This window comes from Chenopodium album, chromosome 27 (genome assembly GCF_948465745.1).
Source record: "Chenopodium album chromosome 27, dcCheAlbu1.1, whole genome shotgun sequence".
Lineage (NCBI taxonomy): Eukaryota > Viridiplantae > Streptophyta > Magnoliopsida > Caryophyllales > Amaranthaceae > Chenopodium > Chenopodium album.
Window position 1 is genome coordinate 34,406,324 of NC_137860.1, and position 124,677 is coordinate 34,531,000.

The 124,677-nt window shown below is 34.5% G+C and overlaps 17 protein-coding genes and 1 pseudogene across 22 annotated transcripts; 7 read left to right on the top strand and 11 right to left on the bottom strand.

Moving 5' to 3' along the window:
* Positions 1-1,605: 1,605 nt before the first annotated feature.
* LOC145619243 (uncharacterized) lies at positions 1,606-9,237 on the top strand. The gene is made up of 14 exons (XM_081673896.1): positions 1,606-1,893; positions 2,326-2,463; positions 2,679-2,760; positions 3,482-3,558; positions 3,936-4,036; positions 5,253-5,382; positions 5,798-5,914; positions 6,020-6,105; positions 6,824-6,890; positions 7,476-7,554; positions 7,817-7,908; positions 8,038-8,181; positions 8,288-8,360; positions 8,625-9,237. Exons 1-13 carry the CDS (start codon positions 1,747-1,749, stop codon positions 8,321-8,323), a joined length of 1,296 nt encoding a protein of 431 aa, XP_081530022.1. The 5' UTR covers positions 1,606-1,746; the 3' UTR covers positions 8,324-8,360; positions 8,625-9,237.
* An 8,163-nt stretch (positions 9,238-17,400) lies between these two features.
* LOC145619245 (aquaporin PIP-type-like) lies at positions 17,401-19,301 on the top strand. Its single transcript, XM_081673897.1, has 3 exons — positions 17,401-17,767; positions 18,329-18,765; positions 18,976-19,301. The coding sequence occupies exons 1-3, from the start codon at positions 17,479-17,481 to the stop codon at positions 19,093-19,095; spliced, it is 846 nt and encodes a 281-aa protein (XP_081530023.1). The 5' UTR covers positions 17,401-17,478; the 3' UTR covers positions 19,096-19,301.
* Positions 19,302-23,155: 3,854 nt separating this feature from the next.
* On the bottom strand, positions 23,156-28,330 carry LOC145620200 (uncharacterized). Of its 2 annotated transcripts, none has more exons than XM_081674831.1 (7): positions 28,160-28,330; positions 27,870-28,013; positions 25,888-26,087; positions 25,502-25,742; positions 24,738-24,874; positions 24,412-24,640; positions 23,156-23,344 (listed from the first exon to the last, which is right to left on the bottom strand). In XM_081674831.1, the coding sequence occupies exons 2-6, from the start codon at positions 27,991-27,993 to the stop codon at positions 24,413-24,415; spliced, it is 930 nt and encodes a 309-aa protein (XP_081530957.1). In that variant the 5' UTR covers positions 27,994-28,013; positions 28,160-28,330; the 3' UTR covers positions 23,156-23,344; position 24,412. The 2 variants fall into 2 exon arrangements, with proteins under 2 accessions (XP_081530957.1, XP_081530958.1); XM_081674832.1 differs by having other exon boundaries at positions 23,156-23,347.
* Positions 28,331-29,629: 1,299 nt separating this feature from the next.
* On the top strand, positions 29,630-33,003 carry LOC145621578 (transcription factor ABORTED MICROSPORES-like). The gene is made up of 10 exons (XM_081676301.1): positions 29,630-29,765; positions 30,249-30,351; positions 30,447-30,617; positions 30,711-30,789; positions 30,981-31,049; positions 31,172-31,804; positions 31,941-32,188; positions 32,249-32,270; positions 32,348-32,524; positions 32,782-33,003. Exons 1-10 carry the CDS (start codon positions 29,630-29,632, stop codon positions 33,001-33,003), a joined length of 1,860 nt encoding a protein of 619 aa, XP_081532427.1.
* A 725-nt stretch (positions 33,004-33,728) lies between these two features.
* Positions 33,729-34,513, bottom strand: LOC145620134 (basic blue protein pseudogene; annotated as a pseudogene).
* A 1,828-nt stretch (positions 34,514-36,341) lies between these two features.
* Positions 36,342-37,063, top strand: LOC145621386 (uncharacterized). The gene has a single exon (XM_081676126.1). The coding sequence runs from the start codon at positions 36,478-36,480 to the stop codon at positions 36,895-36,897; it is 420 nt and encodes a 139-aa protein (XP_081532252.1). The 5' UTR covers positions 36,342-36,477; the 3' UTR covers positions 36,898-37,063.
* Positions 37,064-47,035: 9,972 nt separating this feature from the next.
* On the bottom strand, positions 47,036-53,197 carry LOC145620524 (putative ubiquitin-conjugating enzyme E2 23). Its single transcript, XM_081675211.1, has 8 exons — positions 51,534-53,197; positions 51,266-51,403; positions 49,681-50,163; positions 49,181-49,250; positions 48,948-49,087; positions 48,518-48,829; positions 47,384-47,682; positions 47,036-47,267 (listed from the first exon to the last, which is right to left on the bottom strand). The coding sequence occupies exons 1-7, from the start codon at positions 53,052-53,054 to the stop codon at positions 47,431-47,433; spliced, it is 2,916 nt and encodes a 971-aa protein (XP_081531337.1). The 5' UTR covers positions 53,055-53,197; the 3' UTR covers positions 47,036-47,267; positions 47,384-47,430.
* Positions 53,198-56,348: 3,151 nt separating this feature from the next.
* On the bottom strand, positions 56,349-63,833 carry LOC145619143 (splicing factor U2af large subunit A-like). Of its 5 annotated transcripts, none has more exons than XM_081673754.1 (14): positions 63,694-63,833; positions 63,205-63,320; positions 62,602-62,930; positions 61,585-61,692; positions 59,735-59,796; positions 58,945-59,015; positions 58,797-58,844; positions 58,644-58,703; positions 58,150-58,210; positions 57,955-58,067; positions 57,309-57,755; positions 57,063-57,198; positions 56,746-56,813; positions 56,349-56,661 (listed from the first exon to the last, which is right to left on the bottom strand). In XM_081673754.1, exons 2-14 carry the CDS (start codon positions 63,304-63,306, stop codon positions 56,524-56,526), a joined length of 1,743 nt encoding a protein of 580 aa, XP_081529880.1. In that variant the 5' UTR covers positions 63,307-63,320; positions 63,694-63,833; the 3' UTR covers positions 56,349-56,523. The 5 variants fall into 5 exon arrangements, with proteins under 5 accessions (XP_081529880.1, XP_081529876.1, XP_081529879.1 ...); XM_081673750.1 differs by having other exon boundaries at positions 58,945-59,024; XM_081673753.1 differs by having other exon boundaries at positions 58,945-59,024; positions 63,806-63,824.
* Positions 63,834-65,154: 1,321 nt separating this feature from the next.
* On the top strand, positions 65,155-68,143 carry LOC145621122 (uncharacterized). Its single transcript, XM_081675853.1, has 5 exons — positions 65,155-65,280; positions 65,410-65,506; positions 66,755-66,833; positions 66,953-67,034; positions 67,732-68,143. The coding sequence occupies exons 1-5, from the start codon at positions 65,248-65,250 to the stop codon at positions 67,870-67,872; spliced, it is 432 nt and encodes a 143-aa protein (XP_081531979.1). The 5' UTR covers positions 65,155-65,247; the 3' UTR covers positions 67,873-68,143.
* A 426-nt stretch (positions 68,144-68,569) lies between these two features.
* Positions 68,570-71,093, bottom strand: LOC145620872 (monooxygenase 2-like). Its single transcript, XM_081675595.1, has 6 exons — positions 70,964-71,093; positions 70,642-70,788; positions 70,247-70,315; positions 70,008-70,173; positions 69,454-69,682; positions 68,570-69,167 (listed from the first exon to the last, which is right to left on the bottom strand). The coding sequence occupies exons 1-6, from the start codon at positions 71,035-71,037 to the stop codon at positions 68,605-68,607; spliced, it is 1,248 nt and encodes a 415-aa protein (XP_081531721.1). The 5' UTR covers positions 71,038-71,093; the 3' UTR covers positions 68,570-68,604.
* Positions 71,094-72,290: 1,197 nt separating this feature from the next.
* LOC145621157 (monooxygenase 3-like) lies at positions 72,291-74,936 on the bottom strand. Its single transcript, XM_081675888.1, has 6 exons — positions 74,614-74,936; positions 74,213-74,359; positions 74,048-74,116; positions 73,774-73,939; positions 73,065-73,293; positions 72,291-72,958 (listed from the first exon to the last, which is right to left on the bottom strand). Exons 1-6 carry the CDS (start codon positions 74,685-74,687, stop codon positions 72,396-72,398), a joined length of 1,248 nt encoding a protein of 415 aa, XP_081532014.1. The 5' UTR covers positions 74,688-74,936; the 3' UTR covers positions 72,291-72,395.
* A 1,433-nt stretch (positions 74,937-76,369) lies between these two features.
* LOC145620864 (uncharacterized) lies at positions 76,370-79,332 on the bottom strand. Its single transcript, XM_081675585.1, has 4 exons — positions 79,029-79,332; positions 77,570-78,482; positions 77,437-77,483; positions 76,370-77,283 (listed from the first exon to the last, which is right to left on the bottom strand). Exons 2-4 carry the CDS (start codon positions 77,993-77,995, stop codon positions 77,208-77,210), a joined length of 549 nt encoding a protein of 182 aa, XP_081531711.1. The 5' UTR covers positions 77,996-78,482; positions 79,029-79,332; the 3' UTR covers positions 76,370-77,207.
* A 616-nt stretch (positions 79,333-79,948) lies between these two features.
* On the bottom strand, positions 79,949-82,389 carry LOC145620532 (monooxygenase 2-like). The gene is made up of 6 exons (XM_081675220.1): positions 82,255-82,389; positions 81,918-82,064; positions 81,766-81,834; positions 81,507-81,672; positions 80,713-80,941; positions 79,949-80,616 (listed from the first exon to the last, which is right to left on the bottom strand). The coding sequence occupies exons 1-6, from the start codon at positions 82,326-82,328 to the stop codon at positions 80,081-80,083; spliced, it is 1,221 nt and encodes a 406-aa protein (XP_081531346.1). The 5' UTR covers positions 82,329-82,389; the 3' UTR covers positions 79,949-80,080.
* Positions 82,390-83,015: 626 nt separating this feature from the next.
* LOC145620315 (monooxygenase 2-like) lies at positions 83,016-85,115 on the bottom strand. The gene is made up of 6 exons (XM_081674959.1): positions 84,998-85,115; positions 84,750-84,896; positions 84,410-84,460; positions 84,136-84,301; positions 83,810-84,038; positions 83,016-83,712 (listed from the first exon to the last, which is right to left on the bottom strand). The coding sequence occupies exons 1-6, from the start codon at positions 85,069-85,071 to the stop codon at positions 83,174-83,176; spliced, it is 1,206 nt and encodes a 401-aa protein (XP_081531085.1). The 5' UTR covers positions 85,072-85,115; the 3' UTR covers positions 83,016-83,173.
* Positions 85,116-85,618: 503 nt separating this feature from the next.
* LOC145621416 (uncharacterized) lies at positions 85,619-94,694 on the bottom strand. The gene is made up of 14 exons (XM_081676149.1): positions 94,537-94,694; positions 93,254-93,929; positions 91,266-91,347; positions 91,108-91,164; positions 90,928-90,983; positions 90,076-90,295; positions 89,133-89,216; positions 88,676-88,750; positions 87,637-87,720; positions 87,255-87,319; positions 86,819-87,041; positions 86,657-86,745; positions 86,087-86,201; positions 85,619-85,998 (listed from the first exon to the last, which is right to left on the bottom strand). The coding sequence occupies exons 2-14, from the start codon at positions 93,907-93,909 to the stop codon at positions 85,957-85,959; spliced, it is 1,848 nt and encodes a 615-aa protein (XP_081532275.1). The 5' UTR covers positions 93,910-93,929; positions 94,537-94,694; the 3' UTR covers positions 85,619-85,956.
* Positions 94,695-95,557: 863 nt separating this feature from the next.
* LOC145620471 (uncharacterized) lies at positions 95,558-103,047 on the bottom strand. Its single transcript, XM_081675153.1, has 8 exons — positions 102,608-103,047; positions 102,403-102,493; positions 101,753-101,820; positions 98,529-98,627; positions 98,269-98,325; positions 97,876-97,944; positions 97,220-97,282; positions 95,558-97,122 (listed from the first exon to the last, which is right to left on the bottom strand). The coding sequence occupies exons 1-8, from the start codon at positions 102,836-102,838 to the stop codon at positions 95,938-95,940; spliced, it is 1,863 nt and encodes a 620-aa protein (XP_081531279.1). The 5' UTR covers positions 102,839-103,047; the 3' UTR covers positions 95,558-95,937.
* A 1,464-nt stretch (positions 103,048-104,511) lies between these two features.
* LOC145619434 (annexin D5-like) lies at positions 104,512-107,772 on the top strand. Its single transcript, XM_081674119.1, has 6 exons — positions 104,512-104,666; positions 105,587-105,732; positions 106,027-106,239; positions 106,335-106,550; positions 106,628-106,717; positions 107,457-107,772. Exons 1-6 carry the CDS (start codon positions 104,591-104,593, stop codon positions 107,652-107,654), a joined length of 939 nt encoding a protein of 312 aa, XP_081530245.1. The 5' UTR covers positions 104,512-104,590; the 3' UTR covers positions 107,655-107,772.
* A 202-nt stretch (positions 107,773-107,974) lies between these two features.
* Positions 107,975-110,487, top strand: LOC145619433 (annexin D5-like). Its single transcript, XM_081674118.1, has 6 exons — positions 107,975-108,278; positions 108,522-108,667; positions 108,950-109,162; positions 109,273-109,488; positions 109,733-109,822; positions 110,055-110,487. The coding sequence occupies exons 1-6, from the start codon at positions 108,203-108,205 to the stop codon at positions 110,256-110,258; spliced, it is 945 nt and encodes a 314-aa protein (XP_081530244.1). The 5' UTR covers positions 107,975-108,202; the 3' UTR covers positions 110,259-110,487.
* Positions 110,488-124,677: the final 14,190 nt, after the last annotated feature.

Below are 124,677 nucleotides of genomic sequence, written 5' to 3' on the forward strand. Positions count from 1 at the left end.
GTGGTCGGGTGGGAGCCATTGTCGAAGGAGATGAGGAGTTGTAAGCCATGGGACTAGGGGAGAAGGGAGGAGAGAGAAAATTGGAAGGGGGGTTAAGGTTAGGGAAGAGGGGGAGAGAGAGGAAGCCATGAAAATATAGATAAAGATCAAAAAAATTTCAATCAAAAGAACAAAAGATTTTTAATTGGTTTTAATATTGAAGAACATTGTTTTTAATTTAATTACTTTAGTTTTCTAATTAATGATTTAGTTTTGGTTATACTGATTCAATGTGGCTAATTTCAGTCCTAAACTTTTTTTCATCATCACATTAGCCACCTCACATATAAAGATTCTTATTAAATAAATAAATCTGACCAAAAAAAAAAAAATAAAAAAAAAAATATTGCTGACTCAAGGTCCCTAAACTTTCGCTGACTAGGCAAAGTCCCTCAACTTTTATGTCAGAAACACCAAATATGGTGGTTGAGGGACCAAAAATGCACAATTGAAAGTTGAGGGACTAAAAGTGCACAAATACGAAAGTTTAGGGACCGTATTTGTGCTTTACTCCTCCAGTCACACTACATGTTCTGCTATTATAAGAAAATAAAAAATATATGTAGACAACCACCTTGCAAAGAAGACTGAATCAACTCATCACTATTAGATACACTTGTACGTATTTTCTTTAAGATCAAATGTTTGAATCATATTCATTATTGTACATAACCAATAACTTTTTATATATGTGCCATCGCTAATTAAGATATCTAACCAAAAAAGCAAATACCATTTATAATCACAAAAAATAAAATCTTTTTTAAACACCTTGAAAGATGATTGAATCTCCACATTGTAAAAATTGGTTATGTGCGATAATACGTGTATACACTCCATCTTACCTTTTCTTTGATTCTTAAACATATTGGCATATTCCATGGAAAATCACTTAATTTATTTTTTCTTTAAAAATAAAAAGAAAAAATGAAAAAAAATTCCCACCTTTACATCTTCATCTTCTTAAAGGATAATGGAAAATAAAAGTTCAACATGGACTCCACCACCACTATTTTTTTTTTTTTAAAAAAAAATTCACAAAACTCACAAAAAAAATAACTTATCAACTTCCTCCACGAAATATTTCCAAAAATAACATAGACAACATATTATCCATAATAATTCAATTTTAGTAAAACACTTCCTTATCCATTTCAATAACAATATCTTAATCATCCTAACACAAACTTTTATATGTGGGCCATGTGGCTAGCCACATTTATGTGTAACTATTTTTGAGTTACTTCGTCAGTATAAGAACAACTCCAATGGTAAGCTAATTGTCAAATTAGCTTGTTATGCCACATAAGCTTCTAAGCTAATTATCATATTAGAGCAACTCCAATGGTTGTAGCTAGGAACTTGCTTGCAATATTAGAGTTCCTCGGTTAATTTTATAGAGTTCCTCGGTTACTATTTAAGGGTCACTAATCCATTTTATTTTCAGAAAAAATTACAATTTGCGCGATATTTTCTCTTTACAAAATAGTTAATTAAAACTGGATCAAGAAATAATATAAATACTCCCATTGTAGCATCCCGTAAATATTCCAATCGCCAGTTACACGCATCTGGCGTTCTTTTTATATTAAGAAAAAAAAATCTCCTCCTATTTTCTCTCTCTTCACTCTACTCTTCTCCTACTTTCTCTCTCTTCCCCTGGTTTTTCCCCTCACTTTCTCTCTCCTCCTTCAACCTTCGATTTTAATGGCGGAGTATACGCCTCTTCACAACGACATCGAACAACCTCCGTCGTTAACTCCGCCGCCTGCTCCTCCTCCGATGAACATTGCCGTCAAACCCAAAACCGCGCGCGTCGCTTCTCTCGACGTTTTCCGTGGTCTTTGCGTCTTCGTATGTTTCTTCATTCATTCGACATTGTTCAGGATTTTGTGATTTTTTTTGTTTTTCTTTCTTGATTTATAATTCTTTTGTTTTGTTTCTGTAATTTTGTCGATTTTAGATGATTTTTTGTTTTGGAACAATGAGTGTTGGTTTTGTTTGTTTTAGATTTGAATATTGTCGAATTAATCGGAAAAATAGAAGAAATTTTGCATGTTAATTTCTGGATTTGGTGTTTTTTGTTGTTATTTCTGGAATTATGTAGTTTAGAAAGAAAACAAAATTTGTCGATTTGTTACTTTCTTCTGTACAATTTGACGATCTTTTTTTGTTATTTCTGATTCAATGATTACTGTTTTTTGATTTATTTTGGATGCAAATATTCATATTAATATCGAAAAACACTTACCATTTTAATTTTTTTTTTTCTAAAAAATTTTCCAGTTGATGATGGTGGTTGATTATGGTGGATCAATATTTCCTGCAATAGCGCATGCGCCATGGCATGGATTGCATTTAGCTGATTTCGTTATGCCTTTCTTTCTCTTCATCGCTGGACTTTCACTTGCTATTGCTTACAAGGTAAATAAAGTGTTCATTTGATTTATAATGATATATTTAGCCTTATATTGGTATTTAGTTAGAAATCAATGTCAAAATCACGAGTCGATCGATTGATGTAATTAATGTTTGATTTAAAGTAATAGTGATTTGTATATCTTTTTCCTATTATTCAATTTAAGAATTAGAACAATTAGGTTTTGACGTACTGTAATTTATCTTGGGGTGAATCTCAGAAAGTCGGGGACCGGATGGACGCGACAAAGAAGGCAATAATGAGGGCAGTGAAACTATTTATTTTAGGCGTTTTTCTGCAAGGTAAATTTGAACATACAATAATATTGCAGTTGGATTACCATGTTTGATTCATTGAATTGCCCATTAAATATTTGGAATTAGTTAAAAACGAACTCAAATCTAAAGAACAATTTCAAAAAGAAGAAGACAAGTTTGTTGTTGTTTCTACATATTTAGGATTTATAACTTTTGGATTTATGTTTTTGTATCTTTGTAAAAGTGACTTCATTCCTCAAGATTATGACTTTTATTATTTATAGCGTTTGAGGTCAAAAGATAGTCTTTCATGCTTCTCCGTTTTAAGTAGTTGACTTGTTTTCTTGCTTCAATCTTTGTTAAACTGTCCTTTGCTTGACTTGTATCTATAGAATTGTATTAACGTCGTAACCTCTATCTTGTACCTGAGTACATATTGATGATAAAAAAAAATTGACAAAGATATCCGTATGGAAGAAGTTAGATGTACCTGGATACAGTATGGAATTTATGTATATTGTAGTACTGATGAAGCATTATGGGTCTGGATCAACTGTATTTTTTGTCTCTTTAAGCTATACTATTATAACCTGTATTGGTTACGCAATTATAATTTTGAAATATTTTATTGACCATCATGCTGTACTTCTCTTTTGTTCAATGTTTCTATGAAACTTCAAGTTACTATACTCATTAATCGAGACCCATGTTACAACAAACAAGAAAGACGTACTGAACATATATTTATTGTTGTATCCATCTTCAGGTGGTTATCTACATGGAGCCAAGTCATTAACATATGGTGTTGATATTATGAGGATACGCTCAATGGGCATCCTGCAGGTTTGTTGAATTGAATTTACGAGGAAAAACCATGTCTAGTTATGTGGCTTATACCATATTAGGCCTGCTAAGTGCTAAAAGGTTGAAATTAAAAAAAGGTAATGAGCATAAGAGGCAACCACAGCCAACTATGGGCTCTTATGAATGAAAGGGGCCCGTAAATAATAAGGCATTTATTTTGCTCTACTGCTATCTATGACTAGACTTCTACAGTAGTAAATGCCTATTATAACATTTAAATATGAGGACTAGAAATTTTAGTATCTATGTTATTTACTCATCTTGTAGCTGTTGTTTAGTCTGTTGAAAAATTAAATTTATTATCTTAGCTTGACAAATAAATATAGTATTGATTGTGTTTTTTTACATTTGTTCAGAGGATATCAATTGCGTATTTAGTTGCTGCTTTATGTGAGATTTGGCTTCCGTGTCAAAAGTGGAGAAAGTTTGGTATTGTAAAAAGCTACTTCTGGCAGTGGTAAGATTGACTATGTATCTTTGATTCATATATGTTGACCAGGATGAACACTGATATATGCAAGTATTTGGGTATTGGAAACCACACATCTACACCACATTGTTGTCAATTTTCTGATTCTTGAGATGTATAGGCAGTTTTTCAAAATTGCTGTCCTTGATCAAGTAACTTAACCAGCAACTGAATCTAAGTGATTGTTCATGTGATCCTATAACGTAAATGCAATTGCCTCAATTAGTAATATACATAGATAGCGCTGATGAACCTAGGACTAATTCTTCAACTTGAGTGTGGAGCGAAGTCTAAACTGAAACTAGAGAAGTTCGCATTGTAATGGAGAACTTGTGATGATATATCTTACAGTTTCATTCACAATAAGATATGCCTTCTCTGGTGTTTTGCCTTTGTGTGATGGACCTCAATAATGAAAACTGTATAGTATGTGTACGCATGATTACCTAATAAACGGAGTATACTTATGACAGACGCAATTCATTCCTCATGGGTAATACTTTAATTTCTTAGCATAGATATTATGTAGCAATCTGTTTTCTTAGGCATATGAATAAGTACTGTTGATCTCTAAAACAGATGTTTTGTCGGAGAGAATACTAGTCTGTGTCACTTAAGTCTTTTGGGACTTCTGGAGAGTTGTGAGTTAGTATGGAGAACCAAATACCGGATTAGTTTGGGTCCAGTAGATATAGTTAGCTGTTCTTGAGTACAAAACTATACATGGACATCATCCTAATATAGTTATATTATGGATTGGCCTAGCTGATTGTCAGCTGTAAGTGTTCTCTAATGTGCAGAATTCAGGGCTATGTTTTGTGAATTATTTTTTTTAGGATATGCATGAATGCAACCAGTGTAGCAAAGAAAAACTCTGGAGTGGTATGACTGGTTAGTTTATAATTATCTGATGGTATTATTTAGATAAAAAAAAATAAAAAAAAAATTAAATAAATAAAAAAAAAAAAACATTATATTAAAGTAAATTTCAGTCTAAGTCAACATGATGATCATGCCTCTAAGCATGCCATGTTTGTGTTTTTATTTAGGTTAAATCCTAAAGACTCAAGTGTTATGGTACTGTGTGGATATTTTATTGAGATTATGCTTGGCAGTTAGAAGACTGACCATATATAAATACTGTTTAGTTAAATATATATTCATTACACTTTACTGCGTATGCTGATGCAATTTTGTTTTACAGGTGTGTGGCCTTGCTTTTGTCCTCTGTGTATATTGGACTTATGTATGGCTTATATGTTCCCGATTGGGAAATAAATCCGTCAAACTCGGGTTTAGCTTTGCCTGCTGCAAATGGTACTCATGTTTACAAGGTGAGTACTGGTGACATAAATTTTTTTTCTTCTTATTCTTGGTGCAAAAATGAAGGAATTAATGAATCATTTACTATGTAATTGCAAGTTAAAAAGCTCTCAAATGGCACTTAAAGTATCATAGGAGATTTTGATATCAGAATGGTGAGTGACTTGAGTGTTTATAACTTCATTGATGTAATGTGAAAATTGTCAGTGCCAACTACAATTTGGACTGATAAAACTACCCCGACTGTGATAATACTTTAATTTATTTTTTTAAAAAAGTCATAGTGATATTTCATCCTTGATGACTCTTATGGTATGCAATTCAATGATATCATGCCCTCAAAGTCTCAAACTATGGAAGGTGGAACCTGTTATGTATGTGACCAGTACCATTGGCCTCACATTTCTTTCATTTTAATTCTGGCAGGTGAATTGTGGACTGAGAGGTAACCTTAGCCCTGCATGCAATTCAGCTGGAATGATTGATCGCTATATTCTTGGAATTAATCATCTTTATGCGAAGCCTGCATACCAAAACTTGAAGGTACCTTACTAAGCTATCGTACCTTACTGACACTTGTTATGAAACTTATGGAAGCAATTCCACAATTTGTCCTTATTTTATTAACACTGTTGGTTTTCATTGCAGGTGTGTAATAAATCCGTTGATGGCTTAGTACCTGAAGATTCACCTTCATGGTGCCATGCTCCGTTTGATCCAGAAGGAATTTTGGGGTAAATACAAATATTGCCTCCAGACCTTCCTTTTTTACAATAGTACTCCATTTCATTATAGAAGAATGACCTTGGTAACCACTGACCTTTTTTTTCCTTCACCCCTGTGGAGAGTGTTTCTGGTTTACTTCTGATTTTTAAATATTAAATTTCCATCTGGAGGAGCAATTAAGCAAATTCCCAACCTGCATAAAATTATTAGGAAATATGACACATTATTTTAAAGGAGCGGTACATTTCTTCTCTTTTTGAAAATAACTGACTGATTCTGGGTTATTTTATCTTCCATCATTTCCAAGTTTCTTGATGTAGTTTGTGTAAAGAAGAGCTGTTGATTTCTATAGTATTTTCAAGTAGGATCTAGAGATATTGTAGCTCTATTTATAAAACTATCATCGTACTGATTTCTATAGAGTTGCTATGCAAGTACTACGTATGTAACTCTGGCCAGTCAAGTTTCTAATATAATCGACCAGAAAGAAAGGCCTTTCATTCTAATGGTCTTCTGATAAGAAATGTATATCGAGAAGAACCAATATTGTATTAATATCCAATGCATATCTACGGCTTTTGGCTTATTAAAGAAAACTTGAACCAGATAATGTTGTTGATATATCGTTGACTGGTTGATATTTTTTTAACATGATAAATACTGTAAGTGCTGTCTAGTGCTTGATCTTTTGAGTACATGTCTGACATTATCACATTGTTATCACAGATCTCTTACTGCTGCTTTGACCTGCATTATTGGACTTCAGTTTGGTCACATTCTTGTACAAACACAGGTCAGTAGGCTACTGTCTGGAATGACAATTATTATATTAAATCAGCAGAATAAACATATTATATTAGGAAATGATTAACATTTGTAATCTAATGGTCGTGTTACTATCTAACCTCTGATAATCACATTATACGTTTAAACCGTTTGTAGACTCAAAAAATACGCTACATCACTAAAATTAGAACCATAACTAGAAAGAGGAATAGCCTAGTAACCCATAAGCCAATCCCCCTAAAATTTAGGACCACTAGTACACTTATTTGAGTATTTCATTTCAAAACTCTATAAGGTCTTGGTCGAGGGAGTAGGGCTGTAGCCTGTACGGGTTATATGATGAGTTGGGATGATAGGAGTGAAGGTGGACAGCTGATTTCATAAATAGACAAATTAATTTTTCCAGTCTCTCTCTCTCTCATTTTTTGTTTGCTTGAGCGTGGATATTGAGTTATTGGGGGTGGGGGTAACATACTATGTTTGATTGTAGACTGTTAAATAAAGTATATTTTGAGTTGTCCAGTTTGTAAATATTGGATTTGAAAATTATAAATCACATAAACTATGTGGAACTAACACTGATGTTTTTCAGGATCACAAAGAGCGGCTGCACAGATGGTCCATACTTTCAATGTCCATTTTTGTCCTTGGGCTATACCTTTCTTTTATGGGTACGCTTGAATTGCCAATGGCCTTTATATTTGTTAGCTACATGGCAACCAAAATTTATTGAAGGGTTAAATGATCTGACCTCAATAGATAGCCTAATTCTGATTACTGGACTGTATAATTTCTGTGCCTTTACATGTTATTAAGTCATGTAGACTACACATATTCTGGATCAATATATTAGGATTCTTGAAGGAATAAATTACAAGTATATGCTTTAGACTAACTGATCTTCTTCTAACATTACATCTGTTTAACTTTCAGGTATTCCCGTGAATAAATCGCTGTTTACAGTCAGTTATGTTCTTGTTACGTCAGCTTGTGCAGGATTCATATTCTGTGCGTTTTATTTATTGGTAGGTTGCACAATTGTGAGAATTTTTACCCGTTTATAGCCTAGTGTTGAGAACCCTTTGAGATTCTGAATTGAATTAGCTATATAAAATGCTGACAAGCACGTTAAATCATTGATTGATTCTCTGCAGGTTGATGTTTGGAGATACAGGTGGATGACAATTGCATTGGAGTGGATGGGAGTTCATGCCTTGAGCATTTTTGTCCTATTGACTTCAAATATAGCGATTGTTGTGTTACAAGGTTTTTACTGGAGAACACCTGAAAATAATCTTGTAAGTTACAACGTCAAGTTAACTTTTTTGGAATCATGATAAACAGAAATTTGCTTTTCAATAATATACAATATGTTGTCTTACTTTGTACTTTTATATTCAACAGATTCATTGGGTGATAAGCTGCTTCATCTCGCAATGACATTATTTATTAACTATACTTCCTCATATTCTTTATGGTAAGCCCTGATCCAAAATTTTCCTCTGCACATAAAGTTTGATTCAAAGTGAATTCCACTTGTCTAAAGTAGCCATTTACATTTGATTTCTCTGTATAATCATGACTTGAATGTATACACGTATACGAAATTTTGTTTGAAGTTTTGTTTCTTTATCTTTCATTTTTTTCATGTTTATTGGTATTCTTTCAGTGCTTTACTTGTTTGTCTTCACCTCCATGCAAACTTCAGCATTATAAGCTTATTATCTTTAATTTTATGCAGTGCGACTACATTTCCTCCGCAGAGACTGGGGAAGCTTGGTGTTACAAACCATTGATTTATTCAACTGCTCAATAAGTCAATAGAGGTTCCACGTTAATATTCGGAAGCATCTATTGCTGTTTTTACTTGTGAGACACTTTGCCACAGTAGAAACACAAAATGCATGCCAATCACAGGCTTACAGCCCTATTGATCCAAATCGTTGCTTATTTTTATAAGGGCATTTGCATCTAAGCCGGAAGAATCCCCCAGATGGTTTTGATTTTCAGGGAAGGAATGATTGAGATGGTTTATTACAAGCAGGCAGGCAGAGGTTTATGGTCACAGTTTCCGACTCACCATTGACTGAGCAAGTGAGCAGAGTTGAGATGTGGGGGGTACGCACAGAAAGAAGAATGAGGTCTAAAGTCTAATATCTAAGAGCTGCTACTTAGGATGAAGAACACTTATATTTTAACGCTAGTGACGATGGATGTATATAATTATTATTAAAACCATTGATTAAACCACAGCATACACCATTCTACCCAGGTCATTGCCGAGGTTTTTGTAGATTTATTGCCCTTTAAACTTTCCTCCAGCTACGTAATCCAGTATTTGATGTATTTGGATACTACGATGATTATGTGAGGAAATTTTGAGTTTATATAATGTGCAGTTTATTTTCGTACTCGTATATAAGAGAACAATACGGATAAGAGTTTGGGATTAACATTATAGTATATTCACTACTGACTACAATATTTATTTTATATGCTAAGAAATTACGTAATTTGACATTGTTTATGGGTCTCAGTCTTTGTAATCCTTGTATAAAAATTAATAAGAAATATTGGATTTTAAATTTATGAAAAATCACTACTTGTATTTTCTAATTTTTAAGTTTGTATGTATTAAAAACATTAATACTTAAGAAAAACTAATGACAATCACCCAAGCTTAAAAACTAGTTTCATGTCAAATTCCATCAGAACATCCCCAATGTTCTCCCTAACAGTTTTCATAAAAAACAGTTCCCCCTAACAATGATTCTCCTTTTTTTCCTTTGCTCGATTAGGCCCAATTTTTGGGGCTGAAATCACTTTTGAACTTTTGGGCCGTGTTGAAGATGTTTAAGCCTAATAAGGCTGGACTTTAATTTCAATCTGTTAATCAAAAAGTGGGTTGATGGGCTTATGTAGTAGTAGGGTTTTCACTCCAGTGAAGAAAACTGTTCTTGATCATATGTTTCAAAGACAAACTAATTTTGTTCCTAGATGTCTAAAATGTCGGTAATTAGATATTTGTTTTTCTTAATAACAAAATATATTTTATTCTCAAAAAAAAAAAAAAAAAAAAAAAAATAAAAAAACAGAATATACTTATGACAAAGTTTAGTAGAGGGGTTGAAATTGAATGAATTAAAAGGAGACATGTTATTAGGTACTTAGTAGAATGTTGCCAAACTATTGCTAAATTGTCTATGTCAAGTATTATTGTTACAATGACTAGTTAACTTCTACCATTGTTATATTGGTAATTTTCTATTTACAACCTGTTGTACCATGAATTATTAGCTTTAAATCTTCTTGTTCTTGTTTTGTTCAGTAATAGACTTGATAGTTGGAATATTATTATTGTTATTGCCCTCTTAGTTTCTATTATCTTATTTGTGTATCGGGTGAATAATATTAAGTAATTAGTTTTGCATTTTCTTGTTTTTTGTACGTTCTTTGATAACAAGTGTATGTGATTTGTATATTATTACCTTATGTTTTTAACCTTTTAGCTAATGTGATTACGTTTTAAGTGTCTCTCATTTAAAATTGTAGGACCGAGAGATTTCATTTTGATAGAGATGAATAGAATACAATTTTCAATTGTTTTATCATGATACTAGCATATGTTACTTCTATCAATCGTTATACCGATTTTAATACACATATCTTTCAATTGGATAATTTGCACCAAAAGTATTAGTAGCTCTAAGCCTCTACACCTAGTCATATGACTACATAAGTCCAATAATGTCCAACAGGATTGTGATCCCAATATCATAGTTGTAAATAGAGAAATAGCAAAAAAAAAAAAAAAAAAAAGAAAAAAAGACACGTACGAAAATATGTTGTCGACTTCTTTATATATAAAAAAAATAAATAAATAAATAAAAAAAAATGTTGTCGACTTCACCTTCACCTTCACCTTCATTATAAAGAAAAATATTGTGTCTTTTACTCATTTGTCAACATTGTCATGTAATTGTATTTGATGCATACTGTAGTATCTATTAAAAAAAGACAATTGTTGTTCTTAAAAAAAGACAATAGTACAGCCGCAATGCTCTGGAAATCCTCATAAAAATCATACTCTTTAACTTTATTACTGCCTTTCCTTCCAACCATGTCGGTTTTCACTAGTCAATTTATAACTCAATTATACAAGTACAGTACTATACTATAGCAGGCTTATGTTAGATTCGTATTATTTTAGATTGAAAATGTTTCTACATGTTTACTGTTTTACTATAACCCTCTAATTTACCAATTACCAAATGAATTTCTTGGGTACCTTTAATATTCATGATTTCATTGTATTGTCTTGGACCGAATTATGATGATGATGATGATTGTTGATACATATTTTTATGTGGGCCAAGTGTGGGGTGATTTTCATAATTAAGCTGTGTAAATGCAAAGAGTAGGATCTTTCTAGGCCAGGCATGCAAAGCAAAACTTGTAATTTTAGTCAATACGCATCATCATTCATGAATTATATCTCCCTCTATTTCGTTAAGAATACGCATTGTTAAGCAACCTTAGAAAGAGAATAATGTATACCTATCAACTAATTATTCATGAACCGGACTTGTCAGACCTTAATATAAGTTTATTAAAGCTAACGGGGTAGTTAAACATGCAGTACATCTAACATTAGGTAACCTTATTTTCTCTTGATTGAAGTTCGCGTTTATTTTTTCCAAAATAGTACTCCCTCCGTTTCATAATGATGTTCCTATTTCGCAAATCGATGCAAAATTTTACCCATCTTTGACCGCAAATATCTTTAATCTCACACAAGCAAAAATTATAAAAGTTAGATATTAATAATCTACTCACTAAAACGAATCAAAATAAATCCCACGTGACTATATTTGCTCTTATGGATTAAGAGAAATTTACAAGATTCCCTCTTTCTTAAAAAATTCAAAGATTCCGAACAGGAACATCATTGTGGAACGAATGGAGTAGGCTAGTAGGATTAATACAAGTAGAACATATGCTCATATAATGATCTTTTATTTGCTCGACTTTGTACTAAAAAAGGTAAGAATTTGTATTTAATAAAGCTGACATTATAATGTTTCTTTAATGATGAACATGTACAAATGTACAATCAAAATACAAGTTTGGTAATAAATGTCTTGTATGGTTGTATTATTGTGAGATATTTCGTTGTTGAAGGAATCCTCATCTTCAACTTGGCATTTTTTATAGTGAACAAAACAAACATTCTTAAACACATTTTCATTAAAGTCTCAAAGGTTGGTAAAATTTCTTTTATTCTCTTTTTTTAGTTAGTTCCTCTTTCTCAAATATAGAAACCAAGAATCAAACACAAGTTGAATAGCAATCGCATTTGAATCCTCACCAAATGCCAAAATAATATTCCCAAATGTGATGAAATTATTTTAATGCATGAATACATAATGAGCAAATCTAATCACATGCAAATATATTACAAGATAAAATTAATCAAAACAAAATTCATACTATCCTAGTTGTAGAAATAAATCATATCATATGAAAAAAAATATCGAAAGATTTGGCGGCATACTCAAACAAATTAATTCTTAGCCCAAGGCCTAAAAGTGAAGGAACCCTTTTTGGATGAAAAAAATGGTGGGCCAAAATATGGGTAAGGTAGGGCAAATTAGCCCTACCATGTAGCCATTAAAAATTTGAACTTTGATAGTTTAAAGGTCACTTTTCTTCCTTCACATTTTTTTTGACCGTTACAAGAGACCAAATGGTGTTGGATCTACATGACTACAATGGCTTGAAAAGAAGTGTCGTAAAAAGTCTAGCTAGCCGTTTATGGTTTACACAATGGAAATAAAAGTTTTGCTATTTTTGGTTTAAAATGAATAGTTGTTTTTAGAAAGTTTTTGCCATTAAGGGAAAAAAAGGTTGTAGATGGATCATTTAGATTGTAATAAAACTTAATTTCTTCTTAAAAAGAAAGATTCATACGAAGAAGATAGAGATAAAAATGACATGTAGCAAACTGTATATATGTATTAATGTATATCCTCTGTATTGAAAACAATTGCTTATTTTATTTTCTTCCTTTCGCTTAAGATAGATACCAGATATAACGTTAAACTCAAGCCATAATAAGTAATATATATAATAAGTGACTATGCAGCTATTAGTTTTGTTTGGACAAAAAAAAATCTTTTGAGTATAGCTTGCGATCACAATTATAGTGATGTATATGAGATACAATACCATATTTAATTTTAAGAACCAATCAAAAAATTTTATTACCTAATACGTAATATTCCGTGGTGTATAGAGTTCACATCCTCACATAGTCACATCCATACATTATGTATAATGTATGTTACTTGCATTGTCCTATTACTCTCATTAGTTTTATGATCAAGAAGATATTCACAGATAGATTAAAGATACGTGCTACAAGTATAATAAAATTGATGATAGTAAGAGTATTAGTTTGGTTAGTGAAGCTGCACATGGATGCCAACCGCATGCTAACTGAAAATGATAGATCAGATGCTTCAACTTTAATAACGTAAGCAAATTAAAGCATGATGAACAAGGAGTATTTATTATTGATAATGCTACGTTTTTATACTAACACCAAGATACGTGTAATACGTAGTGTAGTACTATAAAGATAGGATCAAATTATTTATATCTTGTCCTACAGAAGATCGATATGCCTGATTGAATTACGAGTTGTATCGCCAGATGACATTGAATGGTATGATTTGTATTTCGTATCTTTTTTTTTTTAAAAAAAAACTTCAACACTATGTAAATAATAATTGCTGATTTTCCTATAAATGTTCGCTAAGCTAAGTGCCGGTTCTCTTCAGTTTAATTTCAGTACAGTTCAGTTCAGTTCAGTTCAGTTTAGTTCAATTCAATTCCTAATTTTCCTTCTCTCCTAAACAATTCATTTCAGCTCTATTCAGTTCAATTCAGTTCAGTTCAGTTCAGCTCTAATCAGTTCAATAAATCAGAATAGACCTTAAGAGTATAATTAGATAAAGTTCATATGAATATTCACTATTTAAACTTCTATATAATACGAGTATGTTGTATGTACATAATAATTTACTAATTGTACGTGTTATTTTATTATTCTGATCAACATCTTAGGGTTTTTTTTTTTTTTTTAATTTTTTTTTTTTTTTTTTTTTTATTTAGGAAATCAAGATCTTATGCTTATTCATCTTAAAATCATAAAAATGCGTATAACCATTGCATCATCAGAAGTTACTATTATTGTCCTAATCACCTATTAAACTAGATTTTTTTTACATAGAGTACAGTATAAACTTAACAACATGGATTATTTATTAATTATGCTTTTGAGGACTGCAATTCCATATAGAATGTCGTGAATCTCCTTTGGCACGACCATGGTCAATTAGGACAATTACAGATTAATTACCTAATTAGTGACTAATTTTATTATTTTAACGTTCTCTTTTGTCAATAACTTGACAGTTTAGCCAGTTTCTTGCTGGTGCATGCCCATAATTTGTCGTTTATAACAATTTGTGAGTTGTTTTTGAGCCACTTTACCTTGGGAAGAGATTCTTCGTTTCCTCCATATTTTTTCTTCCCTTTAAAATAAATAAATAAATATATAAAATTATTTTTATTTTTTTGTACGTTGCATAAAATAATTTGACATGCGACAAAGTTACAAAAGCCAAATAAAAGGTAGCCTAAAAGAAGAAAATTATGAAATGACAAAAAGTGTTACTTATGAATATTAAAATGTAATTAAGAAAAGAAAAGAAACCACTAGACACTAGTCAGTCACACTATGCATTAATTTGAAGACTTTAAGCTGTGATTATTATTCCCTGAGCAAAAAATTCAACATAAAATAAAGTTTCGAGATTCTTTCTTAAGTCTTAATTTGTCTTCTCTTATTTGGTTTAACTAAACACATCTCCTTAATTCTTCGAAGCTTAAATTCTCTGCAATATTCTACTTTAATTTGATCGTACTTTTTTTTTTTTTTTTTTTTTTCTCGAAAACAAGCAACTAATTTCAATTAACATTGCTAAGTTTGTCTACCGGCGGTTGTAACTAATTAAAACAAGGTACAAGAAAATCTAGGCTTCCTTATCATAGATTGGCAATGTTAAACAGTTTGACCAAATATAACATTCGAGGGAAAAAAAAAAGGTTGACTAACTTTAATTTCTAAAATTTAAAGTAATTTTACCAAGTGAGTTAAGCGTTACATAATTTATTTATAAGCTCTAATAAAGAGTATGAAACTTTATACTTTATGATGAATAAATCATACATATCAAGTCGTATACGGTTTAGCTATAAAGTTGATTATAAATGAATTTATAATGGCATGTGCCTAATTTGTACTTTAAATACAATTAGTGATGAAGCCACGTCAACTTTTGCAAAAATAATCTATCAAGAAATTGAACATGCATGCATGGACGGTGGGAGCAAACGTAGCAACTGTTGAAGGCTTTTTGGGTAAGTACGTACATCGAAATACTGTGAATCAATTAATTTGTTGTCCTGTGACTTGATCGTGTCGACAACCTCCATCCTCTCATTTCTATCCACTTTACGTACAACCAGTATATGTAGTTATGAACTTCGTACTTGTTATTGCACCTGAAAGCAATTTACCCTTAGAAGAAAAAAAGTAGCAAGATACATATACGGTTAACTACAAGTATCATGATAATACGGAGTATAAAAAATGTTCATTTAAATAATTTGAATACAAAGTAGTAGTTAGTACTCGTAATTGAAATCACCACTACATTAAAATTTGATTCTTATTAGTTAGTGATTGTTCATATCAATTCCATTTGATCAAATTACCGTAACAGTTTGTTGTGCCTTTAAAATAGGACGGACAAGGGACTTCCTTTTTTATTATTTGTCAATGAACTTGGTACTTCGGAGTATTAGGAAATTGATTTTGGCACACCCTTAAGGCCTTAATTGATTTAGGCACACCCCAGTGTGAGAAGAACATCGAAAACTGTGCTCTCACATAGGGGTGTGCCAAAATCAATTTAGGGTGTGCTAAAATCATTTCCCGGAGTATTACAAAAAAAATGGCATGTCAAAACATACATGAAGTAGTAAACTGTGACACAGATCGTTTGTTCCAAACTCGAGCAAAAGCGGAAGAAAATAGATAGAGCAAGAAACAATAAAAATGCGAAGATAAAGATAGAATTGAAGATAGTATGAAAAACAAAGAAAGTGACAAGATAGAGGGACATAGCGAATAGCCGTTGAAGGGTGGTATTGGCTGTATGACAGGCTAATATTTGATCCCCACCAACTCCAATCCAACCCGCCCTTAAAACCGACCCACGATGATTAGTCATCACATGGCCTAGTTGTCTTTTGGTCCCACCTTTTTTTTCTTTCTTTTTTTTTTTTTTTTGAAGGAAGAACCGGCCAATTGTTCTCTTACGTGTATACATACTGTTGTAGACTTTGTATTAATCTTAATATGTTTGTTAATCGTATTTGTTAACTCCATAGTAAGTGTATTATTGATTAAGAGTAGCTGTTTAGAGGTAGGTGTCTCGATAATTTCTCAAAATAGTATTGTTAGAGATATCATTAATAATCATTATTATTATTGTTATTAAATTGATCATGTTTGTTAAATTTATCTGGTTTGAGTTGATCAACCATTTGGACAGTACAAGAAGACTTTTAGGTCCATTACTCTATTTTGAATTTGTTTCAAATGCTTCAACTTGGGTCTTGAGTCTTGATTATGAATATTTATGTTTTAATGCTTGATATTGTTACAATGAGTTGATAAATTAAATACAGCTTTAGACTAGCATTTTAGATAAAAGTTGTTAATCCTTTGAAAGATATCTAACATCTTAAAGAATTTTATGATGCTCAGATTGTGGTTTAAACCAACTCATATAACTCTTAAAGTCTTAATTACCACTGTAATATAGTTTTGAAAAAGCTTCATAATTAAACCAAAACCATCATCAAAACTTAATACGAAGTTGGCTATATTACTATAGACATAGTGATAGACCCGTCATGGTTATTCAAAGAGCCTCAAAAAAGACTTTGGGCATGTTCTCACTGACTGAACTCGGCTGAGCTGAACTGAACTTATTAGAGGTGAACTAAATTGAATTGAAATGAATATTTTATAAGAGAAGAAAATTAGGAGCTAAACAGAACTGAACTGAACTTATTAGAGCTAAATTGAACTGAACTGAACTGAAAATAATCGTATATACTCGTATTGTTATTACACCGTTTATCATTTTTATACAACATAGAAAAGTCATAGTAATAATTAAGTCTCTTAATCTTAATCATTCTATAGTACCCCACATACCTTAATACAAATATTAAATTCCCTTAATAAAAATAAAAATACCCTAACAACTTATCCAAATACCACAACACACCCTCCCCCATCCCACACATTCTAGTAACATCTTCTCTTGTATCCCCATCCCTCTTTATAAACCCTCCCCACCACTCACTTCCTCCACTACTTCAACTTCCACCATCTCAAACCCTAGAGAGAGAAAATCCCATAAAAAAAACAGAGTATTTAACCCAAAAAAAAAATGTCAAAGGAAGTAAGTGAAGAAGGACAAGGTCATCAACATGGAAAAGACTACGTTGATCCACCACCAGCTCCATTCTTTGACATGGGTGAGCTCAAATTGTGGTCTTTCTGGAGAGCTGCAATTGCTGAGTTTATTGCAACGCTTTTGTTTCTTTACATAACTGTTGCAACTGTTATTGGTTACAAGAAGGAAACTGACCCTTGTGCTTCTGTTGGCCTTCTTGGTATTGCTTGGTCTTTTGGTGGCATGATCTTTATCCTTGTTTACTGCACTGCCGGTATCTCTGGTCAGTTTTCTAAACTTTTCCCCTGTTTTTCCTTTTTTCATGATTTCATTTGTGTTTATGTTAGATTTAGCCTAGCTAGAGGTGTTCGACACGGGTATGTGTTCAAGTGTTCGACAATTAATTGTTTGCATATATTCCTTGATAAGTAGTTTGAAAATTAAGAATATAAGTTTATACATACTCATGTTTGAATGTCGAGAAGTTTGACTGTGGTTTTAGTTGAAAATGAAGTATTAAAGTATACACTGCTCTTTTAAGTGTTATAAATCTAACACGGAGGATACATAGTTATACAACTATGTTATGAAATATTTTCATGATTTAAGTTTGAAAATGAAGCATATAAGTATATACCTACGTTAGTATCAATAGTATGTTTGAGTCATTGAGTATCAAGAATCTAACACGGATAAGTAGTTATACACCACCGACCGACGTGATGAAAGTTATTCATGATTTTACTTTGAAAATTTAGCATATAAGTATGTGTACCCAAGTAATTATACTGGTCAAGAGTCTAACACGGGTACTTACGTTACGTGTTTGATTTGAACAAAACAGGAGGACACATCAACCCAGCAGTGACCTTTGGACTATTCCTAGCCAGGAAGGTGTCTCTACTAAGGGCACTAGTCTACATGATAGCCCAATGTGCAGGAGCCATCTGTGGAGTAGGGTTAGTGAAGGCATTCATGAAAGGTCCATACGACCAATTTGGTGGTGGGGCCAACTCTGTTGCTCTTGGCTACAACAAGGGCACTGCTTTTGGTGCTGAACTTATTGGCACCTTTGTTCTTGTTTACACTGTTTTCTCTGCTACTGACCCTAAGAGAAGTGCTCGTGACTCTCACGTGCCTATCCTTGCTCCTCTTCCTATTGGTTTTGCTGTGTTTATGGTTCATTTGGCTACTATCCCAATCACTGGTACCGGTATTAACCCTGCTAGGAGTTTTGGTGCTGCTGTTATCTACAACAACAAGAAAGTCTGGGATGACCATGTAAGTAGTAAGGGTATTTTAGTCATTTCACGTTACATTCTTGCTCGTGTTTAATTTAATTGGTATGAAGTAATGGCCTAATGGGTCATTTTAGGTGTTAGGGTATAATTTAATTTATAGGGACGGAGTGACGGAGAGAGTACGTACATTTACTAAATCGGGATTTATTTAATTAAATGCTAATATGATGATATGTTAATGTATGTGCAGTGGATATTCTGGGTCGGACCATTTGTGGGAGCATTGGCAGCAGCAGCATACCACCAATATGTGTTGAGGGCAGCAGCAATCAAGGCATTGGGATCATTCAGAAGCAACCCTACAAACTAAGGATTAAGGAAACAATCAGAAATTAATGGTTAAAAAAGAAAAAAAGCAAGGGAAAAAATTGATTTGTTTTTTGTGTGCAGTATTATTAAGTATGAAGAGATTATTTAGTCTTTCTTTCTCCCCTCGTTTTTCTTTTTTACTTTTTTTCCTCTTGTAATGTGAAGTAAATTAATGAGTTAGCATCAATGGTGTATCATTGCTCTCCATCTCTAAGTATTCTTAGTAGTGCCTTTTCTGTCTCGTGCTTGATTTTAATATCATATAATCAAACTACCTTTGAAATGACAAAAACACCCTTACTTAAAAGGTCATGCGGTAACAATAATACATTCATTCGTTGAGGAATTATTGTAAAAAAGATGACAATATTTCAGGATACTTCAAATCTAATACACGATTAGACTTTTCCATTTTGGCAAATTGTACACCAATAATACAATGGTACGGTTGATATTAGTGACTCGAATATTATTTCAATTCGGGTTACAATCAGATCATTGTGACATCGATAGCAAATGGGATTTTAGGTAGGAATTGGATCTTGTAATGGGATTTTAGGTAAGTGTACTTGTAAGAAGTAACATGGCATCAATGGAGAGTATGGAGTACTAGTATTACTAGACTACTTGTACAATTTTTTTCTAGCGAAGAAAGAAGATAACACTAGATGCAACAAAAAGTACCAAAATAGAGATAATTCCAAAATGGGGTGTGTTGTCAAATCACATGGAAAAACACACCCCATTAATTTAACCCATTACCTGTTGTAGAATTTACTCATAGAGATAGGTATCCACGCAAATTCTGGACACCTGTCAGATAATTATTGGGTACGCCAGAATTTACCCGTTATAAAGTATGGACACGTGTCGGTATTGCATAGGGGTAATACACAACTGTTTAAACCAAACAGTCAGTGGTGGTTTGAAGGCAGAAAAAAAAGTACTCATGATGAAATTTGGTCACTTTTTGACTAAAATCCAAACAAAAAACATTGTTTAGAAAAAAGTGGGATAAGCCAAAAAGATGAAAAAAGGATGCATAAATGTTAGCCCAAAGTTTTTATATGAAAGTGTTATGAAATTATGGGCTTTGCTTTGGTGTATGATTTTACAGGTGAGAGAGAATGAGAGATCACATGGGGTGGGGGTGTTGGGGCCAAATTCAATGATTCATTTTTGGAGGAGAGAGAAAATGAAAAATGAAAAATGGAAGGAAATTGTTCATGTAAATATGAGAGTGAGGTAGGGATTTTACAAGTACACAAATTTCTGATATTTTTCTGTCACAAGAAGAAATTTTAGTACAAAATTTGTATGTTTAACTAATAACAATCCGACAAAATTTGATTTTTTTGCTCTGGAATCATCTACAATATGATATAATTACTTATTTACTTAATTATTAATGATAATATATACTTCCTCCGTTTTCTTTCACTTGCAACACACCTTTTAGGCACGCAGTTTTAGGAGATGATTAGTGAGTGTAAACGAGCGATTTTATCAATATAATTTTTACACTAATATTAGAATAGGGGTAAGTATCATTTGTAAAAATTATAATGAATAATTTATCCGTTTACATTACATAAACCCGACCTCAAAACACGTGCCACAAGACTGTGTTGCAAGTAAAAAGAAACGGAGGAAGTATAATGTAGTATGATCTAATGTTAAAATTTGAACCACAATCATTAAGCTTAGAATTGACCTATACAGTTGGAGTGTGCACAGTATTCTCTAATTAGTATGTATACTGGACAAGGTATATTTTTAACAAATTTTCATATATCATTCATCGTACGTAGATTGTAGACGATTGAAAGAGAATATACTCTAAAGGTAAGATGAAAACATCAAAGTAGCTAAAATTAGAAAATCTGAAACCTACTAGACTTGTACCCTTGTATAGTAAATTCCGAGTCAATTACTTTTCAAGTGGAATTCATTCTTGTTACTCCAATCAATATCAACAATACTAGGTAAATTTACCAACACTCATACTAAGGTTCATATCAAGATAACCAACCCTAAAAGCAAACCAAAGAAAAAATGTTACCATCAACCCTAAAAGCATATGTTAGATAAGGATCAATCTAGTGAGTTCCCCTTATTAATCCATGTCATCAATTTCATAACTTCATAAGATACCATATCAATGTATCATGCTTTAAGAATAAATAAAAGTAGGAAAACTGCAAATTCCAACTTGCAAAACACCAACTTTTGTTCTTAACAAGAAAAGAAAGGACCAATGTCAAGATTGAAACTTGAAAGAAGTAGGGACAATCTATCTTATGGACCACAAAATATAAACTTGGGCCTTCTTTTCATGCTCTATTTCTTTCTTTCTTATATTTTTCCTTTTATTTTTTTTTTTTTTTTTTAATAAAAATCAAAAAATAGGTTGAGTGGTTCAAAATCAGTTAGGTCTTATCTCTAGAGAGTTCTGACAATTTTAACAGAGCTAGAGTGTCCTTTACCTTACCCTCCCTTTTTTAATTTTTATATACACCTTTTTAATTTTTTTTACCTTATTGCAGAAATTTACAGTTAGAGAATGACGTAGATCACGTGCAAAGCATGAGTCATATAGGTGTGACCCATATACATAGGGTGCTGTTTATAATTTTTACCCCATTCTCCTGTAATTTTTACAGCTGGTGCAGTGGTCAGCAGCACAAAGAGCAAGATCAACTGGTCAATAGTGAATAGCATAGCCCAATTGTGAAATTTTCATAAGGCATATAATAAGGCCTTGAGAAGAACCAAATTGTGTAGAGACTAGAGAGTGACTCAAGAAAGTTATATAGTTGTGACTTTTCTAGAGCTTTTCAACGGGCAAATTTTTTGGACAAAATAGATTATGGTAAAAACTAAAAAGTGATTAAATGACATAAAAATTAATTATGTGTTGGATTATCCCTATGTTTTTGTAATTGAAGTTTTAACACAATAGATTGAATATTTAAGATTACGGTGGCCGGTGAGATGATGATGTCTTTGTAAATGTATAATTGACTACATTTTTACTTTAAATATTTATCTACATTTTTGTTTAATTTAAAACGCCTGAAATTTAGATGTCATTTTCTTTATTTATTAGTAGGTGTAAATTTTGAGTTTTCATTATTTTCATGAATTAAGAATTTTAAACAGAATTTACATTGAAAAGGTGGAGATAAACATAGTGTACAAAAAAACATAGTGTACAAAGAATTCTTTAAGGTATAATTTCTTAAAAAATAAATAAATAAATAACGTATTATCAAAGAAAAAAAAATGGAATAATCTTCACAAGGGCACGTGATCAATGAAGACACAAATTGTCCCAACAAAGGCTATAGACCTAGAGTTAAGACTGCTAGCTAAATCATGATAGGATTTTTTAAGGAAATTTCATAGGGTAGCCTTATCCTTCAAGCATCACCACAACTCATCCATCACCTCAAAATTTAAGACCTAATAATAATGCAACACCACTTTAATAATTACCAAGTTCCAAGCATGGGCCAAGTGTGATACTAGTATCAGTAGTATGAACAAGTGAACAACCCCTCGAATAAACTTTAACAAGGCCTATGAAAAGTGCAGCAAAATACAGGGATACAGATGTCATTACACGATACTCGGATACCCTAGAACCTCAACCCCTAAGATTAGTATCAATGGCCAATAGGAGTTAGGACATCTAATGGTCACTCAAATCATCCAAGAACAAAAATAATAGTCTACAACAAACATCGTAAGCCATATTCATAATCTAATCTACAAGGAGGTGAGATTTATGAGAAGGATCTTAATGAAACACGCGATGGTAAATGTATTATAACCAGCTAATTAAAATTTGCAGGGCTCATTTCTTGTGTATAGTAGAATACCCTTGCAATTGTTATGGAAGGCACAAGACATAGCCCAATTGGCAGTCTTAGCCAACTCAAGTTAATACATTAGATCATTGTGTATTGAGGTTCCTGTTAAAAGTTAATTATGTACCTCAGAATAGTAGTGATGACAACCTTGAGGGTGCATGTAGCTGGGAAAATGGGGCACTCGAATCGGATATAACAGAATTGAAATAATACTTAGATAGGCATTCCAATTCTTGCATACAAACACTATTTGTACAACAAAAAATCCAAAATTACAGAACGAGCTGGTCCATCATGAAGATTCTTCTTGATGAGGCTCTTCCACACGAGAAGGCCATCACCTTGTCCAATATACCGGCTACTGGAAATAAAAACCTGCTTACAAGCCATAGAATGTCACCAAAAGCATCAGACAAAAGAGCTATATTTTTCCATGGCCACAAGTTTTTGAATAATTGACAACTATAAGCTAAAATGTCTAATAGATGAGAAGTATTGGAAATTTGGGTCTATTCAACCTTCATACAACAATCAAGAAAGTATATCATACAATAACACCACAAAATTCATTCACAATAATTTAAATTTGCAATGCCTAAATAATTCAAGTCAAATTTGCAATTTTGTTCCCAAATTCAAAGGCCGTTCAATAATTTAAATGAACCACAAGCTATTTGCATGACTGCATGGCATTAGGGGAAAAAAAAAATCTGGTTTTCCAACTGATGTCCATTGGACAAGTTTTTCGTAGAGAATGCTAGTCTTAGATCATACAATATGCATATGCTCTTATTTACTAAGGTCTCTAAGAGCTAGAAAGATTATTTGCAATTACTGTCCTTCCAAAACAATGTCATGTTTGTACTTCAGTTCAGAGCAAAAAGGCAGAAAGTTATTCACATCACATCGCAGCAGATAACATAGAGAATAGCTGCACAACATTACTACTCTATAACCTTAATCCTTACTGCACAACCAATCTCAATTCCCCAACCTCATCCTCTATTCTCCCCAGCCATATGTTTGCAATACTTTTGAAGATCAAAACCGTTAAATAAAATTTGTACTCCAAGAGAACGCTATTTCTTTGGACAAAATCTGTGTCATGATAATTCAGCTATAACAGTGCACAGTATCAACAGTTGATCCCAGATAATAATTATGATGTTAGAGATGTGTGAGCCTATGGAATGTGGGCTCATGGATAATCTTGCATTCCTCTGGACGATTCTCAGGGGAAGGCAGGTAATTTAACATTCACATGATGAAAAGTACAATAAAAGAAAGGATGATAGTTCAAAAATGCACAGAACGAAACTTATACAGAGATATCACACAACCAATTTCTGAAAGAGCAAAACATCCACAAGCAGATCAAACATAAAGTTGGGATGAATATACAGCAGAAAAAAAGATTGTTCAATCAATAATTGGTACTTAACCTCAGTCGGGCAATGCAGTTCCCCTTTCCAGATTGTTCTTGATCTCCAGCGTATATTTTCCAAATGCCCGTTCGATTTTCTTGTTGAAATGCTCATTACGGTCATTAATAGAGTCAATATCCTTCTCTTCACGGAACTTCCTCCTCCTGCTAAATGCTTGACGCTTCTCATCTCTATCCTTAAGCTCCTTGACCATTCTATCTATCTTAGCTTCAGACGTCTTTGGATCCTGTATAACCAATATGAGAAGAAAATATTATAATAAAGAACCAAAAACTTTCTTTAATCATTGATGAACACCATAATTGTAACACTGCTACAAATACCTTGCCATATTGGAGGCTGGATGCCTCTCGATAAAACTCAGGGTCCTGTTCTTTCAACTTGTTGTATTCTTCAAGGTCAACTGCTATATTTTTGGTGCGCTTCTTGTATGCATTGTACAATGACTTTTGATTAAAAACTGCATCAGTAAGTCATGTGTAAGAACACTTAGATGTAAATGTCAAGTAGGTTCCTATCACCAACATTTCATTATCCAAACACTCTATCAAGGAGTCAGTGCATCTGGACTATCCTCAACATCTAAAGTTAAAACATAAAATTTACAATAATATATTAATAAAGCAAACTTTGATGGTCTTCACTTATATTTGAACAAGTAAACTAATAAATTTGAATGGAGCAAGTTATGGTCTAAATGTAAACAGAACTTCACTCTTTCAAGGAATATCAACCCTCAATTGCACAAGTTGACATAAGCAACTTGCACAAGAAGCATCCCACACTGAAAAGTATGATCAAGTATCAACTTTGTAAAAAAAAAAAAAAAATCCATGAAGGCAGTTATTACGAAGTACAGTATCTATTACTAGATGATGAAATTTCTCCTTAAATCTCTAGGAAAAGTACTTCAGCTAACTAATTGAGATTAAACAGGAAATGTACAACAGCCGTAGAGATGAGAAACAACATGGTGAAACATACAAAGATCACACAATAAACACTCTTCCTTTATAGAATAGTAAAATGCTTCAAAAGCCATCACATTTTAAGGAGTTTAATACTCCGTGATTGGTACAGGACTTACCATCCCAACCAGTTGGAGCTGGATCTTTCTCCCATTTCTTATATTTTAACTCTGCTGCATCCTGCGTATCCAACATGTATGCCTTTGTCATGTCCAAACCATTAGCTTCCAGAAGTCTGCCAACTTTTTTCTTCCTTTCTTCAAGCCATTTCTCTTTGGACACTCCCCTAGACTCAGTAGGAGCTTCCATTCTTTTCTTCTCTGCCACCATAGCTGTTTGATTGGCTTTTCTGGCTTCATTCTGCAAGAAAAAATAAAGTTGCAGGAAATGAAAAGTGCAACAGGCCACATAAAATGCAGTGCTTATGAATTCGATAATCATATACACATGATCAGCATATGAAGAGACTACAAATTTCAGGCTTTCAAGGTTCCAAAATACTCACCATCTTAAGCCTTAATTCAAATAACTTCCTCTGTCTCCCTGTAAGCTTAGACAAGTCAACTTCTTCCATAGTAGCTTCTTCAGGATTGCCATCAGCATTATCAGCATCTTTATGTGTTTCTACTTCATTGTATGATAATTCAATTTCATCAGGAGCAGCTGCATCAAGCTTGGCTTGGCTCCCACTAGCTCCTGTAGCCTCTAAAAACACACAGTGGCACACAGCCAGAAACATCAGCTATTGTCACAGTTCACAAAATGACAAGATGCAACCACCACCCACTTTCTTTAAAAAGGGTTGATTGCCACAATAATTATGATTCCCAAAGTACCTATAACTAATACTATGATTGCCACAAGATATAGACTATACAGGGAGGTAATTAATTTAGGGTGCAAGCTGTGCAACATAAAAAAGGCGCATGAATAATATTAAAAGCAATATAATTATGTCAGTAGTCAGCACATGAAAAATTACCCAGTAAGTTTAGATATAAAAAGAAACCAATTCAAAAGTTGTTTACCTTTGATTGAGGATACAAATATTTCCAATACTTTTAGCCATTATATCTAAATTTCAGGCAACATATTAATATGATTGAACATAGGGCTTAAACTGGCACCTCTGTGGTTGATCACTAGCAGCTAGTAACATATTGGCTCACAAAATGACGCAATTGATAAAATTACTGGATAGCCATTGCCCTTAACTGTTATTTGCAGTTATCTTTATAAGTAGTTCCAAGTGTTTGGACTTCTTGTAAAATTTCCTGCAAATTTATCTGATAATTAACCAAGAAGAGCTCTAGGGAATGCTACGGTTTCAATGCTTTAGCGGTATGCCCATTTAAGTACTTTTAGAGAGCTTTAGGTTGTGGGATTTGCACCCTTGATATGTCTGCATGGGTAGACCAGAACAGAAATCTTCCAAGCTTCCGCCTGCTTATGCATAAATCAAGAGCAGCAGAGAAGGCAGCACACTAAAGCAGCTTCCTACTCCAGTTTATATTTACTTTCTATATGTTTCTTACCCTAAAGGCCTAAACCCTCTAAGGGTGTGTTTGGATTGAAGGAAATGGAGAAAAAGGAAGGGAAGGAAAATGGAGAGATGAGGTATCTTTCATTTGAATAACAAATGAGGAAGGAATGGAATTAGAGGGGAGAGAAATGGAGGAATTAAATTGTAGGAAATTGATCCCTCCAACAATGGAGAGATTTGGAAGGAAAGCTCACCATTCTTCCCTCCCCTCCTCTTCTCCTCCCTCCCCTTCTTTTCCTTCCCCTTTCTTTATCCAAACATACTATAAATGAGGATCCCCCGATTCTAAGGCTTAGCAATTCAGCTAATGTTCGTTTCCAAGAGTAATTCAATGTGCTTTCCACAAGATAGTAGCTTTACTTTCAACTTAAAAGAATGATCTCTCAATTGTTCCTATCCTCCTCTATATCAAAGTAAAAATCACAATAGTTGAATGTAAAATTAAGATATCTCACAATAGAAAGTAAACATTTTCTCAAGGCATTTCATCCCCACACACAACTTTGTCAAATTTCTTCAATTGTTCACCCTGGTAATTTTTTCAAAGGTGTAATATTTACAAGATAAAAGCTTTAATTAAGTTAACAAAACCAAGATTCTTCAAGTAATCCAACGCTTGTTTGGTTCGGTAACTTATAGTTAAATGCAATGCGAAGTCACGAATCACATCCGTCTAATTTCAGACAACATAAATGCTCTCATAAGTTCAAGGTGATGCATCACCATAAGCAGCTATGTTCACTCCACTCTCCACCTTGGTACGATAACAAAGCAACATAATATATGATGATTTTATTAACAATTTGGCAATAAATCCCTATCAATTTGGCAATAAGATGCTTCTATTATCATTCCACTAATTCATCATAACTCAATAAGTAATGACCTAGAACATAAATAAGATGAAAAATACAAATTCATAAGCAAGTAAAAGAAAACAATACCTTTGTTGGTTTCGGCAAGACGAGCTTTGGATTCGGCAATAATCTTGAAGCAATACTCAACGCATTCATGGTAAGGGTTTGACGCATTTCTGCAATCTGGATGAACACCTCTTTCCCGATCCATTATTTTTTATTATTTGCAACCTAAAATGCAAAAAACCCAAATAATTTTAGGGTTTATCCACTTGAATAGCAGTAGTAAGCAACCAAATTCAATAATTGATCACAGGAAAATAAAATTGAAGTGAGAATTTACAAATTAATAGGACAAAGGGAATAACGAATTTTACCAGATTTATAATTGAATTGCAGAAGAGCTAAGTTTTTCGTGATCAGAAAAACAAGAGAATCAAAAGAACCCTAATTAATCGTTCTGGAAATTGGAGCTGAGCAAACAGAGAAAAAGGGGGAAAAAACGAGCCCTAGAATTTTGATTACTGCAGAGTCGCGGCTGAATGGTGGCTAACGGAAGCGTGGTAGAGTTTATTCTATAACCGGTCCCGTTTGATGTCGGGTTGTGTCTTGTTAGACTCGTGTTTGTGTTAGACAAAGAGATTATTAATGCTCCAGTTTGAACCAATACTAATCTTAGACAAATTCTATCTTAGGGTAAGTCTAGAATTATGAAACACGAGGTTCTTTGATGTGTGTAAAGCCGACTCACTATCACAAAATAATTTAATTGCTTGAGAATGTTGCACATCCAAACTCAACTAGCCTTTTAGATCGCAGGTGATTGCGACCATAGACCTATCTCCTAGACAATTCATTGGAACACAACCATCTTTAAATGGTTATTGACCTTATTGTATATGTTTATTGAAATTTACAGCATACATCGTGTGCATATATAAATATAGAAAACAAGTACAGATAAACAAGATTGATAAGATTTATTTTCTTTTACTTTTTAAAAATTGTACTCCTTTTGTTTTATAATGCTGTTACAATCCGAGAAGAGACTATGTTAGCATATAAAGGCATGTCATATTTACAACTTAGTGTACGTAGATGATCAAATGTACTACTACATGTTTCATTAACTTAATCAATCATGGATATAGCCACTTAGGTCCTTAAGCACCCCTTAATCACCACCTAGTATAATCATGTATGACACGACATACTAACTTTTGCTTTAGAATGGTCACTTAATTTGGTCAACATAACTTAATGTGAAACTATCTCGAAAATGTATTTAAATTCAAAAGGAATATAACAAGAAGCCTTTTATATGCATCTCTCTATGCTTCATTTGATGCAAGTAGTTGAGTTATTTTGGAAAAAAAAATTAACAAAAAATGAATGATAAACTTAGGTAGTTACGCCATCTTAGCTCATGCAAATTGTACTCCCATCATTACAGCATTATTTATAAATCCTTCTTTAAATTATTATTAAATCACAAATAATAAAATTTCATCCCAATTTATTTACAACAAATTTAAGTCCTACAATTCCCTTCAACCTCTTTTCAACTTATAAATATATGTTGCTTTCTAGTTTCACGCCTGTACTACACTTCACCTACCAAGTTAACAGAAACAACCTTCATTGCTAATCCCTACCTATATATATACTCTCTTGTAATTAAAATGATGAAATTTCTTCATTTCTTATGTTATCTTTCCATCATATAATTAATTTCCTAGAGATGGATGATGCTGGATGATCTGAGGTGAGATTACTCGTCTACTCGAGTTGTATGTCGAAAACTCTTACAAAAATTGTTATCACCTCAAGAGTAGTAAGCTTATTGCATGGATTTTTGCTTCCATATAATTTGCTTTCTACTTTGTTCTTGGTTTGCTCTGCTTCTATATTTCATACTTTGTTTTGTCGTCGAAGAACATAGTTATCTAAGGAACAAAAGAGGGAAATACTCTTTTTTGCCAGGTATATTGTTGAAACTATTCTCTCTAAATTTTTTCCTTACAAATTTGCATCGTTGTCATTTGTGATGTAAAAGGCATGACACACCATTATAAGGTGATCTAGCTAGTTATATTATGAAGTCATCATGCTAAGCATATTATGACATAAACATATTATGCAGGACCCAATTAAGCAATCAAAAGATCCTTAATTACTTGGATTAATTGTACTAGGAATTTCAATGTAATTAAGTTAGCTACTAATCTGAAGTCTAAGAGCATTGTTACATACATTGTGTTACAGGTCAAAAAATTGTGTACAAAACCTTAAAATTTCAGGCAGTTTCTGATTAATTTATCGGCTTAAGTCAAATTTCGTGTCTGTAGTAACAGTATATATGCATTTCTCTATTTTTATGCAGATTATAATTCATTAACAGCTAATATAACTCATTGCAAAGTTGTAAGTGTTTTGAAAGCTAATAATCTGTTTAATATGATGAAGAGAAAATGAGCATTGTGTCAAGCCCTATGGATAGTTTGAGGCAACTGGTGAACTCGAAGACTTGGGACTATTGTGTACTCTGGAAATTAAGTGAAGATCAAAGGTACTTATTTATTTTTTCGAAAATATAATTCAATACTTTCTTGTATATGGTTGTTACAACTTTGATCAATGTATCTTATCTTATATTTTTTTCAGGTTCCTAGAGTTTATGGACTGCTGTTGTGCTGGAAGTGAGGGCAGCATGGAAAATGGCAATACCGTTGGTGAAGAGCTTCTGTTTCCTTGCAGAGACATGACATTTCAGCACCCTAGAACAAGGAGTTGCGAATTACTTGCTCAATTGCCCTCTTCTCATCCCTTGGACGGGTACTACCTCTTTCGCTTTCATTCCTCTTTACGCTGTCCTTCAAATGCAAACTATTTTTGTGTGTTTATCTAATAACTTGACTTTTAATGCAGGATTAATATGGAGATCCTTATATCAAACCAACCAAAATGGCTAAACTTCTCAAATGTCTCTGATATAAACGTAAATGAAGTAAGTCATGCTTTATTTTGTTATACATCCACTAATATGAGCCTTATCTTAGGCACAAATTCTTTTATGCACCTGGGAATACTAAGAACGGCACCACAATCTGGTGCCCCCTTCCACATGCCTAAACATGCATCGATGCAGAAGCGCCACCAAGACTAAAATTGTACTGTGTTTTTTTTGATTTAAAACAGGTATCGATTGGTACAAAACTTCTAATCCCAATTCCTGGTGGACTGGCTGAACTATTTGCTGCTAAACAAGTACTAGTTACTAAGTATCCCCTTCTTTATTACTTCATCAAACAATATAATTATGTTATCTATTTCATTTTTAGCATTTAGTATAAGGTCTCTAAATAAATCAATGTGTATTGTTTTTGAAGATCAATGAAGATCAGAATGTCATAGACTATGTAATGACTCAATGCACCACCTTGATGGACCAAGCAGCAATAAGCAGTTCAAGCAATGCGGGTCCCAGCTTCACTATGAACATCAACATGATCAACGAGCTCCAATCGAATCCAACATTATCTGATCAAAACAATGCTATGAGCATGAACAATGAAACTCAGTCATCAATGAATTTCTTGCAACAATTTAACTATGTTTCTGAGACTAACAAGATGTCTAGGAATGATTTTCTCGACGAAGCAAATGACTCATTTCAAGCTGAGAATCATCACCAATTAAACTCCTTCAAGTCCTTGTCAGAGAATGGGTTTGAGGATCTAATGAACAATGCTAACAGTATGCATAATATGCATGTTTTGGACCATTCAGCAAATGATCATCAGCATGTAGATGAGAAGGGAACTCTACCTAAGCATGAGATGGGCCGTGCTGACTCTGTCTCGGATAGTGATCCACTTGATGACGATGATGATCCAAAGTATCATCGACGAAAGCTCACAAAAGGCCCTCAATCTAAGAACCTCATGGCTGAGAGGAAGCGAAGGAAGAAGCTTAATGAGAGGCTTTATCATCTTCGCTCTCTAGTCCCTAATATTTCCAAGGTAAAACTCTGCTATGTTTTGATCAATTACTATGCTTACATATAGTATAATGTTGGAGATATTATTTGGAGAGGAATGTGGTTAGGGAATGATCTGTTTTCTAGTCCTTATAACTTGATCCTTGTAAAACTTTTAGTTGGATAGAGCTTCGATACTTGGGGATGCAATAAAGTATGTACAAGAGCTACAGAAGGAAGAAAAAGACCTTCAAAACGAGCTTGCGAGGAATTCAGATGATGAAGATCACAACAACAATGACATGAATATTGATCATGCACAACATCATCATCACCAACTTCATCAAATGAACTACTCAACAGAAGTTCAAAATGCACAAGGGCCAAGGTTCGGACCAGATTTTGATCACGAAAAGCCTAGAAACGGGTTTCACATGGGAGGAGCATCTGAAAGCCTCAACAGAAGCCATGAGTTTGAAAGTGCTAGTGACAAAGCACAACAAATGGAGGTAGTCATTACACAAAATTGTCGCGTTAATTTCTTGGAATGCATAGACTTTGAGTCTAAATTTTTTGAATATTGCAGGTGCAAGTGGAAGTTGCACAGCTAGAGGGGAATGATTTCTTTGTGAAGGTTTTTGGGGAGCAAAAGAGAGGTGGTTTTGTGAGACTAATGGAGGCTTTACTTTGTCTTGGGTTGGAGATAATCAATGTGAATATGACCAGTTGCATCAGTCTTGTCTCTTATGTTTTCATTGTTAAGGTAATTACATCTTTGCATTTGTGCTATTCATACATATTTTTCTTTTAAAAACTCAGCTAATTGTCTAACAGTTAGGCAACTAATAGGGGGCGAAATGTTGATAGTGACTTTATTTGACTAAGTCTATCTATATTTTCCTCATTAAGGGTATAAAAGACATTATGTCCCTAGTCAAATTGCATAACTAGTCAGGCACATAATTTAAGTATCTAATGACCTTTTTTGTCCCTGCATATATTTTGGCAAATTCATGATAGAAGAGGGACAGTGAAAGTGTACAAGCAGAGTACCTGAGGGATTCGTTGCTGGAGGCAACGCGTAACCAAGCAGGATTTTGGTCTGAGATGGCAAAGGCATCATCAGAGAATGGAAGTGGCATCGATCATCGACATCAGAATCAGATTTATGGCCTGCAGCACCACATTCATAACCACCATATAGGACCTTTCCACAACCACTTTCACCACCTCAGTAACTAAGATACAAGAGGTGCCTTTTCAGAGGCAAAATTAATAAAGCTTAAGCAGCTTAATATTCTCTTTTTTCCTTCTTTTTTATGTAATACTCCAAATATGAAGTCCTCCTCATTGTAGAGTCTCTGCTGTTTTTTAGTTAGTGAATAAAGATGTAAAACAACATCTAGCTTAACATTATCAGCACTTGCCCTGCTTTTATTTGTTGATTCCCTTTGTTATTTGGTGTAATCAGGAAGTTTACATAAGCTATGATGTACCTTTTTTTCAACGTTTTTTGTAGCAAAGTCGACTAGGGGATGATTATATGACACCAGAATGGCTGAAAATAGCTTCATACATCAAAAGGCTTAAAGTTAAACCCCGTCATATAAAAATTCCTGCTACTGTCATAACAAGTAGTTGAAGACATATTCTGATCAGATTAAGATGTTATACCATCATATTTAATTTAACTAAGTCAAAACAAACAGAAGACTAAGTCATTGGGAGTAACTTTCAGGGTCAAATAGCAGCTGAATAAAGTAAATCAAGTTGAAAGAACAATTCAGCATTAGCCAAAAAGAAAAAAGAAAAAAAACTAAGTCAATCTCTTAAATTTTTAAGCAAAAAGTCAAACATCATTACAAGATTTTCTTCAAGAAAAAACCCACCAAATTTAATCTACACGTTGTTGTTCTTCACCCTTTTTCTAGTACAAAAAAAATCATACAAATTAAATAAAAAATTTATCATACAATGAAGACTAACATGGACAAAATTCCAATAGCAAGAAGGTAAAACCCTGCATTTATGTGATTCCTAGATGAAGAGTCCCCTGTTTGGTTAACAAAAGTTGTGACAGGTGCTGATACATTTATCCCAAATCTCATCCCAAGTCGACAATGCGAGTCTACCGTGCATATAAACCAATACGACTTGGCCTCATTGAGCTCGACATGATCATCACCGGTCTCATATCTAGCATTCACTCCACTGCTATTATCGCAGGTTTGAAATGATGCCTTCGTTACATCTAGTACATTATGTGATCCCCTTGTGTAACTAAACACTGCACAGGTTCACAACACAACCAAACTAATTATATTCCCGAAGTCTGGAATCATATACAGAGTACATGACTACTATTTTTGGATGTCCGAAAATAAGAATTCAGCAAAGCAAGAGAACCATCTTTAGTGGTTGACTTTGTTTGCTTATGGATGAATTTGATTAGCAAAAGCAAGATTCATTAGATAAGATTACATGGTATTTGAATAACTAGTGATGAACATGATAGAATTATTAAAAAAAAAAAAAAAACAGGAATTTAAATCATACCAAGAACATCACCAACAGTGAAATTGCGACTTTTTGCCCATGAGACATAGTTAAAGCTATCAGTCCAACGGTTCTCATCACCTACTTTGATAACTTCAGATTTGGAAATAGTGAAGAACATACAAGAAATGAATAATAGGAATTTCATGAGATTTAAAAAGTAGTTGAAAGATTTGGGTATTTTAGTTATGCCCATATCTTGTTTTATTTGGGTTTATATTGATCGATCAGATGCTTTAAATGGAGAATAATGAATGGGTAGTTGGAAGGAAAAATATGATTTCTATAATATCATATGGCATGACATTTAACAGTCTCTTTGATAGTTTGTTTAATTTGTTATTTTTTATGACAAATTGTTTAATTTGTTGTAAAAAGTAATGATGTAAGCATTAACTCTATATTTTTTTAGTACATGATATTCCGTACATGAAATTTGTTATACGTAGTACTAGACTACTAGTAATTGCTTTTATTTATCCATTTATATTTTTTTGTTACAGCCTATCAAACCAGCAAGATCATTGCTCATTGAAAATTTTCCCCAACAATTCTCTCAGTCACAACCCTTGAAAGTTAGAAATTTGAATAATCTATTAACCTATACCAAAAGCAAACCTAAAATGACACTTGTCATTATCTTGTGAAAAATTTTCCCACTTTTTTTGACTTTTTTTTTTATTTTTTTTTAAAGCAAAATCTTTAAGTGTAACATCTGTTATATACCCAAAAGAAATATTTCTAATATTTATTATATACTTTATATTGTGTAATATTATTGTAAAAAATATTTAGCAATTGTGCATTACACGGGATTTGAACCTAGTTGAATTCTTAAAAGAATATAAGTTGATTGCTCGAAGATTATTAGTTATGTCACACTGCAAGTTTTTTTCTCCAATAAACTCTTACAGTGTGTTTGGATAACAATAGAGGAAGGAAAAGAAGGGGAGGGAGGAGAAGAGGAGGGGAGGGAAAGGGAGGGGAGAGAAGAATGGTGAGTTTTTCTTCCAAATCTCTCCATCATTGGAGGGATCATTTTCCTACAATTTTATCCCTTCATTTCTCTCCCCTCCAATTCCTTTACTTCCTCATTTGTTATCCAAATGAAAGATATCACATCTCTCCATTTCCCTCCCCTTCTTTTCCTTCCATTTCCTTCTATCCAAACACACCGTTAGTATTGAAGATAATTTATTAAAAACAACAATGATAATGCCTCAAACGTATTGATCTGAGTAGACTTGCTCAAACATGCATGTACGGATGTACAAAAAAAAAAAAAAAAAATATGTAATTAAATAAGGAAGGGGTCCGGGGGGAATTAGTCATTCTAAACAAGATGAAGGGAAAAGTTCTTATAGAAGTAGTTGGACAATAAACTTAAATTGAAGATTAGCAACCATAGATTCCACATGAGAAGGGATCATCAATGTCATTTTGCATCATTATTAACCCTAGTTCATGTTGTATTGGCTGTTAGGTAAAGGTGGTATTGGTAGGTGTTATCAAGAGATATTTAGACAATTTTTTTCTAATTCAAATATATATTTTTTTTAGGGGAATTCAAACACAAGTATATACTTCGTATGTAATTATGGAGAAAAATACAAAAAAAGGATCTTGTTAACGAACGCCTCTGAGCGTTTGATAACTAATTAATATATTGCCTGAAATAATATAAAATTTGAAATGCATGTCAAAATCATGCGTTAGTCGGTATAATTAATTTATATTTTGCTATAATATTTTCACCTTTTAAGGCATGTTCTCTTCAACTTAATTTCAGTTCATTTCAGCTCTAATCAGTCCAGTTCAGTTTCTAATTTCCTTATCTCATAAATAATTCATTTCATTTCAGTTCAGTTCAACTTCAATCAGTTTAATTCAGTAAATCATAATAAGCTCTTAATTCTCTAATCTAACGCCACAGACACTTCTTAGCTTTTGCCTTGTTACTCGTAGAGTCATAGACCTCATAGTACACCAAAATGTCCAAATCCTTCTAGAGACACATGCCCGAATTCCCCTTTCTCAACCACCTTCCTTTTCAGTCAATCTTGCGCAACAAATCACCGTAGAATCTTCTTCAACTCTTCCCCCAAATCAAAAACCCTAGAAAAACCCTTCCCATTCTCTCTCCTCCTTCAAGCTTCAACAATGGCGTCCACTGGTAGATTCCGCCAAATCCTGAAGAAATACGGCAAAGTCGGCTTAGGAGTCCACTTCTCCATCTCAGCTGCCTCCATTTCCGGCCTCTACGTCGCCATCAAAAACAACGTTGACGTCGAAGCTCTCCTCCATAAGGTCGGAATGGGCGGCGTCAACACCACCGAACAACCTCAAATCCCAGAAAACGACCCCGAATTGATCGCCGACATTCCCTCTGCATCGCCGTCTCCTCCGCCGGAGAAGACGAGGAATCGTACGGCTGAGCTCGCGGCGTCTAGTGGCGGCGCTTTTGCTCTTGCTCTGCTCTGTAACAAAGCTTTGTTTCCAATTAGGGTTCCGATTACAATTGCTCTTACTCCTCCTATTGCTAGGTTTTTGGCTCGTCGGAATCTTATTAGAAGTGTATGATCTTATATCTCGTACTATTTTTCTTACGTTTTTTTGCTAATTACACAGATTTTAGTTTTTGGGAGGAATTTGATCATAATCTCTTCTTTTGATTTTGGATTGCTGTGGATTGCGGTTAGTTATCTGTTACTTCTGCTACATGCCCTCCAAGTTAATTTGATCAATAAAAAAAATGAATTTTTTTTGTTCATTGCTTCAACCTTAGTGAAGTATGTCTATTGATTTGTGCATTGATGATTTATATTGTGGAACATGGAATTGTCATTATTTTTATATACAGTATATTGTATAGTTGTAGATATTAATCGTGATCAAATCAAGGGTTTAGTTGGATTGGAAATAGTATTGTTTTGGAGGCAAGGTTGCGTACAATTGATCTCCGTCATTACAATTAGGGTGGGAGGCATTGGAACAATGTTGATGTTTATTTACTGTGGAACATGAATCCGGGGCATTGATTTTATGGTGAAGAAGATCCTTGAGAAGTTGATTGTAGTTGAACTATATCGCGTGTTGGGGGCAGGGGATCTAGAAAAACAGTCTAAGTATAGTATTACTATTGGTTTTTGGAACATGAAATTTTATCTATTGTATGTATGGTAGTAGATGGTCGTTGTTATCAAGGATTTGTTTGGATTGGAATGGAATTAGTCCTGTTGTGGAGGTAAGGTCACATATATTTGATCTCCCTTATTACGGATACTCGGATAGGGTGGGAGGCACCAGGGAAATATTGATGAAGAAGATCTTTGTGGAAAATTCGATTGTAGTTGAATTATATTGGTATGTTGGGGGAGTGGATGTAGAAAATAGTTTCTTTTTCTAGAGTTTCTTTATGCTTCATATATGACATTAGTATTGTGATTCAACTTTGATTTTTGGTCTTGTTGTAGACTATTGGGAAGGGCAAGTGCTCAAAAAATTGGCTAAATGGGAGGAAGGGGAGTCATTTATTCCTGGGCTATGACTGCTATATTTGTTCTTTTAGTGTACCTCGGTGGAGTAGAACATCGGTTTTGGAGAAAATAGTACATAGTGTTGAATGTGTGACTGATCTTTTCAGAATGACTTGGTACTTTGGTCTAATAAACCCTGCTTCAAAAGGGCAGATGACACTCATCTAAGTCATTCTCGATTGATCTTTGCAATTGTGTCTGAGATCATTTCGTGAATGGTGCTTTTCTAATTATCCTAAGATTGTTTTTTTCCTGCCTTTTGATTTATTTGGTTTTGGTGGATCACTGACTACCACGAATGGCTGATGACATACAAAGCATAGATATGTGGTCTTTACAGCTTAAATTATTGCCATATCGTGTTGCTTTCGAATTTAGCCTAAGACTGTTTTCATTGATACTGCATGTAATAAGGGCTCTGATATCTTTCTGTGTAAATTTTTTGGTCCAACAGAGTTCATTCCACTGTTGAAACCTTCTTTGTAAGCCATTTTGATGATGAGGAAATAGGCATACCAGAATACTACTTAATTGGTGTACTGGTGAATAGTCGGTGTGCCTTGATGGATCCATTTAACTTAGTTATACCTTTAACTTCTGGTATGCACGCACCACTAGATGCTTCATGTTAATTCACAGTGATGCTGGGTTCATTGAAGTTACTGCCTTCCGATGTGAATTGTGTGATCTTTCTCTACAGCAAGACTTCTCCTTGACATTTAAGGGGACCTAAACTCAGGGAAATGATTTTGGCACACCTCTTTGTGAGAACTAAGAGCACAATTTTCTTGTTCTTCACACATAGGGGTGTGCCAAAATCAATTTCCCTAAACTCATGACTGATGCTACTTATCATTATCTTAGGGTGGCCCTGTTAGTGATCATACCAGAGTAATGCAGTGAACTAGTTGATACCAAATGGCTGTAGCAAATTTAGCATTAGGGGTATCTAGGTAATTTATTTATTTTCTTCTAAAAACCCACTTTTAAAGTAGACTTATTTTACCCGTAAATAAAAAGTAGACTTAGGGCCTGTTCTGATTGACCGAGCCGAGCCGAGGAAATTAAGAACCGAACTGAAAATAATCTAAAGAGAACAAACCTTTATTTTAACCATTTAAGATGAGTTAATCCGCCTTAAATTATGACAGTTTTAATAATTTATACTACCTTCGTTCCATAATAATTTGCATTGATATTACGGAGCATCTCCCAAGTCCTAATAAAAAATTAATATTCTCACATGAGCCTTGAGAAAAGAAAATCAATTGTTTCAATTTCTCTTATTTCATACTTTTGATTAGAGCTGTCAAAAACTGATCCGACCCGAGAACTCGACCTGAACCGGCAATGATCTGAACCCAACCTGTACCCGGACAATGGGGTGAAACTAGTGACCTGTAACCCGACCTGATGTTAATCAACAACTGATTTGATAAAATACCTTTTGATCTGAACCCGAACCTGCCCGACCTAAGAGTAACCGTCAACCGATTTAATCCGACCCAACAACAATCTGAACCCGAACTAGTTACTGACTTAATAAGAACCTGTACCCGAGTCATGGAAGGTTTAATAAAATTTATATGTCATTTGTTCAACTTACATACTGGTACAAATCTGTAAACCCGCAATTCGATTCAGCTTGTATACCTTTTGTTCTCTACTACTCATATATAGGTTTAACAAAATCTTGAAAATGCGTATCAAATTATGGAATGCGTAATTATATAGGTTCAACTTGAGCACATCAATATCTATTAGAATTGAACTTGAACCAAAACCCAACTCAGCACTAACTCGAACCCGAATGTACCATCTACTAACCCATTCAAACCTTACTCACACACAACCCGAACCTGAAATTGAATTCGATCTGAATTTGGATCGAATTAAACCCGAGGACCCGACCTTAACCGACAATGATCTGAACCCACCCTGTACTCGAACAATAGGGTGGATTATAGCCTTCAATTTTGCCACTTTAAGCTACTGGGCCCAAAAACCTAAAAAGTTCCTTAAAAGCGTGGATTATAGCCTTCAAATTTGTAATTTTTTTACCTTTTTTCGCCCGAAATTAAAAATTGTCGGGTTGTTTACCATGGTCCCTAATACCCTCCAGAACTCCAATTAAGTCGATGGCACCATGCAATATGCCCTTAAACGGTCATTTTACCCGTTCGTAACTTGCATCGATTTTATAAACTCAAGCCTACCACGGACGTTTATGACAACATATATTGATCATATATTGTTTCTAACGGCATTATATGACCCCGAGATGTATCTCTTACGATCTCAAGGCCTTTCGCCACCAGGCCCATAAAGCTCAAACTTCCCCCAAAAAACGTGGATTATAGCCTCCAATTTTGTGATTTTTTTGACCTTTTTTCGCCCGAAAATAAAAATTGCCGAGATGTTTACCATGGTCCCTAATATCCTCCGCGCCAAATTGGGTCGGTGGAACCGTCCAATATGCCCTTAAATGGCCATTTTACCCGTTCACAATTTGCTGCGATCTCGTAAACTCAAGCCTACCACATATGTTTATGACAACATATACAGATCATATATGGTTTCAAACAGCAATATATGACCCCAAGATGCACTAGTAGAAAATAGTAAATGGGAAGCCCCACATGGCAAGCGGTTTTAGAATTCCGCTTGCCAAATTGGAAATGGCAAGCGGTTTGGGGTGAACCGCTTGCCAAATTGTAAATGGCAAGCGGTTTTGGGTGAACCGCTTGCCAAATTGTAAATGGCAAGCGGTTTGAACCGTGAACCGCTTGCCATTTGTTAAAAAACCCTAAGAACTTTGAACCCCATCTCTCTCCTCTTCACGCGGCGCCTCACCCTCTCTCTCCTCTCTCTCCTTTCCTCTCATTTTCACGCTCTCTCTCCTCTCTTTCCCCTCATTCCTTCTCTCTCCTCTCATTTTCACGCTCTCTCTCCTCTCTCTAGCTCCCCTCCATCACGCCTCACTTCTCTCTCTCTCTCTCTCCCCCTCGATCTCCTTCTCTTTCTTCTCTCATCTCTTTTCTCACCCTCCCTTCTCTTTCTAAACTCATCAAAGTCATCAATGGTGGCGTTTTTGAAGGTAATTTTGCTGGGTTTTTTATATGAATGTTTTTTCCTCTTTAATTCAATCTCCATTTTTTCCTCTGTTTTTTTTTTCTGGGGTTGTTTTGGGATTTTTGATATGAATGTGGGTTTTTTGGATTTTATTTATTCACTTTTTATCCCCAAATTAATCGACTTTCATGGTCTTTCCTTTCTCACGCCTCACCACAACAACGACGAGCGACGAACACCGAGCAACGAGAATGAAGAAGGCGTTAGGGTTCATGTCGGTGCTTCTCAGGTCAGATCTCGCTTTAATTTCCGGTATTTCGTTGAACATTTAGCTAATTTTCGAGTTAATTTAAGATCTGAAATTATTTTCCAGTATTTCGAGCTAATTTTCCGATATTTCGTTGTTTTAATTTAAGATATGAAATCAAGTTGATTATTGTTGTTTATTTTTCCAATTTATTGTTTATTTTTGAGCTAATTTATTGTTTATTTTTTCAATTTATTGTTTTAATTTTCCAGTATCGTTGTTTCAATTTATTTATTTATTTATTCCTAAAGTTTGTGCTTTAATTTTTGGCAGATGAGGTGAATCGGGATAGGGTGGTGGTGATACGGGTTAAGGTGGTTGGTGGCGGCTGGTGGTGCTGGTGCTCGTGGCGAGTGGTGGTGCTGGTGCTCGTGCTCGTGGTGGAACAATAGCTTATTTAATTACTTGTATTAATTTTTTTTGATGTAAATGTAATAATACAACAATTAATTAATGAAAATATCAATTCTTTTACATATGTTTTGATTGTGTATCAATTTAAGTGAAAAAAAGCAAAAAAAAAAATTTTTTTTTTAATTTTTATTTTTTATGGCCCTAATGGGCAGCGGTTTGGTGCCAAAACCGCTGCCCTTTCTCTTCAAATGGCAAGCGGTTCTGAACCGCTTGCCATTTAAAAGCCCAAATGGCAAGCCCCCTAAGAGCATGCGGTTCAAAACCGCTTGCCATTAGGGGGTTTGAACCGCTTGCCATTTAGTATTTTCTACTAGTGATGTATCCCTTAGGGTCTCAAAATTTTTCGACGCCGGACCCTAAAACCTCAAAATTTTCTAAAAAAGCGTGGATTATAGTCTTCAATTTTGTAATTTTTTGAACTTTTATTCGCCCGGAAATAAAAATTGCCGAGATGTTTACCATGGTCCCTAATACCCTCCGAGAGTCCAATTAGGTCGGTGGAACAATCCAATATGCCCTTAAACGATCATTTTACCCGTTCACAACTTGTAGTTATTTCGTAAACTCAAGCCTACCACGTACAAAAATGACAACATATAATGATCATATATGGTTTCTAACAGTAATATATGACCCTGAGATATATCCCTTAGGATCTCAACACTTTTCTCTATCGGGCCCCAAAACCTCAAAATTTCCTCAAAAAGCGTGGATTATAGCCTTGAATTTAGTAATTTTTTGACATTTTTTTGCCCGGAAATAAAAATTGCCGAGATGTTTACCATGGTCCCTAATATCCTCTGCGAGTCAAATTAGGTCGGTGGAACCATCCAATATGCCCTTAAACGGTCATTTTACCCGTTCACAACTTGTAGTGATTTTTTTAACTCAAGCCTATCATGTACAAAAATGACAACATATAACGATCATATATGGTTTCAAACAGCATTATATGACCCCGAGATATATATCCCCTAGCGTCTCAACACTTTTCGTCATCGGGCCCCAAAACCTCAAAAATTCCTCAAAAAACATCGATTAGAGTTTTTAATTTTGTAATTTTTTGACCTTTTTTCGCTCGAAAATAATAATTGCCGAGATGTTTACCATGGTCCCTAAAATCACCCGCGAGTCAAAATGGGTCGGTGGAACCGTCCAATATACCCTTAAATGGTCATTTTACCCGTTCACAATTTGCTGCGATTTCGTAAACTTAAGCCTACCAATATGTTTATGACAACATACAGATCATATATGGTTTCAAATAGAAATATATGACCCCGAGATATATCCCCAAGGGTCTCAAAATTTTTCGCCACTGGGCCCAAAAACCTCAAAATTTCTTCAAAAAGCGTGGATTTTAGCCTTCAATTTTATAATTTTTTTAACTTTTATTCACCCGGAAATAAAAATTTTCGAAATGTTTATCATGATCCCTAATACCCTTCAGTTCTCCAATTGGGTCGATGGAACCATCCTATATGCCCTTAAACGTTCATTTTACCCGTTCACAACTTGTAGTAAATTCGTAAACTCAAGCCTACCACGTACAAAAATGACAACATATAATGATCATATATGGTTTCTAACAGCAATATATGACCCCGAGATATATCCCTTAGGATCTCAACACTTTTCTCTATCGGGCCCCAAAACCTCAAAATTTCCTCAAAAAACGTGGATTATAACCTTCAATTTAGTAATTTTATGACATTTTATGGCCCGGAAATAAAAATAGCCGAGATGTTTACCATGGTCCCTAATATTCTCTGCGAGTCAAATTGGGTCGGTGGAACCGTCCAATATGCCCTTAAACGGTCATTTTACCCGTTCACAACTTGTAGTGATTTTTTAAACTCAAGCCTACCACGTACAAAAATGACAACATATAATGATCATATATGGTTTCAAACAGCAATATATAACCCCGAGATATATCCCCTAGCGTCTCAACACTTTTCGTCATCAGGTTCCAAAACCTCAAAAATTCCTTAAAACACGTGGATTAGAGTTTTTAATTTTGTAATTTTTTGACCTTTTTTCGCCCGGAAATAAAAATTGACGAGATGTTTACCATGGTCCCTTAAGTCCTCCGCGAGTCAAATTGGGTCGGTGGAACCGTCCAATATGCCCTTAAATGGTCATTACCTGTTCACAATTTGCAGTGATTTCGTAAACTCAAGCCTACCACCTATGTTTATGAAAACATATACTGATCATAAGTGGTTTCAAACAACAATATATGACCACGAGATATATTACCTAGGGTCTCAAAACTTTTCGCCACCAGGCCCAAAACCTAAAAATTTCCTCAAAAGGCGTGGATTTATAGCCTTCAATTTTGTAAATTTTTTAACTTTTATTCGCCCGAAAATAAAATTGCCAAGGTATTTACCATGGTCCCTAATATCCTCCGGAAGTCCAATTGGGTCGGTGGAACCATCCACTATTCTCTTAAACGGTCATTTTACCCGTTCACAACTTGTAGTGATTTCGTAAACTCAAGCCCACCACGTACAAAAATGATAACATACAATGATCATTTATGGTTTCAAATAGCAATATATGACCCCGAGATATAACTCCTAGGATCTCAACTCTCTATCGGGCCCCAAAAGCTCAAAATTTCCTCAAAAAACGTGGATTATAGCCTTCAATTTTGAAATTTTTTGACATTTTTTGGCCCAAAAATAAAAATTGATGAGATGTTTACCATGGTCTCTAGTATCCTCCGCGAGTCAAATTGGGTCGGTGAAACCGTCCAATATGCCCTTAAACGGTCACTTTACCTATTCAAAATTTGCAGTATTTTCGTAAACTCAAGCCTATCACGTACGTTTATGACAATATGTACTGATCATATATGGTTTCAAAGAGCAATATATGACCCCGAGATATATCCCCTAGGGTGTCAAAACTTTTAGCCACCGGCCCCAAAACCTCAAAATTTCCTCAAAAAGCGTAGATTATAGCCTTCAATTTTGTAATTTTTTTAATTTTTATTTGTCCGGAAATAATAATTGCCGAGATGTTCACCATGGTCCCTAATACCATGCGGGGGTCCAATTGAATCGATGGAACAATCTAATATGCCCTTAAACGGTCATTATACCCGTTCACAATTTGTAGTTATTTCGTAAACTCAAGCCTACCACGTACAAAAATGACAACATATAATGATCATATATGGTTTTAAACGGCATTATATGACACCGAGATATATCCTATAGGGTCTCAACACTTTTCACCACCGGGCCCCGAAACCTCAAAATTTCCTCAAAATGCGTGGATTATGGCCTTCAATTTTGTAATTTTTTAACCTTTTTTCGCTCGGAAATAAAAATTGTCAACATGTTTACCCTGGTCCCTTATACTCTTCGGGAGTCCAATTGGGTCGGTGGAACCATCCAATATGTCCTGAAACGGTCATTTTACCCGTTCGCAAGCAACTTGCACCGATTTCGTAAACTCAAGCCTACCACGGACGTGTATAACAACATTAATCATTATATATGGTTTCAAACGACATTATATGACCCCGTGATGTATCCCTTAGGGTCTCAAGGCTTTTCGCCACCGGGCCCTAAAACCTCAAAATTTCCTAAAAAAGCGTGGATTATAGCCTTTAATTTTGTAATTTTTTGAACTTTTATTAGCCCGGAAATAAAAATTGCCGAGATGCTTACCATGGTCCCTAATACCCTTCGGAAGTCCAATTGGGTCGGTGGAACCATCCAATATGCCCTTAAACGATCATTTTACCCTTTCACAACTTGTAATGATTTCGTAAACTCGTGTTTACCACGTACAAAAATGACAACATATAATAATCATATATGGTTTCAAACGGCATTATATTAACCCGAGATATATCCCCTAGGGTCTCAACACTTTTTACCACTGGGTTTGAAACCTCATAATTTCCTCAAAAAATGTGGATTATTAGAGCTGTAAAAAACTGATTCAACCCTAAAACTTGAACTTAACTGAAAATGATCTGAACCCAACCTATACTTGAACAATGCGGTGAAACTAGTGACTTGTAACCCGACCTGAACCTGACCTGATCTTAACTGAAAACGGATTCGATCCAATACTTTATGACCTGAACCTAAACCTGCACCAGTCCTGATAGTAACCGTCAACCGATTTAATCCTACCCGAAAACAATCTGAACCTGAACTAGTACCCGACCCAATTAAAACATTAACCCGAGTGATGGAAGGTTTAATAAAATTTTATACACCTTTTATTCAACTTATATACTAGTATAATTCTGTAAACCCTCAATCCGATTTAATAAAATCTTTTGTTCAGCTTATATACCTTTTGTTCTCTATTACTCGTATATAGCCAATATAGGTTTAATTAAAACTTGATGATGTTTGATCAAATTATGAAAGGCGTAATTGTATATTTCAACTTGGCCACATCGATATTTATTAGAATTGAACTTGAACCAAAATTCGACTCAACACTAACCCGAACCCGAATGTACCATCTTGTTAACTCATCCAAACCCGACTCAACACAGCCCGAACCTGAAATTGAACCCGATTTGATTTTAACTCGAATTGAACCCAACCTATATCCGAAAAGGTAAACGACACGTTATAACTTGAACTGAAATTGACCCGACCTGAACCTGATGATCTGAAGCTAGATTGACCCGACATAACCTGATCCTGATTTAACCCGAAACCTAATTTGACCCAACCCAAACCCGACTTGAATACTCGAATTGACAGCTCTACTTTTGATTGACAAGTATTTGGCTTCTCGCTCACTTTTCAAGCAAAAATAGTTCGATTATCTTCCTTGGTTTCTTCCTAGCACCAGTGCCTCGTAAATTAGCAATCAGCACATAACTTTTTTTTTTTTTTTTTTTTTTTTTGAGGAACTTGATGGCATTTAATTTGGGATTGAGGCAATTATAGACTAGCAATTGCAAATTTGGTTGTATACTATTAATAAGTTAAATCTGTTTCAAAAATCGTCCTACAAATTGGAACTTGGAAGTAAAAAGAACTAACACAAGGCATAAATTTAAAGTACTACTTGTAGTTTATTTCTTCAATAATGATAAAATGAGCTGACATTACAATTCTGAGAATAATAAATCTGTAAATGAACCCGCATAAAATCTGAACGGGTAGACCTTCTTTTTTAATGTATTTTTTTTGGCTTTCTTGCCATCTTGTCACTATTTTTTGGTCCACCTGAATATCAACACCAGTAAACCATCAACACAGAAAGGACACTTCTTTGGTAAACTGCTTACCCAAGTTCATGAATGTAAAAAATGGTATGATACCCCTTCTCCCCTCCAAAAAAAAAAAAAAAAAAAAAAAAAAAAAAAAAAAAAAAAAATCGAAGAAAGAAAAGGGGTTTAAAATGCTTTCTCCATTCAATGAGAAGTGTTAGGCATTTCTGAATTCTAACCAAAGAGCAAAGAGACTACTTATCTCCTTGTCTCTGCAATACAAAAGAATCAAGGAATGTCATTAAGCAAAAGTTAGCCAGAGCCTTGAAAGTTCGATCCTGCACATTTTGGTGAGTTAGCAGTGACTATCGCTTGACTCACACAAGTAGACCCATAGAATTGCTCCCAAAAACTCGAGCTGATACCCAAAAGAAGCAGCATTAAGATAATTTCTTTAGAATAGTTTCAAATAGTGCAACACCTCAAGCAGCACCACTGCAACAATGCTATCTTTGGAGAAAAGGACTTTCTAACCTGTTAGCAGGATTGAACAATTGACAGTATAGACTTTGCAAATGCAACTAAGACTGAAGCAGGTTTTCAAACTCGTGACAATCAGCTCCTATGTTGTTAAAAGTTGAGATAAGCTTGGGAACAATCTTAGCCAGCATCAGCTTGAAGCCAGCGGATGTGGCATTAGCTTCACTTTTTTCCGTCAACGTAGCATCCTTCGCTAGAGAACCGATCAAGTAACCTTTCATGTATGCATCACAGGCTTTCAAGATATAGTACCCACGCTGCCCAAAATGTTCTTTCACAAGATCTTCAAAATCCTAGATATATAAAAGAAGATAAACAGTAAACATTAGTTAAGCCAAATAGCAAGCATTGTTCCCTAAATTAAAAAATAAATAAATAAATAAATTAAAATAAAACAAACAGCAAAGGACTACAGCACACACTTATTAGTTCAGATGAAAGCTTAACGTTACACTTAGTTGATATAGCTTGGAGTTGGGCACCAATGCTATCTTTGGAAAAAAGGACCCTAACCTATTAGTAGAGTCATTGACAACAAACTCTGCAAATGTTATTTTTGAGCTTCAGTTTCGACATTCCTCGTAATTTTAATCTAGGTTTTCATCATTCTATAAAATTCTTGCTGAAAAGCACAACTTAAAATACAAAATAACCAATTTCTAAAGGTCTCTGTTTTCTTCTTTTTATCACTTCTGCATATAACTTACACAGATTACTTCATAGATTGAGAAATAGAGACATATTCACACACAAATTACTTCATAGATAGAGAAATAGAGACATATTACACACACACACACACAAATCAAAGGAGCCAAACTGATTTTTACTAGAAGCTAAACTTAAATAGCTAAAGCTAATTTTTTTAACGAATATTAATTTATAAGTTGAAGTGAAAACGGCTTCATTCCTAATTCAGAATATACCTCAAGGCTCACATCTATATCTGTAAAAGCAAGATGTTAACCACTAAAGATGAAGCAAAAATATATTACCAGCAAAAATGCTTGACCCTCCTGAATATCTAAGTATTAAAAATGGTGATTGATAGCAGACGTTAAATTCTACTCCGTATAAGGTACATTATTGTCTTGCAATTAAGCAAAAATAAAGGTGGTATTAAGTTACCTTTGGAGGCTTCCGTATAAGATACATTATTGTCTTGCAATTAAGCAAAAAGGTATTTTCATTGTAGGACAATGAGTTTTTCTCCCCTTCAGCTGTCCCAACTTGCTTATCGTATCCAGCTTCATTAAAATATGGCTTCGAGTTCAAAACTAATCCTTGAAGTGAAACCAAAACTTGAAGAATGCTTGAGGATTGGGGATCCCAGACTTCGTTTCCTCTTCCTGTCCAGGTGTTCAGCAGACTAAGGCATACCTTGCCTTCTTCGTATAGATTGGGGTTTAAGCGCCAGCCACCTGAGTGATAATGAGCTGACTGCAAAAAAAAAAGTTTATTTTTTACACCAGAGCATTGGCATTCCCCACTACAGTAAGAAAGCAACTTGAAAGTTCCATGAGTTTTTAAATGTGCCATAGAAATGCAATATACCCACCGGTGGAACATCAGGATACTCTGGAGGAAGGTGAAAATCAAAGAAGAAGAGACCATCTTGATAGGGTGTTCCATAAGCCCCCACAATTACTGCTCTCAGTAGATCCATTCGATCCTCGTATACTCGTACATAAATACCCTCTACAAAGGGAAACAAGGTAAGCCATTGATAATAGATCAGTTAATGCATATAACTGAGAGAGCTTATTGATGGTAGATGTGCAGACCAAATACCTGGAAGGTTGTTCTGAAGAATGTTCCAATCTCGCTGCACCATCTTGAGCCACTTTCTTCCGCTGTTGCCCTGCAATCGCAGTCAATGAAGATACTTTAGTTGCAAAATGATGTAATATAACATAATAATTTATTTTTTAATAAATGTGAGGAAGGTATATATGCCATAAATAATCTATAAAGATAACAATAATAAATGCCAGAAATATGACAAACTGAATGGTTTAAATAATTTTTAGCAAAACTTAATCATTTCAATTACTTTTTATCCCTTCCCTAGCGAGCCAACCCCTCCCTTTCCTTTCCCCTCTCACCCCAGGGCATCATAAAATGAGAAATTACTTCTTTAAAACCTAACACAATATTATATCCACACCAGACAAGTTCTTCAGGAGCTGAAAGTAAATCTGTAAGATTATTGAACTCTAATATATACTTCGGCACTTCATATGAGTTTCACAAGATCATATCTTTATAGGAGAAGTGAAGCATAAGTTTACCTGTATATTGGAACCAAGGAAAAAATGATCCAATGGATCTTTGGCAGTATCAAAGCGCTTAAAGCTGCAGCCATTGCCATCAGTACATAGGACAGCATATGGTTCATTGGGCGTCAGATTTCCCAAGGATTCATCCATATCTGTTAATTTTGCAGACTCAACTTCAGCAGATTCATCAACTTTGTTCGAGCTAGTTTGCCCACTACCACCGTCAATAACACGAGGATCTTGAGTGCTAGACATGTTGCTAGATGCTCTTTCACCAGATATACATATTTTTTCCTCTGGTTGAACGCTGGTTTCCACAGAATCGTCTGGGCCAGATGAATCCCCATCGCTGCGCCCTCTAGAGAATATACCAGATGCAAATCTGGTAACATATTCAATAGCTGCACGAGGAAAGGTCAATGGTCCATTGCCTGAACTTTGCTCAGCAACTACAATGTCATGTCCTGCATCAGGATTGCCATCTGATGTTGGTTCCTGAAACAACATATGCTGACATTAAATAGCTAGATTACCTAAGCAACAAAATTTGCAAACCACTACATCGACTATCTTCAATTGAGAACAACTGAAGTGATATGGCACAAAACCAACATAGGATACAGCCAATTCACAGAAGATAACAAATCAAGAACGAGCTAACTATTTCATAGAACATATACTTCTCCGTTCCCCTAATATTGCAGCAATTGCCATTAGGAAGTTTAACATGATTTAAGCAAAACACCCATTGTAAGTTGTAACAATTGCATTTCCATGTTCTCTCCAACACCAAATTTAGGTGAGGATAGGTTGGGAAATTCAATTACAATGACAACAAATATTCGTAGAAAAGCTGACAACTTATCCAAACATTCCCAAGTAGTATACACAACTGTCATTTTCCACTGGAGGGGTATGCAACTGTACAAGTACTCTAATCCAATTAATATTCATGTGACATTTAGCTATGTGCAGAGTCCTTTAATTATCTCCCTTCAGATTTCCTTTCTAAAAGAAAAGTGTAAAGTACATTTCCCCACTAACCTAACTTGTCTCTTGTCTACTCTCCTACTCATCTCTTCCCCTCCCCACTTTCCATCTCCATCTTGCACTCCTAATCTTTTGGCACATGTAGTAACAGTTCTTTTTACTTCATATCTTTCCAAAAATCAGGAAAACTGCAGTACCACCCATATACCCGATGGAGCAACCATAGATAGAGCAGTGGAATAGATATGGAAATGGAAAAAAAAAAAAAAAAAAAAGCCCAAAATACAGACCATGTAAGTCAAATACTCACATTTGCTTATTTCAGTATACTTATAATATCATAGGACTATTAACTTACATAATGACATGCTGTTATATATTTTTTTCCCCTTACTATACATTAAATAATTGCTATCCTAAATTGTAATGCAAGAAATTCATACGGTGATCTTGCATCATAATATGCATCTTGAATCTACCAGTAACCCATTCATTAATTCAGTATCATTCTCCCACATAAAATAAGAAACACAGGGAATTAATCAAATACACACAATTATCACATAGGGTATGACCTAAACATTGCAATTGAAAAGGAAAGTAAAACCTTTTCTAAATTATCAAGTGCATCCTTTTCATCATCCTCAACTGTTTCCCAGCTAGCAGCATCATCACTAATCTCACTCCCGGCACCAATAGATTCATCATCATCTCGCCCAACAACATACACTGCTTGAGGGCCAACCTGAAACCAAGCTAAAAGAAAATATCAATCAAGGATCGGGGAAGCAATTCGATAGAATATTTGCACATAAATTAACTTTCTAACATTAAAAATAAACATATGATCAGTGTTCAGTGTGGTGGTAAAGTACCGTAGAAATCATTCCATCAGCCCATGTTACTTCAATATCACCATTTTTTAGGCCAGTAATATTCCCAACCCATGCTAGATTTGAGAGTTCATTACAAGCTGCCTCATCAGATGCATCCCCTTCTTTAGCTTTAGCAAGTGTAGCAGACTCTCTAGGGTCAGGACATTCCGCCTCCCTTGCCATGAAAGCTGGGGACAAGCGAACAACTACATCCCCATAGCAATAATCATAATCAGGATGGCCTTCGAGTTCATATACACTGACAACTTCCTCATTTTCAAATTCGCGGGGTTCTTCTGGTCGAGTAACCTGTTTTAACCATTTCACACAAGCTGTCTTCTCCTTAGCATCAACACTTTTGACAACCCCCACGCGCCTTATTTCAGAGGTCTCTTCACCATCATCAGCAGCTTTCTCCACTACATATTGTTCAGCAATAAAATCGTGATCACCTGGGCTTTCAATTGGAATCAACAATGTGGAGTCTAATCCCCGCTGTACAGTTCCATCTTGCCACGCAACATCTACTCCTGTCTTAGTATTAACAATCAAAAGAGCTCTTTCATAAGTCTCTTCCTTTTTCCGTACCTTCTTATCCCTCTTAACCACAACTTTACGAAGTTTCTTTCGATGAATTTGCCAACTTTCATGAGCCGCGTCCTTAGAACTTGATTTTGGAGACAAGTTGTTTTGAGTATTCTCATCAATACTCTCTGATGTGCCTGCCTCATCATGATCCATCAACTCAACATGAACATTCAAATCCTCTGGTATGACTTCATCTGCATCAGACTCTGGATGACCAGATTCAGATTCATGAAGTCGCAACTTAGACAAATCTTTATCCAAAGGAATAGAGGAAGAAGATGCAAGGGCTGGAAGAAAACACCAGTCACCCAGCTGCCAATTAGCATGAGTAAAACAAGATAACACTTTTAGGTTTTTAGGATTCTGCTCTTCTGCTGGAGAGGTGGAAGAATCAGGACCATAGCCAGCTGAAGCTATCCAATGAACATATACCGATCCAACTGTGACCTTAATGACAGTACCCTCAAGCCGGTTAGCTCTCCATGAACCGGATAACCATCGAGCATTCTTGAAAACCGAGGAGGAGCTTGCCCTAACACGCTGACCAGGATGATATGGACAGTGCCCATCCTCAAGCAAGTTCTTTGCAATTGGTCTTAGCCGCAGAGGCTCAGCCCCCGTGACTTTACAAATAGAACCATCATTAAATAAAACAGTCACGTTATCAAGAACATCATCAACTCTACCCAGCCATGGACCAGAAACTACATAGTCACTCACAACAATATCCCTCACACGCATCAAATCTCTGGAAGATACATCATTGAAAACAGTTCCATCATGGGATAATAAATCAACAGTTATATTTACATCCACCACAAGGCCTACTTGCCCAGTGGGGTCCAAGGCAGAGGCTACATAATCACCATGTAAGAAACCCCTGTCTACAACTGTCAATTCATTTCGATGATTTGTGTTCTCTGAGTCATCCATCCACAACACACGGACCTGGTCTCCAGTAAGTTGCTCTCTTTTATGATGGCCAGAACTTCTGTTATCTTCGCTGCTCTCATTACTATCCCCATCATCTCCATCATTCTCAACATTATCCTCCTCCTTTACCTCCCCGCATACCCCATCCCTTTCCTCCTCCTTCACCTCCCCGCGTACCCCATCCCTTTCCTCCTCCTTCACCTCCCCGCGTACCCCATCCCCTTCCTCCTCATCTTCCTCTTCTCCCTGATTATCTTCATCTGACTCATCTGAATCATCAGTAATATCACTATCTGAGTCCGAGTCTGAATCACCAGCAACTTCAGTCACAACCCCAACCATACTCCCATCCCTACGCCGCACAACATCTTGTCTATAAATATGTTTCTCGTTTGGTATTTTATCTATAACCAGATTACTATCATTTTTTGCATCACGATTAGAGCTAACTTCTGCACTAACACCCTCACTCGATAAAGAATCACCACTTACACTTGTGGTGCCCTCAATAGCAATTGAGGCGTCATGTTGATCAGTTGCCATCTAAGAAACAACCAAAGAACACAATATAAGAGTACTATGATAAACCTAGAAGAACAAACAGAAATTAAGAATAGCACTCTTTTGCCAATGGTCAATATACTCGGCTTTCGCTCCTACTTCGAAAACCCGACATAGAAACTAAACAAGAAGCAATAGCCCGAGTCAATGGCTCCAAAATAATATACCAAACTCGGCTACAACTATATGTCTAGGTCCAGCAAAATGAATATAGACTTTCCAAAGGCATAACAATTATACCCAACATCAGAAAGATAAACCCAATCATTAATCTTTATAACATACAAAATTCATCAATAATAAAACCCTAAAACAGCAAAAAAAATAATAAAAAATCAGCTCAAACATCGAACATTCTTAAGCCGCCATTAAAGATACAATGCAAAAGATCGAAAAAAAATCAAATTCATTGTATTAATGCAAGAAAAATTGAAGATTGTAGAATAACAAAGATGATATTAACAAACCAATTAAATCTTGAATTAACAAAAACATGAATTAAACAAGACATAGTTACCTGAAAAATCGGAGGATTTTGCCAGAAAAAACAAAATTAAAAGACAAACAATTTAAAAGGGTTCAATTAAAATGAATTTATACGTTGAAATGAATGGCTCTTTAATTGTTCAAATTTTTGATCGCAGGTACAAATTGTGAAAGAGAGAGAGAAAGATAGAGAGAGAAATGCTGTTTTTATATGGAAGTCCAGAAAATGGAATGACTTGAAGGGAGCTGAAATGTTCTTCCTTCTTAGGGTTCTAATTGTACTTTCACCGCCATTTACCGGGGAATATTTGTGAATATATGGAGTAGAATATAATCTAGGGTGTTTTGAAAAGAAACCTATAAATGGATTGGACGGGTTGAGTTCAAGTTATGATTTGGCGTTCACTTATGATTATAAAATTATGTTCAATATACTATTTATTTTTGTAATCATGTTTGATATTCGATATTCTTTGTACTTAATCAAAAGTGATTGAGTTTAACTCAAATAGTAGTCCAATATTGGTTCTTTTACTCAAATAGTTAACTACGGTTTATGAAAAATCTTTGATCGGTCAATAAGGTTCATTTCTTTTAGTTCAAGTTTTTCATATTCATTTTTTCATTGGATAAGCTAACATATGACTGACTTAGAGCAATTGTAATGCCTTTAATTTTGATTTACTTCTTGGGAGCTAAAACGGGAGTTTTGTTAAAATATGAACAACACATAAGTTTTTTTGAATAAAATGTCAGCTTCGTCTTCCAACTATCAATCAAGAGGTCTAGGTTTGACATTGGGAAGGTGATTTATTACTATTGGATCCAAACAATAACACATAGAATATGAAGTTTTCAACTTTATAGAAAGATGGATGATCAAAAACAAAGATAATGATAAAAATATAGTAATAGTTGGCAAAATCTCCACCATAATGAAGTAATAATGTCGTTCTATGCCTAAATTCTCAAGTTGATTAATTTTGTTTTAAATTCGAGTTGATTTTTAAGTGGTTTACAAGTCTCAAGTTGTGGGTTTTTTTTTTAAGGGTGCATAGTGCATATATTTCAAAAAACATATTATGTTGTGTTTCAAGCATATCACATAATCACAACCGTTATTTTGTTAATTAGAGGGTTTACATCATATAATATAGGAATGAAATTATAATTGGGAACATATGGGTGGGATGTTATGTGCACTTCATTGAAAAGAATCATAAAAAAATCATGACCTTCCCAAACAGGTAGGTCAAACTTCATAAAACATGGCTTGTAATATTTAATTTTGTGTATTATAATGTTTAGATGTGGCTTGATGAGTAAGCATATTAAATGATATATTCTGTTGTTGAAGCAAAGAAATGGGATGTTCCCACTTGAGAATATGAGGGGAAAAAGAACATTTTCTTGGATGAGGAAAGGAACTCTTGTTTGCTAGGGCAAGTAATGTAATTCTATCACGATTCTAGCCACAAATATTGTGAGAGAAAACTATTGTAATAACCTTTTTTACAAAGAAAAAATTGTTGTAAAACTAATTTCAATTCTATATCCAAAGAAAAAATTGTTATAAAACTAATTCCAATTCTATATCCAAATACGAGGTATAATACTATCAATAGAAGAGAGCTAGTAATATTTTTTAAGGAAATTGATCGATGAATTTGATAACGAGCTTGTCTCAATCTTCAAGTAAACAATATAAGACATCGATATTCAATGTATTATGTAAATTTCTCTTGTATTAAGATAGGCATTTGAATTCGTGCATGAATTATGTTACATATGCAGTTGTGTTCTTGTGTAAATATAGCTCCATATCAACCTGACCCTAACCATTTAATGAAGTAGTCGACATCAAATTCATAAGGTAACACCGAGAATTAACAAAGCCCACATTAATATGATTCAGCTTAGCAATTTTTTGATGATAAATCATAAATAATTGTAAACAACAAAACTATCTGGGACTCAAAGAGTACTATAATGAGTCAAAAAAAATATCATTCTTATTTGTACATGAGATCTTAGGCAAAGGCAATGTCAATAGTCAATAGACATTAGAAACTTTAAGCAGATAATATCCTGGAGAATCATGGTTTTGTGGCCCAATGGCTTCGGAATCCACATCTTCATCAACCTGTCTTCTCAAAACATGCATAGGTTGTCTCTACTAGCAGTTTAATAATTCAGCTTATGCCAACAAATTATATTTGATTAGCGACTCGACAAGATTTCCAACAATCAAGCACAATAGTTAATTGTATTATTAGCAACAGAAATATTTAACAGCAGATATCGACATTCAGATAAAATTTTACACAGGACAAATGCAAAGAAATCCAAGAATATACTTGCCTACAATTGTGACTAAAATGACACTAATAATAGTACAGGGTGTAGGAAATGCAAATAAGCTCTACCCATCATAGACACCCTCTGCAAATTTATTTTCAGGATAAAACACTGCAACCACTTGGCTTCCGCCAAATTTCCTTCCATTCATTCCTGCTCGTGCTCTAGAGGAGCTTTCTGTGTCAGCATATTCCAGAAACACCTAATATATACATTGAGAAAAGAGGATTAGAATGATAAAACAGACTAATGACTTTTAATCAAAAGAAACAGGTTTGTAAACAACCTTTCCAACTCCAGGTGCAAGTTCTCCATTTGGTCCTGGTCGTGGGATGTCAACCCTCACTAAAGAACCTACAGACAGCAGAGAATTGCATCAACAAAATAAAATAGTAGAAAAGGCCAACATATCAAATGATATGATGGCTGAAGGAAAAGGGAAACAGATAACAAGTGAAAGTTTAAAGGGAAGTTTGTCTTATATTAAGGCTGCTTCTTCACAGCATATGTGACGATTGACGGTAGTGAAAAAACGTAAAACAGAGTATAATAAAAGAAATATTAAAAGGGTCCAGCCCGAAAAAAAGAGATGCAGATACATACCAAACTTTTCACCTTCCTCTTTCATGTCTACCATTATATCTTGATACTCATCATCATCTTTAAGATCATCAGCAGTAACTACTTCGGTCAAGCACACAACTTTGGTGGGAAGTGCTCCAGGTTGAAACATGAGCTTCTGAGATTCAAGATATAACGTAAATAATATCCAGAATCAATAATACACACTACTAGTGAAAGCAAGTGGAAGAAACAAACATATTTAAAATAAAAAAACTAAAAAATCACCTGCAACAAAATCTGCTGTTGTGCATGCTGCAATACAATCTCTTGCTCAGGCTTTGGTTGGACTGCTCCCTGATTAGCACGTCTAACTGTGAGTGTCTTATCACCCATTTTAATTCCATTCAGAGCTGCACAAGCTACATCAGTGACCGAGGGATCATTGTAAACACAAAAGGCATAACCCTTTGAGTTCCCAGTTTCTCTGTCTTTCACGAGGTCAAAACCACGAAGGGGCCCAAAAGATTCTAATAGCTCCCGAATCTGTGACTCAGTTAAGTAGTAAGGTAGCCCACCAACAAAAATGCGATCTGGGCCCTCGAGTCCACCAGCTGACCCAGGTGTCAGTCCAACAGCAGCCAAGTTCAGATTTGGATTGGGTTGACTAGGACCAAGGGTTGCAGCAAGACTAGGGTTGTAGTCACTAGGTCTTCTCACCTTAACAGGTGTACCCTAAACAAGTACACAGCAAAATCATATTAAGTAACAGCTTATGGGAATGGGACTATCAATCTAAGATTCAGGGAGTATTGAGTTATTAGCTTATAACTCGGTTATATTACATAGAAGGAGATGATAGACATAGATTAATCAGCAACCCCAAGTAAAAGGGTAACTAAAATGTCATCTACACAAGAGAAATGCAAAATACCTCAAATATGATACCATCCAATGCCATAGCATTACTAGCTTCCTCCACAGACCTCATCTCAACAAAAGCAAACTTCTTTTCATGATTAATATAAACGTTGACGACAGCATCACCTAAGCACGGCAAAAGAAAAAATTGGAATCAGTTCACAAAAGATTGTTTTCTTGCCAATGAAGTTACAATTTCTAGACAGACCTGGTCCGGCAGTATTTCCTCCAATCGCTGCCATAACATGGCTAAAAAAGGTTGCCACTGACTGCAGGGAAAAAAAAATTTAAGTCATTGAAGTGATAGGGATAGCAGCAGGCAGCAAAAAGGGAATAGTCAAAAAGCCAGAACACACAGTAAAGCACTGAAATAGTGAAATAAGCAAATCATTATGCTGATAGAGAAAGGCAAAAGGAGGACCTATAGAAAACCCAAAATAAGATGATCAATTAACAAAAAAAATACGTAGTATATATATATATTTATACAAGGAATAGAACCAACAAGCAAAACTGTCTCTGATAAACCCGTTGTTCCCACATAAATAACAATCTAGCAGCTATTAATTCCCTCATACTTTAAAATGTGAAGTGAAGACTTTTCAAATGTCTTTTCAATTACAATAGGAGTAGAGTGAACATCACTCTAAAAAACTACTATAAACAGAAAAAGGGAAATCAACAATAGGTCTATAGAAATACCTGTTCATTTGCTGAAGGAGGAAGTCCACCAACATATACTCGCCGAGCATGCCGAGTGGCCTGTGAAAATTTTAAAAAATAAACTATTTTAAACAAAGATTCAAAAGGCAACTACAGAAGATGTTCTGGTAAAAAAGGATCTACTCCGCCAACCTGCTGAGTCATAGCTTGCATAGGCATAATGGGAAGAGCTCCTAATGACTGCATGCAAAAATAAATAACAATACCAAAGACTACATAAATAAAATAGATCTATACAAGAACACAATTGAGGATGCAGAGGATAAAGGCAAGGATTTACCTGTCCTTGAGTCAATTGTAACATGTTTGGGAACATTCCAGGGATTGTTGGAGCTGTTCCAGGAATCTGACCTGCGAAGGCTAATCACATATATATACTATTAGCAAGTGCAAAATCTAGTTGAACAATTAAGAAAAAAAATGCAAAAAAAAAAATTATTTTTTACTCTCCATATATAATTAATTGGGTACACTTGTGTATGGAAACTGAAAAGTAACTCTCACTAATTACTATTGTTTCCTTTGCTCTTGCAATCGCATTAATTATAAGAGATAAAGTGGAAAAATAATTCAGATGCAAGCGCTGGAGGAAATTGCAAGACTACCAAAAAACAGGCAATAGTTGCCGGTTGAAGACGAACTGGTGCATTGATTCCTCCTTGTATATATAAGCTACAGAAGTCGGCTCACGCCCAATGTCAGCAGAGTGGGGCAAAAGACCCAACATTGCCTTCTTATGCAAAAAAAATAAGACACAGAAAACAAAAACACCAAACACAAGAACAAACCAAAAACATCTCTCAGTTCCAGAAAAAAATTCACTAAGTATAAATAACATAAAAACAAGAAATTCAACCTTGAGAAAACTACAGTAAAAGTAACACATGCATTGCCGAATTGAGACCAGGTGCTACATTAATAAAAAAAAAATCGCAATACAGAACGGCCAACCTTTTAGGGGCAAGAAGACAGCAGGGAGGCGTGGGAAAGAAGGGAAAAGAAAGAGAGATGGGGGTACATAATAAAAAAGGATAGTTAAAATAAATTATCAATTGAAGTACAAAATGTACCTGCAGCTGTAGTTAGCATTGCAGAAGAAGGAGGTGCCATGTCAAACCCGCTTATCCTTTTGCTGTAATAACATATGTTAGAGTCCACCAGATACGAGAAAATGTCATGACCACTTATAGAAACATAAAATTATAGACCACAAATTCACAAAGATGGCCAGCTAAAGAGATATAAGTTGACAGACTAGAAGGAGATGACTTTTAATTAGCCATTCAGTCTGATACTCTGATCATATGATATCCAAAAATCATATCAACTAACCAAAGTGGTAACAAAGAGGTAGGGTAACTATTCAACAAGTAATAATATATATAGGTAAGGTTGTGGAAAAGGGGCACACATGTAAGACACCTCAGCAATGGAAAAATCGACAAAATTATTTAGGAAACCCATGAAATGCAATATAGACACAAATGACAGCAAAGATTCAGGGAGAGATTTAGTTAGATCTTATAATGCTATGGAGAACAAATTATTCAAACATCGACATGGTTTAAACAACCGGAACAATCTAGTGCAGCTACTGCTACCTTTGGAAGTGATACAGAACTAAAGGCACCTAAAGGAAAAAAGAGACCAGCATCAGAAAACTTCAAAAAAAAAAAAATATTAATAGTAGAAAGTATCACATTCCATCCTAATTATTGTTGACCATACAAGAAAATCATAAACAACAATAGACAACGAAGATGTCTTGCAAAAGATTTTTCCCACTGATTGAATAATTAAATCAACTTCAACATTATCTTAACTCGTACAACAAGCCTCCCATCCATAGCATAATAGGGGATGTGAGAAGTAATCAGCCATATGCTTGCAATACGGACTAAGGAGAGACAAACTCAAGAGGTTTACCACGCAGGTGGCATGTGCATGTCCCGTATGAGACACACCATATACAAACAAATGTTCAACATTCCTCAAAATGTCTTAGGCACAAGAGAGCACTGTTTTTCCCTCAACAGCTTAGAAAGGTAAGGGCGATATCAGGGTAGTAGTAAAACAAAGGGAAAAAGAAAAGTCGTCAAACAAAACAAAGAAAATAAATTCAAAAAAATTAAAAATTAAACGAAATCTTAAAAGTGATTGTCATAGTTAACTCATTAATAATCTGGTCCCTTATATTTTAATAACACCTAATGACAACTAGTTTTCTTAAATTCGTCAAGAGAATTAGAAAATAGGAAAGATAACAAGAGAAAAGGGGGAGCATATTTGCATTATATTCTAATAACAGAAAGTTGTACAGAATAATGTAGTGCATATTGTTGGGAGTTGTGACTGTTCACTTTCAAGATCCCACCCTCCACATGACCACATATAAATTGTGATTGTAATTGTAATTGTATCTGTTCCAATACAGCCCGAGTTTCCAGATTTCAGTTGAAGGTTGATCTGATGTGTGAAATGCTGCTAGTTGCTACTTCACAATAACAGGATTGAACCAAGTATTAGTAGATAAAGGAGGGGCACTTGACATGTGAATATTTTTTATGCAAAAGGGTAGAGCTGGTATTCCCATAATCAGCACATATAAAATCATTCTTTTAATCCATCCATATTCCTCTAAGAATCTCACTCATTAAAGGAACAAGCAAGATAAAAAATATTCAAGAATTTTTTACGACATAAAATGCTATGAGACATGAACATAACAAAAGACTTAAGGTACCGTACAGCCATAAAATGTAGTGACTGTCATTTGATATCAAATCACTAATGATTCTACTAGTCCAAATTACCATTGATATCAAACATCTTGCACTAGAATGAATATTATTCACACATTAGCAAGCACAAATATGTTGCATACAAGAAATGGTATGCAAGAAAGTATAGCTTTACCAACCTTTTGGAGCGAGAACGAGATCGAGACCTTGACCTATGCTCGGATCTTCCCCTTGAACGAGATCTGTGTTTGTGTCTATCATCTCTATCACGATCATAATCTCTCCGCCTAAACATACAATTGTCAATCAATGTGGCATCAAACAGAATTAAGCAAGCTTGAAAGAAGAAGGGACAAAAATAATATCTTATACAAGGAGGTAGCAGAATACTTTTATCTTTCTATGCTCAAAAAAGGCAGGATTAAAATTCGCAGTAAATCACCTTTTTCCAATAAATTTAACCCTCACACAGTACCACCCATTAAAGTTCAATAAACATAACAAAAAAACCAATGTAACTCATGAAAGCAGGACTTATTACGCTTATATTATTCAGAAGATAATCAATAACCAAAACAACTTAGAGAAGGAATCAAGATCATTAAGCTACCATGACAAGGAGCAAAAAAGGCAAAGGGTTTTTTTGTTACAGTGGCCTAAAATGGGACATGCCTCTGAATATCAGTAATCCTCCATGCAACACTACCATATAACATTTAGCAAAGTGTTTAAAATTAATACCATGTGCCCAACCTTCAATATCAAAATTTTGTAGCCACTATGTACAAACAAAATTCGACACAACAAAGTTAACCAACTTACAATGCTGTCCATTCGATTAATAGAGACAGAATAAGCATTCTGAGATATTTCAGGCACCAAATCAAGCCAGAAAATTCCCAACCTATTGCCTAACAGATGAGACCAGGACATCTTTCCAACATCAATTTTAAATCAAACAAAAAAGTTACACATACAAAAACTCCCTGTCCATTCTTATGTGAGATTATCAGAGGGAAAAGGTACCATCACCATAACCTTAACATAAACTAGAATTTAATAGAAAGATTGAATTGTTGCATAAATCTTAAATCAATAAACTACCAAGTAACAAAGACTGCCAAAGATATTACTGAGTAAAAAAAAAAAAAGTAAATAGATGGACAACAGAAAACAAAGAAAGCTGAATTTAATACCTATCACGATCCCGCCTTTTGTAGTAATCATCGTCAATGTCTCTATCTCTGTGGCGATCACTTCTATCACTCCTATCCCTATGCCTATCTCTGTGACGATCATGATCCCGATCCCGATCCCTATCACGAGACCTTTCTTTGTCTCTCTCCCTATCTCTATCCCTATCCCTATCCCTATCCTTGTCCCTGTCCCTATCCCTATCTCTACTTCTCTCCTTGTCCCTATCCTTGTCTCTCTCCCTGTCTCGATCACGATCTTTCTCCCGTCCCTTTTCTCGGTCCCTCTCTCTACTTCTTGAAGAACTCCTCTCATGATCACGTGAACCATGCTGCCCAAAAACATCATGTTAGCACAGAAATAAACAATATTCCTCCTAGAATTAAAAAGCATATACTACAAGTACTACAATAGCACCATCAAGGTTTAATTATCGCATTAATTATCCAAATCACATTATCAAGCAAAGTACAGTCTTACTACTCTTACATAACACTGAACCAACAAATCTAACAAATTCCAAACTTATGTTATCTGTTCAATCTTTCCAGCTTTATATAATATATCGCGTAAATTACATAGTGTGATAAACGTAACCTATATACCTGAGATTTGGCATCATCGTTTTCATCTACGCCCCCATGATCATTCTCTTGAGGTTGAAGAGATGAACCATTTTTATCAGGATCATCCTGGTATTCCGACATCTTTCAAGGCTAATCTGTGGCAAACCGAAAACAACAATTAATAATACATCAATTAAAATTACATATGACATAGGAAAATTCGAATTACCTTTCACAAATACCAAATTAAGAAAAGAAAAGAAAAAGAAACAAAAAAAACTGTTCAAATTTTGATACCAAGGTTTTCAATTAAAAATGCTGAGGTTGTTCCAGTAATTGTATATTCAAAAACAAAGAGATAGTGCAACACCTAAAATCAATTGATTAATGCAAATTAATCACATAAATAATTTCAATTGATTCCAAAGTAGAACATCTTACAATAGGAGACAGAATTACGAACCCTAGAAAATTACAATTAAGAGCACACAGTACGCTGAATTGAGAGGAGGGAGAAAGAGATAATACCTAATTGAGTAAAATTGAAGGGGAATTGATTGTAGAGATAGATTGAACAAAAAGATAGCGCTTAGAATTGAGCGAACAGAAAAAAAGAAAAATAAAGAATTAGGGTTCTTACGGTCTGGTTTTTTTAACGGACTACTAACCTTCTCTTCTTTTATTTTACGACTAGTCGACGACTGCGAATTATCGAATACTACGGAGTATCACTAATTTGGGGGCAAAGTTGTAATTGCGGATACGTTTTTTTTTTCCTTTTACGGAATTATATATTGTAAAGGAAGACGTATGACGTAGATGTAGATGTATGATATAGATAGAATTTGATCTCAACAACGAGTAAAAAAAAAAGAATTTGATCTTAGTTGTGTGATAGATCTTGAAACCTACTCTAAACATTGACTAACTAAGCCAAATAATATCCAAGAAGTTTTGAATAAGTTTTAGTGTTTTACCATAGCTATAGAATAGAAGATATGAACAAGTTGCAAATTTCGCCACTATACAAATAAAAAAAAAAAAAAAAAAAGTACTCACAAAAATCACAATGATACTCATTTTATCGTCTAGAGAACATGGTCACATCTAGTGGAGTTTGATTCCATAATCTTTTTATGATTGTGTAACAAGTAATTTTACTAGACTAAGTCTTTCTTGCCGTACTTTGTATATAACGATTAAAGCCTTGTTCTTTTGAGATGTTGTGGTTTATTTTGCTTTGCCCTGCTAAAATATGCTATGTCTGCTCAGAAGCTCAAAAGAACGAGGCCTAAAATGTGTGACCCAAAAGCCCTCTACCAAGTGTTCCTACTTTTATGCTTGTTTGTTGTTAGACATTTATAGATTTTGTGTCTTACTTGCATAATAGCTCCCCTTCCCACCCAACTTGATGCATTAAGAGCTCGTGATTCGAATCCGCTTTGTGTCCACTTTGAAGTATCGGCCACACAAGTCCCGACCATCCACGCTCTGTCGCCAAAAGACGCTAATGCTCTTGTAATTTAATTGTCCGCTTGTGTTGTTTCGTGCTCAAGAGCCCCACTTCCGCACATAGGCTTGCGTTCTTGGTGCCAAAAGGCTAGAGTGCGCTACACGTTGCGGTGCCCAAAATCCCAAACCGTGACAATTATAGCTATACTTGGAGAAGCATATGGGGGGCAAAATCCCCACCCGCCTCTATTGGAGTTTGATCCCACAACCTTATAATTGTATAATACGGAGTACTCTGTAGTCTGTAATAAACATTTTAACTAAATCAAACTTTCCATCCGCCTCTATTGAAATTTGATCCCACAACCTTATGATTGTGTAATACGAAATACTCTATAATAAACTTTTGAATAAGATCAAACTTTACTTGCAATACTCTATTATGTATTGACACGTGTGCAAGTTAAATCGGAACAAAAAAAAAAAAAAAAAAAAATACAGAGTGAATATGAAACGGGTTAGTGAGGCTTCTGATTTCTGTTACAAAAGTAAGTTGTTTGATGTTGGTGACTTGTTGGTCTAGGCGTCTAGCACAGCTGAAGTGAGCCATCTTTCAAAACTTCCGAAAAGATGATCGTCTGTGTTGCAGTCGTCGGCCATCAGGTCTATCTATCTCTAACACTCTATCTTTATCAATTTTCTGCATTTGTATTATGATTTACTTTTTCTCAGTCTTTAATTTTTCTGGGTAATTACGAATCAACAAAATTGAAAAATGTTTGATTTCTGCAGAATAATCCACTCTACATTCAAAGCTTCAATGAGGGTGATGATGCCCTTAAGCTTCATCACATCGTTCACTGCTCCCTTGATGTTATTGACGAACGAGGTCTTCTCTCTCTTCCCGATCTTCATTGATTTGATTTGTCAATTTGCTTAGATTTCAGCTCATTTTTTATTTATTTTTCCTACATTGTGTTGGAATTAAGTACCATTAATTTTCAAGGTGTCGTCTTTGATTTGTGGGGGAATTTGGCCAAAAATGTGGGAATTTTGAGTTGAGATTTTGATTTGTTGGTAAATTGTTATAATGTAATTGCCGAAACCCTAACCCTAGAGTTGATGCAAGGTAATTCAAGATGAACCCTGTTTAATTGCAACATTACACCCTTTTTCAGAAAGTTGATGAAGATGTGTATCAAATCTTAACAAAAATGTGATTACTTTGAAGTCTTGACTTCTCTTGTTTGACTGATCATGTGCACGGAAGGATAAAACTTAGGCTTAATTGTGTGATTTTTTGTCATTCTCATAATTGAGCAGAAAAAATAACCAATTATAGTTGGTAGCAATATGTCAAATCTATATTCAATGGTGATATTTATGTAATTCTGCTGCTTGAGGATAAGAAGTGAGCCTAAGTAAGAAAAAAGAGGATAATAGAATGTAGGATGTCACTTACAATCTTTGTGTAATAGAAAACATAATGTAACTTGCCAAGAGGAAACTTATTGAAGGGAAGAGAAAGAAAGATGTACTACGCATATAGTAACATAAACAATAACTTCCATATGTACTAGTTGTTTTGGAATTGCCAAACTAACCCCCATAACTCTGAAAGTTAAAATTGTCATTCTTCTTATGACCCATTTGGTAGGTGTGTTATGATTTTAGAAGTAAATTTGTGTAGAAATTCTCATGCCAATACCCATGGTAATGCAAGTCCCTTCTCAAATACATCATTTTCTTTGCAAATTTTCATTACCACCCATGACCGCTTTTAAGGTGGTATTGTGTGATAAACTGATGATAGAAGTATATGAATGAAAACACATGTTTGAGGATGGAGACCCCTTGGCTTGGTAGTGAACTTAGGGTATTCCTTGCAAGTTTACGTACAAATTCATGACCAATCCTGCACTTAATGAACATGTATTAAATGAGATGTTAGTGTGTGTGTGTGTGTGTGTGTGTGTGTTGTTGTTGTTGTTGTTAAAACGGTTGTACAATGGAACAATTTCAAATTTGTACTGCGTAGCTCATACTCCATACAACGGATGAAAATTTCACCTAGTAATTGTGCAATGCATGCTTGATTTAATGTTGGGTAACTCATGTTTTCTGTTTTACATTTCAGTGAACAATCCCAAGAAATCTGGGCCGATGTTGAATGAAACATTTTTAGGTCTGCTTTACCCAACAGAAAACTACAAAGTGTAGGTATCTTTCCCCTTGAAATTTTGTCAAAGCTGGGATCAGTTGTATTGCTTGAAATTGTGATATTAGAGCCTTGTAAATAATGATAATGATGAAATCAGTTTTCTGTTGCTTGCAGATATGGCTATTTGACCAATACTAAGGTGAAATTCATCTTGGTGACCACCGATTTAGATGTAAGAGATGCTGACGTGAGAAATGTAAGTATATAGCTAAGATAAGCTTTGGGAGCTTTCATAAAATAAATTGTGCTTGCTATGGATTGTGCCTTTTGTCCTTCACGTGTTAATGTTTTTGCTAATTTGCTCGATTTGGAATTGTAACAATTGTGGGTAATGTTGCTGTGATATTGCTGGCTTTATGTGCAGAATGAGAATGATGATTTATCTCCCCAGGGGCATACTCCCTCTGGTTTGAATCTTTCTAGTATGCGTGGCTGAGATAATGGTGGATCATTTGTGGTGCATGTTCATCTAAGTCATTGTATCATTTATCTACTCTAAGAAACTGTGCTCTTGATCTGCTTTTGGTTGTCAAGCTTTAGGAGGTGATTATGAAATGATGATGCTAAATGACTGGTTTAGGAATAACTCTAGGTGGTGCCTGAATATTCAGATTCAGATTGTCTGCTCTGATGCTCTCTATTCCGTTGTTGTCATCTTCTGAGATAATAACTATGATTGTTTCATTTCATGATAAATGATAACAGCTGTTCAATAAAACTCTAAAGGACTTGTTTGGGAGATTGAAAATGGATTTTGGTGCTTTCTAATTACAAAGGATCTATACTGTTTTATTTACAGGCGTTAACTATCACATTTCTTACTATTTGTGTGTGTGTGTGTGTGTGTGTATGTGATACTGAATGCTGATTGTATGTACTTTGGGTCAAACCAGTTCTTCAGGAAGTTCCATGCAGCTTATGTGGATGCGGTTTCAAATCCTTTCCACGTACCCGGTAAAAAGATAACCTCTCGGACATTTGCTGAAAGGGTTAGCAATATCGTCAAGTCTTTTGGATTGGGTTCTTCTGGATGAACTGTGAACATCTGCTCCTCTTTTGGGAATCGTGAAGCCTCTATGCTAGAAGTACCTGACATGTTTCCATTGCTGAAGGAATTTGACTGCAGCCAAAATATGAGGTGATTTCGTTTTGTAGCAGTAAGGTACAAAATATATTATCATGAACTCTCCTGTTGATGACCTTATTTTTTGAGCTTGTATCTCATAAAGAAGCCTAATTCTTTGGAGCCTGTATATTGTCACCTGATCTTTTACATTTATTCAATAGTAGAGGCGTTTTGTAGAATATCATCTTCAATTTTTTTTTTTTTTCAGTTAATAAAAGCCAGTTTCTTATTGACTTAAAGACACTTTCAACTATATTAGTCATCATTCGTTAGTATAACAAGTCACCTCAAGATCAATTGGCCCTGTTGAAATGCTACGGTGAGGCCAGGGGTCATGTTGAAATTTATGGTGAGGCCGAAGTATTGTTGAAATGTTATGGTGAAGCAAGTTCCATGTAAGTTTATTTGAACAATTTAAGGTGTTAATTGATATTACAAGTTCATCATGAATATCTGAGATTCAGATTTTTAACAAAGTAATATCAATTCGAAATTACAACACTAAACATGTTGGACATTACAGGAAAAATGAAATTTAAGAAAGCTAAGCACGAGTTTAGCCGAAAATTCTCTTCCCGAGAGCTTCAGTGCTCAAGAACAAGTAGCCCAGGATTAACATCAGCCTTCTTAGTGAAAACTTTCAGTGCTCAAGAACAAGTAGCCCAGGATCAACATCAGCCTTCTTATTAAAAAACCTAGTTAGATATGCAGAAAGCAGTTTTTCTCTTAGAATCCGCATCCCAAACCCATCAAACTCCTGAAACCAACTCAGCATATAACCTGAACTAATAAGATCAAATGCTCTCCACCTCCTCTTATTTGCATAGTCGCTCAACCCCCTCTTTATACGCTCATACTCATCCTCATTTTCATCATTCTGCTTCTCCTGGAAGCTTGACTTCTCTAGCAACACATTGGCAAGGCATCTACCTAGAATGACCCCATCTTCTAGAGCTGAGCACGCTCCTTGTGCAAGGTCTGGTGTCATCGGATGACATGCATCACCTGTTACGCATACATTGTCTTTGCTTATGTTGCCAAATAATATTTGCCATGGAGGTCTATACCCTAGTGGAGAACGTACAATTTCTTCTACTTTTGTGTCTTCTATCACAGCCCTTATTTTGTCAGGTACCTTCCCAAGTTTACTCAGCAAAAATTGCTTCAGCTTCAGTTGATCAGCTTCTTGCAGTGTACTATTCTCTGTTATAACATATTACAAGTTAACAGCACATCTAACCAAATGATCACCCAAAAAAAAAAAAAAAAAACCAAATGATCACCCAAAAAAAAAAAAAAAAAATTGAAAAAAAATTTATGCAACTCATTTTACTGTGGAATGTAACTACATGGTCTACATCTACATTATTAAGTAATGGTCATGTATCTGTTAGTTTGGACTGAAAGAGCAAATGGGAATATAGGATGGTTCTTATGATTAAGTAGTAGACTTGCTATCCGGGGTTTGTGCACAAGGCAATAAGCATACCTTGAGCAGATGGCGACCAGGTGAAAAACCAATAAACAGCAGTGTTATCACAGGGAATGATACCATATCTAGTACCATTTCCGACTAAGACCTGAAATTCGGGCTCAAACCCATGGCCATCCTTGTAATATGCACAGCCCCTTATAGCTGATCTTCCTGTCAGTGATGGTGGTTTGAATCCTAGCCATTTTGCCACCATTGAATTCACCCCATCACACCCAATTAATACCTGTTTGTAAGTGAAAAACGATATTAGAAATCTGTTAGCCATCATAAGAGCTTCCTTACAATCATGCAACCAAGAAGACACAGGATATAAATGTCAGAATTTATACAAGGATCAATAAGCCATCCAGAAACATGCATCCTTGCTCAATTGAGTTAAGATAACAATAATAGCAAACCACTATAATGTTGCATTAAGTCTCTTATAAATAACTATATATGACTTCTAAACTCAACCTTAATTATTCGTCTGTTAGATGGAAACAAATGGTGCAATGAAAGGATATGAATCTCTTGTAGATGTCCATATTAATGCTAAGTTTCAATACCTTGGTCTTAAGAATGGAACCGTCGGCAAGGTGCACAAGCTTTGAGAAGCCTGCTTCTTCAATAGAAACCACCTTGGAGGAGTACCTTATTGCACCAGTTGGTAAATCTTTTGCAAGCGCTTCTAGCAGGACCTTCCGTCTCACACAGCGAGCCTCATGATTTCCACTGGTTTTTTCTTAACTTATCAGTAACCCAAACAGCAAAGTGAAAATAATAAAAGAAGTGAAGACAAACTTACTATTTTCCCTTCTCTGTAAATGAAACATATGAAGTCAGTTCACCTGTAACTGAGGATAAAGAAGATACCCTGCATCCAATTTATTGAAGAGATAAAGTTAAGAAAATACATGACTTTTATGGTTGAAGTTAAGGGAAGCAGAACAAAATGATGAAAGTCCAATGTTACTCGGACTTAGGTACCCATATCTAAGAGTTAGTCTAGCCTGTTCAAAGATACTTTATATGATTTTGGTCCAAAATAAAAGTCCAAGAGTCCATATTAGTTCCACACTCATTTTAGAGTGAGGAGTATCTATTTGACTCAAGTACAGTACTATAAATTAAAGAGTCCGAGTAACATAGAATGAAACAATACTAAATCAATATTTCGTAGTAAGAGCTTGAGTAATGCACCCAATCAACTGGCCATGCTGTTGCCTGAGAGAATCGCCGATCCCAAGAGCATCCAAAGCCCGCCAAGCATTGGTCAAAACTGTGAATGCAATCCCAGTAGCTCTCAATGTATCTGACGATTCTAACACCAAACATTTTATTCCCAACCTGCATATGCACAAATTACACAAGTTATTTTTATTACCATTCATACCTCCATGCAAAATAAGACTTACTCCCTCCGTCCATAATTAATTGTCAAGTTGACATCATAATATGAACTAGTAGCATGACAACTAAATCTAAACTAAGTTAGTAATATGCCGAATAACACTCCATATACCTGTGAAGAGCCAAAGCTGTAGCAAGACCAGATATTCCAGCTCCAACAATAACAATATCTGTATTTACCTCCATCTTCCTTTTTTATCTACTCTAGCAAAATCAATATAAAAAATTTTACAGAAATTTATTATGTAAAAACATGAGATGATACAATGCCAGTATATTTTACAGTTATATATAAGTGCAATTTAGTCAACCAAGGTGGCTCAACTTGTTAAATGTAGCAGTCAGTGTTACATCGTTACGTTCTGCTTATTGGACCAATAATTCGACACATATTGCTAATTTCGTCAATTATTGATGTGAGCCACACCCATCACGAGGTTTTTCGTTAGAATTTTCGCACTATTTATATTCTAACCTTTACCAAATATTGTACCTAATACTTCAAAATAAATGTCATACTTTTAATTGTTAATCTCAATGTATATTTTCATTAGACTTGTACGAATATCAAATTTTTATAATTAAAGTTACTGAGAGTTAAAGCTGTAAGTTGATAATCAACTTGACATATGCAAAAATTAAAAAAACAAGTAAATTGCTGCACTTGCTAAAATGGCGGTTTGTTATCAGACACTTTCTTCCCTTAATGATTCCTCATTGTCTCACTCTATATAGTGTATATCAGAGAAGTTCACAGTTTATTCATAATCTGCGGTCATTTTGAATCATCAGAGGCACGCAGAAATTCGAAACAGATACCAAACAATTTGCTCAATTTATTAAGAAGTAGCACATGAACGTTGATCAGTGTCTGAGGCCATAAGGTAAAATGTATGTATGATCAACAGCACAAACGTCATCCATGATCCAACTATTTAAGTCGACAAATTACTCTTCAAACGACTCTGCCAGCATTCAGCTAGACTAGTATAAATTGAAGATTAATCAACGAAAAGCGAGCTACTTAAGGTCAACAATGTAATTAAGGTTCAACAAGTTCCACTAATCTTGTGAGTATATAATAAGGCTTGAAGATTAATCAACGAAAAGCGAGCTTGTTGTTTTCATGTAATCTTATTAATATCAACAAAAACCGAGTTAATAATCGACAGAACCTTAGAAAAATAAATGTAGCAGTAGCTAGTAAAACTTACAGAGACATAATTGTGGGTGAAGGTGGTAATACAGAAATGAGTATGTAGGTATAAATATAAACATTGTCTGTATATTAGGAATTTTCGTCCCATATTATTTTGAGCTTATTGATTATTGTTGTATGCATGCCATCTTCTTGTAGAATGAAGTACAGTTCTTGTAATCCCTCAACAACATAAGGTAAAATGTATGATGAACAACACGAATGTCATCTACGAACTAATTGCAACTTGAAAACAGCACAAATGTCACAAGTTACAATAAGTTCAAGCCACTAATCCTGTGGATTATAACAGAAGGCTTGCAGAAAAAAATTGTCTTCATGAACTTCAACGTTCAAGCACTAGCTGTCTAGGATCAACATCAGCCTTCTTAAGAGACAACCCAGCAACATACGCAGAAAGCAAATTCTCTCGTAAAAACCTTACACCAAACCATTCAGACTCCTGTATCCAACCCACCATATAACCTGTAAAAATGAGTTCAGATGCTCTCCATCTCCTTTTCTTCGCAAAATTGTTCAAAGCATCCTTTATCTTCTTGCACTCATCCTCATTTTCTCCACCTAATCTCCTCTGCGAAACAGAGCTATTTAGAAAGGCACCGGCAAGGCATTTTGCTAGAATGACCGCATCTTCTAGAGCTAAGCACCCTCCCTGGCCAAGCTCCGGTGTCATTGGATGGCATGCATCACCTGCTACACACACGTTGTCTTTGCTTATGTTTCCGAAAATGACCTCCAACGGAGGCCTATACCCTATTGGAGAGCATAAGATTTCTTCTACTCTGGTGCTTCTTATCACATCCCTTATTTGCCCGGGTACCTTTTCAAGTTTACTCAACACAAATTGCTTCAGCTTCAATTGATCAGCTTCTAGCAGTTTTCTGTTTTCTGTTACATCATAGCACATGTAATCAGATACTCAGATTCAGTATAAGAGTCTCAGCTCGACCCATGCAATCTACATGGTACAGAAGGCAATACTTCCAATACATACCTTGAGCTGATGGAGACCAGGTCAAAAACCAATAAACAGCATTGTCATCACAGGGAACTATAGCATATCTAATACCATTTCCCATCGTCAACTGAAATTTAGGCTCAAAATCGTGGCCTTTCTCGTAGTATGCACAGCCCCTTATAGCCACTCTTCCATACAATACTGGTTTCTTGAATCCTAACCATTTCGCCACCACTGAATTCACCCCATCACACCCAACCAATACCTGTTCATTTACAATGACATCAAGAGCCTATCAGCCAAAACCAAATCATGTAACCAAGTTAAAACACAAGACAGCATGTTTTATTAAAATTAATAATGAAAAAAAAAAGAAAGAAAATAAGAAAATTAGGGTTCATAGACCAAGAAATATTTCATTTACAGGAATTCTCAAACAGTAATCCACCCACAATTGCAAAAGTAAAATAACACAGTGTTTCATAGCTCCACTCCAAAGTGCCCTATGTAATTTGCATACAAATGATGGCATTTGTTTTTTTTAATAAATTCTCATTAGTTGACCTTAAGTATCATTTGATTACCCTTAAAAGTTCATGGTTGGCTATCTGAAATGAAATTGGAACCGTATAATGGTGATCTTAGAAGACTGTCATTTTATGTTTGGTCCTTTTAGTAAGCTTAGGTGCAAAACTTGTACTAGTAGAATGCTCAGAAATAATAATTATAATAATAAAAATAATACCTTGGTCTTATAGGTAGACCCATCAGCAAGGTACACAAGTTTTAAGGAGCCTGATTCCTCAATGGAGACAACCTTGGAGGAATACCTTATTGTGCCACTTGGTAAATCTTTTGCAAGCGCTTCTAGTAAGGACTTCCGTTTCATACAGCGAAATTCATGATCTCCACTGCAATTCCTCACATTTCATTATTTCAATGCTAAGAAGTAAGATCAACTTGATAAGTGAAACAGGGAAAGAGAAAGGTAATTTATTTAAAAGTTACTTCTAACTTACTATTTCCCCTTGGTTGTAAAAGAAACATATGAAATCAAATCTCCTGTAACTGCAGATGAAGAACGTATCCTGCATCCATTTTATTAGAGGAATATATGCAGATGAATCAAATTAAGAAGCTTTTTCCTAATTTAATCATGTGGACTGAAATGTGTTTGTAGTTACCCCACTAGCCGGCCATATTGTTGCCTAAGTGAATCGCCGATCCCAAGAGCATCCAGAGCCCTCCAAGCATTAGTCCAAACAGTGATAGAGATCCCAGCTGCTCTCAGGCTATCTGCTGATTCCAACACCAAACTTTTTATTCCCAGCCTGCAAACAAGGGGAAAAACCCAAATGAACGTACAATACTATATAAATGGGAATGGTAGTGAATTTAAGGATAATTTGTTTGAAAGGAAAGAATGCAAAGGTTGATTCATAATAGCAAAGATTTAAGGGTACTTTAGAAGGAACAACTTCAATGTATTTCTTCATCAGCAGACCTGTTCTTCAATCCATTCATATTCACAATTACCACTCATGGATTACCACCTAACAGGTGACTGACAAACCAATAAAATTACCTGTGAAGTGCCAAAGCAGTAGCAAGACCAGATATTCCAGCTCCAACAATAACAATGTCTGCAATAATCTCCATCTTCCTTTAACCTTGTCCTGCAAATAAGCGAAAAAAAGAAAAGTCTTTTGAAGATTTCCTACATATATAAGATGATCATGTCAATGTTTCCAGTACAATTATCAGTACAATACCTGGGAATTCTAGCACAAAATGACTGAAACAACGAACTAACGCCTTTCTTTGGCAAACAAGATGGTTTGATCCAGATCATCATCTATTAGCACTAATGTTCTTGTAGTGCATTATTATACATATTTAACATTATTAAAAAAAATCCCATTGTCTTTAGTTTTTGTTTTTACCAATTTATATAGAAAGTCCTTTTAAAATATTCCAAAGCTGGCAATCCTGTCATGAGCCATTTAACTAAAATAATCATAATCAGAATCTAGTGATATTAGGTGAGATTTATAATAAGCTCAAACTGATGATTGATTATCAATTATTATTGCCACTCCTACTATTTTAACTTAATCGCCATGATGACAATCGTCTAATTTCAGCTAACTTATCAATTTCAGTCCGTACCTACAAGACTCGTATTATTTTTTATTTTTTGTTGTTGTTTCACTCGGTTCACCCTTTGGGCTAATCCGGATTTTGAGATCAGTTCTGGGGTGGTTAGGTTCCGGTCCCCTTCCAATTGTTGTTCCGGTCCCATAGTCTCAATTACCACTGCACCAACATCCGATTGGTTACAAGACTCTATTACTCCTACACTAGACCCCCTCCCCCGGAGTCCAATTTTCATTTGTATCCACCATTGATGCAGCAACTTAAGCTCCATCTCTCGCATCTCCAACCTCGAAAACTATGTTTCCAACAACATTTTCTCTATTACATATAAACAATATTTCTCCTCACTTCCACCATATCTCAAAATTTGAAGTTCAATTTGGTCCAATCTTACAATTGCAGAATATAAAGTGCAAATATTTACTGACAATTGCAGATTATATGACAAGCTAAGACCAGAATTGTTTTAATTTTGAAATGAATTAACAATTAACATCAATTAAATTTGAGTAAATTGAAGAACCCTAGAAAAATAAAAGCAGCAGTAGTTAAACTTACAGAGACATAATTGGGGATGAACAATGTCCATACATTGCGAATTTCCGTCCCATATTACTGTATAATGAGCTTATAGGGTGTCCTTTTTTTTTTTTTTGAGAGATTTTGAGCTTATAGATTATTGTTTTATGCATGTTGCATTTTTGTACAATGCAGTACATAATTTCCATTGTACTTACAAACGAAAATTATATTCTGATTGAATTATAATTATAACTCAACTATGTTTAAAAGATGCCAGCTAACTTGGTGAAATGTTAAAGGCGATATCTAAAACCTAATATCAAATTCCGTCTACATCATTGTCCTTGCAGCTCTCTCTACTCTCTACACCAAATAACTTAATATAAAATGACACGAAATTGATGATACAGAACAATCCAACTACGTTGACATTTGAAAATTATTGACAAAAGAATCAACCTTTAATGAATTCAACCAACAATCTTAAAGACAACATTGTACACATGGATATGACACAAGGACTCTCTGGTCCAAGTGTTCCTGTTGCATCATCTATATGACACATACATCTTAAACTACATTATGCAGTCATTTAGAGTTTCGGAGCCAATGTTATAATTGAAAGGTAAGATTCAAAATAAAAAAAAATCAACAAGTAATACTGGAAGTTAAGGATCAGGATAAATATAAAAATAAATTAACCATAGCCGTTCATAACGTCACCCTTCTAACAACCAAATATACCTAATATGTCAAACCAATAACCTACACTACAACTACAAGCATGATCTGCCAGTCCATTCAACAGAAACTAATAACCTAAAGTTGGATCCGTGCACTACATCATTTCTGATTTTCGGACGTTGAGGCTTTATAGGGTTGAATGAGTTGTTATAACTCAAAACCTCGCGACATATACCTCCACAGAACACCCGAAAGTTAGCCAACACAATGAGAGTTGAAATCAATGGCACGGCAACTACAGATTTTAATAACGGAATTCGACCTTTGATTAACTTCACGGACCTAGGCTCTCCAAAAAGAATACTCTGATAATACTTTCTCGCATAATGAGAAGAATATTTAAAGTTATTATATCTGCAAACAGCCCACCCACCAACTTCAACACACACATCAGTTGAATCCAAACATTCTAAGCTAAACTTAAGTTTAGCTTGTACAGCATCGCTGAAAATTGTGTAATGCAAAGTTGCAAAACCATATTCTCCGTTTACAACTGAACAGATGCGCCTATTATACCAGGAACTAATTGTGCTCAAATCATATGTTGCATATCCTGAGCTGATTTCTCGTCCCTCATTGTCCTTCAGATCAATGTATATACCAAAATATTCACCTCTATAACAAGAACGGGGACCTTTTAGTCGAACATTTTCATTGGGGAATAAATTGACAGGCAATTTGTCTCCATCAAAAAGAACCAGGTTTCTTGATCCATCAGTTGCCTTAATAATTCCCTTGAGACGCAATGACTCACAATCACCGCAAGTAGGATGTACACACTGAAAAAATCTCCATAAGTGCATCACGATCATAACTGTCAGAATATGTGTTCCTAGAGAGAATCCAAAAAAAAAAAAGTTATTTCACACCATAGTACAACAACAACAACATCGACTTTCAAACGTGCTTTTATGCAAAGCTCGTTAATATAGGAATCAACAATAACAACCTAGCTATTTTCAAAAAGAAAAGGAAAGCAACCTACCATTCCATCTCCCTCAAATGTTCCAAATGTGGTTGAATATAAATGAGCTATAACAAAAGAAAGAACCAAGTCAAGTTTATTATCTAAAACATGAATATAAAGTCAAACAAATGCACTATTACAGAGTACTAACCCGGTCTTTCATTAGAAATTTAATTGTTGGCCTCGTAAAAGTAGGCATCTCAATCATGAAGTTCAAGTTCCGATCTTCAAAAAAATCTATGATATTTTCATCAAATGTCCTTTCAATTGTTTCTAGCCCTTTCCATTCAGTTATCGGATATTCAAGGATGACACTTTTTGCTGGTGCAAACTCAACAAACACTCGGATGCAAGATTTCTCCCCAAATATTTTATCTTGAAAGGCTAAGCCGGGTTTGCCATAAGGTTCAAATTTCAAAGAAGCATCAACTTTGTCATCATTAACCTTGATGTTTGAATGAATTTCAAGCATGGAATGGCTAGGAATGGCAAATGTCGACGATATATTCACAGCACCATAGGTCAACTCCTCTGACTTATCAAAAATAATACGATCTATGTAAGACATAGCACTCATTTCATTGCTAGCAGTAATCGTACCGCTAACTTGAGCACATATAGCATCGCTGTCTTCATCATTATTTTCAACTACAATAGACACACAAGTTACGAGGGCACAATGAAATATAACATAATTCACATGAATTGTGTTATAGAAGTCAAATTGTTGTACTTTGTCGTAAGCAACAGCATTAGTACAATCAAAAAACTTGCAATCATCCACAATTACAATACTACGATGCTTGTCCCTAAGATAGAAATTAACATAAAATTTACTAGGCAAACAACGAGGGTTGTCAAAATCGGAACTTTGGAGGATTACCGAAGAGTCACTTGTGCCATCTAAATAGACAAATTTAGCCTCAACGGACTTTCTTTTGAAGATAGTGAATTCATTACCATATTCATGGGTGATCCTTCGATAGCAAAGTAAGTAGACTGCCGAGTCGGTGATGTTCGTCTCTTAATACAACTACCATTTTGAAGAGGATTGTCCATTGTGCCTACCATATATAAATTTCGGACAACTATTACAATTTTGCACAATAATAAAGAGAAGAGGTTAATTTGATAGGTTAATTATAAAATTGAAGGGTTCTACAATACATTAAAGCCAAATTTGATTAAATTATCAAAAAAGGCTTGTGATATTAGGGATATTCGGTTCAATTATCAAATTAGGCTCATAATTTTAGTAATAATAGTTATTAGAACCCATAGTTTGGATTTTCCATTATAAATTTCAGACAAGTATTACAATTTTGCACAATAATAAAGAGAAGAGGTCTAATTTCATAGGTTAATCCTAAAATTGAAGGGTTCTACTATACATTAAAAGCCAAATTTGTTTAAATTATCAAAAAAGGCTGGTGATATTAGGGATATTCAGTTCAATTGTCAAATTAGGCTCATAATTTTCGTAATAAAATAGTAATTTGAACCCTAACTAATCTAACAGCACAGACAATTAAATCAAATTAAATTATATCAAATATAAACCCTAAATTGTGAAATTGATATGATGAACACAAAAGGAAACAAGAACTTACCACAGAATCTGCTTCAACGGGGGATACAAGTATGGAGAACGTGAAGTGGGCTTCAATGGAGAACGAGAAGTGCGCTTCAAGGGAGAACTGAGAGGAGAGGGCGAAAGGCTACGATGATGATCCGTATTTTTCTTTTATTAAAGGGAGTGTGTCATGTTATTAAAGTGTGTAAATTTTGGAAGGCTGATGGATTATGGAAGAAGTTGATTGACATGAACAAATTCGACTCAAGTGCGAGTCCGAGTGCCTTGTAAAGAGATATAGGATATAATTTGCAATATAATTTGTTACCTTAATTAGTGGAGTAAATATTGTACATGATCTTTTATTTTTAGTTAGTTTTTGCTAGGTTTTCTCTCGGTTTGATTGTATATATATATATGCTGTGTTGTATAATGTAACTGGTATGATTTTGGAGGAATAAAAAACACAAAACCCAGCCGCCAATTAATCATCACAAATTCTTTGAAGTTCTTCACCTTGGTTCGCCACCCTGCCCTTCGATATGTCCTTAGGCCTTAGGGTGCTCGCCAACACCATCTTTGGCCGTGAAGATAACGGCAAGGTTCGAAATGATGAGTTATGAGCTTATAGATTATGCATGTTGCCTTTTTTGTACAATGCTGTACATAATTTCCATTGTACTATTCTTTTACGGATTTTGAGAGCTTTAATGATAGTTTTAAACTTGTAAAAAACGAAAATGATACTCGGATTGTATTATAACTCAACGATGTTTAAACTAATTTGGTGAAATTTTAAAGGCGATATCTAAAACCTAATATTAAACTCCGTCTACATCATTGTCCTTGCAGCTCTCTCTACTCTCTGCGCCAAATAACTTAATATAAAATGACACAAAATTGATGATACAGAACGATCCAATTACGTTGACATTTGAAAATTATTGACAAAAGAAGTCAAAAGAATCAACCTTTAATGAATTCAACCAACAATCTTAAAGACAACATTGTACACATTAAAATTTTACAGGAAGAAAAAGGCAAAGACATAAAGCATAAGTTATGCAGAAAGTACTTATTTCATGAGCTTTAATATTCAAGCACAAGTTGTCTAGGATCAACATCAGCCTTCTTAAGAAACAACCCTGAAAGATATGCAGAAAGAAATTTCTCTCTTATAATCCTCATACCAAACCAATCAAACTCCTGAATCCAACCCAGCATATACCCTGTACTAATGAGGTCAAACACTCTCCATCTCCTCATCTTCGCGTAGTTTTGTATCCCGTTCTTTATCCTCTGATGTTGATCCTCATTGTCACGATTTACCAAGGCATCAGCGAGGCATCTTCCTAGAATGACCCCGTCTTCTAGAGCTGAACACCCTCCCTGGCCTAGGTCTGGTGTCATAGGGTGGCATGCATCACCTGCTACACATACATTGTCTTTACTTATGTTTCCAATTAGGATCTCCCATGGAGGCCTGTATCCTAGTGGAGAACGTACGATTTCTTCGACTTTTGTGTCTTCTATCACAGCCCTTATTTGGTCAGGCACCTTCCCAAGCTTACTCAGAACAAATTGCTTCAGCTTCAGTTGATCAGCTTCTTGCAGATTTTTGTTTTCTGTTAAAACATAGTCAATTTTTAAGTCTCAGCTTTTTATACACATCTTATTTGCATTATATAGCTTGTTTGGAGTACTAATCATGATTTGTATACCTTCAGAAGATGGAGACCAAGTCAAAAACCAATAAACAGCAGTGTCATCACAAGGAACGACGCCATATCTAACACCATTTCCCACAAATTGATGAAATTTAGGCTCAAAACCATGGCCTTCCTTGTAGTATGCACAACCTCTTATAGCCGACCTTCCGGTCAAGGATGGTGTCTTGAATCCGAGCCATTTTGCCACCACTGAATTCACTCCATCACACCCCAACAGTACCTGTTTGTGTAAACAACATTAGAAGCCTGTTAGCCATGTTATTAACTTCGTTATATATTCTCATATCTATGATTAAAACATGTAATTAAGGAAATACAGGGAACAAGACTGTCAGTTTCAAATTAATACTGATGAAAATAAGGATCATTAACCAAAAACCGAAAAGCATATATATATACTGATGCATCCTAGCTTACTAGAGTTTCAAATCACAAAACCATCCATAACTTGTAAAAATTACACACTTATTTTAAACCAGTTCAAAGTGTCATTTGCAATTTGCATTGAAATGACAACATTTGACTTTTTAGCTTAACCTTATGCTTCATTTTGCATATATACAATTAAATATCATTTGCATTCATGAAAATCATGAGGGATAACAATGTTTAAAATTTACTGCAACTTATGTTTGGTTTCCGGTTCATGATAATTTTACTACGCATATAAGTGCAAGTCCCCACTTACGGGATTAAGGCTTTGATTGATTGATTGATTGATTGATTGATATAGGTGCAAGTGTGCAACGGAACTAACTATAAATTAAAATATGCACCCTTAGTACCTTGGCGTTTAGGGTGGATCCATCTGCAAGGTGCACTAGCTTTAATAAGCCTGATTCTTCTATAGAAGCCACCTTGGAGGAATATCTTATGGTGTCACTTGGTAGTTCTTTTGCAAGTGCTTCTAATAAGGCTTTTCGCCTCACACATCGAACTTCATGATCTCCACTGTACATTCAGTAAGACCATCTTAATTCAAAGTGAAACAACTTTATAAAAGAAAATGAAAGATGACATCAAAAATAAGTACTTCAAACTTACTGTTTTCCCTTGTTTGTATATGAAACATAAGAAGTCAAGTCTCCTGTAACAGTAGATGAAGTATATATCCTGCAACCATTTTATTGCAGAGATTATATATGTGTTTGAAGTTTAGGTAAGAAAATCAGATCGAAACATGTAAATTTAGTTACCCAAATAACGGGCCATGATTTTGCCTGAGTGAATCGCTGATCCCAAGTGCATCCAAAGCCCTCCAAGCATTAGTCCAAGTTGTAAACGCGATCCCAGCTGCTCGCAGGGTATCTGATGATTCCAACACCAAGCTTTTAATTCCCAACCTGCACGAAATCAGAAAATAAATACAGAAACAGAGGAAAAATGTATAATTGTTGCAAATAATATAAAATGGAGGTAGTATCTCCATTGACAACTACCATCCATAAAGTGGCAAAGAAAATGCACAGGGTTAAACGAGTGACACAAAATTCATTACCATTCCCACGAGTTATAATTCGATAAAATACATACCTGTGAAGAGCTAAAGCTGTAGCAAGACCAGATATTCCAGCTCCAACAATGACAATATCTGTGTCCATCTCCATCTTTCACAAAACTTTGCAATTTTTGAGATAATCTTATCATTGTTCAATATATATATTGGTATGGTACATAGTTTAGGGCGGCGCACTCACATGGTTGGCTGGAACAGTTGCATGTACAGAATTGAAACATGTTTTTTTATATAGAGTAGATGCTTTTGTTGACAAGTAGTCAAATATGACATCCTAGATGAATTGAATAAGGACATCTTTTCGTTTTATTAATATGTTTATGTATAGTCTAATCTCATTTAATCACATTTTATTAGTATACTATAATTTATATCAATCTTAGTATTAAGAAAATCTAATTGGTTCATCATAGAGAAAAAGCAGGGGAAAACAACATGGGACTGATGAGCCACTAAACTAAGTTAAGGCAAGGCATCTTTAAGGTAGTCATGTTAGGTGAACATTAACAGGTGTCGATATTTGATTGCTCCTATAATATTGGAGATTATTACTGTATAATACATCATATATGGTCAGAACTAGTTAATTTGATGTTTTTATAGATTTACTGTTTTCTAGACTGTCAAAACATTATCATTAAAAGGCCTTACAGTTTATGGGAGAACCAGAAAATCAACTTTGATGGTCATTATTTTACAGTAATTTTTTTTTTTTTTTTTTTTTTTTTTTTTTTTTGCTACACTAATGTCTTGAAGCTAGGCAGAATATAGAGTGCACTTATTTAAAAAAATGAGGTTAACTGAAGCTCATTTCTTTTTCCATTCAATATAATTTCTTCGGAACCAGACATGTACAGATGCACAGATTTATTCATTTACGTGACAAAACAAACAAAAGGAGCATATAAACCACATGGTAAACTATATTATGGATTCTCAGAGCAGTCCACAATTGAAATCAGCCTTCTTCAACAGCAAGTTAGCTAAAAATGATGCCATTACTTTGTCCCTCAAAAAACTCACCACCTTCCCATCACTCTGTTGTAGGAAACCTACTACATATGCTGTAGTAACAAGATCAACGCCTCTCCATTTTCTATCTTTTGCATATTTCATCAAGCTTGTCTGAATCTTCTTGTATTCTTCTACCTCCAAATTCCCCTGCTCTTCTGACTCACTCACTAAAAATGCCTCGGCAAGGTATCTTGCAAGAATAATCGCGTCTTCTAAAGTAGCACACGCACCTTGACCTATGTCAGGGGTCATCGAGTGGAATGCATCCCCAGCAACACAAACATTATCTTTGCTTATATCACCCCAAATTATCTCCCATGGAGGCCTGAATCTTAGAGGAGAGCATATGATGTCCTCCACTGCAGTCTTCTCTATAATAGCCTTTATCTGATCTTGTACTTGTCCCAAATTACTCATCACAAATTGCTTCATTTTCATGGGATTTTCTTTGATTTCTTCATCTATTAAAGTGCACATATAATAAGTGAGTGTCATAGTAACCGAGGAAATGAATTTACATGAAAAATCAACTAACTTACTGCTTACTGAATAGAATACCTTGGTTAGATGAATTGAAAGTGAAAAACCAGTAAATGCCAGTGGGATCACAAGGGATGATCCCATATCGAAAACCATGCCCAGTGAACTGCATAAATTCCGGGTTTAGGCCATGATTTTCTTGTAAAGGAACGTACCCCCTAATAGCAAACCTCTTGGTGAAGGATGGCTCATTGAACCCAAGCCATCTTGCTACAACAGAATTTACTCCTTCACACCCAACCACCACCTTCCAGAAAAAGATGCATTTGTCAAGATGCTTATATTGCTGATAAGTAACAAGGAAGTTATGTGTTCAGAATAAGAAGGCTGGCTTCTAAATATACCTTCGTCGTAATGACTGAACCATCAGCAAGATGAATCAGCTTTAAATGGCCTGATGTTTGGATGCTAACCACCTTAGACGAGTACCTTATTGTTTCCTTTGGTAACTCGCTTGCAAGAGTTTCTAACAGGACTCTTCTTTTCACACACCTTACTTCATGGTTTCCGCTGGCAAAACATATCATTCAATTCATATAAGCATGTAATATAATCTACATGAGAATAAATATACATAGGCAGAAAAATAGGATTACGACTTTATGATCGAGTACTTACTATGAAAGTTGTGCTGTTGGAACCCCAGATGCTGCTGATGTTACAGTGATCCTGAACCATGTCATTGAGCAATCAATTACTTCAAACTCTTTTTGGGGAAAGCTTATGGTGCACTTACAAAAACCAACTGATAATGAAAAGTGGTGCACTTTAAAAATATGGAGGTACAACACTTAAACAAATATTAAGTATGGATATGTAATTTTTTTATGATATCAAACCCATGCCCTTTTTTCCTCAAAAAAAAAAAAAAAAAAAAAAAAAAAAAAAAAAAAAACCATGCCCTTTTCAAAGTACTAAGGTTGCGTACATCTGACTCTGTACAAGAAATAGTGTTCACCTGGAGAGCCGGCAGTGTTGTGAACGAAGCAAGTCACCAACACCAAGTGCATCAAGTGCATCCCAAGCATTAGTCCATGTAACAAATGCAGCACCACTTACTCTCAAACTATCAGAGGATTCCAGAACCAAACTCTTCAATCCCAACCTATAAAGTCATACTATGCAAATCAAGATGTAATTATAAAAAGAATAAAAGAAAAAAAGAATTTAGATCTTAATATTAATGGAGATGTGGGTATGTTTTACCTGTGAAGAGCTAATGCCAAAGAGAGGCCTGCAATGCCACCTCCAACAATAACAATGTTTTCGATTACATCCATTGTTTCAGAATTCAGAGACTGTATTTTCTTCTTTTGTAACACCTCATTATATATACAACACACCTTTAGACTGCAGCTGATCATTTAAGATAATATTATGGATAAAATTTTCGACTTTTCGTGCAGATAAAGTCCAAGGAATTGAGCGACTGATGATCTCATTGCTCATGTCACATTTCTTTAAATGTCTGCAGCTCAGTGAAGGTCTGATAGTTGACAGGGTGGTAAAGCGGGCGTAGATATTAGGGAGTATAGATTTTATCCCCATCCACTCTGAATTCTACCATTAAAATTGTATCCGTGATCTTTGTCAAATAACCTTGAAGAGAGTATATCAGGGGGTGCAGAAAGCCAATGGATGGAAAAAACTTAAAAAGTTGAAATCAATCCAATTTTTAATATACCCGTATAGCAAAACTACTATGAATCTATGATAGTCTGTAATCAATATTTTATATAGCAAATTTATATCAATATGACTAATGTGGTTGATTTGTGGGAAGGTATAAGCGCTAACAGGTATCATATACAAAGTAGATATTGCATGTTTTTGAGATCTAAAAGGCAGTAATCCAAAATTTAAGGATAACAAAGACTTGGTTACAAGCATTGGAATTCTACAAAAATGCTTTAGCAAATTTTTGAAAAACAATAATCGACAACATTTTTATAACAATCCAACCTATCAATCTAATATCACTGCATTTTGGGAATAAATAAGTACTCCTGCAGGACCTGCACTTGCTCCTATGATACCCAATAGGCCAACCAACCAAAGATTACCTAAAAAAGGGAAAATGATCCTAAAAACCCCCCAGGCCTTCTCTCTGTACCCGTATACAACTTCAATTATCTTCCAAAGCTGCAAGTCCACAACAAAATTTCTCATCTGCTCTCCGGAAATTTAGCCTCATAATCTTGTGGTAGCTGCATCGAGTACACACACTTAACGTTTCAGCATTGGATTCCATGAATAACACTTAAAAGAAGATCAAAGGATAACAAAAACACTAACCATGTATGTTGCACTTATCATCTTCCCTGCAAACCATCTGCCATGTAGTGCGCGTTGTGCATTCATTGCTGATTGGGTGTTGTCAAATTTCAAGTATACAAATCCTTCAGTGTTCCTGCTCCCAAAAATAAAGAAAAAAAATGAAAAAGCAGAAAGATGAGACTCATCTCAAACAGAATGCTTAATCCGCTCAAAATACTTTCAAGAAGCCATTGTTTTGAACAAATACATGCCAATTATGAATTGCAAACAGAAAATGCCTAAGAAAAAAATATTAAAAAAAAAAAAAAAAAAAATGTGCAAAGACAGTCGACACTCCACTTTTAAGGCACTTTGAAAGCACCGTCAAACTACCACATTCACATATACGTTAATTGCATGACTAATTTCTGTGATTGTTGGCAATGGTTAAAAACAATCTATCCATAATTTAAGACATTTAACAGAGTCAGCTATATTTCATGCCAAGTTAATATACAGCATATAGGAAAAAGCGTGAAATTATCCAGTAGAGACGGAACCAAAGGTAAAACAGACATTTAACACGCTCAAAAAGCTTTAAGTTCATACTTGTCTACAAAGATGTGCTTCAGTGGCCCATATTTCTCACATTCATCCTGCACATCTTCTTTTATATCAAGATCAAAATCAGGTTCAGTCTGAAAGAAAGAAAGCAAAATATCAGCAACATATTAGCAATTCCAAGAAACCCATTACGAAGTTGGTACATACCTCAAGCTTTGGATCAAACATATTTTTCAACAATAGACACTCACTGGGAACACCTATAGTGTCAGCCATTGAAAGAGTGCCTAGTGGACCAGGTAATCCTCCAAGAGGAGCTACAGAAGGCTGTGCAAGAGGAGAAACTCCAGGAGCAACCCCAGGCATTGGTGCAGAAGCCACAGAAAGAGCTCCAGTATTAACAGCTGAAGAGGCAAGTGAACCACCAACACTGCATCACAGAAACATCAATCAGAGAAGTAGTATTTTGACAGTGAATATTAACACCTAATTCCCACAACATGACAAATAAGCATACCACCAACTCAAATTGCCACAACTTGGGAGATAAATCTTAGAATTACTAGAGCTATTAAAAAAAATAAAAAATAAAAAAATAAAAAAAAAACAGGATTTTGGGCCAATAATACTGAAAGATACTAACCCGATAGAATTGCCACTGCGATCCAACTTTTGCATGAGAAGTGCTCGGGAACTTGCATTCAAAGCCTTTGGAAAGAGCAGGAAAATCAAATCATTAATGTTTGGTTGTAATTTCAAAATAAGGAGAACAGATAGAGCTAGATAGATAGATTTCTCGCCAGTATTAGCTACACACATAAACCGCACATAACACGTTTAACACATTAAACATTGGCCTCAAACTGCATTGAGCTTAGCCACTTAAGTTTCAAGGTTGAAGCAACCACAAAGAGACATCCTAAGATTCACATTTCCTAAGATACACATTTAAAAATATATATACATATATATAATAGCAAAAAAAAAAACAAAAAGGAGCCGGAAACCAAAAAACAGCTACTCACCATGCCACCACCTTCATCATCATCTAAGTCACCAGTAGTTGCCCCTGCATCTTGCATTCCAGGTTGATCAGTGACAGCTGAAACCTGAAATAAAAGGGAGCAAAATTTATAAGTAAATCTAGCAGTCATCAAATAAGTCACTTCATCAAGAACATAGTATCTGCTTAGCCTGGCATTTAATACTGCTTTTAGACGCAAAGTACAAGAGGCATGGGCAGCCACCCATTTTTAATGATTTAAAACAAATTCAGAAATTTAGGTCTTTAAATAACACGTAAAAGCAGAAACATCAGAAAATTTCAAAAACATTTCTACTTCTAGTTCTGCTTCTCACAAAGGGCATTCTTCAATTTCCAAAACTTCACTCAATAGTCATACATGCCCCAAGTCAAACCACCCAAATTATAGATGTTGATCAATTAGGTTTGATTTCAAAATATATATTATTATCAATCTAATAAGCTCAGAAAGAGCTCCAAAGAATCCAGGAATTTCTAGAACAAAGCCTAATACAAGTATACCTAACTAAGCATGAGCCAGAAGTCCACAACACTACATTGCCAAATGAAATATCTCCAACAAGAAACTAAACATGCGATCTAAGTGTTACAAGTTGCTCTAAACTGAATGTATCTTTCCATATATCTTCCTCTAAAGATGAAAATAACAATGGGATTTTAGTAAGATAAACCAAACACCACAAAGATCCACTTGCAACTTCAACCACAATTGCAATTCTTTGTAGCCATTCAACACATAAGGCTTACAAACAGACAAAAACAACTTAGTATAAATCTCATTAGGATGATTTTGGGATGGCCCAGATGGACACAAGCTTATTGCTAAACAGCCACACTATTCATGAGGCTGCTTTTGAAAGACCCGCAAAAACATTATTTAATGTTTACCTTTAATGATAATACGCATGTTTCTGCATATAAATTGGGAAAACATAAAGTAAAACCATTCAACAAATAAGACATAAGATGTCAAAAAACATTTACAACCAACAGAACTACAGAAGCGCTGTCAAGATTACCTTCATAACCCGACCACCAATATCCAGTTGTCCATTTAGAACTTGAGCTGCCTTAGCATCTTCAAGACGTGCAAACTGCAAAATATAACAATAATCAAAACTAATACATGAAAACAAACTCAATAAGAATCAACAAAGAACAAGTAGGCCTTTGGCAGTTCATCACTTCAAGTAGTAAACAACAAGAGGAGTAATTTGACGCATGACATTAATGTCATCTAGTATGAAAGTGACAGGGAAGATAGGGAAAAGGTACTGCAATTGTGATCACTTTCATCATTTAAACAGGAACATAAAATTGTAAAAACGCCTATAAAGTACTAGGACATAAATAATGACACCACCAAGTCTTTTATTTAGGATTTTTTAGCTTAATCTTGCCACTACATTTTACATTTTTTTCCTTCAAAGCAGTCAATATGATAAGTAACATGCTTGCTATTAGTAATATGCTCACCTGGACAAAAGCAAAACCTTTACAAAGACCTGCTTCATCACGAGGTAACTGCACCAACTCGATAATCCCAAATGATTCAAAAACCTGGCAAGAATCCAAAGTGAGCATCATAGAATAGATAGATGGTCAAAAACCAGAAACACACAAGGTCTGAATTTCAAATCTATATGAGCAACCAAAAGATACTACACGAACAAAAAACTTGTGACAACTCACAAGAACGTTTAAAAAACATAGCACAAAAATGCACCTAAATTGGAAACCCTACCCAACCAAGAATAACCTGGACAAACCTATGTAAACATTTAAAAAACGCGTAAGATAATGATGTAAGAAAGCATGCCAAAACTGGACATTTAGATTCACTGACCACAACGCAGTCTAGCTGACATATTTGAAATGTCTAGTAATTTTTAGCTAGAAGGTATTCAGTGTTTCAAACAAGGTGGTAATATTAGCTGCTATCCAGCTGGCACAACCCAATCACCTAACCCTCTGGTTGTCTTAAAGAGCAAGTTTTACAGAATTGGCATAATAAATCATTATACTATGTACAAATTCGAGTCTTGGCAGTTGTATTCTTGCTAAATTTCCTTGATTCATCTTAAGCTCCCAAACTTCACATTCAATCACAAACAGTTATACCATCTTTATTTCTCATTGCTCTTCACTACTATAGCAATTGTTGTCAATCAACTATCTCCATAAATTTCAGAAATTTAGAAAATAATAGAACATATACTCATGGTATAGCTTTAAAACTACAGTGTATATTCAGTTTATTACATCTTTAAAAGAGTGGCATCTTTCTTATAGACAGAGCACTATAAGAAGACCAAATATTACAGCAAAGGACAAGTGACAAATCAAATAAAATATGGATCCAGACCTAAACCTTTGCAATACAACCAGAAAATACTGAAAAAAAAGTTGGATTTATTACCACACGAAGTTGTTCTTCTGTAATGTTAGGAACCAAATTTCCAACATATAACCTCCGTGCTGCCCCTGAAACAGTAAGACCTGCTGCTGTAGTAGATGTAGACTGGACCAGGTTTTTCTCAGCTTCAGAGGGTTTAACCATGACCGGTTGACCACGGATAAGTTGCCCAGAGAGTGCTATAGCCATGGGAACTGACATTACATCATAGAACTCTATATAGCTGCACATATGAAATTAACTGTTCATTGCCTTGTGCACCTCCCCACTCCAAACAAGCAGAATAATACAGAAAAATAAACTCACGGACACATATAGTTGAACTAAATATACCTGCACAACTAAGTAACTGTCACGTCATTTTTAAGCTGAAAACAATTGTTGCTATGCTTTCATTTAGTTAATGGGAGATTCATAAACTATTTTAATTGAGCAGGTACATCATTTTTCAACAGCAAAAACAAACTTCTACAAAAATTGAACAGAAGGAATGTTATATACCTCAAGATCACAGCAGTTTTTAAAAAATGAACCAATAGCATAGAGATGTTCCTAAAGTAGAGAATTGATGCACTAGCAGTAAAAAAATTAATGAAGCAGACCTTCTCACCCTTAATATTATAAAAAGCATACAGAACCATACATGATTTCCCGTAATTAAGCTTACACAACTGAAGATTGACCTTTCAGAGTATCTCAATAAAAACCAAGTTTCAACAACTAATTGATAGATTGATTGAAGAATACTGATCTAGAATATCCAAGTAATGAAACATCAAATAAAATAATACCAATGAGTGTTCCACAAAGATCTATAATTTCAAGTTATACTGCGAATATAATTAGATAGCTTACCCAACTCCCTTGGAACGTCTAGAATTACGGTCCATAATGAGCCGTACATCTCGAACCTACAAATCATCAACAGAGCTCATAAATTAATGAGATATTGGGAAGAAATACTTTATAAAAAACATCCAGAAAGAATATCATGAAAAATCATGTGAGAAACATAGCACTAAATAGATTTCTCACCTTTCCAGCTCTGGAGAAAAATTCAAAAATGTCCCTTTCATCTGCCCTTAGAGGGAGCTGCCATAATCAGATAAAAATTTCAGCTAATATATTTATGGGAAGACGCAACTTAAAGCATGGAAAATGAAGACAGACAAATAACATGAACAGAAACACACCTGATAAGCAAAGACAGTTCTCTGATCCCGCTCAGGGTCAGCCTCTGGTTCAGTTGTGTCGTCCTTCTTTTCCTTGTGACGTCTGCAGTAAAATAAAATGAAAAAAAAAAATCCAATAACTTAATACAAGGAGAGTGGGAGAGGAAAAGGCAGAAACTGAGACAAACACTTCTTGGGTCGAAACCTATGAAGAAAAAAGTCAAGTCCTAATCCAATTGATCATATTACATAAATCATCAGACCAGCATGGATGTTTAAAACTATTATAGCAATTAAGTGATCTTGAAATAGCAGCAATCTGCTCCACTACTCGCATTAAAGTTGAGCCAAGCCCTGCAGCGAACTGCAGCAAGTTACTTAAAGAGAACAAAATTTTACAAATAATTAAACTATGAATATCACAGGAGTGGAAGATGATCTGACAAACCTTTTGAAACATAAGTACAGGAACATCATCAGCGCAGGAAAATTAGTAATATGCTAGAGAACTAGGCATGCAGTATTAAAGTTCATGAAGCATTATATTTTGGGAGTATGAGAGGGCTAAGAGGCTATTGGCATTGTATTTAGTGTTACTATATAAATGTAAATATTCCTCAGACAATCCAAACAAGCACCATTCAATCTGCTAAGTCAAATCACTTATTGAAGAGCAGAGCCAACATCATACATAGAGGGTGAAAAATAGAAGCTCTAAGCAATACATTTATTGAGCAGATTAAATGTTGCAGTGGTAAAACAGACACATATACCCATCCAACCAAAAAATAAGGTGAGACCTATCATGAATGAAGTCCATGAAACAACTAGCTAGCAACTGCAATGCAAATTTCAAGTCTCACAGTGGAAAGACTCATAAAGTAGCAACTGTATCTCTGAGAGCTACTTTAATGGGAGAAAGATTTTAGGAGAGCCCCAAAATTAAAAACCAACATGCAATCAATACCCTAAGGATAGTCGCTAAACATTTGGTTAGAGAATAATAGTCCTGCAAAATTATTTTGGCCAGCCTTGTTAGCCAAGTGAACACAGCTGATCCCACAGGAATCAGAAGATGAAATGCTTCTCCTAAGCAAAGCCCATCACTCCCTTAACAGCATGTCTGCAACACAATAAATGAAATTAAGCACTGTGCTGAGAGGTGGAGGATAAGAAAAATTCTTAACAAAATATCATCCTAATTAGCCTCCAATACTGAAACCCAAGAGCAAGACTTCTCTCATAATCCAGGGGAATTTAGGAAGAACATTAAAACCCATAGCTTGATTCCCTGAGCCTGGCTCATTTGCCAGAATGACCATCTGAAGATTGATCTAGCATATCTGCGAGTTCCCAGAATCTAGCTTTCAATACTTGGAATAGTTTTACCATCAAAAGGACAAAAAAGAACACAAGTCATTACAAAATGTCCATTCATAGGTATATTCACATAAACATTGCTGCAGCACTTTTTCAGAATTAACCAGAGAGAGAGAGAGAGAGAGAGAGAGAGATCTAGCATTCAGCTAAGCACCAATTACAAGAAAAACAAAAGAATCCTCACCAAATGACATAGTTAATAAAAAGAAGTGATTGCTAGAAATATGTAACAACTCCAAATTGGTTCACCAACAGATGAGTTTGCACCTTTACAGATAGGTCAACAAAATATTAAACAGCATAATTAGCTGCATACATCAATACGTAAAGGAAAGAAAACCATTGCACTGATGCCTGACATAATAAACAACAAGCTATATTTGAGATCGATTTAACAGCTTGCTATGGACACATTGAAGTGTTAGCAAGAAATCCATTGTTATATAGAAATAAAGAGTTTGATGAATTATTATTAGTGGAAATATAGAAGAATTAGACATTTTATCACAAACTAAAAAATGCACATACATATGTCAAATAAAATAACAGGAGATAAAAAAATAAATAAATAAATAAAATAAAAAATTTAAAAAAAAAAGTTAAAAATATTAGAGGTTTTAAAACATTACCTGCTTTCTTTGTCACGGATTTCTCTGTCATGACTTCTTTCTCTTTCTTTTTCCCGGCTCTTCTCAACAATCTCTCTGTCCCGGCTTTTCTCTCTGTCCCGGCTTTTCTCTCTGTATTCCTTATCCCTAGTTCTCTCCCCATCCTCCCGATGTCTAATTGAATGACTCCTGCTACGTCGATCACGTTCATCTCTGTCCCTCTCACCCTCCTTCTCACGATCACGTTCCTTTTTAACAGAATCACGGTCTCTTTCGCGTTCTCTTTCCCTATCCCTATCTCTGTCACGGTCCCTCCCATTTCTCTCTTCTCTATCTCTATCTTTATCCCTATCTCCCCTGCTACTTCTACGCCTCTCCCCATCCTTCTCGCTCCTTTCTCTTTCCTTGGACCGTGATCGATGCCTGGATGAACGCTTCTCCCTATTCCGGTCCGGGTCTTGATCACGATCACGCTCACGTGCGTCATCCCCAGATCTAGAGCGCTTAGATTTGCGATCTTCATCCTCATTGTCCTCACCCCTACGCCGAGAGCTCCGGCTACGTTCCTTCTCCCCAGATTTTACTAGGTCATCCCCCCCATTGGCAGCTTCTTTCGATTTATGTGGCTCAGGATTTTCTACCGTCTTCTCTAAATAATCATACTCATCAAAATCCATAATGCTCACCCTTCAAATCACTGCACCAAGAAACTGTTCAGCAAGATACTGATAAATATATTCTATAAGTACACAAAAGAATAAAACTCAGCAACAACAAAATCCACCAAGCAATACAATAAATTATTCCTAATGGTATAGCACGAATACTCAAATGACGTAAAACTGAGTGCAAATCGAAAAATCAGGAAACGACAACTACAACTTCCAAAAATTCACAGTAATTCCTCTCATAAATGGCAAATTAGCATAAGCAGATATAAAAGACCAAGTGTATAGTCAAAAACCATAAAGCAGTAACTCAAAGCTGAGTAAACCCTAGAAAACCTAATTTCTTAACAAAGTATCAAAAACTTCAGAAATTTCCCCTAATTAACATCTGAATACCGTCAATCCAAAGAATTCATCAACGAAATCAGATTCAGAAAACTACAACCAAATAACAAGAACAAAAAGTAGAAATTCAACCTATAAAATGGAAACCCTAAGTAAAAAAATTAATTCATTGAAGTGAGACATAGTAGGTAAGCATTACAACGGAAGAATTCAATTGAAACGAAAAATAAACAAATGTAATGCATAAATTAATCGAATCCAGAAAATGAAGAGAATAAAAATGAAGATTACCTGAGAAAATGGTGGAGAAGAGCAAGGAGATAACGAAGCAGAGGAGAGAGAGTGGTGTTTGAAGAGGGAGAAACGAAACAACGAAAGAAAGAGCGAGAGCTGCTACTTGTTGGGATTTTTACGAGATTTTTATTTTCGGGGGCGCCTATTTTTTTATGTCTATTCTTTTGCTTGTTTTTGACAACTTGGAAACACAACTTGTATCCGGGTAATATCGTTTTAGGGTAAGCAGTATGCGACGTATCACGCTCTTCTCTGTTTTAATTTTTCATGTACAATTGGTTGTACCTTAAGAATGACATTTGTCTATGATACTTTGTATGAAGTTGTTACTTAACCCGAATTTTATAAGACTAAAACAACATCCGATCAAATTCTTAATTAAATTTTTCTAATAAAAGGAGAATGTTTAATGGATGGAGGTCGAAGGGGGTAATGTGCTGATGCGACATGTGTTGCTTGTGATAATTCTTCGTTATTTTCACAAATCACAATCATTAAATTAGAGAGTTGGAGGGTTTGAGTTTGCACGTATAATATATAAAAAATTAAGCATATGCCTTAATGAGTAAATGTAATCATTGAATTGGAGTGTTCTAGGATTTAAGTGTGCACGTATAAAAAAAACAAATAAATAAATAAAAAGCAAAATGTGTTAATATGTAAAGATGTTTTAAGGCATCTCCACAAGTGATACACAACCTTGTAGCAACAATTGTTGAGTGTTACCATGATACCATATGAAACCTTTTTTATTGTGTTGGAAGCTTAATATATTCCCAAATGTATTGTTTTTGATCTTCATGTTCGAGGGGCAGTACGAGAAGAGACCAACTATGTTTGGAATCCATGAACATGACCCCATCAAGGCATTACATACAGTGTAGCAATAGCAATAGCAATAGCAATAGCAATAGCAATGGCAATACTAGGTACTTGACAAGATGCAACGATAAAGATACTAGCATGATCCTTGTTCTAAATTTCTAATAAGTACATACATAGCCAAGAGGGTGGCGGATAAAGATGTTCAAGCCAAGGGTGGGCTTTTTTCCGGCTGGAAATAGGGTAGAAACAGTTGACCCAACACAACTCAGACTAGAGCCTAACCAAAAATTGGTGACCAACAACACATAATTCATACTACCACCAATTCTAAATAAGTAAATTAACATGAACAAATTACCAAAGTCTGCAGAGAAGATACAAAAATTCCTACAGCAGTATACTAGTATTAGTAGGTAAAATTACCCAACTGAACAAGGGTTTATTACACGGAAAAATTTAAAACAAAAATCTGAATTTATGATCCCAACTTAATCCAAATTGGAATGAATAATACTACTCCGTATTGATTGTTTCTTGCAACTGGTGTATTCCTCCCTGACACAGAATTGAGCTCTATTTACTAAATATTCCCCATTTCTTATCAGTAGACTCTGATTTCTGAGGTCCATCAGATCTTGGTATAGGTGGCTTTAAACCACCTGGACCAGAATTTCTAGTAACAGCTGAAGGGCCAGCAATATTGGGGTTAGCATCTCCCGTTGTACTGCTAAACTTACCAAAACCTATTGACTGGGATCTAGGGCTGCCAGTATTACTAGGTGGCTGCTGGTGTCCAATGCTGCCTGATGAGTTACTATTAGGTTGACTTGATCGATTATGAATTTCACCCCTAGGCTGAGTCACATCTGGAGGAAGATGGAAATTTGTGGGTCGAGAACCTTCAAGTCCACCTTGTCTGGGGCTTTCAAGTGCATCTACCTTTGTACTGCTAAATGTACCAAATCCTGTTGACTGGGATCTAGGACCAGTACTAATAGGTGGATGTGGGTGTCCCATAGAGCTCGATGAGCTACAATTAGGCTGACTTGATTGACTTTGAAACTCGCTCCTGGGCTGAGGAATATCATCTGGAGGAAGACGGAAATTCATAGATGTAGAACCTTCAACTCCACCTTGTCTGGGACCTCTAGGTGGAACAGCACTAGGGTGGAGTTGAGGATGAGGGTGAGATTGGCGCTGAGTTTCACTATTAGGGAATTTCGTAGGATTCCTCACAGCTGAAGCACTCTTTGCTGCGCTTCCGGCGTACCTATTTTCAATTTCTTGTGCGACTGGCCTTACATTTGGACCAGTAAAGTTAGGCACTCCAGGAGGAGTGAATCCTGCAGCATTATTATTTGATGTAGCAGCTGCTGCTTTGCCGTCAAACCTGATTTGCTTCTCCTGAATGCTGGTAGTCCCTTGCACATTAGGGCTGAAGTCAAACATTTCAGCAAAATTTTGGTCTGCACTAGAAACTGAAGTAGCTGGCCATGTAGGCTGTTCTTGACATTGCAAAGGTTCCACATCATTATCCACATTGTCCATATCAGATTCTTCACAGGATAATGCTTCTCCCAAATCAGCAGGACTGTCACTGCAAGTAGCAGCAGCGTTATGGATCTCTGGGCTGGCAGCAGTTTTGTCCTTGGAACTGTCGGAAGACTTCTTGCCCCCTTTCTTTGACACACCAAATTTGACATGCCTAACTATTAAATATGCTGGTCTTTTTTCTTCAACAAACGCGTCATCTTCAATCTAAATCATTTCAGAAAACATAAGAACAGGAGGACAAGAACAGGTGTAAACCAGAGTTCTGAAAAGTGGTAAAATGCAGAGAGTACAAGGTCTCTACCAAAGCAGAAATTTGAGAAAGAATTCCAGTTAAATCTTGGTCTTCAGTTCCAGTAGCCATGCACTGATTGGGATCAAAGAAATATAACCAATTAGCGACAGTGAAATAAAGTCAAGGTTTGCACAAATAGAAAATTGCAGGAAAATAATTGATCAATAATGCAAAGCCAAGCAGTTCACATGTATGCAGTAATATTATAAGAATATCTTTCAAGTTTCAACTAATCATGGGTGTTTCAACACACTAAAGTAACCTTCAACATTGATGTGCCATCACATTGGACTCAAAAGCTTCCTGTTCATGCAAAGTTCTGGGTTCAACTATGCCTTTTTCTTAGCAAGCTGGACTCTAGTTTGTTTTTATATATCTTATTCCGAATTTCCTCAATTATTTTCCAGCTTTTATTTTACAAAAAAAAATTAGTTTAATAAGAAGAAGTAGGAGATAGTGTAGTAAGCTTTATGTGGGAAAAAAATGTATAACCAACTTAAAAGAACAAAGTTAGTATATATACAAATATCAAATAAAAAATCTCACCACTTCTTTTCTTTTTTTTTTTTTTTGTGTGTGTGTGTGTGTGTGTGTGTGTGGTTGGGGGGGGGGGTTGCCAAGCATTTTAACTTAAATAGAAATATAATAAATTAGGTAAGAATTACCTTTACTCGGTATCCACGCTCCATCAATCTCCTAATTGTGTCTGCTTTAATCTTAACATCCTTCGATTCCTGGAGCAAGGAAATCAAGAAGCTGATTACAAATAACAAATCTATCAGAACATAACAGTCAACCTTCAGCATTGCACATTGCTCAAAAAAACATAATCGCAGATAAATTGTGACAAAGAATCTTAAGAGGAAAAATATGTTTAATTACTAAACACAACAAACAAGTCTCGAATCTAAACAAAGCCACTTTTACCGCATAAAGTAATATTAGATACTATATTATTGAAAATTATGATTGACATATCCAGATAAGTTGTTACATTCACAGCAATTGTAGGTGGTTTAATTTAGCATAAAGCAATCTTCTTGATTTTAAAAACTTACAGACTTCGCAGAAACACGGATTTCTTTGCAAGCTCCTCTCTTAAGACTGCCAGCAGACTGCAGAAGAAAAGCACGCACATTCAAATATTATAACACTGGTTGCTAGAAAAATATTAATAGAATAAGGTCCAAAACAATATACAGCACCAGAGTTTTTTATAATAAAAAAGAGGAATCAAACAATTAAGATAAATTTATTCAAAACGAAGAATCGGGGGAGGGGGAGTTAAGGGACACCACCTCCAACAAGAATCCCCTACCTTTATCTTAGCACGCTCTTTTTCTCTGACTTGTTTCTTGTACCGTGCCCGGTTATAGTCCATGATTTTGCAAACAGGAGGCTTTGCTAATCGGTCAACCTGTGAATTCACAAACAAATCAGACCTTTATAACACCAGCAATATCAGGATATTGAAAAATGAACAAACCAAGTTGATAAAAATAGAATAAAATAAAATACGGAGTAAAAAATTAGTAAACTTCCCAAACAAAAATAAATAAAGGAAAATTTGCAAAAAACCACCTTTTAAATCTCGTTTTTTGCAAATAACCACCTTATAAAAAATATGTTGCAAAAAGCCACCACTTTTCAAAAAAATGTTGCAAGTTAACACCTAATGCCGGAAAGCGACTATTTGACCCTTGCTCCGGCGTTGACCCAGTCTCGTGCCAAGCACGTGACATTTTTCCTTTCTTTTCTCCTTCGATTTCTCAATTCTCCTTCCCCTGTTCTTCTTTCATCTCTACTCTGCTCCTCTTTCTTCTCATCAATTCCTTCTCCATAGTAGATTGTTGCAGCTCCTTCAAAATTCAAGTAATTTTTTTTGCCTTTTGCTTTCTTCTCTACTAATCTTCTTCTTCGGCTCTTCTATATTAATTTAGCGATTAATTTTGCAAAATACAGAAATTAGGGTTAGTTAATTTCTTTCTTAAATTGGTACTCCACTCATCAATGTTATGTCTCAATCTCCAGTAAACAATGAAGTTGAAGTTGAAGTCCCAATTGCGAAGTTGAAGTCTTGGACTCGTGAGAACCCTAAACGAAGATTTGAGGCTTGCAAATTTTACAACCCATACACAAATAAAAGGGATTGCAACTTCTTTAGGTGGGTTGAGTCTTGCGTTTGCCTCTTATATATACCTTTAATAATTGATGACAACACAAATGTTCAGAGAAAATTTGAAGAAGATGATTTGATGTAATTGGGCAAAAAACCGAGATGAGTGAAAAATCAAATTGTTTTTACCAGTTTTCCATTACCCAGCAGCTATTTCAACCGCATGCAGTAAATTCCCTATCAAATCTAGCCTCTAATATACTCAGCCATTGTCGAGTCGAAGTAGATGCAAGGAAGAAAGAGAAAGAAAGAGGGCAGGGGAGGAAAAAGAGGGGCAGAGGAAAGAGAAAGGGAAAAAAAGAGGGGGGGGGAATTAGGGATTAATTACATGTCATGTGTCAACGCCGGAGCAAGGGTCAAATAGTCACTTTCCAGCATTAGGTGTTAACTTGCAACATTTTTTTGAAAAGTGGTGTCTTTTTGCAACATATTTTTTATAAGGTGGTTATTTGCAAAAAACGAGATTTAAAAGGTGGTTTTTTGCAAAATTTCCATAAATAAATAAACATATAAAACCCCATTAAGGTCTATAATGATTATTAATTAATTTTTCCTAAAAAAAAAGGAAGATTAATAATTAATGATTAAATCTCAGTAAGACTAAATCAAGGTCTTCAATCAATCAATCAAAACCTTAATCCCATAAGTGGGGTCGGCTACATGAACCAAAAGTGATTATTCCGTGTAGTCATCGATAAAAATCTTCCTCCTCCATCTCTTACGATCAATCCAATGTCTCATCTCATGCAAATCCATATAATTCATATCCTTCCTAACTGCTTCCTACTAAGTCAGAAAAAAAGGTGGTGGTGAAAACTGGGAGCTTGCGCACAAGTGAAGATTGGAACTTTCAATGCTTTTCCAGCATCATCGTGGGGAACAATGACATTTAATGCTGATTGTCCATGATACTAGAAGGCACAGTGACCCAAGAATGCAAACATACAGAACTGGCTAGAAATTGTCAAATAAGGAGCTGGATGGCTTAGATAGGAACTCGAGGAAGCTTTTTGTCAAAGAGATGTGCACACTGTACAGTAAGAAATGATTATTCAGCTAAAAAAGAAAGAAGTATGGTGGTTGTAACTCTTGCAAGAATGATACTGAAGCTTTTTTCTATTTGCTTGAGCAGAATGGGAGTGAAGGTGGAGGTGTGGGGGAGTAATTGAATGGTAAGTAATCAGCAGGGTTAACTGGAAGGTAAGTAATCAGCAGGCAATGCAAGGTATACGGAAGCTTGACCAAAGGCCGGGTACATCATTATCTACAAATTAATTTACCAATTTGCCACCAACTAGATTATTCGAAACTTACACCCAGAGACAATTTGCAAAATAATAGACCATCAAAGCAACATCTTACAAATTATCAAGGATCAGGGGGGGCAGAGTGCTTCTCGTATGGAAGGTGTGCGTTAGCGTGACTTCAAAGTGTTTGGGTACCTTTGCTTTAAGGTCCAGCAAGAGAAACACATATGAGAATAGAGCGAAGAAAAGAAGAATGACATTGATAAGGTTTACCTATGGTCTAAACATGTATAAAGATACAAACAGTCAACCTTAAACTACAGTTTAACCATAAAATTGAAGTGAGCTAAGCTTTAATCAACCACCAAACAAGCATAGAGACAGCCGCCAGACCTTGCAGTTCTAAATTCTGGCCAACAAAATTCTAGTCTCCAATCACCTTAGTAATTAGCAAGAACAACAAGGGCTAGATACTTCAAGGGAATTGATCTATCACTTACAGTCCTGCAAGGATGCAAGGTGCCAAGGGTGGATCATCACATCAACACAGTACCTTATCCATGGAAATGAGAGAAAAAGAGAGAGGGAATGGTTCTTAGTTAAATGATACCTGAAAGACAGGAAGTATCAATGATGTAGACTGATCAACAGTTTAACACTGGATCCAAGAGAGTCAATAATGCAGAGTCCATAAGATAAGTGGGACCTTTGGGTGATGATCCTAATAAGGGGAAAAAAAATCCCTATCTTTTTCACTTTGCAAAATACAGAAGAACTTTTGGAGGCCATGACCATTTTAATATCATTACGACAATTCGAACAATTTATGGCTATCAACTCCAGAAATATCGGTGCTCCTATGATGATGAAGCTAAAGCTAAGCATGTGAATTCTGAAGCATGGATTTGCATTTAGATAGCAAATTTCGTTCAACTTTCAAGTCAAAACATAAACAGGAAAAGTTAATTAAAAAAAATTAAAAAAAAAAAAAGGAAAACCCACTGAAAACATATAGGTAGTCAACAATGCTTGCCACAAAACATGTGATAGACTTTTTTAGAGCTTAGAAATCATATTACTTCTTCATAATTTTGTAGAAGCAATACTTAGAATATTTACCTCAACTAGATCAAGGTTGAGACTTTTTGCACGCTTCAGAGCTTCCTGTCTTGAGATAATATTATGTCCTGCAAGCATGCATAACACAAGAAATCTCAACCACCAAAAACCCTTTGGATTACTTTCCGTGTTTCCTTGAAAAAACTTCTAATTTTCACTCTCCTCGGCCAAAAACATGACAATGTTTAAGGTAAATTCTTTTTGTGTTTTCATGACAGATGAAGGCAATAGGTGACCAATATCAGTTATCACATACGAATTACATGCAATACAAAGATGTTAGGAGCTTAGTGCAATAAGCGAACAAGGGTAGTTGGAAAGAATACGAGCATGCTACTATGTATCAGAAAAGCAACAATCATTCTATATGAGTTAACATCACACATTATTTTTTGGGACAAAATAAGCAAAAACTTCCGTCCATAGCATCCACATAGATACACTATCACTCACATACGAAACATGATGATCCTTGCAAAACCCTCAAAGCTTAAGCTTAAACATCAGCACACTTATAATTCAATGTAGAAAGCAGTTCAGTATATTCAATTGACCAAAATCTTCAAAATCTAATCAAACAAACAATGCACAATACAATTTTGATTCAGTCTTACAATCTTAACAATAATTAAGTACCCAAATCATCATACCTTCATCAGTAACAACCCTTAAAATATCCGCTTTAATTTCTTCATTAAGCCGCGGTCGACTAGGAGTAGTCACTTCCTCCTTCTTCTTAATCTAACAACATACAATTCAACAACCATTAATCAATTTCTAAATAACCCTAAATTCTCAAAGATAATACTGAAATTTTTTCCAGAAAACTAACCGAAATTGAATCACGAAATTAACCTGAACTGGGGCCGCATAGAATCGAACCCTAGAATTGAATAATTCATCCCGGCGTTGAAAATTAGGGCTAATTTTCGTAGAATTTGATTGAAAATAATAATCCGATAATCTTAGCGAAGCTGCTGTTTGATTGACGAACTGAGGTGCAGGAATCTGGAAATGATATCTTCTGAATTGGTGGATGTATTTGTTCAAATTCGTCTCTTTGATTCGACAGAAAATCGCCGTCATTTTCGAATAATTTTCAGTTGAATGATCGAAAATGGGGCAATTTTAGAAGATAATTTGCGGCATTAAAATGTGTTCTTGAGCTCGCAACTTATCGGGGCAAGGTTTAAGAATTGGCACTGAAAAAAGGTGTAAAGACAAGAAACTAGAAAGAAGGAACTAGCAAGAAAGATTTTAAACCCTAAATTCAACTACTTTGTGCAAAAATTGGAGAAGCTCTAATTTACAGGTGTGAGATGTTAATTTTGACATGTAGGTTGTTAACATGATGGGAAACACTATCTTTTGTTGATGTAATTAATTTGTTAAACAAGCGAGACTAGTTTTTCATGTTGAGAAACATAGGGTATATCTCAAATGGCAATTTCGTTACTATTTGCATGGAGAAAAACATATATGTATATATTATATTGTATACAATTGCTTATTGTTATTTCAACAGAGATGTGTGAAGTATTCTGTTACTTGATGCTATGTAACGGTGCAAAAAGTAGTCATTAACGTCGTTAGCTTTGGTCACCGTTTGTAGAACTAACTGGTTGAAATCAACACGCTAATCTTCTTCTTCCTCCTATTCTAATAGCAAACTCCATTGATGGAGCTTGAGCTTTCATTCTCACCCATCCCCCACCGACAACAACATTCCCACCAATATGTCCACCACCATTTCCAGTTAAACGAAAAACCCAAGACAATAGGGAGAAAAAATGGCATGATCAATACTAAAGGGTAAGGTGTCATGTCCCTCCATTGAAGTAACCCTTGAACTTATGAAATTCCATTATTGAAGATGCTCTTTAAATTCGCAGTGTTATTTACAGAAAATACAAATGTCTTGCTACATAAATTTTAACTATCGTGCTCAGAAAACACCACCACCATCTGCCTAACATTACAACCACCAACATCCTTGCATATCTACGATAAAATAAGTTCAATAGAGGAGGAAGAACGAAATAGGGGAGGAATGTCCAAAAAATAACCTACCATTTTGGTTGAGGTTCGTTGTAGTAAATGTTGGACGAAACTGAGACTTAAAAGGAGTTACTTTGCTAACATCGTTATGAAAACTCCGTTAACCCATTTATTTCATGTGATATCACCAACTGCCAGCCTGAAAATACAAAATTACCTTTGCGATATACATTCCATGTATCATGAAGAGAAATATGGATTTATCCTTATCATAATGCATCATATTACATTGGTACTGACTACTTAAATGGTGCATTAAGGCAATAGTAATTTTCAACGAATCAATTAAATAGCATTTCATATCACTTTTTTTAAGTGTGTGTTTTGGAAGAAGTTGCCCAAATAATTTATTAAATTTTTATCTAAACTTATTACAAAATTATATTTATTTTATCTTATTTAAACTTATCTGTTCTTATATCTTATCTTATTAAAGTGAACTTATATAACAAAGCCTTAGCTAACAAGCTAATTAATTTTTTTTTTTTAAATTATTATTATTATCTCAACCGGTTATCAATAACATGCCACGTGACACATTAAACTTTAACAACTTAACAAGTTAGCCTATAAAAACAAGAAATACGTGTTGTTCACCACCTGAAAAAAGAGAGTATCCCCTATTTTTTCGCTAAAAGACACCAAATTACTTAACGTGTTTTTAATTCATGTCACATTCAATATCCATAAATTCATTTTTTATTCAATCACATATCTTTCTGCATTATTTACAAACAGAAACGCAAATAGGAGAGAGAAAAAGCTTCGGAGAAGACGAAGATGTCCACTGTTAATATTCCTCCAGTCCCGCTTTCTCCTCGCGACGACGTCGTTCAACTTCACAAGGCTTTTAAAGGTTACAAATCTCTCTCTTTCTCTCTCCTTTGACTGTTGTTCTTTCAGTTTGACGATTAATCTACTGTTATGAATGAATTCTTGTGTAAATTGATTAAGTTTTCTTGAAATTGTAGTTGTTGTGATAGTTAGGGTTTTTTACGATGTGTAATTTTCTGATTTTCATTTGCAGGAATTAGTGTTTTGTGTGAATTTTATAATTGAGTGAATTAGGGCTATTTTATTTGGTATTATGTGAATTTATGAAATGTTTTACAGAATTATGCAATTGTTGAACTTAGTGCTGTGATCAAAGTGATGAATGATAGCTTAACTTTGATTTTGGGAACAAAAAATTGAAATAGATAAAGTAAAATACAGTAATCCTCATTCGTATACACTTTGTTTGATTCTTGATCAAAAACCTCTCTGCCTTAGTAGGTTCTTGTCTGGAATGTAAGGAATTCTGGCCGTTATCGACGTATCGCTAATGTGTATTAAAGTGTGTTAATCAATGGAAAGTTTTAAGAATTGTTGTAGGATGAGTTATGTTGCAAATGTAGGTTAAATTTCCCAAGTAGGTTCTTGGATTCTTTTGTTTAGTGGCAAAATGGGAAATTCTTTTGTTTAAAACCCCAATATGGAAATAAGGTCACTTGTTACTTAATTACATAGAAAATTGGCTTTTGATCACATTTGTTTCTTGTCTCAAGATATGCCAAAGATCTCATATCCATTAGAATATAGATATATTGAGTGAGTTTTTATGCTTATGTACGCTTTTAACTCTGTATGTTGGAATTTTCATTGCATTTAATTGTCTTGAGAAAAGACTAAGTTATGGAATTATGGATGATGTGTAACAAAAGCTATTTATATTTCGTTGTAGACTTGTAGCAGGATCTTATAGCCTTCGCTTATCTTGAACACTTTTCCTTTTAGGGTTTGGTTGTGACACTGCAACGGTGATCAACATTCTTGCTCATCGTGATGCTACACAGCGTGGATTTATCCAGCAGGAATACAGAGCTTTGTATTCTGAAGATATTCTCCAGCGACTGACAAAGGAGCTCAGTGGTAAACTTGAGGTATGAGATGCCAAGATTAGGCATGGTCTTCTTTCTTTAGAATTTCTAAATTATTCATACTCTAAACTCCATTATTACTTTTACAAAGTTACTGACACTATATTGCATTGATATTTAAATCATGTTTAACTGAGTTTCCATACACGTAACTTGATTGGCGTTCTTACCATAGGTAATGTTTTCATATGATGAATAGCTTTAATCTATCTATGGAATTTTCCTCCTCCTCTATCTAAGCTTCACCTTTTGTGAATGGGAATGGCAAACCACTGAACCTGCATGCTGTGTGTTCAGAATGCAGTTTTGCTCTGGATGCAAGATCCAGCATCGCGTGATGCTGTTGTTTTGAGGCAGGCACTGATTGCAAATGACCTCAGGGGTGCCACTGAAGTTATATGTTCTCGTACACCTTCTCAGATACTAACCTTCAAGCAGATCTACCATGCAAAATTTGGGACCTACCTAGAGCATGATCTAGAAAAGCATACTTCCGGAGACCATAAGAAGGTAACACCTTTTTTTACTTTGTCAAAATGGCGAATCTCAATACCTCGTGATCTGAACTTGATGCTGACAAGGTGTATTACCAATTGTTGTTGCAGCTTTTGCTAGCATATATATCCATACAGCGTTATGAAGGTTATGAAGTAGATGCAATGATGGCTGAGAATGATGCTAAGACACTCTATAGAGCTGGGGAGAAAAGACTAGGAACTGATGAGGACATGTTCATAAGAATTTTTAGTGAGAGAAGCAGAGCACAGCTAGCTGCTACAGATTTAGCCTACAATAGAATGCATGGTCACAATCTTGAGAAGGTATTTTTTTTAGTTTGGCATCTTTGTGCAAAATTTTGAGATGCTCAACTAATTATTTTTTGCCTTCTTTGGTGCAGGCTATAAAGAAAGAAACGTCAGGGGTCTTTGCATATGCTCTTTTGACAATCGTAAGATGTGCGGAAAACCCAGCAAAATACTTTGCAAAGGTGACTTTTGAATATTTCATGATCAATATATCTTTGTTTTTCTAGCCATGATGATTCAGCTTCATTAGTTAAAAAAGAGAACTTTTAAGTACTTTTGAAGGAACAATGCTTAGGATTCTAGTATTTAAAATGACCGGCAACAGACTTATGATGACTAATTCTGTTTGGCTGGTTATACATATATGAAACACACATAATTTGTTACATATATGCTGCGTAAATTTTACAATGGAAATGCCAGATAGTATTTGCAGTTGTAAAGTCATGTTTATTCTGTATTGAGTTCTTTTACAATGGTTAACGGATACGAGGATTTGCAATCTGTGTTTTTCTTTTTTTAAAAAAACTTCCGATACCATTTTAGCTTTTCGTCTTTCAAACTAAGTGCCCTAGTAATGGGAGGAAGTAATTAAGTGGTCTTTCATTAGAAGCATAGGGCTGATGATATATATTTTTTCTGCTTTTTGCCCTTTTATTTACTTGTTATAGCTTTTCGTCTTTCAAATTGAAGTGCATTTTAGCTACTGGTTACTTGAATAGAGTGATTCCTTTTCTGCTCTATAACTGCACCCATTCATGTAGTTCTGTTTTTTGGATAACCATAGGGGTTTTTTGCTTGAACTTTTAACTAGTTTCTGTCCATATGGTTGTTCATGAGTGTTTTTTTTTTTTTACTTTCTCCTGCCATGATGTCAAATAAATAATGCTTCTAACTAAATACTCTCTTGTTGCATTGCAGGTACTACGGAAAGCAATGAAGGGTATGGGAACTGATGACACAACACTCATCAGGGTTATTGTGACAAGGGTGGAGATTGATATGCAGTACATCAAAGCCGAGTACCAGAAGAAGTATAAGAAATCATTGGTTGATGCAGTTCACTCAGAAACTTCTGGCAATTACAGGAAATTTCTTCTTGCTCTCCTCGGTCCATAATATTGAGGATGTGTGTGTGTGTAGGTGTGGGGTGTTTGTATGTATCTATGACTCTATGTTAGAGAATTGTCAACATTGAACTTATATTGTGTGAAATGAAGACTTTATTCAGCATTAACTAGGTTGGCTATGTGATATAAATGAAGATTGTCTGAATTTCTTTGAATTATTGAGTTTAATCAACATCTTGTACATTTCATTGCGAGTAATATGTATCTGACTTTAGGTTTTTGACTGTCGTGATTAGATACGAAGTATATTTCAATCATTAGATTGTGTTCTCGAGAAAATTATGCTATCCATTATTGAATGAAAAGTAATACTGAGTATACTATATCGTTTTCATAGTTGAAAATTCTCCCATCATGAGTCTATAGTCTTAATTTATTTGTGTGTTGAAAAATCTAACGTATACTCAAGCCTAATATGAACTTATTATAAAATTAAGCCATATTTGAACATTGAAATTGCACCCAAAATAATATATTTGAACATTGAAATTTGCTTTTGTAATTCAATCCCTGAGAAAATTGGAGTTAGGAACGAAAATGTCAAGTCTGAGTGTTCCTACAATGCCGGTTTCTACTCGTGATGATGTTGCTAAACTTTACAAGGCCTTCAAAGGTAATCAAAATCTTTCTTATCTATTCAATTGTGTCCACTGACTTACTGTGTTTTTATCCCGCTGATTGTATCCAATTGTTCAAGAACAATGGCTTATCAGTGCCTGAATTGTATGCGTTAAGCACCTGAACTCTTTGCATCTTTAACTGTAAAATTTTACTTCAGCAGGATCTCAGAATCTCATGACTGTCATTTTAACTGATATAAATCTGACTCTTATTTTGAATACCCTCTCCCCCCCAGGATTTGGTTGTGATACTTCAGCAGTGATCGATATTCTTGCTCATCGTGATGCTTCACAGCGAGCAGCTATTAAACAGGAATATGAACCTTTGTACTCTGAAGAGCTTCTCGATCGGTTGTCAAAGGAGCTCAGTGGTAAACTAGAGGTATTATGTCTGTCATGATTCGCTCTTTTGAATTTCAGACTTTTTCATAATATTTATAGCTGAATTTATTTCCATTTTCCTTTCCCGTGTTTAGTCCATTTCCTTTCCAATATTCATTATTTGATACGAAGAATAAGTTGAACTGAGCGATCAAATGGCTGCTTGTGGCGATTTGCTCTTCCTCTCCCAACCCTCCTTTTTTCTATTCTCAGCTTCACTGGTTGTAAAAGAATTATAATACGGTCATACGGAGTAACTGTAACTTACATGTCATGTTTTCAGGATGCGGTTTTGCTCTGGATGGAAGATCCAGCAACACGCGATGCTGTTAGTGTGAGGGAGGCATTGGTCGCAGATGATCTCAGAGGTGCCACTGAAATTATTTGTTCTCGTACACCTTCCCAAATACAGCTCTTCAAGCAGAGCTACAATGCAGAGTATGAGGTCAACCTAGAGCATGATCTAGAATATTATACCTCTGGAGATCACCAGAAGGTACCATTTCTCTTCTTTATTGTGCTGGTGATTTTCAATACCTTGTGATGCGAGTCCTAGTCATAAAATCTGTTTGAAGCTGACGACGCTAGGTATCACTTCTGCTGCAGCTTTTGCTAGCATATGTAAGCGTACAGCGTTATGAAGGTTTCGAAGTTGATAGAACGCTTGCTGATAATGATGCAACGACCCTCTATAAAGCAGGGGAGAAAAAACTGGGAACTGATGAGGACATGTTCATTAAAATTTTTAGTGAGAGAAGCAGGGCACAATTAGCTGCTGTAGATTCAGCCTACAAAAGTATGTATGGACATTCCATTGGAAAGGTATGCATCTTCCTGAAAGAATGTGAGGTTTTAGAATGAGACAGATGGAAAATGGAAAATGTCAATCTAGATAACCTGAAAACAACAATTGGGAGGGGACTGAAACCTAACCACTTAGAACTGATCCCCGAATCTGGATTAGCCCAAAGGGTGAACCGGGTAGAACACAAAAAATATAACCTAAAAGTCATCCCTGTCTTACCATACACCCGTCTCACTTGAGAGTTTCTCGTTGTTCTTGCAGGCTATAAAGAAAGAAACGTCCGGGCTCTTTGCATACGCTCTTTTGACAATTCTAAAGTGTGCAGAAAACCCAGCAAAATACTTTGCAAAGGTAACTTAAATTAGTCACTGACTGTGGAGTATTCTGTTTGTTTGTCCTTAGTCAAGATGAAGTCAGCTCTACTTATATCAATTTTCAACATTATAATGGACAAATTTGGATTGGAACATGTTTAATTCATTTGAGCATATTACAAATTTTGATTGGAAAATGTTTGATATTACACAATACACATGATTTACTATTTCAACTTATTATGACCGCCCTTCCTGCAATACTACAGGTACTACGAGAAGCAATGAAGGGGTTGGGAACTGATGACACAACACTCATCAGGGTTATCGTAACAAGGGTGGAGCTTGATATGCAGTACATAAAGGCCGAGTATGAGAAGAAGTATAAGAAGTCACTGGTTGATGCAGTCCACTCGGAAACATCAGGCAATTACAGAAGTTTTCTTCTTGCTCTCCTAGGTCCGAAGCAATGAAGCATTGAGGATACGTGTGTGCACGGCTGCACGCGTGCCTGTATAGCACTGAGCTTATTCACAAAAGCATGTGCAGTAGTAAATCTTTATACTTCCATTCAGCTTATCAACAACATTGAAATTTTCTGTATTATACAAGTTTTATTTAAGCAAATTGAGCTATTTGTGAATTTCAAGCTCGACGAGCAACAAACAGCACCCTTAATTTCCTCCATTACGGAGTACTTATTAAAATATACTCCATACTTCGTATACAGAGTAGATAAGATTACGAGTAATATAAAGTTAGAATTTATAATCATAGTGTTAAATATTTAAATTTAAAGAGGAAGAATATAAATAACAAGCATCCTTCAAAAGAAAATATAAATAACAAGCAACAATAATTAGAACAATATACCCGTATTTAAAGGGGGTGGTGATTCAGATCTAAGATTCAGGTCAATAATAAAGTCCAATGCCTTTACCAAAATTAATACTTTAATTTACAGAATAAAAGTTTATTAATGATCCATTAAAAAATTGACAAATTGAATAAATAATGATATCTTACCGAATCACTCTTGTGGGATGACAGATATGAGTCAGCTTGGATTCATGTTATCAAACTTTTCATTATTTAATTAATTTCTTGTTTTGACTAAATTTTTGGACCATCTTGCTCATTCTAGCTCCAAATTGTAAGGGAACCTTCCTTTAATTTTTGAGTGGCCTATGCACGGATGAGACTGTATTTTAGGTGCATGTTAATGTATGATGTTTTTTGTTGTGTACTCCGTAACATTTAATATGTTTATTTACGACATTATATAAACGTAAAAGTAAAAAAAAAATAAAAAATAAAAATACCCGTATCATTGTATGATCTACAGTAGGGTGTAAAATCAAATTACTACTATGAGCATTCAAAAATCCATTGTTTGAGTCATTGAGTGACACCTTGTTTGGATTCCTTGTGTTCATCAATGAGTTGAATAATGTGCCTACATTTTTATTTGTTGTCAATTAATAATTAGAATTATTAAATGCTAATTGTGATATTTTGTTAATTTTTTTATCTGATTTATTAATTCTAGTACTATATATGGATTAGATACTAACTTTTGTTCTAGTATTGTATACGGAGTAGTAACTCAATTTAGGGAAGAAAGTTGATTCGAGCAACTAAATAGCTAAGATATCATAGTAGCGAAAGGTGTTGATAAGGAGATGCATGGTAGGGGTAACTAGGAAAATAAGGAACCACATGAATAGAAAACGAATTATGTTCATTAATTTGTCTTGTTTGGACCATTATTTTGTACTACTATTTCAGAGAATTGATGTCTCATTGCATGCCTAGTACGGTTGACAATCACCTTTGATTAATAATTGAATGATTAGGTACTAATTACCACTCTTAAGTGGAAAAAGACACATCAAGCCAATGACAATAAATTTTTGCTATTACCGTACGACCTCACAATTCATTACATTAATATCATGCGATGTTATTTAGACGAACTTATCTAGGTCGTCTCTCTTTTTGCATATATGAATATAAATACTGTATCTCTTTTTTTATTATGAGGTTAACAAGTTAAGGGTTGAAAAGCAAACTATTATAAATGAAGTAAACTATTAACAAGTTATAGTTGATAAATATTTTTATGCGAAGGTGAGGTCTTCTATCTATATATCTACTTAATTTTCACATTATATTTTTAAAAGTAGCGATGATAAATAAAAAGTCTAATAAAGTAGCCTAATGTCGACTTGAACTACACTGGCCACTACTTGCACACGAGTGATCCATCGTCAATAATAATGGCTACGTCGATTCTTGATATAGTTTTCGATGTACTTGACTTGTTGTTGATGGCTGATAAAAAGAATCCAAGTTCACATGAAATTGTGAATGTCCTTTGTATCTCAAGGATAAGATATGCTAAAGATGTTACAAGTATGTTCAAATGGTTAGTAAATGCATGTAGATGTAGTTAACTATGTAGGTCTAAGATATTAATGATTTTTATCCTTATTATCCCAATCATTGAGTAATAAGTCCATTTCCCTTTCCCAGATGAGATTTTGATGTGATGAAGGAAATTGCACGAGTGGCAATTATCTGTCTACTACCCTAAAGTCCAAGGCAAAAAACAACCCACATGCTTCATTGTCCCTCTAATTAATTAATTAGCTACTTATTACCTTATACCCTATACCTATAGGAGTATAGGTTTAGGACTTTATTATTAGTCTAGCTAATTAGGGCCTGTTCTCATTGACTGAACTTAGCTGAACTGAACTGAACTGAACTGAACTGAACTCAGCTGAACTCAGCTGAACTGAACTGAATTGAACTGAGCTGAACTGAACTGAACTCAGCTGAACTGAACTCAGCTGAACTGAACTGAACTGAACTGAACTCAGCTGAACTGAACTGAACTGAACTGAATTTCAACGTAAGAGAACAGGCCCTTACATTATTAGATATACAATCATCATAACAATTTAAACTTGATGATAATTATTTAGTGGCTTAATTAATTGATTGTTTTCACTTACTTCTAAAATCAAGGATCTTGAAAGGGAGTAGTGGCATGGTAAGATTAAGACGTCCTGCCTTATATTATTCTTGATGTAAAACTTATTTGACTGTAATTGAGGATATGGAAAATAAAGATCAGCGGAGTTATTTGTAGGTGGATCCTAAAACTTAATTGATAGAGGTCGGCTAAGCCTCTAGGAAACCCCTAGCATTTTATTTTGATCCTTATTCTTTGCAAAGGGTTTTATTTTGTTTTGAAATTAAATAGAGTGGTTTAGAATTAGTCACATTAACTACTAAGACAAAAGTTATTGTGATGATTATTGATAACTCATGCTTTGTATTGTAACTTTCAGTTGGGTTGACCGTTAGATTTATCACAAATAGAGGGTCCCTTTAACTGTCCAATGTAAAATTGTAATTGCAAAAATGATATTAATATAAAAGATTATTATTGGCCAAGTTTGGTGCGTCCTTTTTGTCTGGATTGCCATGATAAAGAAAGGGCGAGATTAGAAATTGAAAATGAGATGGCATCATTGTTTAAATATGTATTGCTATTGGAGCAAATTAAGGGGCTCTTTATTGCTTACTGATTATTGATTTGTCAGAGCAATTAACGCATGTTTTTTAGTTATTAACTTTCTTATCTAAGTTTAATCATGACATGCATGTTTATGTAATAATGGATTTTAACAATTATCAAATACGGAGTATATAGTTTTGGATATTACACAAATAATGTTCGTTAATATGTTGGCGTGTGCACCACATGCCAATACATGAAAAGATATGTTCATGTTAAATACTATCGGAATATTACAAAAATAATGTTGGTTAATATGTTGGCGTGTGCACCACATGCGTGCCAATATATGAGAAGATATGTTCATGTAAAATGCTAACGGAAACGAAGCATAAAATTAAAAATGATTGTCTAATTAGTGATCCGTACATGTGATTCAAAATTATAACGATAAGCTACTAACATTTACTCTCGATTATCTTGGTGTTAGAGAAAAATTGCACTATCAAATGGCACATCAGATTGATTTGCCAAAGAAGCAAGGGCAGATCGTTATTTAAGTGAAAAGCTAGGGAGGTAATGACTAGGACTCCTAATTGATTTCTTGATAAAATAAGATTTGATGGGTGACAATAGCAATGATGGTTAATCTAACTAACTTAACTACTAATCTATGTTGATAAAAGGCAAATTAAAGTTACACAAACTTTTCATTAAACCGGGTGTTCACTATTTTAATGAAAATCAAAAGGAAGCATGAGTTTGGTGGCCCAATTTTGGCAAGGAAAAAATGAAATCTTATTTTCTCTCTCCTCTTTATTCAACAGATTCTTTTTTTGATCTTTCTTCTTCAATCTTCTTTTTCTCTGTTTTTTCTCTCTCCTCTTGTTCTCATCTTCTTTTGTTTTTCTCTCTCCTCTACTTCTCATCTTCTTTTGTTTTTCCTCTCTCCTCTAGTTTCTGGTGATAATTGATGATGTTGATGTTTCTGCTCTAGGTTAGTGTTTGTACTTTTTTTGTAAATTTTTCGTCGCTTTGCTCAGTGAGATGGTCGGAAATGGTAGAATCAACAATGGTTTCAACGCGATCGACGTCGCTAACGGTGGTTCCGACGGTGACTTTTGATTTGTTTGAGTGATTGTATAGTTTTTTCATGACTATTGTTAATTTTTGTGTTTGTTTCGTTAATTTTGATACTCTGTTTTGCATATATAGTTTAATTACTTTTGTAAAAAAAGGTCAATTTTATGAAGAAAAAGGGTTACTTTTGTGAAAAAAAGGGTCACTTTTGTGAAAAAACAAAATCATTTTTGTGAAAAAAGGGTCACTTTTGTGAAAATATGGAGCACTTTTGTAGAAGAAAAAGGGTTACTTTTGTACAAAAAAAGGGTCACTTTTCGCAAAATGTTCGATGTACAATAAAAATACTGTACACCGGGTGCATGCAAAAGGGATTGTTAAAGTTAAAACATATCTTATCTTGTCTAGTCTAAAAGGCAATTAACATCTAATTTTGGATTTGTACTAAATAGTGGAATATATTATGATATTGGTCAAACCTTTCATCACGCCTTTTTTCTAGATCCTAAGTAATGCTGAGTTGTAACAGTGAAGAAGGAGAAAATATATACTATATACAATTAACCTTTTTATGATAATAAAGATTTTTATTGTTAATGATAAAGTAAATAAAAAATTTTACCCTTATGATTTGCCCTAGTAGAATGATCTAGTAGAGTAATTTATATTTAGATTGAGGGATTATCTGGTTATACTCCATATAATAATTTCATAGTCTTAGGCACCTTGTTTATTAAATGGAAATTTAAAAAATATTAATATTGTACATGCTAGATAGATATATAGATGAAATTATTTTTGAAAACTTGAGGTTGGGATAGAAAATAACAACAAAAAAATAAAAAAAAGTAATTGCAGGGTCCATTACTAATTTTATTACTCTGTAATTTCAAGTATATATGATACAAAATAAAGGACATGAGGAGGGGTCCTTATTATTACTTGTGGAGAAATTATCAAATAGTGTAAAATAACCTTGACATGTAGATATATACTCGTACTTGTAATTTTGACGATCTATTCTCCCTTTATCTGGATATAAAGTCATCCCAAATATAGTAAATGTAGATGAAAATTTGGTCACATTAGTTTATATGTGCTCCATAGTACTATATATAGCAATGTGACAAATAATCTTAAAAGGGAATAATCCGTTTGTAAATTAAGTAATTATTTAATTTTAACATATAATGCAATGAGATTATTGTGGATTATGTTGTGCTCCCATTTGAATCCCTTGTAATTGCATTATGAGGGTTTTTTACGTTCGTTACTAAAGTTGGTATAAGATTTGCAATGCCAATAATTTCACTATAAATTATTTTAAATTATATAAATGGTCGAATTATGTTAACGATGAGCCAATATTGGCTTTTATAAAAGTTGTGATAAGCCATCGTGCACTTTTCTAAGCTAGTGCTTGGTATACGTCACTTAAAATTGAGAGGCTCATTTACTTGTAATTTGTTGCATTGTGAGGAAAATTATTAAACATTTTATTCGCATAAAATATATTCTGAAAGCAACTCGTTCATTACATGCAACTTACGTATATATTATGCATGCTTTCATCACCACTCTTTCTATTTCCACTAATTTTGCTTAATTAATTCCTTAATAGGAGGAAGAATTATTGCTAATGTGGATGACTATACGTCTTATTATATGTCACAAATTTGAACGAGTGATACATATATTGTCTTTTTATCTTAATCTCATCTAATTTTTAAAAGTAAAATAATCTTATGGCAAGCTTGAGGAGGTGTAAAGAGTCAAGTTATCAACTCAAACATAATCAAACCATGTTCAAAATCTAATTTGGTCGGTGTAGATTAGGGTTAGTTCAAACTTTCATTTAAGCTCTAAAAAATTATATCTTCAAACGAATTGAATCAGCTTAATTAATAATTAAAAAACTAATATTCATACTTATTTATCAATTAAGATTTCATTCGTGTCCAATTCAAATTCAGGTAATCAGAAGATTCAGAACGAGATTCATTAAATTTAAATTTGTGCATTATATTTCACATCTACACATATTGCAGTTTTTTTTTTTTTTTTTTTTTGGGGGGGGGGGGTACATACTCCATATCTTGAAAAGGGGAAACTAGTATTTTCAGGGTTTGACTTCTGATAATTAAACAGTACACCAAAATCTTATTACTGTATTACAAAGACAAAAAAAAAAAAAAAAAAAAAAAAAAAAAAAAAAAAAAAAAAAAGGAAGGGATGGTTAACAAAGCTCCCCCACCACTACATTACGGATGACATGGTGACTTAAATGCACTGTTAGAAAAAGACTAGGTACATCAATCTTATTTAATGACACATAAAAATTGTCTAAGTTAATTAAGATTATCTTTGATAATTTCCATGCCACAGGTTGGTTAACTGCAGATTTCAATTGTCAATTACTATAATTGATCCCACCAAAGAAGATTGATTTGGATATATATAGAGATTATTATTAAGGTAGTGTGGCCTAGTATCTCTTTAATATTAACGTTATCAACTCAAGATTCTCTTTTAGTTTTAAACTACATAGCACTAATTATCTAATTTAATAGATACACTGTTAAGAATTGAGAAGCAGTGTAGGGTTATTTATTTACTTTTAGGGCGGGGCTTCTAATTAAATGGACTGGCATCGACTATACGCCTATATCATATATCCAAATCACATATCCTACTCGATCTTAATCAAATCAAATACAAGTACTTGTATATATTACTCATACTAGCTAGTTAGCTACATACTTTTCAAAATTATGTGTATAGGTAAATTTTTATTATTCTTATCTAGAATCCATGATCGAGTCTCTACAAGATGGAGGAAAGGATCGGGAAGGGGGGTATGTGCAAAGATTTAATTAAACTATACGAAATATATATAGTTGCTTAAATAAGATCTTTAAAACCTTGGTGAACTCTTGCAATGCAATATGAAATAATTGAACCAAAAATAGAAACAAGAATAAATCAATGGTTTCCAACAAGAGGATCTCGAGTCATATTCCAAATGGGACCCTAAAATTATGTAACAAACGTCATATAACTCTTAATTATTAAACCAGATTCATGCATATATGCAATATGCTTTCTCCAATCAGCCCTCTGAATTTTCAAAACCTATACTATAACTACTAGCAGAAGACTAGGAGGGCCCTAATTCAACTTACGTACTCCATCCGTTTAACAAATATTGTCGCATTAAACCAAAGAACCTCAATCTCACAATAAACTTCACGAGAATATCTTATTAAGACAGAGAGAGTACACTTTAATTATGTGATATAAAGTCGATAAACTTTTTATTTCGATAATGCAAATTATTGTATATTAATTGGTATGTCACCTAATATTATTCAACTTTGGTCAAAATATCATTTCTTTGATTTTGTGTGGTACTCCCGTATAAATGTATAATATGATTATCATACAATCATCTAATTGTTAAATAATGGTATATATGGACAATATGGTTACTTTCTATAAAGTGAGATACCAAGAATATAATCGATACTTTGTTTGCATGATCTGGGGAAGGTGTTTTATGTGCATATTTGCTCTTTGGTCAAAATATTAATTGTTTGGTTTTGAAGACTAATCATATATACTTCGTATATAATCTTAAACTAATTTTTTATTTGTTTATTTTTTGCAAAGTTTGAGGTGAGTTATATTGCTTTGTTTGCATGTACTGGGGAAGGTGTATTATGTGATTTTTTTGATCTTTCAGGAGATGAAAAAGTCAGGAAACTCCTGAATGATTTGAATTAATTAGATTATAAATTGCATTGTTAAAGTGCTTATCTCATCTAATTAGCTCTTTTTTCTTCTTGTTTCTTATGAATTATTATTAAGTATATCATTCTTACAATTCATGCTTAGAAAATTGATATTCAATTAAACTTCTAGATGCCTTTATTAATATATAGGATTAGATTCTAATGTTCTAGAACTACTAACGAGTTTTTGTTTTTAAAAATTATACTTAGTAAAGGTTTTGGTTTTGATCATTTCGCGCTATGTACTCCGTATAATACGATTTATTATAGATTTTCTATGGAGCTAGTATACATTTTTACATCATCTAGCTATTTCATAAAAATGCAAGTCTCATTCATATAATTGATTTTTAAAAGAACTTAGAATTCACTTTAAATCAAAACAAAAAAAATTTATGATGAGAAGAATATCATCATACAAAAGTAAATTATTAGCAATGGTGTTTACATTTAGCCATTTAGGTTTTGGATACAACCCGCAAATTAGCAACAAAAAGCTAAGTATTAAACTTCTATACTTTTGTATATTATTAGAAATTCACCTAGTTGTCCCATTTAATTTTGGAAAAACAATAATATCAATTAATCTTAAAACGTTAATACTTTTCAACGAATTGAATAATAATTTTTTGTACTATACATTGGATTGCGGTTGCAAAGAATGACGTACTACTTGAAGTTATCATTGATAATCATCAGTTTTGTAATTAGCTTCAATTTTATGTAGATCACATATTTGTGTTAACTCTAATTGTCAATCAATAATAAATGTACTCAATTATAGATAAGGATGTATAACTAATTATTATCCATGCAAAAAAGTATTCATAATAGTACATATTCAACAATTTGTAGCTCAACGCCTCAACTCAATCACATAGCAGGCATTCAATCGAGATTTCTTTATTACAAGTTCTTCGTACGTTCTAGTCAATCTATACTGTAAAACAGTGACACTATCATGGAAAATAATTTATCGATTTAATTTTCGTTTGTAATTCTTCCTTTTTTACTTAATTAATGAAAATTTCTCATTCATGTACGTACAAACCTTTTATTTTATCCCCTAATTAACTAGAACATCCATCACCTCCATCCCCGCGCCTTCAAATAATACAACGCAACACTAGAGTATGTCCATCCCTATGAGAAATCGAACACCAATCCTCAAATAAGGACAATTGGACAAATAATAGCAGAGTGCCTAACCAAAAAGATAACGAAACTATGGTTCACATTTGGAACCCTTTTTTTTTTTTTTTTATATGTACATGTATTGATTATATAATAATACGAAGTAATAAAAAAAGAAACTATAAAAATGTCCCAATCACTCAGATAAATAAAAGAGCTGAAAATCTGCAAGAAATGCATTATTTTGATATTTTCCTCCAAAATCCAAATGTAGTACTCGTACCCTTGTTGATGGAGACGATTAAGTAGGGATAGATTGAATGAATCCAACACAAGTTTCAGAGATGCTCTTTGCCATTCGTGCTCACTGCTCAGCTTTATGTTAGGTATAAGAGTCTTGTCTCCACACACATTTTACTCGAGAGGAATTATTGATTTATCACACAATAGTGTAGACGAGATTTGCTATTAAGTTTTGATTATTACCCTTCAGAACTTTAACTAACTAAGCTAATTTATCATCCACTACAAGTCTGCAACGTACCTTTAGTTGAATGGTTTAAATTTGCACTAACTTTTTGTATTAATTAACAAATAAATAATCCTCATTTCTAGTATATGCTTTGTAGTACTCTATATTTGAAACGGGAGTTTAATATTTGGTCGGCTGAAGATGATTATTGTGTTAATTATGAAACTGCATATATGTCAATCAATTGATGTATTAGGAATATTCAATGGAACATACTTTTAAGATAGGATGGAAGAACTCCTGGCTTATGAAAATTACGAGTACTATTATTAAAACAAGATGTTAAAACTTCGAATTGGATTTATGTAAAGTAGAATATAATTTGTTTCAAATGTGACGTAAATTTGATTCAATAATTATTGTAAGCTACCATACAAAATTAGATTCAACTAAATAACTCAGAGTACATAAAAGTAAAATAAATTCGATTGTGAAGCATTATTGAATTCAACAAAGATGGTTTACAATACGTTATTACTTATTATTGAATCAGTGATTAGTAGTAACATTTTATGAATCAAAGGCTACATATTTGGATTTAAAAATAAGGGTCATTTGTATGACAAAAATCCAACTAAAATAATAGAAAACACACAGTAATCAAGTTGAATATAAGTACGTTGTTGGACATTTTATACTTGTATAAGTTTTTAAGCATCTCAATCTTTTGAAATTTTAATATAAAATTTTGGGCAGTACATTTTATACAATTGAAAGCCCAAAAAATATTAAAAAAAAACAAATTAATTGGGTTTTCTTAGAAGTCGGCTCTTTAATTTGTAGGTTTGGTCCAAGGTCTTAGTCCACTCTAGGCACGATAAAAACCTGAAGAGATTAACTCATGCATAATATTCAACACTGACTATGACCCTAACTCGTCAAATATTGCAGGTTGTATTGCAAGTCAAGCAAGTAAATGAGCAAAGGTCACAATCTGATTGTTATTTCTCAAGTCATTCGAACTATTTTAGAAACTATAGATTCATTGAAAAACAAATTAATTGGTTAAATACATATGGATTAAGGGCTTGTTCTCATTGACTGAACTCAGTTGAACTGAACTGAGCTGAGCTGAATTGAACTGAGCTGAGCTGAAATGAATTGAACTGAAATGAATATTTTATAAGAGAAGGAAATTAGGAGCTGAACTGAACTAAACTGAACTAAACTGAGCTGAACTGAACTGAACTGAATTTCAACAGTAAGAGAACATGCCCTAATTAATCACCAATCAATTTCATCACTAGTCAACTAAAGACACAATTAATTAAACCTTAGGACCCATCCGGCTTTATGAGCCCTAATTAATAGCTCAAAAGACCAAGGTCGATAATGTAAATTGACAAAATTGTACATATATACTCTCCCAATTTTTTTACATGACCAAGGACTTCCACATATCAGAAAGTTGAGTCGATTTACTCTAATTATCTTAAGCCTAATATGTCACGATACAAGTGATAGTGTTGTAATTTTGCTCAAAAGATCCGTTTAATTTTAAAAAGAATATTTAAAGCGCGCATGTTATTATTCATACTAATAAATACAAAGTAATACAATTCATTAATTTGTTTTTTGGTCGTTTTTTAGGTACAAACCAATGTTGAAGTAGTTAAAAAATACTTAAAATAAAGTCCCATACTCAACCTTAATCATATGTTTCAAATTAAACCTTTTTCCTATTTAAATCAGAGATTTACAACTCATTCTCAACTGTCTATAACTTCCTAGCAAAAAATAGTATTATCATATCTATAAATTCCATGTGCATGCATATGTTAATAAAATAAAACCTACAAAAGGGAGGGGACAATCAATTAGGTGATAAAGAGATTTATGTAAATTCCTAGTTTAGTTTAAGCCGATTAAATGGGAAGACCTACGTATATATATAGCATTTACAAAGATGGCATAACTATTTAAGGCAATCCGATTATTCTATAGTACCGCCTTTTAATTGAATGATAATGTGCAACAAGGGGTGTTGCAATGTCTTTCATGTGATACGAGAACATAAATTATTATACTCCAATCTATAATGCTTTCTCCATTTTAAAAATATAGCTACATGATGAAAACAAAATGATAATAAAGTTTTTTGTAAAACCAAAAAATTGCACTATTTGTGAATTTTTTTGAAAAGATAAACATAACAATATATTGAATTTTAAACTTAGGCCCTATTCTTTTGAGCTTTGGGCAGAGCAGAGTAGATTTCAGTAGAGCAGAACAACTCAAAAGACGGAATTGAACAGGGCCTATTAGGGTAACACTTCTAAGTTCTAACACCGCAAAATTGTTTAAGCAGCCAATGTGGTAGCTACGAAATGCATGCATGATAACACATTTTTGGGGCAATGTCGAGCTCACGTGAATGTAAATGCTGGAGGCTTAAGTGTCCGTTTGACTAGCTATCAAAAGTGGTCATACTTAATTTTCTCCATCTCCATTTCCTATTAGTCTTTTACTTGTATTGTATTGATATACAAAAGTTAAGATTATTATTAATTTTGAGGATGAAAATAGTAATTGATATACTTCGTATTTCACATTTTTAGAAAAAATTAAATCTATTTCTCACATCTCTAACTAGTCGACAATTAATTTATCGAATGCTATATTTTTGTAACGAGTGTCTATTTTTACATTTAATATGTAAAAATTATTAATCTTATCCCTAATAGTTAATATCTACATCATAGCGACATTTGTCAAACTAAGCCAAAATCGTGGAAGCTAAAATCAATTGAGAGGTCAACTCATAAAGCTCGATCTTATTGCTAGAAGTAGTAGTAGAAAAATAACAATAAAAGGTCGGCGGTCCAAAAAAAGCAACAGAAAAGCTCAGAATGAGCTGGTTTGAGAGTAAGAGAGGTTGGTTGGTACCTAGGAATTGGAGAGTTTTATGTCCTCTTCTACTACTGTACTGCTCCCTATCCAGTCCCTACATACCATGTCTTTCTTACCTCCATGCATTATTCATCACTGCATTTTCAACACCCTTTTGGATAGATAGCCCTAAGGAAAGGATAAAATTATTTTTTCCTCCAAATCTTAACTACCTTATAACATAATCTTATACTTCCTCCGTTTTTTAGTTGACATCGTTTGACTTTTACACTATTCACACAACACGCTTTGACTCGCTTTTGTGGTTTATAGATACGATAAAACATATTCATGTGAGATTTTGTTTGAATCGTTTATATGTATATTTTATTAATATCCACTTTTCATAATTTTATAATGTTGATAATTGAAGTTATCAAGCGTTAAAAACATGCGTTGGCAAGCGTGATAATAGATTGGTGTCGACTAAAAAAAAACAGAGGAAGTACTTATTGTTTAAATGATGTACGTACGAAAATACTTTGGATATAGATCAATTTAGGGCCTGTTCTCATTGACTGAACTGAACTGAGCTGAACTGAAATGAATATTTTATAAGAGAAGGAAATTAGAAGCTGAGCTGAACTGAGCTGAGCTGAACTGAACTGAACTGAATTGAGTTCCAACGTAAGAGAACAGGGCCTTAGTTGATTCAAGTTTTGAGATTAATATCCAATACAAAAGTACATGAGATTGAATTATTGTTGACATATTATTAATATTAATATTATGATCGATTAACAAGACATAGGTACTAGATTTTGTGAAATGTTAAACGCATTATATTTTTTTTAATCATGGATGATCATAAGGTGCAAAGAGCCAAAGAGTGGATAAGTTTTAAGTACTCTAGTCTTAATTAATTTGTTTGTAAAGTTATCATAGTAAATTCTTATCATGATATTATATTGTCAATTTGTCATGCCCAAATCCTATAAGTAGTAGATTTTTAACCTACTATGCTCTATAACGCCTACAAGTGGACCTCAATCTAAACATACTTTGATTCTTTGAACAATAAAGAGAAACTTTAACAAGTCTTACCAAAATTGAAGAAATGAATGTGGACTTGTGTAGTAATCTAAATCAAAAGTTATGCATAAAATGATGAAGTCCAAAATATTAAAACCACAAGTCCATGGCTGCTACAAGAAAAAAACAACTACTCTGTATCTTCTAATTGAGGCATAAAAGTCACCCAAAATAAAACAATTACTCCCTACTCGACTGTTGTTATCTCAGATTCTCAAAGGTTAATACTCCTATTATCGTGTAAGTTTTTTCAAATTTACTCGTATTAAATAAAAGTGTTTGACCTACAAGAAAAGAAATCGATCTTAATTTAGTATTTAATAAACTCCCCTAGATAAAAACCAAAAAGAAAAGAGTTTTCAATCACCGCCTTCCCAACTGTTCATTTATGAACATTACTTCTACTATACTACCAAACCTCAATTTTTTTTTGCTATCATCTAAACTTAACCATTATCCACTGAAACTTCCTTCTGCTTAATGCTGACCTTGAAAAGCCAACTCTTTTCTTTGATTTTTATAATCTTAAATAACAAGCTAAAAGGGAACCAAGGGACCGAATGAACCTTCATCCATTCTTCCCTTCCTATTTCTTTGTTACATTAATATAATAATAATAATCTTTATAGTTTTTGCTGTCAAATATAAAACCTTCATACTTGATGTATATAAGAATTTGAAAAAAGAGTTTGATATATGCATATATGCAATCCCAAGGATTGGTTATCAATTATAATCATTACATGATTTAAAATTTTGATCAAGTATCGATCTATTTTATTAATTTTATTAATTGTTTAACATTTTCACTTTCAACTTTTATAGGTCGAACTTTAGAGGATAGCATTTTTTTTATTGGAGTTAATACTAATTATAAGAGAACTTACTTATTTTTGTTCCAATTT

Excerpts from the sequence above, each read along its gene's own strand:
- LOC145620872 (XM_081675595.1), bottom strand. The coding sequence starts at position 71,037 with ATGGAGGTAAATACAGATATTGTTATTGTTGGAGCTGGAATATCTGGT. Across the intron at positions 70,789-70,963 it reads ACAGCTTTGGCTCTTCACAG|GTTGGGAATAAAATGTTTGG; the intron begins GTATATGGAGTG and ends GTGCATATGCAG. Across the intron at positions 70,316-70,641 it reads CAGCATGGCCAGTTGATTGG|GGTATCTTCTTTATCCTCAG; the intron begins GTGCATTACTCA and ends AATTGGATGCAG.
- LOC145619243 (XM_081673896.1), top strand. The coding sequence starts at position 1,747 with ATGGCGGAGTATACGCCTCTTCACAACGACATCGAACAACCTCCGTCG. Across the intron at positions 4,037-5,252 it reads AAAAGCTACTTCTGGCAGTG|GTGTGTGGCCTTGCTTTTGT; the intron begins GTAAGATTGACT and ends TTTGTTTTACAG. Across the intron at positions 7,555-7,816 it reads GCTATACCTTTCTTTTATGG|GTATTCCCGTGAATAAATCG; the intron begins GTACGCTTGAAT and ends TTTAACTTTCAG.
- LOC145619245 (XM_081673897.1), top strand. The coding sequence starts at position 17,479 with ATGTCAAAGGAAGTAAGTGAAGAAGGACAAGGTCATCAACATGGAAAA. Across the intron at positions 17,768-18,328 it reads CTGCACTGCCGGTATCTCTG|GAGGACACATCAACCCAGCA; the intron begins GTCAGTTTTCTA and ends TGAACAAAACAG. Across the intron at positions 18,766-18,975 it reads AGAAAGTCTGGGATGACCAT|TGGATATTCTGGGTCGGACC; the intron begins GTAAGTAGTAAG and ends ATGTATGTGCAG.
- LOC145619434 (XM_081674119.1), top strand. The coding sequence starts at position 104,591 with ATGTCCACTGTTAATATTCCTCCAGTCCCGCTTTCTCCTCGCGACGAC. Across the intron at positions 104,667-105,586 it reads ACTTCACAAGGCTTTTAAAG|GGTTTGGTTGTGACACTGCA; the intron begins GTTACAAATCTC and ends TTTTCCTTTTAG. Across the intron at positions 106,551-106,627 it reads ATGGTCACAATCTTGAGAAG|GCTATAAAGAAAGAAACGTC; the intron begins GTATTTTTTTTA and ends TCTTTGGTGCAG.
- LOC145621122 (XM_081675853.1), top strand. The coding sequence starts at position 65,248 with ATGATCGTCTGTGTTGCAGTCGTCGGCCATCAG. Across the intron at positions 65,281-65,409 it reads TTGCAGTCGTCGGCCATCAG|AATAATCCACTCTACATTCA; the intron begins GTCTATCTATCT and ends TGATTTCTGCAG. Across the intron at positions 67,035-67,731 it reads GAGATGCTGACGTGAGAAAT|TTCTTCAGGAAGTTCCATGC; the intron begins GTAAGTATATAG and ends GGGTCAAACCAG.
- LOC145621578 (XM_081676301.1), top strand. The coding sequence starts at position 29,630 with ATGGATTTTTGCTTCCATATAATTTGCTTTCTACTTTGTTCTTGGTTT. Across the intron at positions 29,766-30,248 it reads GAAATACTCTTTTTTGCCAG|AGAAAATGAGCATTGTGTCA; the intron begins GTATATTGTTGA and ends AATATGATGAAG. Across the intron at positions 30,618-30,710 it reads TCTTCTCATCCCTTGGACGG|GATTAATATGGAGATCCTTA; the intron begins GTACTACCTCTT and ends CTTTTAATGCAG.
- LOC145620532 (XM_081675220.1), bottom strand. The coding sequence starts at position 82,328 with ATGGAGATGGACACAGATATTGTCATTGTTGGAGCTGGAATATCTGGT. Across the intron at positions 81,835-81,917 it reads AATCATGGCCCGTTATTTGG|GATATATACTTCATCTACTG; the intron begins GTAACTAAATTT and ends AAATGGTTGCAG. Across the intron at positions 80,617-80,712 it reads TTGGTCTCCATCTTCTGAAG|AAAACAAAAATCTGCAAGAA; the intron begins GTATACAAATCA and ends ATGTTTTAACAG.
- LOC145620524 (XM_081675211.1), bottom strand. The coding sequence starts at position 53,054 with ATGGATGACTCAGAGAACACAAATCATCGAAATGAATTGACAGTTGTA. Across the intron at positions 49,088-49,180 it reads TCTTCAGAACAACCTTCCAG|AGGGTATTTATGTACGAGTA; the intron begins GTATTTGGTCTG and ends TTCCCTTTGTAG. Across the intron at positions 48,830-48,947 it reads AGTATCCTGATGTTCCACCG|TCAGCTCATTATCACTCAGG; the intron begins GTGGGTATATTG and ends TTTTTTTTGCAG.
- LOC145621157 (XM_081675888.1), bottom strand. The coding sequence starts at position 74,687 with ATGGAGATTATTGCAGACATTGTTATTGTTGGAGCTGGAATATCTGGT. Across the intron at positions 74,117-74,212 it reads CAATATGGCCGGCTAGTGGG|GATACGTTCTTCATCTGCAG; the intron begins GTAACTACAAAC and ends AAATGGATGCAG. Across the intron at positions 72,959-73,064 it reads CTGGTCTCCATCAGCTCAAG|AAAACAGAAAACTGCTAGAA; the intron begins GTATGTATTGGA and ends ATGATGTAACAG.
- LOC145620471 (XM_081675153.1), bottom strand. The coding sequence starts at position 102,838 with ATGACGGCGATTTTCTGTCGAATCAAAGAGACGAATTTGAACAAATAC. Across the intron at positions 97,945-98,268 it reads TCCGTGTTTCTGCGAAGTCT|GAATCGAAGGATGTTAAGAT; the intron begins GTAAGTTTTTAA and ends TCCTTGCTCCAG. Across the intron at positions 97,283-97,875 it reads AGCGTGGATACCGAGTAAAG|TGCATGGCTACTGGAACTGA; the intron begins GTAATTCTTACC and ends GATCCCAATCAG.
- LOC145621416 (XM_081676149.1), bottom strand. The coding sequence starts at position 93,909 with ATGGATTTTGATGAGTATGATTATTTAGAGAAGACGGTAGAAAATCCT. Across the intron at positions 91,165-91,265 it reads GAACTGTCTTTGCTTATCAG|CTCCCTCTAAGGGCAGATGA; the intron begins GTGTGTTTCTGT and ends TGATTATGGCAG. Across the intron at positions 89,217-90,075 it reads CAGAAGAACAACTTCGTGTG|GTTTTTGAATCATTTGGGAT; the intron begins GTAATAAATCCA and ends GATTCTTGCCAG.
- LOC145620864 (XM_081675585.1), bottom strand. The coding sequence starts at position 77,995 with ATGAGTGCTATGTCTTACATAGATCGTATTATTTTTGATAAGTCAGAG. Across the intron at positions 77,484-77,569 it reads AATTTCTAATGAAAGACCGG|CTCATTTATATTCAACCACA; the intron begins GTTAGTACTCTG and ends CTTTTGTTATAG. Across the intron at positions 77,284-77,436 it reads CATTTGAGGGAGATGGAATG|GAACACATATTCTGACAGTT; the intron begins GTAGGTTGCTTT and ends GATTCTCTCTAG.
- LOC145620315 (XM_081674959.1), bottom strand. The coding sequence starts at position 85,071 with ATGGATGTAATCGAAAACATTGTTATTGTTGGAGGTGGCATTGCAGGC. Across the intron at positions 84,897-84,997 it reads TTGGCATTAGCTCTTCACAG|GTTGGGATTGAAGAGTTTGG; the intron begins GTAAAACATACC and ends ATGACTTTATAG. Across the intron at positions 84,302-84,409 it reads CCAACAGCACAACTTTCATA|CGGAAACCATGAAGTAAGGT; the intron begins GTAAGTACTCGA and ends ATGTTTTGCCAG.
- LOC145620200 (XM_081674831.1), bottom strand. The coding sequence starts at position 27,993 with ATGGATCGGGAAAGAGGTGTTCATCCAGATTGCAGAAATGCGTCAAAC. Across the intron at positions 26,088-27,869 it reads TCTTGCCGAAACCAACAAAG|AGGCTACAGGAGCTAGTGGG; the intron begins GTATTGTTTTCT and ends GTGTGTTTTTAG. Across the intron at positions 24,641-24,737 it reads CCAGCCTCCAATATGGCAAG|GATCCAAAGACGTCTGAAGC; the intron begins GTATTTGTAGCA and ends TTGGTTATACAG.
- LOC145619433 (XM_081674118.1), top strand. The coding sequence starts at position 108,203 with ATGTCAAGTCTGAGTGTTCCTACAATGCCGGTTTCTACTCGTGATGAT. Across the intron at positions 109,489-109,732 it reads ATGGACATTCCATTGGAAAG|GCTATAAAGAAAGAAACGTC; the intron begins GTATGCATCTTC and ends TTGTTCTTGCAG. Across the intron at positions 109,823-110,054 it reads CAGCAAAATACTTTGCAAAG|GTACTACGAGAAGCAATGAA; the intron begins GTAACTTAAATT and ends GCAATACTACAG.
- LOC145619143 (XM_081673750.1), bottom strand. The coding sequence starts at position 63,306 with ATGTCGGAATACCAGGATGATCCTGATAAAAATGGTTCATCTCTTCAA. Across the intron at positions 58,068-58,149 it reads AGGAAATACTGCCGGACCAG|GTGATGCTGTCGTCAACGTT; the intron begins GTCTGTCTAGAA and ends TGCCGTGCTTAG. Across the intron at positions 57,756-57,954 it reads TGGATGGTATCATATTTGAG|GGTACACCTGTTAAGGTGAG; the intron begins GTATTTTGCATT and ends GTACTTGTTTAG.
- LOC145621386 (XM_081676126.1), top strand. The coding sequence starts at position 36,478 with ATGGCGTCCACTGGTAGATTCCGCCAAATCCTGAAGAAATACGGCAAA.